Source organism: Ovis aries, chromosome 1 (assembly GCF_016772045.2).
Source record: "Ovis aries strain OAR_USU_Benz2616 breed Rambouillet chromosome 1, ARS-UI_Ramb_v3.0, whole genome shotgun sequence".
NCBI lineage: Eukaryota > Metazoa > Chordata > Mammalia > Artiodactyla > Bovidae > Ovis > Ovis aries.
This window is the reverse complement of record NC_056054.1, coordinates 14,722,793-14,831,693: the sequence shown is the minus strand read 5'-3', so window position 1 is coordinate 14,831,693 and position 108,901 is coordinate 14,722,793. Positions and strand designations below refer to the sequence as shown.

The following is a 108,901-nucleotide window of genomic DNA, read 5'->3' as shown; positions in this document are numbered from 1 at the left end:
GAAGCAGGCAACCTGGGACGGAAGGGATAGGTTGGGGCTGAAATCCCTAGGAAGGCTCATCAAAATCTTTCTTCTCCATCATTGCCCCACTCGCTCTTTCACATATGTGCTCACAAACATGGAGAAACACAGAAGCAGGAGAATTCTGGGTAAAGTGCAAGAATCAAAGTGTCTGGCATTCTCGATTTCTACCTATTAATTTTAGGGGGCACAAACTCAGTGCTTCCAGGTCTGGAGGACTTGGAGGACAATCCCCAAAGAGATATCAAGTAAAAATGATAGTACTAAAAGCTTCAAAAATAACCCTCTGACCTTCTGTATTATCATATAACCACACATGCTGGTTTTAACAGAACATCATCTTTAATAAAGACCAAACGCTTCCCTGGCGATCCAGTGGTCAAGATTTTGCCTTCTAGTGCAGGGAGTGCAGGTTCAGTTCCTAGTCCAGGAGCTAAGATCCCACCTGCTTCTGAGCCAAAAAACCAAAACATAAAAAGAAGCAATACTGTAACAAATTCAATAAAGACTTTTAAAATGGTCCACACTGAAACATCTTTTAAAAAAAAAAAAAAGATCAAAAGGAGCAACCCACTCCAACTAGAACAGAAAATGCTTCTAGGATCATATTCAAGACAACTTTCAACTGGGTTCTAAAAATTAGGGTTTGGTACTACTGTCAGTGGACTCCCTTGGTCCTTCCAGGGTGTAGGAGTTAGGAGCGGTTGAATGAATACAGTCTTTTTCTTTCTTTTGGCCAAACCACACTGCATGTGGGATCTCGGTTCCCCAACCAGGGATCAAATCTGTGCCCCCTGCAGCAGGAGTGCAGAGCCCTAATTAAACCACTGGACCACTGGGGACTTCCCCTTTTTGGATGGATACAGTTGAGTCTTAAGATTAGCAGCTTTCTCTTGGTCTGGTCTAAAAATCTCTAGAATGAGGAATTCTTAAGATGGGGCCACTGGTTATTTCTCATGCTCAGACCACAGGTAAAGGACCTTTTGAAATGGTCACTTACACCTCAACACTTCGTAAGGCAGGAAACTGAAGCCCCGTGGGGAAATGAGCTCAAGATCCCAAAGAACTCAGTCAGTAGTGACCTCAGCCTCTAAGAAGTTCCACTGTTTCTGCCACTTTTGCTTTCAACAGCATCTTGTTTGAAAATCTTGTATCCTATTAAGATCTGAGCCAAGAAATTACTTCAGCTTGGTGGTGGTGGTGGTAGTGGTGGGGTGCTTTAAACGCTTAGGGTGAGGAGATGGTAGAATAAAATTCTTTAAGAGCTGACAAGATTTAACGGCCAGAGAAAAGATCTTAAAATTTTAACCAGAGGCATAAGGGGATTTTAGGAGTATCTGTATCATTTCATTTTTAAATAATGATGAAGTGACTTCAAAAGAACAGAGAAGATGCTATATAAGAAAACACTGCTTTTCTTATTATACATGGATGTCCCACAGTCCACTGAAACTTTAACAGAGACCAAACTCATCTTCTGTTTCTATTCTCTTCCCCCAAACTCCTTTTTAGTCTTGCCTCACTTGCTTGCATCCATCACTACAGAACCTTAAGTTTTCCTCAAAACATTTTCTCTACCCTCCAGTGCCTAATAATCCTCTTAAATTTCTCGATTTCATCTACTCGTCCCTCTGCTGCCACTGTTTGCCTCTCACCAAGTTTGCCTCAATTACTTTCACAGTCTTAGATCTGTTTCCATTCTCAGCCCCTTAAATCACACTCATTTCAAGCAATCTACAGATTAATATGAAAGTTGTTTAAAATTCTGTAAAGGCTCTCGGCTGCCTATGGACTCAGGTCCACAGTCCTCAGTGTTCGTGGTCTGGTTCCTATCTCTACAAGCAGCTCAGCTGCTCCAGCGCTCCCCTTTTACTGCCAGCCTATCACATTATTTGTAGCTGCCTGGAAACATGGCTTTATTATCTCCGAATGCGTTGAGCCCTTCACATTATGCCTGGCATATCCTCTCCTTTCTACCTGAAAAACTCCTGAACATCCTCTTCTAGGAGCTACCTTGACTCCCAGAGTTAATTACTCTATTACTCTCTCTCAGAATTTTCTTTCCACAAAATTTTTAAGACAACAGTCATTCAAAAGGAAGCTTGATCTGAATGGTTTGGTTAATAACCAGGGTAAAATATAAGTGCACACTTCAGAAAATACATGTGCAATTCCAAGTCATGTGTGGCATGAAAACTCATTATGAGTAAACCAAAAAAATGGGTGAAAAATTGTAATTTATTGAAACTCAACTCAAAAAATATAAGATGCTGTAGTGTACAATATATTACACAAAGCACCCTCAGGCGCACATTCAAGTCAAGTAAGAACTCCATACCCCTTTCCCCAGCCCTCCCACCCTGGGGTCTTAGTATCTGTTCCATACACAATCATGCACACTTAATTTGGAAAAGGAAGCCCCGATATATTTTGATGTATTAATTAGCACCAAACAAGAATACAGTTCCATTTTTTAATAAACAAAACAAAAAACCCAATCAATAAACCAACTGGAGAGCTAATGGACTCAGCCAATACTGCTGACATAGATATTATACATTCATGTAAATACACAGCCTATTCTACCCTAAACGACGGTGTGGCTGGTTCTCAGCCTTTGTTCAAGTTGGCAATTGTCCCCATGTTGCAGTGCTGGAGCCAGTCTGTTTCTAAAACAAAATTGCTATTTAGGAACTTCCTACACAAAGCTCATCTGTCTTTTTTGTTGGAAATAAGTCTAAAATTGGTGTGGAAAACTTAGATCTTTCAAGGACAACCACTGGCCGAAGATAATGAAGCTGTTTTAAGGCAAGTTCTCCACAGTCTGTTAATGCTTTGTCCAATACGACCCTCAGGTTTTCCAAGGAGGGAACTGTTGTCGTCTCAGCTACTATTAAAGGTGGGATTGCAGTCAGGTTCTCATGAATTGAAGAGTCACTGGAAGAATGAGGTATGTCAACTTCAGGGTCATTGTCATTCACCATATTATTTGCCATAACACTCCCTGTTAAGTCATTACAGGGTTGTGAAGAATTACTTAATGTTAAGTGCTCTGAAGGCTCCCAATCATCAAAATCATCTTCTTTCTCTTCACTTTCCTGAATAAATTTCAGAAATGAAGATTCAAATCCCATAGGTTTATAAGTCTTCAAATCAAATGACCTGGGCTGTGGATGCTTCCTGAAATTCTCTTTTGGAACATGGGCTGAATTTTTTACAGTGTTTTCTTGCCCTGAACTTTGCTGCCCAGTTTCTGAGTCCTTGATCCTTGGTAAAGGCAGCTGGAAACTTGTGAAATAAGTCCCACTCTCAGTCCCATCAGGATTAGGTATAGAATTTTCTATTTTACAAGGAGGAGGCTGAACTATATTACATTGTTCCAAAGAAGTGGTTTCTGAACTGTGGTTGCATTTCAGAGTTCCCCTGTAGAGCAGAGAATCCGCATCAAAAACTGGGCTGCTCTCTGTACATCCTTTCTGGCCTCCATCCCTTTCGCCTGGATGAAGGGGGTCAGCGGGCTGGACAGGCACGCTAGTGTCACCTGGGCAATGGCTGTGCTGTGTGAGCTCTGACTCACAGCTTCTATCTTCTTCCTTCTTTATATAGGGCTCTGCTTCAGAAGGGGGCTCCTCCTTAATTTTGGTACCGTACTTAACACACATGACAAGGTTTTCCATCTGTTGCTCTAGGTAGGCACTACTCATCTGATGGGTGCGTTTGTAATGCCTTACTATGCTGCTCTCCAACTTCACCACGGACAAGCATCCTTGAACCATGCAGGGGTACTGTGTGTGCTCAGAATGCTCCACACACATATGGAGGGCTTCAGCTCTCGTTTTAAAACTAATTGGAGCTTTCTTGTCTTTGATTAAGCCACACTTTTTAGCCTTGGCATTAAACGATCTCCTGGTCGTCTGATGTTCATGCCCCTGAGGATGAGCTGTTTGACACACCTTTTCACTCCGTAGTAGCCTTTCATTTGCCACTTTCTGGCTTCTAAACAGATCATCGTAATAGTCCTTATGTCGATAATATACATGTTGAGAATAATTACTGCGATGGGTGAAAATCTGGCCACAGCCATTAAGATCACAATGAATTTCATAGTCTGAATGTATTTCTCCTTCAATGTTATGCTGTTCCATCAAGTGGTGCTTCAACTTGCTGAATGTATAAAAAACAGCAGGGCACTGAGGCTGGTTACAGGAAAATCTGGCCGCTGACTCAGCTTCAGAAAGCACTTTCGGCTCTTCAATGTGGTCTAGGTTATGAGAGTCACTACAGTGCTTCGCAAGAGCTTTGGAACACAGGAAGCGTTTGTTACATTCCTTATATTTGCAGGCAAATATCTTTTTACATTTGACAAGTTCCCTTTTGGTTCTCGCTTTGTCTTTCTCTAAACATAACTGCTCTTTGTTGTACTGATGTACAGTCCTGTAATGGCGAATCAAGCCTTTGAGATTGGTGAAGGAGGAGTTGCAAGTTTTATGAATACAATGGAATGGTTTGTGGTATTTATTCAAAATGTAGCAGAGATTTCCTTTAGCAACAGTTCTCCTGCTACCTCTGCCTTCTCTTCCTTCTCCTTCTTCTCTATGGCTGCCTATTGGTGATGAGAGATCAGATATTTTACTTTCTGTTTCTTCACAGGATGACTCCAAATCTGTTTCTGAACTGCACTCATCCTTTTTAGGATGACAGTGTGGCTTCTCAGAGTTACCACTGGGATCACCTCCAAGTTCTGCAGGACAATCAACTTTCAATCTCTCTACTGAGCATGGGCCTTCATGATTACATTTTTCATTATCTAATAGTTTTTGAGTTACTCTGTCGCTGCCAATTTGATGTTTATTTTTATAATGAATCCTAAGGTGTGTTTTTCTCGTAAATGACCTTTGGCAAATATGACACTGGAACGGGGAATATCGATGTTGAAACATGGTTAACTGAAGGACTTTTTCTTTTGAATAATTATGCTTTTTAAGATAATGCATTAACAAAGCCTCTCTAGTCACAAATTCATATTTGCATCCTTGAAGCTCGCAGAAAAAAGGCTTGGCTGCCAACTGCGCCAGGTACTGACTTGGCATATTTTCATCTTGATTCTGAAAATTAAGATCTGAGATTGTAGCTGAAACTGCTTGAAGAGACTTAGCACCACCGGATGGGTACCCCTGCAATGACCCTGAGAAAGATCCATGGGTTATTGAGTTTTTCAAGCTTAAATGTTTCAAGCGTAACAGAAGTTCCAACATGGTATCCTCTGTACAGGGCCTTTTAGATGCACAGATGGAGGCTTCTGAGGAATAGCCTTGATGTTCTCGTTTACATTTAGTATGGATACTGTGATCCAGACCTTCATCCGGGGAGTCACTGTTTGTGTCTGAGCTGGGTTTAGGTTCTGTATCAAACTTTTCAGTCGCTGGATTGTGTTCATTACCCAAACAGGGAAAGAGATCCTTTGTCTTTACCTTTTTGGGTTTGAAATGGTATGGATGAACCTTCCTTAGGTGCTTCTGCATGCCTCTTGCGTTTTTGTATGTGGAACCACAGCCATCAAAACCACAGGTAAACTTAGTCCCATCAAAACAAACTGCTACACTGGAACATTTCTCCTTTAAGCTGGAGGGCACAAAAACTTTTTCATGAGATAATAATATATCCTGCATGGTTTCAGAGTGATCCAGTGTGTCAATTAACTCTTCATTCATGGAAGCTGAAGAGCTATGACTTAACTGATCACTAGAATTACTGTCACTGTTTTCCTTCAGATTTTCTGTAGTTTCTATCTGAGAACTAGCTGATCCTGCACAGAAGAGAAGATCCTCTGGTAAACGTGACTTATCAGTTTGGTCAAGCAGATGGGGCTGATCAATACAATCCTGCTTTTCACCTGCTGCTGGCTCAAGTTTCACTGTTTTCTTCACATCTCCATTTGAACTTTCCACATTATGCATTGAGAGGTGATTCTGGTATTCAATTTTGGAGTAATAGAACTTTTTACAGCCAACGAAGCTGCATGTGTAAGACGCATCCCTAAAGTGTTGTGCCTCATGGTGGTAAAGCTGTCCCAAGTCACTGAAAACAATATTACAGCCATTTAATTCACATTTATAACGCAGATCATCATGTTTCTGTTTATGGTTAAGCAGTTCGTTCACTGATCCAAACCTAGCATAGCAATCTATAGATACACACATATAAGGCTGAGGACCACAATGCACTTGTTCATGCTCTCGCAGGTGAAAAGCAGACATGAAATGTCGTCGGCAGTAAGTACACTTCTCTCTTCTATTTTTCATATCTAAGTAGTGCTTGGCATTTTCGTCATTATTTTGGTGTTCAGCTTTAAGATGCACACTTAAGTATTTGAACTGCTTAAACACACGGGAACAGTCTGTGCCAGGACATGGGTACAAATCTCTGTCTTGCAGGTGGCAATCTTCTAATTTGCTGAATGTGACATATTCATGTGACTCTCCTTTGGCTTGTTCATTCAGTGACTGACCTTGCTCCAGGGCTGCAGAGGGGCTCTTGGGACAAATTCCCTTTTGAGAGCCTTTCAACAGTAATTTCTTTCTAGAGCGGTCCCTTCTGCTTGGTGGCATTTTAACATGTTCCATCACATGAGGAACAAATATTTCTTTTCTCTTGAATTTTTTAATACAAACCGGACAGGTGTAAATTCCATCTTCCATATGCATCTTAGAATGATGAAGAATCCTGGCCTCTATGCATTCTCGCTTACATAACAAACAGAAGAATTTATACTGAAGCCATCTCTGGTATCTTTCAGAAGAGCCGATGGGCTTCTTGTCTCTTTTCTCCTTTTGTTGATCTGTCATCTCTCTCCTTCTATACTGCTTGTCTTCTTTACCTTCCTCATAGTCACTGAGAAATGACTCTAAAACATCCGTGTCGTTAATAGACATTTCATAGCCACTTAGATCATCATCAGAATCTGAGGCTTCTTGTCCTAGAAGTTGGTGGCAGTGTCGTTTTAAAGTTTTCCAGTCCCAAAATTCAGGATCAAAAGGCCAGTGGGCTTTTAAAGCTAGTAAAAGCTCACATCGGAGAGAATTTGGAACTGGTGCATTTTCTTCATCAAATTTTTGATCTGGTTGGGAATACAGTTCTTCCAACATGTTAAATCCATCCAAACTGGGTTCAATTAAAAATTCTGTAAGTTGACAGGCTCGTCTAACTTCTAAATCTTCTGGCAAAAGACAAGCAATTGTTTTACAAACTGATGCCTTCATTTCTTCATCCTCACTTGTTCTGAGTTGAAGAGCTCTGACACACAGTAAAATCGACACCCCAAGACCAGCATCTTGTGCCTGTTAAGAAAAACAGGGAAGAAAAGGTTTTTTTTCCATTTGGAAAACTACATAAATTTGGAAACACTACATAAATTTCACTGATAAGATATGCATGTACACTCTTCTTAAAACTTATAAACAACAACAATGTACGTTTGTAGAGTATCCAACTTTATAAAGCACTGCATATTCTTATTATCTGGCCGCACTGTGCAGCATGCAGGATCTTAGTTCCCCAACCAGCTACAGAACCCATGTTCCCTGCAGCTGAACTGTGGAGTCTTAACCAGTGGACCGCCAGGAGTCCCAAAGCACGCATATTAGAGCAGTCCTTAACCCTCAAGGAATCTACCTATGTGCCAAATGTGTAAATTAGAAAGGCACATAAATTCAGAGGCGCTCAGAATAAATAAGGTCACTGAAAGATTAGAAAAAGAATTGTCTCAAGCTGGGTAGGAAGGATAGGGCTTAAATAAATGGGTTTAAGAGGAAATACATGTGTAAAAAGGAGTTTAAGACTGAATTCAATTTAAAAAATTCATGTATCATGAACAACTGGGTATTTTCAAAACCTCAAGGGTAAAATAAATGATTTTTCCATTTCCTCCCCCCAAAATCAGTACTTTATAGTTACAGGTGTACTGAATCTGTTTCCCACAGAAAAACAAAAGAAAATTTCTCTATAGCAGCAGGTTCTCAGAAATTAGTCAAAAAATCATGAAAAAGACCTGGTTGCATATGATAAAAGGCAAGTGTATTTCAGATGATTCTTTCATGTGAGAGGCTGAAAGGATATGTGAAAATAATATGAACGAAGAAAAGCAGGATCTTATGGCAGAGTAGCTTAAAACACGGTATTGAAAAGCACTGAATTTTGAGCCAGACTCTGACTGCCTTTGAACCCCAGCTTTACAACAGTGACAAGTTCTTAACTCCTCTAAGCCTCAGTCCCCTTATCTGTAAAATGACAACTGTAGTGGCAGTATTAGATTTTCTCCTAATGTTGTTATAAAAATGATGTAAGGTAACATAAAATGATTAATACAATGTTGGCACATAGTACATATTCAACAGAATCCCATACAAAATACTTGAGGATAAATCCCACTGTTCAAACATCAATTTGCTAAGCAATTATTCTGTGTTGGGTACCATTCTAAATGTTGAGAACACAATGAAATAACTGCCATCAATATACAGAACCGTTATTAATCTTGGACATTATTCTGAATAAACTTTTTGTATAGATTATCCTCATTTGACTTCGCTATATCCCACGTGCCCTTGATACAATATGCCAAGTCACTTCTTCAGTTTCCTGTCTAAAACCTATCAAATTATTCATATCCATCAGTTTCTTCAAAATTCAGTTCCACATTCCACACCCTAATTCTAATTTATCCACCACTCCTTTAACAAGTAACTATCTGTTCAGAATGTATAATGGTAGTTTTGTGGGGTTTCTTTTAGAAAAGTATTCTTAGTGATTTCACAAATTTTACCATTTCAACTAGATGGGGCTGTTTAAGAAAGAACAGATCTGGATTCTTTGCTGTTTACCTCAGAGTCTTGCGAAGGGGGTTGAGTAACCTGTTAAGAACCTATGAAAGATTTTAAAACTTAATGGACTTTCTCCAAGTCCTCTATGCTCTGACTTACAAATGATAACCATTGTATCTGACTTACAAATGATAACCATTACGCCATTTGTCAAGATACCCAGGGTCTAGATCCTTACAAGTCACACATTTCTAATCTTCAGCTTCTTCATTACTAAAGAGAAGGGAATAAAACTAGGCAAAATTTTGCAAAATTATTCTAACTTGTATGTTCCACCAAAAAGAGCTCAATGGTCAAATAAACTGGCTTCAAGATTATCCCTCTTCTTATACCTTCCACTTCAAATATAACCAACATCTATATCCATTCTTCTGTCATACTACTTTTAAAGCCTTGAGAGAAACTCTAGATTCTCTAAAGTCATCCCTTTCAATATGAGTTTCTCAAGTCACAGAATCAAAGTTTAACAACTCTTGAGTGCCTTTAATTGATTATCTGCTTTAAGCTCTTTATTTAGAGAAAACTAAAACCCAGAAAATAAGGAGGTACTATACAAGGCCTGTCTTCTGCAAGAGACCCAATGCCCACAAAAGCTTTTCAGCATCATTAATCTTTTCCTTCCCAAGGGCTATATAACTGGTTTCTATGCACTAAGATCATTTCACATCTTTCACAAAAACCAAATGCCTGATTTTATCTGGTTAAAAAGTCACCCAGAATCATCAGTGTATCTCCAAGCTCCCCTTGCAGCTAGGTGACCGCGTTTGTGAATGTGTTAGAAGGAACAGGGGAAAAGCTGTGTCACAGTGTGGTCTGCTCCCCGCTCTACTCGCTATCTGGAATGAAGACATTATAGCTGGGACTGGAATAGTTGGATCTTGGAACATGAGATGGAAGCTATGTGTTAACAGCAGATAAAAGGAACCTAGGTTTCTGATATGTGGAGCTATAAGAGGATCCTTGGCCTGTCTAGCTGGGTTATCGATCTGTGTAAGAGAGGGAAAAACTTTTTTCTTTTTTACATCACTATCATCTGGGATATCTCCATTCACAGTAGAACCAGATCCCAAATGACAGAGGTCAGATCACCTCTCACTTTTAAAAACCTAAAGGTGTCTCCCTCAATTTGAAAGGAATTCCATCTCACTCCCATTTCATCTACCAGGCCATAGCTTTTCTACCCTTTAGGACAAATATCGTAAGTAAAGACTACAGGGGGAAAATATCCTAGAGCAGGATGAAAACAAACGGGTTCTGGTTACACAAATGCACAGCAAGTTCCTTGGCACGTGTCAGAAACCCACCTTTTCCAATCCTCTAACATTTTCCCATTTTTGTGGTTCCCTGAGGTAAAAAGAAATCTAAAATGACCCCCTGACCTTCACTTTTGTATAATCTCCTCACTTTGAGTATAAGCAGAACCTATGAATATGGAATTATTCTTATGATTACGCTATGTTATATGGCAAAAGAGACCCTGCAGATGTAATTAAAGCCCCAAACCCACTGATCTTAAGACAAGTGGATTATCTGACCCAATCACTCAAGCTCTTTAAATCTAAGTCTGGAAGTCAGAGGTGAAGGAGGTCACATTTGAAGAGTTCCTTGTGTCTTTGCTAGCTTCAAAATGAAAGCATGAAAATGACAGTGGCTTCCAGGAGCTGAAAGCAGGCTGTGGCTGACAGCCAGCAAGAGAATGAAGATTTGAGCCCCACAACTGCAAGGAACTGAATTCTATTAACAACACGAATGAGCTTAGAAGTGGATTGTCTACAGAGCCTCCAGATAAAAACTCAGCTTGGCCAACACCTCAATTTTGGCCTTGTGATACTGAGCCGTGAGCCATGCCACACTGCGCTGGACTTCTGCCCTACAAAACTGTGAGCTATTAAATGGGTGTTGACTTTAGGGCTAAGCTGTGATAATCTCTTATGCAGCAAGTAAAAAATCAGCCCTTCCTTAAAGATTAAACAAGCAAACCCTAAAGCCAAAACTTATAAAAGGCCAGTTGTACCACTGATTATTTTAAACAGGCAAGTTCTGTAATTACTTGAACATGCTCTGATGATAGGGACACAACTTCATTTGTAGTGATGAGAAATAATAATCGCCTAGCTTGTCTAAGTATGAATTTGCTTCTGAAAACTGTCTTACATTTTCCTGTCTTCACCAGAGAAGACCAGATACACAGTATTAAAACAGGATACGGATAGTACTAAAATAGGATACAGATAGTACTAAAACAGGGTACATTAAAGGAGATAGAACATATCAGTGATACAACTGTGCCTTGACTTTAGTATAAACAATCCTTGGATGTTGTCAAAGAAGCAACCCATAAAACATACCCATAAACCATCATAGATAGGGGTATACAGGGCTCTCTGTCTTTGAGTAGACACTAAAAACAGAAACCAAGCATAGCATAAGGCTCATCTAAATCTCCAGTCTTAGCATTAATTTATGGGGCCGAATTAAAAAAACAAGGTTTTATACACAGCACTTCAGTTTAGGAAATATTTCTTAAAAAACAAGACAAAACTTGCTTCCTAATTTGCACAGAAGCTTGCAATCTGTGTACAGTCCATTCCTCTAAAACGTAGAGAATCTATCACTCCATCATCAAGGAGTTAGTCATTCCATTATCAAGGAGCTGGAAAATACAATTATACTTTCTTCACTAATAATTATTATCCTAATTTGCCAACAAACATGTCTGTATATAATACAGAACACTATTCTAGGAAAACCAGACCTAGGTTAGGGTGACTGAGGGGACAATCAAGAAACAATCTTTCCTTCCTCCAGTGGTCTGTAATGTCAATCACTATTTTCCACGAAGAAAAACTGTAGATTCCTAGAAAATAAATCTGCAGAAACAGCTAGCTATGTCCAGTTCCATAATCTTATTAAACCCCATTATTTCTCATTTTCCCTTATTTAAAAAGAGTTGCCTGAGAAGTTGTCTCCCCACTTATTTCTTCCCTCCATAAACAATCAGCACAAAAAGCATAAATTACTCACTTCAGTTTGTATAACTCTAATCAGGCAAAATAAATGCTGCTGTGTTTTAGCTATGACACCAAACTGACGGCAGCGCTCCAAAAAAGTATCTACAGAAGGGTCGATTCTTCTTTGCAGTTTACTCCAAAAGAGAGTCAATTCCCTATTTTAAAAAAAAGAGAGAGATTACGATAAAACATTTAAAGGAACTATATTGCTACCCCAGTTTTTCAGTTTGTGAAAGTAAGCTGGTAGTAGTGTAACAAAATCTGGAAGAACAAACTATCTATATTCCCTATTTTTGCTGTTTAGTGGCCAAGTTATGTCCGACTCCCTTGTGACCCCAAGAACTGTAGATTGCCAAGCGGCCCCGTCCATGGGATCTTCCAGGCAAGAACACTAGAATGGGTTGCCACCTCCCTTTCCGTATTCCCTATTGCTTCCTCTCAAACTGGTTAAATTGTTAAAAAGAATCCTCCTTGAAAATTTCCCCACTTTCTTCTTTGTGCCTGGGGAAAAATAAAAACAACAGAAGACTACTTCCTTTATGCTGACATTTTCAAAGACTTCTTTAGATCCCACCTTATCCTAAAAGGTTTTACTCCTTACACTGGTAATTATACTATACTGACTGAATCAAGCCCTGTTCTAGTGGGCAGGGATCATCAGACAACACTATGCTGCTAACAAAGTGCATACAGCTATGACATAGTCTAATGGTATACTTCTCCACATTAATCTCATGAGAAATCCTTTTCCATCTCTAAAATGTCATAATGCTACTTAGGCCTGTATCTTGGAATGCTTAAATATTACTAATAAAATTAGTAAAATAACACTTTTAGAAATGGCTACAATAGAAGAATCCCACAAATATACAACGAAAAGCTTGAAAAGAATAAGTTACATAAAAGCACTGAATGGGTTCAGAGAAAACTCTTAAGAAAAAGCACTAGAAACTCAAAATCATCCAGGACAGAAATGAGTTATAACGTGAATATGAAATGTGAATGCAAGGAAAGTTACTTAGCAAAACAGAAGAGAAATGTTATCATTTTCTCATATTTTTAAGGAGGTAACTGGCATTTGGATATGGTAAAATTCTTACATAGATACAAGCTAGGCCAGCTATGAAAATAGCTACCAGGCAAGTAATTGGGATGACTGTTCATTTTTAAACTTACAAGACTTACACATATGTTTATCTTACTAACAAAACTTTAGAAAATGGAGAATTACATATGCTCAGAGATAAAAAGGAGTACCTACTGAAATATATGTACATGAAATCTATGCTATTTGAAAAGAAAAAATCATCAAAGCTAGTGAAATCTGATTATAAAGATAAAAGGGTAAAGAATATCTACTATCTAAAATTCATCAACTAGCTAGAAGTTTAAAGTTAGGCAAATTTGATAAAGTGATAAAAGGCACATTGAAAATTAAAAAGTCTCAAAATATTTTTTTAATAAGTAAGAATGTGTGGGGTCTGATTTATTCCAAATTAAGTATTTCAAACTCTGGTTATCTTAACTCCAAATAACCATGATCAAAAAAGAGAATTTCTATCATGTATTTTATATCTGTATATATATTTCCACAGTTTCAATTCAACAATTTAAAACTACTATTGCCCTCCCAAACATAAAACCATGCCTGAAACCATGACAACTAGTGGATTACTTACTAGTGAGAAAGTCACAATGTCACTTTAACCATCCATTCAAACCTACATACCAGAATAATTAACTACTACCAGCAAATTGTAGTCTCCCGGATCATACATGTACTAGGATAATGCTTCTTTAACCACTATAATGATGTGATCTTTTACAAGAGACAATCATTAAAGAATATACTGAAAATGATTCTACTGTATGGATACTTCCAATGTTCAGATGATTTATTTCACCTTCAAATTAGGTCACTGCCTACCTCAAGATAATAAATTACATACAAATTTATAAAAAGGAAAGGAAATTTAAAGGAAAAACTGGCAGACATCTATCTACCAAGTAAGAACTTTAAACTATGTTTCTGCAAAGCAGGAGGCCCACGATGTCACATTGTGATCCAGAATTTAGACATTTTAGAAGCAAGGCAAAGATAACTGTGGAATTAAGGAATGACCATCCCCTAAAAAGGGCTCCTGGAAAGGCTGATTCTCATGACCTTTTTTCATTAAAAATTTCAGTTAAATATTAACAAAACATATGGATATCCTGGATCTCATCTTTGCCAGGTGCTAGGGACTGACTTGTAAATTGGACAACATACATAAAGACCCTGGTATATCCATCACAGTCTAGTTGAGAGAGAATAGACATGAAATTACATCTGAAGAAACATAAATACATAACAGACAAGATTTAAGCTCAGAGATGCTACAAAAAAAAGAGGTCAATGTATCAAACACTGACTGAAAGTTTAGAGTAGAGATTAAAGTTCAACTGTATGATTTTACTTTCAAAGTAGCAGTGGTAATTACCCATCTGTATGCACACTGTCTCATTCAAAACGGTTCCCTTTCTCACTCGCATGGCTACTCTAATTACATTACCACTGCCAAACGTCTACAGGGAACTCAGCCCTTCCTTGACTTTTGTAGACAGCCAAAAATCTTTTGTGGCCAAGCTTAATGAATAAGCTAAGTGATATACCTTTTGAGATCAATAATATGGTAACTGCTATAAAGTAGTAAGACTTACTGCAATTTGTTAAGCCTCTCTGAAGGAAATTTCTAAAAGAATAAAAAGTTTGGGCGACAGTTACATAGTTTACCTTTCAACTATCTTCAATGGTAACCAAGCTCAAGAATGACACTTTATAAATTCTAGTATATGTATTTAAAAATAAATGACTTTTCATTATCATATTCCAACTTTATTGTTGCCAATAAAATGCCAATTAATTTTTTTTTTCTTTTCTAGACAAATACTCCCATATAGCCTACTATCTTCAACACAGGAACATCTCGATCACAACAAAAGAATCTAATCTGTTTGAACAGAATTCCTGGGATTTATTTTCCTTAGTAAAATTCAGTTTTTATGTCATGGCTATTCTAACTCTACTATCTACTACCTTACCACCCACTCCCCTCTCTCCAAATAGAAGGGTAAAAGACTACTTCAAAATTCTAAAATTTTATATTCTATTTCCCTCTGAAATGCTTGGAAGAAGCTTACTTTTAACAAAGTGTGAAGTGATTTAAGATTTTCTTTCCTTTCCTTTACTCATTACAGCTCCTCAGGAGGCCAACAAGTGGGAAATCCCTGTTAATCCCTTCCTGCTGCAGGAGAAGAGCATTAATCCTAGACCCATTAGGGAAACAAGGGAAGCTGTATCAAGAATATTACAAGAACCATGTGACTACAGTTTTAAAAACTCTTTATAATCTGTAACACATCCCCTATGTGATTTAATGTGATTTCTTTGCACTAAAAACCTAGCTGCAGCTAGCTGATATTACTCCTTACAGGCAAAGAAAGTAACTATAAAAGAAAAAAATGCCTATATTCATTATAGGCAAAGAAAATAACTATAACAAGAAAAAATGGGGGTTGCTCCACCAGCAGTAAATAAATACATCTGCTTTACTGAGGTTAAATCTCCAATTTCTTATGCATGAAAAGCAAACAAATTCTTCCACTTGATAGTGATCAAAAATCTCACTGCTCTGCTAAAATTTCTTTTTACATACATCATTTCTTTTGGTTGGCTAATAAAATGCCCGCAATGATTATTACAAAATATAGTTAAGTCCTGCCCCACTATCTCCTCCCTCATGGGAGATATAACTCTAGCATAGAGGAAGTGGCAGCAGAAGATTGCCATTGGAATTCTGGCCCTGTGTCAAGAAAACAACTCTATGAGGAGCCAAAACCCTGTGCTCCACTCTATGACTTTAGCCCTGAGACCGTGTGCAGATGAAGACTTCTAGAATTCCTTTGATCCTCCACTCTCTTATCTGTACAATGATTATTATGAGGACTGGGTGAGATAATCTATGGAACACAAATAATATTTCTATATAAATTAGTAAATAAAAAGAAATACAGTAACAGTAAAAAATGCTAACAGCTATAAAACTTTACAAATATATACAGATGCTCCAGAGGGAGATCAATAAGGGCTGCTGCTGCTGCTGTTGCTGCTGCTGAGTCGCTTCAGTTGTGTCCAACTCTGTGCGACCCCATAGACGGCAGCCCACCAGCCTCCTCTGTCCCTGGGATTCTCCAGGCAAGAATACTGGAGTGGGTTGCCATTGCCTTCTCCAATGCATGACAGTGAAAAGTGAAAGTGAAGTTGCTCAGTCGTGCCCGACTCTTAGCGACCACATGGACTGGAGCCTACCAGGCTCCTCCGTCTATGGGATTTTCCAGGCAAGAGTACTGGAGTGGGGTGCCATTGCCTTCTCCATAAGGGCTGAAGTATATATAAAAGGCTTTACTAGGTTTTCCTATAAACAAAATGCTTATTTCCAACTTCAAGCCATCCTTAAAAGCTCTTCTAATCAAGATGATGCAAAGCTAACCAATCCATTCTTTGAATACTACTTCCTCTCTTAACACCCTTGCTTAAATTCTGGTATACAGTGAGCATCTTTCTCTAATACCTTACAGTGTTATCCATACCACTAATCTGATACTTACTGACAGAGTGTTACATTTTAGAGGTTTGTCCTGCTGTCCTAAATAGCTTCAGTACAGTTAGGATGAAAGAACCATGGGCTACATTTATTGTTTCCTTTTTAGCAACTAAGTACTCTGTATGCAAACAAGACATAAACTGAATTAAAACCAAATAATGCAGTTTTGCTGAACAGTACTAAAGTTGCAAAAAAGATTACTATTCAAAATGATTTCCCTCTCTAGCGCAAGTTTGACCTAGAAACCTAGATAATTAATGCGTTTCCAAATATGAGGGTGAAAGTGACTACCAGAAGATGTGAAATAAATGTAAAGGATAACAAACTCACACCTATTTGGTTCATACTGCCATAATTTTATCTTCAAAGAAGAAGATTTATATAGAAGTTAACAGACAACCCTCCATGAAATAATCAAGAGGAGCTCAGACTTTTCACTCTTTCTTTATTTTTGGACTCAATATTTTTAATTAAATGGTTTAGTTTGTAAGTGAGATTTAATTGTCATGTCATCATTTAACCCACTTAAGACTTTAAGTTTAAAACAAACCAATGTTTCACATAAACCCTAAATGCTATACTATGTACTAACAAATAAAGGGAATAAAAACTAAATATACTTACCAAGAACAATATACACTTGCAGTTTGGAGCTGCTGGGTAAGGTAAGTCGTACAAAGAACAAATGCTGTGTTATCCTGACCCTCAGATTCCAGATTACATATGATGTCTAGTATTTCCTTGCAGTCGACCTTTGCAATCTATCAAAAATGAGATGACTAAGTCAAAAAGAAAATGGTGACTTTTCTATAAACTTTGTTATATAACATGAAGCTTCTTTATGTAACGTTTTCTATCTTTGATAATTCATGAGGCAAGAATTAGAGGCGTATCATTTTCTTCTACTAATGGCTGAGTCTGCTGGAATATTTCATACAAGAAATTATTAAACAGAAGAAAACAGACACCTATGAGGAAGTTCCACTGCAGTCCCAACACAGATAAAAACATTTTTGTAGAGTTAAAAAAAAAAAATTACTCATGAACACTGTTACTATATAAAAGAATCAAATTATGCAAAACTTCAGGTTATTTTCACCTGAAGTACCATCATCTTTTTTTTCCTCTTGTTTTTTGTTTCTTTCTTGTTCAATTTTATTCAAGTCACTCAAGTTACAGAAAGAAAAATACCATGCTTACCCTTACTCCCAGTAGGGCTAAAGGAGGCCTGCTGAGAAACTATTTTAAATATAAATGCTATAGTTTTCTCATATAAATGCATACAGTTTTCTCATATAATTAAGGAAAAAATATTTTGTATAAATAAGTTTTTCGCACAACTAAAACACTTTCAGAAACTTGTCTTTTATATTTATACTATTTATAGGAATCTTACGACAGAAAACCAATCTCAGAGCAAATAAGCAGAATTTTCTGGGGATCTTTTTGTATAGTGGTAAAACAGGAGATTAAGACTTCTAAAGAACCTTTCTCAGTCTATTTTATCCTCTTCCTGTCTTAACAAACAGGATATGAAGAACATAATCTATTTCATGACTGTGTCAGCACTATAAATGTCAATTATACTAGGCACCAACCACACAAAACAATGATACTTTCAGGACAAATGAGGTGTATTATCAAGGCAAATGAAGCATATAGTTTAGCTCATGTCTGGTGTTTCTAAGTCTCTTATTTCATGAGTTCAGGATTATGTACATCTTGTTCAAAATTCAGCATTTATCAGTGTCCAAAACATAAAGACACCTAGTAAATATGTGCTAAATGGAATAAATGAAATCCAGTCTAACCAGGGTAAACAGTTTATGTTTACAAAGTGAATCTTATTTCTGTGTTTTTTTAATGTTTTCAAGGACAATCCAATGACATAATCAGCAACGTAGTACAGTGGTTAAAAGCAATTATTGTAGAGCCAGACTGTATACATTCTCTTCCCAGCTCATAGCTACTAGCTGTGTGATCCTAGATAAGTTATATAACCTCTCAGTAACTTACTGCCTCTTTCCTCATCTATCAAATGGGAATAATAGAACCTCTCTCACAGTTATTGCAAGAAGTGTATGTTTCAGTACAGCGCAGTGACTACAATTAATAATACCATACTGCTTATACGAAATCTGCTAAGAGTGTATGTCAATTATATCTCAGTTTTTAAAGATGTGGCTCATGTGCCTGTTAAAGTCAGAGTTAAAGCTTTTCATTAAAAGTAAATAATAAAAAATTGTTTTCATAAAACACATAAATTTTAAAAAGAAAAAAGAAAGTGAACCTTGGGATACTAGAAAGTAATTAAAAAGATCATTCTCAGATGCAAAAATCACTTGATGCAAATTTATATCTAATAAGTGTTGGAAGGAAAAGTTGTTAAAGCCTAAACATAATTAAATTCAGGTTTCAAGGAAAAAAATAAAATCATACATTATGAAAATGGAATTCCATGTCCTCTACCATAGCTGAATCAATCAGAAGGGTCATCCAAAGACGAAATGCCCAGAACAGAGCCCCTTAAAATTGCGCTGGCTGAAGGATCAAAATAAGGATTCCACAGCAAGTAACAAGAGTTGCTCCAGAGCCACCACCACCACCTACCCTCCACACCATGTTAAAGCTCATGTTGAAAACCAAGAACTCTAACATTCAATTTCTGCAGCAGTATAACATCTCCAAGCTGAAAAATAGCTCAAGAAGCTCTCTATTGCCAGGCATATACATTAGAATGGAAATAAATACAAGCTGCATTTCTAGAATGTTTTTATTCGTTTCAAATAATTTTACTGTAATATCTCATTTTATCCACATGGTAAGATCTGTAAGATTGGCAAGGCAGGTGGTATTCTTACTCCACACAAAAAATGAGCCTAAGACAGACTGTCTCTTGTCTGAAGCCAACTGTGGTAAACAAAGTGAAAAACTAATCTCATGTCATTTTACTCCTAAAGGGAAATCCTTAAATTTTGAAAAGGTACATTTCAGAGATGTACAGGCTTTCATCCTTTGGAACCAAAGTGTTTAGAACAGTAACAGTGTCTAACAGGCCAGAACAGTCCCTCCTCCTCTCGCCTAACCAATCCTTCTCCTCCTCCAACATCCAACTGAAACTCTTTTTCCATTATCAAGTCTCCATTCACAGGTTACTCAAGCATCCAGTGATCTGTTGCCTTGCCCTGAATTCATAGCATGTTGTCAACACTTTTAATCGGGCTATTTTTAATTCAACTTTGAGTCAACCATTAAACTAGTGATTCATGTTGGCCTTCATCACTTGTTATTTTACCTTTTCACATGATTTTACTTTGGCCCTCCAACTAGATGATGAACACTTTGAGGAGAAGAGCAGTCTTATAAATGATATCTAAAATCCTCTGTGCACTAAATCTGGTCAGAAGGAAAACGTATGTATCCTTCAGTCAAAGTACTGCTATTTACTAAATACTTATGTACTGTACTGGACATTGGGGATACAAGTCATTTTTGCCCTCATGTAACTCACAGTCAGGGATAATAAATAAGCAAGATTATAATTTATGTTAAAGACTACACTGGAGGGGTACATCGTATTTTTCCAATACCTTTTGTCAGAAAAATCTAACTGAAATTTGGGGGGAGGGATTTGAAAACAACTTCTTGGATGAAGTCACAACTGATATGTGAATTAAAAGAATGAATAGGAATAAGCCATGAGAAAGAGTAGAGAGAAATAAGAAAACTGTTCCAGACAGGAAGAAAAAGACATGCAAGGGCCTGAAAGTGAGCATGGTACTGAAGGAACAGAAATATTTCAACATGGCAGAGTAACAGAGCAGCACTGCTGGAACATCCAAGGAGCGATTCCCAGGAAGAGAAGCACTTCTGTTCTTCCAGCGCTGCCGTGCCTTCTGAGTCTGCCACAGGCCACTCAGCTGTGTCCAACATTTCTAGTAAATTTTAAATACTAACATTCTTTTAGTTTGTGTTCACTATTGCCATTTACCTTACATTTTAGAATATGCCTGATAATGACGTTTCTAACACAAGGTCCATAACACCCAAGCACACCCAAGCCTGTTAAGCCGCTTCAGTTGTGTCCGACTCTTTGTGACCCTATGGACTGTAGCCTGCCAGGCTTCTCTGTCCATGGGATTCTCCAGGCAAGAATACTGGAGTGGGTTGCCATTTCCTCCTCTGGGGACCTTCCCAACCAGGGATCAAACTTGCATCTCTTATGTTTCCTGCATTGGCAGGTTAAGTTCTTTACCACTAGCGCCACCTGGGAAGCCAAGCACATAATTTTAACACGTCGTTTTTTTTTTGTTTTTTTTTTTTTTAATTAACTTGATAGTTTTACTTCCATTAAGGTTTTTATTGAGAAAGTAGCACTATTTTATGGTGGGCCTATTTAATAGTAGAATTATTTTAACCTTCTGATTAAGAACTCATTTGCCTCACACACACCTATCTAGGTTATTAACACTGGAACATTCCTCTAGTCTTACTTTCCACTTTCATTTTACTAAGTAATAAACAAATCTGATTGTGTCTGTTACCTGTCCCTCCTTACAGGCTCTAAATCCCCAAAAAGCAATACCATACCCTCATTTTGTACTTTTACCCTCCCCACCCCCACCACCCCCACCGCCAAATGCCTGCTTCAGCATCACTGTTTAACAAATAAACACCAGTTAACTTTTTTTCTTGGGGTGGAGGTAAAGAGAATCTTATTAGTATTTTGCCCCAAATACCTGCATTTTTTTGAATGGAGAGGAAATGTGGAAATATGACACAAAAATTAAGACGACATACTTTTCAACACCTCATTAGTAATTATATTACTTGTCCCAGCTACTGCAATAAAAAGCTTAAAAGCACACTAAAAACAAAATACATGCCACAAAATACTTATCAGCTAAAGTAAATTAAAACAAAGGTCACTGACAAGATTTTGAGAATTTCAATCAGTATCTAGAAATACTTTGTACCTGGACAGGTACTGAAATAACTTTTTTATTCTTAAATATGAATCTTATTTCTGGATTTACATTTAATAGCTATTAAGACAAGTATAATACATGCATCAAATAATAATTAAATCTTTGTTTACTGTTTATCTTATCCACCAGAATACATGCTTCAGGAGGGCAAAAGTTTATTTCATTCACTACTGTATCTTCAGTGTACAACAGTGCCAGGCACATGAAGGAATATCAATAAATATTTGTTGGAATGAAAGATAACTACAAGATAAACAAGTAAGTGACCACAAAATGGCAGGATAAGTGAGAAAGACTGAAAACAAGAAGTATAATGTACACTGGAGTAAGCAAAGAAGGGTTTAAGAAAAATAGCTCTTCAGGGGATACCAGTGTCTAGATGAACAAAGGTGTAAATGACCCCTCAAACATTGCCAGAATGAGCAGACAAACAAATGTGAGAGTAGTCAATGGCATACGAGGGGAGGAGGATTATCTGATAAAACTGTAAAGAGTGATATTTACACTTAGCTGGCACTCAGTGAAACAAAGGCTGAATTAATAAGTAAGATTAGAGACTTAGGGTGGGCTTCCCTGGTAGCGCAGCTGGTAAAGAATCTGCCTGCAAAGAGGAGACCCTGGTTTGATTCCTGGGTTGGGAATCGAACCCAGTACTACCCACTCCAGTATTCTTGCCCTGGAAAATCCCCACGGACAATCCCCTGGCAGGCTACAGTCCATAGGGTTGCAGAGAGTCGGACACAGTTGAGCACACAGCACACAGAGACTTAGGACAGAGCTCGACTGCACACCAGAAGGTGTCATGAATGAGGCGATGCCATAGAGTTGTGCAGTTTCACATTACACGAAGGTAACTAGCTGAGGTTAACAGGGGCTAAAATTTAGTCAGCTTGCCAAGCCCTAAGTTCCAACATGTGGCACTTCCTCTTAGAAGCAAGACCTCTGAAAGGCAATCACGTGAGACGGGAGGGGGGGTGGGGAACAGTGGAGCATGGTATATCTTGCTGATTTCCATAAAAGTACCTGTAGGCTAATGCTAGTGGAGACTCTAGGACATGGAATTTATCCTTTGTGTTTTATGGGGAATCAGAGGTTTTGCTGTTACTGTTTCTTCTGGATATATACCTGAAAGGGATGACTGGAATTCAGCATAATTTTTAGTTTGATTAACTTATATTTATTATATTTCTCCTGATTATAAAAATATTTATATTAGAAAACCTGAAAAACATGAAAATTAGCCTTAAACCTTACAACTAAATAATAACTAATATAAAAATACAGTGAATTTTAATCGAGTATTCTGTCTATATCACTAACTACATAGCATGGGTTCAATAGATGACTACTGCAAATATGTACCTATCCTAGAGAAAGGTTGGATTATGCTGATTGTACATTTGTTCTTTTATCCTAATGTTCTGTTGTGACTTAAGAGGTTTTTAAAATCAGTCCACGAGAAAGGAGAATGTAGAGACTGTCAAGGCAGAGACAGAGAAGTAAGATGTGAAGGAAAAAAAAGCATTGTAAATGTAATAATAATGATGATGATATTTCTAAACCTTATACAGCAAGACGTATGTCACGTTCCGTTCTACAATTTATATAAACTAAATTATTACATCTACACAACAGTCCTACAATGTAGAAAAACTACTGTTATCCCTATTTATAGATTACAAAACTTGAAGCACAGAGAGATTAAGTAACTTGACAAAAGTTTTATAGGTAGTACACATCCCTAGATCTACCCCAGATGATCTGGCTCTAGAGTCCATACTCTTGGCCACTTATGCTCTATTGAGATGCTTTAAGGGTAGAACTGACAATACACTATCACTAAATAGAAAGGAAACTATATTCCCAACTGTTTGCTCTTTGAAGGCAAGGAATATGGTGATTGTTTTATGTCTAGACATTTACTGAATTGTAATGAACTGACAGTGAGCAAAACCAGCTAAGAACTTAGAAGCATCTGAAAGACTACTCAGGCTCATTCATTATACACCATGTTTTCACCTTAAGCTTCTTCCAAACCCTGAATAGTCTCCTCAGATTTTTCCTTATCAAGATTTACGTCATAAAGTCTGATAAACTTAATATACAAAAATATAAATCGTGCAGAAACATTATTAATGACATTTAAATATACCAGAATCAAAATTTTGTGGATAAAGGCTAATGCTGGAAACTCAGGTGAAAAAGACAAAAAAAAAAAACAAAAAAACACATAAGACTTTACCGTATGAATTTTATATATAATGGTTATATGCTTCCCTGCCAGCCCTGGTGCTGAATAAGGAATAAAAACAAAGAGCTGGACTTGACAACAATACTGTCTGAAAATTCTCCTATGGCAAAGCACTTAGAAATCCTGGATAAAACACAACTAATATGTTTCTTAAATACACAGTTGAAAACTCAAGAAAGAAGTGTGAATGGACAATTGCCTTAACTTGCTGGGTTGTTGATAATTTCACTAAGAGGCTTGGGTTTTACAAGTTGTGTTTAGATGATAAAGCTTGAACCTGACAGGAAGTTGGCATTGAGCCCTTCAACATATGGTTGGAACCCCTGAAGAGCTCAGAGAAAGTACAGACTAAAAAAAGGGGAGAAACAGGGATATAACAGGAAAATATGTTTGTCCATCTCACCCTGGTTCTTGTAGGACCAAAACATTTTTGGGAATTTTAATCTGTCCTCATTCAAACTAGAAGTCTGATACAATACTATTCTGTTTGTCTAAAAAAACCCAAACTGAGAAAAACAAAATAAAAAGAAGATTCTGGCTGGTAATATCTTTGAATCACCTGGTAGAAGCAAATGTAAAAATGATTTAAGAGATACATGTTAACCAGGGCCTATGAAAATTTTCAGACATAAAGCATTCCCTACCCCCCATCCATCCCAACAAAACTGATGCTCTCACAACCCAAACTATAAAAAGCACAAATAAACAAACCACTCCAGAAATGTCACCACACACAATAAATGGCAGATTTAGACTCCTGAGAATTTCAGATAACAGAATACACAGCACAAAGACTGAAACCTAACATGGACTTTGGTTGGCTTTTATACACAATGGAATATTACTCAGCCATAAAAAGGCACACATCTGTGTCAGTTCTAATGAGGTAGATGAACCTAGAACCTATTACACAGAGAGAAGTGAATCAGAAAGAGAAAGATAAATACTGTATTCTAACACATATATACAGAATCTAGAAAAATGGTACTGAAGAATTTATTTACAGGACAGGGGGACAGGGGAGGAGGAGGGTGAGATGTATGGAAAGAGTAACATGGAAGCTTACATTACCATATGTAAAATAGATAGTCAAGGGGAATTTGCTATATATCTCAGGAAACTCAAACAGGGGCTCTGTATCAATCTAGAGGGGTGGGATGGAGATGAGGGAGTTTCAAAAGGAAGGGGATACATGTATACCTATGGCTGACTCATGCTGAGGTTTGACAGAAAACAGCAAAATTCTATAAAGCAATTATCCTTCAATAAAAAATAATTTTAAAAATTAAATAAGGGCAATATGAGTTTGATAATAATTTGGGGAAAAGAGACAGAGACAAAAACACGTAGGAACCTTAAATGCACAGTTAAGTGAAGGAAGTCAATCTGAAAAGGCTACATAATGTATGATTCCAACTACATGATATTCCAGAAAAGGTGGAACCATGGAGGCAGTAAAATGACCAGTGAGTGTCAGGGGCATGAGAGGAAAGTGAGGGATGAACAGGCAGAGTACTTTAGGGCAGTGACGCTATGCTGTATGACACTGCAATGGTAGGTACAAGTCATTATAGGTTTGTCAAAACCCATAGAAGGTACAACACCAAGAGTGGGACCTAATATAAACTCTGGATTTTAGTAAATAATGATGTATTGGCTCACCTATTGTTAACAAATTTAAGACATCAATGGCAAGATGTCAACAGGTGACTCTAGGGTTGAGAGAGTACATATGGGAACTCTGTACTTTCCACACAATTCTTCTGTAAATCTAAAACTGCTCAAAAAAAAAAATCTAATGATCAAAAACAATTTGATCATTTTAATAATTATTTGTCTTTTTAGTACTGATCTTTAAGAGTTCTATATATATTCAGGATTCAAGAATTCAGTTCAATTCTACATATATTCAATCCAATATATATTCTTGGGGTTGGTAAAAAAAAAAAAAAATATATATGGTTAGCAAATATTTTCTCCCATTCTGCAGATCAACTTTTCATGTTGTTGACTTGGACATACAAAGTTGGATAAAGTCCTACTTGTTTTTCCTTTTGTTACCTGTGTTATTGGTGTTGGATATAACAGCATGATCAAGGGTCTTAAACATTAATTCTTGTATTTTCTTTGAAGATGATACAGTTTTAGCTAGTACCTTTCAGTCTGTGATTCATTCTGAGTTAAATTCTGCACATGGTATTAAGGGTCAAACTTCATTCTGCTGCCAAGTAGATATCCATTTGTTAAAAAACCAACTATTGAAGACTATTTTTTCCCCCAGTGAATCATCTTGGCAGCCATGTAGAAAATCAACTGGCCGTTAAGTGTGAAGGCTTATTTCTGGACTTTCAATTTTAGTCTATTGATTTTTTTCCCCCTACACTTTTGCCAGGAAAACACTGTCTTGATTACTGACATTTTTAGTGACCTTTGAAATAAAGAAGAATGAGCCCTCCAACTCTGTTCTTTTACAAGACTGTTTGGGCTATCCAAGGCCCCTGAATTTCCACATGAATTTTACGATCATCTTGTCAATTTCTGCAAGAGAAAAAAACAGAATTTTGATAGAGGCAGCAGTGAATCTAAGGATCAATTTGGGGAGTACTGCCATCTTCAAACTATTCTTTTCTGGTCCATGAACATGGGATGTTGCTCCATTTACTTCTTTCAACAAATTTTTGAAGTCTTTAGTATACAAATGAGTCTTGTACTTTCTAAAAGATTTATTCCTAGATTTTTTATTCTTTTTGATGCTATTGTACATGGAATTGTTTTCCTAATTATAGTTTCGTGTTTTTCATTGTTAGATATAAATAAAAATCATTTTTGTATATTGATCTCAGAATCATTTATATATAGGATCATGATACATGCAATCAGAAATACTTATACACCCTCCTTTTCAATCGAGATGCCTTTTAGCTATTCCCCTGCCTAACTGCTCCAGCTAAAACTTCCCATACAATATTGAATAGAAGTAGCGAAAGCAGACATTCTTATTTCGTGCTTGATCTTATGGAAAACCACTCAATCTTTCATCATTAAGTATAAAGTTGGCCATGGGTTTCCACAAATGCTCTTTATTGGGGCGAGGAAGTTTTCACTGTATTCCTAGATTGCTGAATGTTTTTAACACAAAAGTGTGCAGGATCTTGTTAAATGCTTTTTCTGTCTCTGATGACAGAGACAAACATACCTCTTGTCCTTTATTCTATGGCACAGTATTTACATATAACCTACGGACATATAACCTTCCATATACTTTAAATCACCCCTAGATTGTTCATAATACCATCATGTCTGTCTCTCTGTGACCCTATGGACCGTAGCCCGGCAGGCTCCTCTGTCCAGGGGATTCTCCAGGCAAGAATACTGGAATGGTTTGCCATTTCCTCCTCCAGGGGATCTTCCCCACCCAGGGATCAAACCAGTATCTCCTGAACTGCAGGTGAATTCTTTACCCGTGAGCCATCGCGGAAGCCCAACACAATGTAAAGGTTATGTGAACAGTTGTTGGAGCGCCTAGATTCAAGTTTTGCTTTTTGGAATTTTCTGGAAAATATCCCCCTAAATATTTTTAATCCATAGTTGGAGGCAGAACCTAAAGATACAGAGGGCAGCCAGCAGTCCTTTATATTATATTGCTGGGTTTTGTTGAGGATTTTTGCATCCATACTCATTACAGATATTGATCTATATCTTTCTTTTGATGTCTTCATCTGGTTTTAGTTGTCAGGATAATAATGGCCTCAGTGTATGAGTTTGGAAGCACCCCCTCCTCTTTTATTTTCTAGAAGACTTTGTGAAGGACTGGTGTAAATTCTTCTGTATGTGTTTTGTACAACTCACCAGTGAAGGCGTGGGTTTTTCTTTATGGGAAGTTTTAAAATTACATTTTCAATCTCTTTACTAGTCATAGATATATATATTCAGTATTTTTTTTGTTGTTGTTAGTTTTAGTAGCTCATTTCATTCTAAGATCTGTCCATTTCATCTTAGCAGATCCAACGTCTTGGCGTACAGTCATTCAAGGACTACTCTTATAATCTTTATTCCTGCAATGTCAGTCGTCATGTCCTCTCGTTTGTTCCTGACTTTCGTAGTTTGAGTATTCTTTTTTCGTGTTCAGTCTAACTAAAACTTTATCAATTTTGTTGATCTTTAAAAACAAAAGCAACTTTTATTGCTTTTTTGATTGATTTTATTTCATTTATTTACATTCTAATCATTGTCCAGTACTCTTGCCTGGAAAATCTCATGGGTGGAGTAGCCTGGTAGGCTGTAGTCCACGGGGTCACGACGAGTCGGACACAACTGAGCGACTCACTTTCACTTTTCACTTTCATGTGCTGGAGAAGGAAACGGCAACCCACTCCAGTGTTCTTGCCTGGAGAATCCCAGGGACGGGGGAGCCTGGTGGGCTGCCGTCTACGGGGTCGCACAGAGTCGAACATGACTGAAGTACTTAGCAGCAACAGCAGCAATCACTACCATCCTCCTTCCTTCTGCTTGCTCTGGGTTTAGTCTGCTCTTCTTTCCTGTCTTTTAGGGCAGATGGTTAAGTTATTAATTTGAGGTCTCTCTCCTTTTTCTTTTGGCCACACTATGTGGCTTGCAGGATCTCAGTTCCCCAACCAGGGAGTGAACCCGGGCCACAGCAGTGGAAGCCCAGAATCTCAACCACTAAGCCATCAGGGAACTCCCAGGATCTTTCTTCCTTTTTAAGACTGACATTTTACAACCATAAATTTCCCCTAAGTGCTGTTCAAGCTGCATCCCATAAATTTCAGTGTATTGTGTTTTTATCATTCATCCCAAACTATTTTCTGATTTACCACTTTTTCCCTTCGATCAACCGCCTATTTTGAGGTGGTGTTTAATTTTCACATTATTTGTGAATTTCCCAAATTTCCTTCTGTTATTGATTTCTAATTTCATTCTATTGTGGCCAGAGAACACACTGTATGACTTCAATCCTTTTAAATTTACCAAGGTTTGTTTTATGGCCTAACGTATTTCTATCCTAGAGAATGTTTCATGAGCAATTGAGAAAAATGTATATTCTGCTACTCTTGGATATAGTATTCCACAGATGTCTGCTTGGTCTAGTTGGTTTACAGTAGTGCTCAAGCCTTCCATATCTGTGTTTAGTTGGTTTATCCGCTACTCAAAGTGGGGTATTAAAGTCTCCAACCTTCGTGTTTACATTGTCTGTTTCACCCTCGACTCTGCTAGTTCATGTATTTTGGGCTCTTTTGTTCCTCATGGGCTTCCCCGGTGTCTCAGACAGTAAAGAATCCGCCTGCAATGTGGGAGACCTGGGTTCAATCCCTGGGTTGGGAAAAGGACATCTTTTTTGGATGTTAGTTCTACAAGGTCTTATAGGTCTTCATAGAACTGTTCAACTTGACCTTCTTCAGTATTATTTGGTTGGGGCATAGCCTTGGATTACTGTGATACTGAATGGTTTGCCTTGGAAACGAAGAGAGATCATTCTGTTGTTTTTGAGACTGCACCCAAGAATTGCATTTCAGACTCTTTTGTTGACTATGAGGGCCACTCCATTTCTTCTGAAGGATTCCTGCCCACCGTAGTAGATATAATGGTTATCTGAGTTAAATTCACCCATTCCAGCCCATTTTAGTTCACTGATTCCTAAAATGTTTATGTTCACTTTTGCCATCTCCTATTTGACCACTTCTAATTTACCTTCATTCATGGGGCTAACATTCCAGGCTCCTATGCAATACTGTTCTTTACAGCATCAGACTTTATTTCCATCACCAGTCACATCAACAATTGGGAGTTGTTTTTGCTTTGGCTGTCTCTTCATTCTTTCTGGAGTTATTTCTCCACTCTTCTCCAGCAGCATACTGGGTACCCTCACAGGGCTTCCCTCATAGCTCAGTCGAATCTGCCTGCAATGCAGGAGACCCGAGTTCGATTCCTGGATCAGGAAGATCCGCTGGAGAAGGAAATGGCAACTCACTCCAGTATTCTTGCCTGGAGAATCCCATGGACAAAGGAGCCTGGCAGGCTACAGTCCATGGGATCACAAGAGTCAGACACGACTTTACCACCGACCTGGGGAGTTCATCTTTCAGTTTCATATCTTTTTGCCTTTTCATACTGTTTCCCTGTGTATGGGCTACTTTTTTTTTTTTTTTAATAAGTGAATATTTAAAAAAATATATTGTGGCAACTCGAGAAATCAGAATCTTCCACCTCTTTAGGGTTTACTATTTGCTTAGTGATTTTCTTGGAATTCTGTAAGGCCTATATTCTGTCATATGTGGTCTCTGCTTCATTAGCTTAATTCAACAAGCTAAATATGTTGCCTAAATGCCGTGAAAAGGTAAGTCTACCTCTTTTAAAAACACTGTTTTCTGTTCACTGTCGCACTGCGTGCAGGCTTTCTCTAACTGTGGCAAGCTATTTTCCCTAGTTGCAGTGCACGGGCTTCTTACTGCAGCGGCTTCTCTTGTTGCGGAACATGGTCTCTAGAGCATGAAGGCTTCAGTTGTTGTGGTGTCTGGGCTTAGCTGCCCCAAGGTATGCGGAATCTTCCCAGACCAAGGAATGAACCAGTGTCCCCCTACACTGGCAGGTGGATTCTTTACTACTGGACTACCAGTAGTCTTTCTGTTTTTGCCAAACAGCTGTGTGTGTGTGTTGGGGCATCCTTTCAATATTACAGTAGGAAGTTAATAGCTCTGCCTTGCCCTTCATCTACTTGTATGCAACCTCTCAGTAAACAAGAGTGAGGGATTATAGCCTTCTCAAGTCATTCCTTGGCAGACACATAGCACTATACATTCGTGTTACCTTCCAGAGTACTAGGAATACATCAGAGGTTTTCAAAGTCCTCTATGGATATCCTTTATCTCAGCTTTTCTTTTTAAATTTGTCAGCCTTTTGTTACCTGAACTGGTAATTCCTCCTCAGACAAATGTCATGTTAAACAATTCCCAATGAATATTTCTGATAAGTGCCCTGGAACAGACCTTTTAGCAGAGTGGGTTCTGAATCAAATAAAAACAAATGCTGAGAGCAGAGGTTTTCAGAATGTTGCCAAATAGGTCAAAGAGTGACAATTCTGTGGAAACTGGCTTTTGCCGAGTTCCACGTCATCTCATGCAAAGAGTTGACTCATTAGAAAAGACTCTGATGCTGGGAGGGATTGGGGGCAGGAGGAGAAGGGGACGACTGAGGATGAGATGGCTGGATGGCATCACGGACTCGATGGACGCGAGTCTGAGTGAGCTCCGGGAGTTGGTGATGGACAGGGAGGCCTGGTGTGCTGCAATTCATGGGGTCGCAAAGAATCGAACACGACTGAGCAACTGAACTGAACTGAACAACCATTCTGCTTCCTCAGGTGGCTGCTAGGAAGCTTACTGGTTCAAGGTTCAAATGCCACCAAGCTCACTGTTCTGACATTCATGTGTTTTTCTTGAATAAAACTTTCTAGGATTACGGTAAGCCTTTAATTTCCGGAGGTCTAAAAAAGTGAATGCCCTCCACTCTCTGGTTTCAAATGCTAATAACTTGAAACTCAATTTCCAGCACCAGCCTTTCCCCAAATCTCACACTGTGTGAACACTGTCTGCTGTTGGTTCTCCCTTGTGTCTTGTTCATCTCTGTATTCCCAGTGCCTAGCACAGTCCCCAATGAATATATATTAAATGACTGGAAGGCATGCCTGTATTATTTCTTATAGTAACAAAGAGAATGTACTATTATCTCAAAATAAAATGTTTTAATAAAAAAGAAAAGATCACCTCAGTTGTTGCAGAAAATAAATTCTGGGGCAAGAACAGATGTTAAAAGAAGGCTTTCATGATAATCAGTGAATTAAACACCAATGGTACAAGAGGTAGTCACTGGCATAAAGAATGTGCATTTAGATGACTTATTTGTCTTGTTTAGTTATCATCATGTTTAGGCTACCAAGGTAAACAGTATTCTGGCCAGTGACATTACTGTAATATTTTAACATTTACCTTCCTCGAGAATAATGGTTTTCAATCTAGTATTCTCCTGATCAGTTCTGGGGTATAAGGCAAGCAATTTGTTCCTAATGAAGTGAAGCGAAGTGAAGTCACTCAGTCGTGTCCAACTTTTCGAGACCCCATGGACTGTAGCCTACCAGGCTCCTCAGTCCATGGAATTTTTCAGGCAAGAGTATTGGAGTGGGTTGCCATTTTCTTCTCCATTGTTCCTAATAGGAGATCTTAAAAAACAAGCTGGTAAATATTTCTTTCAAAACAGAGACAAAGTGGATTTAAGGTTATCCATATAATGAGATTTCTCTCACTGGCATCCCTGAGTAGGAAAAAGGGAGGAGTTACTCTCAGCAAGTCTTCATGTCTAATAACCCTGAGTCTACTTTGGGAAAATTATTCATCAGGTTCATAGACATCACCTGAAAAAAAGGCTGTGCTTCTAAAAACCAGGTTTCTTTTAAATTGCAGCAATACCACAGACCAACACTATGCTATTGAGTTGGCCACTTGTATGTTTCTTGAAGAAATAAATGGTCACTGATGCTTCTGATTAAATCCTATGGCTTAATCCTATGAGTATCTGACAGACACCTGAACTGTCCTACTGAATTCTTGAAAATGACTGTGTCTGACTAACCCTCCATAATGATCCCTACACTATAATCAAGTATCAACCAAAATACCCACATGTACCCCATAAAAGTGGCTTCCCAAGTGGCTGAGTTGGTAAAGAACCTGCCTGCAATGCAGGAGATGTGGGTTCAATTCCTGGGTCCGGAAGATTCCTTGGAGAAAGAAATGGTACCCCACGCCAATATTTTCGCCTGGAGAACCCCATGGACAGAGGAGCCTGGCAGGCTACAGTCCACAGAGTCATAAGGAGTCAGACACGACTGAAGCAACTGAGCACAAAAAACAACCATGAAAGTGACAGTAAAAGTGAGATCCAAATGCGCACTGAGTTCCAGGAAGAAGTTTCCTCAAAGTTATTCAAAAGAACTCTGGGGGACTTCCCTGGCGATCAGTGCTAAGAATCCATCCTGAAACGTAGGGAACATGGGTTCGATCTCTGATGGGGAAGCTAAGATTCCACACGCTGCAGAACAAAGAAAGATCCTCATGTCACAACTAAGACCCACTGCAGCCAAGTAAATAAAATATTTAAAAAATAAATTAATAAAAGAACTCTGCTTTAGGGGATAAATATTTAAATTGGCAAACCTTCCACTTCTTCATACAATCTACCTTTAGTGTATTTTCTGAGTGTACATCTTATTCACCATATGATCATAAGGTTACATGAAGTAAATTATCCAGATTTTAATTACACACGTTATTATTCCTCATTCAGGATCCATCTTAATTTTATTTAAGCTACACCTGGAATTTCTATGCTCTTGTTTACTGTTTCTTCTATTCTCAAACTGAATTCCCAGTGGGTCCTGTTTAAATGTATTTGCTCTGTTTATCATTTATATACCTAGTGACTATGTTAATTCCCAACAGTGTTAGACCAGTGAGTAGATCAGGTCCTGTTTGTCTTTGTCTTTTCCTTTTCTCATCAAGAGAAGAAACAAGCCTCGTAACCACATCAGACACTGAAGATGTAGTTCATTCAAGGATCAAGACTGAACCCCTACCTTATCTGTGCCAACAACTCTGCAGACAGATTTCTTGCTCTTTGTTGTAACAGAAGTGCTTCATGTTTAAAACAGCTTTATCCTTTATACTATATGTGGAAAACTTGATCTTTGCAAAGATTCTCTTTCTCAGTAATAAAAATATACAAATTCTGGCTTTGAAGCTGACTCCATCAATTAATCTTAATTGTGCCTGGCTAAATCTTCCCCAGCAGAGGTTTCCCATTACACACACCCATTACTGTGATACCCACAGGTGCCAATAGGTAAGTACTTTTATTCCCAGCTGTTGCTGAAGTTAATTTGACTCTCCTCCTGAATCAGAAGAAGATGGCAAACGTGTATATAACTTTGTTGCCTTAGAACATATGCTGATTTTAAACTCCAATTAATGAACATCAAGTGATTCACTGGTCTTTTTCCAAAGCAAATTTTAAAGATTTCTTTAATTGTGCTCTCACTTGCAAAAAATAGCATCACTGGATAAAAGACTAATTATGATGGTACCAGTGTTCCTTTAAAAATAATTTTATGAAGCATGCCAAATGTTTTCACATCAATATACTTACCAAATTAACCCCAATCATTATAAAAATATTTTAAGTTGCACCTATACATAAATGTATAAACATGAATGAAATGAAATACCACCAAAACGTTTCCTATGAGAACATGACTCATCAGTGTTTACCAACTAGGAAGTTGTACAGTGTAAAAACAGCTGGCCAGTCAGGAGATCTGAGTTCTAGCCTGGGCTTGGACTTAATAATTAGCTTAATGAAGGTAGGGCCTTGGAAACACTACCTCTTGGCCTCAGTCTCACCATTGATAAAACATGGAAGGTTAAACTAAATGATATTTAATGGTTGTAATACACTAGGAAATCTGAATCTTGCATAACAAAGGTCAGCAAACATTTTTTGTAAAGGGTGAGAGAAAATATTTTCAATGCTGCTGGTCAAATGGTCTTGGTAACAGCTATTCAGCTCTGCTTCTGTGGAGCAAAGCTAGTCACAGATAATAAACCAATGGCTGTGACTGTGTTCCAGTAAAACTTTATTTACAAAAACAAATAGCAAGGTGGATCTGGTCCACAGGCCATAGTTTGCCAGTCCCTGTTGCAGAAAAACCAATTCATACTTCCAATAACCCAGTTCCTCATATTCTCAACAAATTTGTTGATATTTGTATAACCTCAGGAAGAAATCCTATTTTCTTTCCTTGTTATTAATAAACCAGGAAAGATTCGGCACAAAGTGTCCCATATTCTCCCTTCTTTGCCATTTTTGTCAGCAGCAGAACACTCCCTTTCTTCCAAACTCTCAAGGTCTCATGAATCTCTTGAAGGGATCTCTGTACGTTATCCTCTATTTTGGACCTGTCAGCAAGTCCCATTCTTTTTTCTCTTGCTAACTCCAATCTCTTCTCCTAAATCTATTTCTGTCTATGCTTCCTATAACACTGTTTCAGTCATTTTACTTCCTATGTTCAAAACCATCCTAATTTCTACTGCATCAAAAGTTCGAATGCACTGCCGTTTCCGAGGCCTCACTTTTCCCTATCCAACAGGTACCATTACTTCTCATAAGACCTCAACATCCACGCTTTTCCCCAGGCGAGGTGTTCTCTAGTGATTCCCTACAAAGTGCACATTTTCTGTACCTTCACTATCACAGTTATCCCTAAACCATTCTTTTTACCTACATAAACCCCACCATTATTTCAAGGTCCAACTCAAGGAACAATTTTTATAAAGCCTTATAAAAGGCTCTACACCTCTCTACAAAAATATGCTCTCCATTTCTACATAATCTCAAGGAACTATCATACAGCTAAGTATCTTACTACTGTTTCTGGAAACCAAACAAGGCCATACACACACTTTTGTATTTGCCAACACCTAATACAATGCTAAAAACAAAACAGGTTTCAAATAAACGAAGTCTGAGAGATTAAAGGAAAAGTTGTTATTATAGAAGAAGAATAAAATCCAAGGTCTAGCTATTTTGCTTCTTCTGAGTTCTTCTGGCATATATCAGGTGCTGAGACTAACCATTACTCCACCTTACTCTGATTAAGCTTCCCAACACATAATATTGCAGCTGTTATTAGAGGCAAGCAATCTTCCATCTCCTTACCCTTCCCAACATTTCAGTGGCTCTGTAGTACAGTCTGAAGTCAGGGAACATGATACCTCCAGCTTTGTTGTTTTTTCTCAAGACTTTTTGCTACTTGAGATTTTTCATGTTTCCATACAATTTTAGAATTCTTTGTTCTAATTTATGAAAAGTGCCACTGGCACTTGATAGGGTTTGCACTGAAATCTGCAGACTGCCATGAATATGGTCTTTTTAACAGTAGTAATTCTTCCAATCCAGGAACACAGTGTATCTTTCCATCTGTATCACCTTCCATTTCTTTCATGAGTGTCTTATAGTTTTCCTTTTTTTTCCTTTTTTTTTTTTTTTTTTAGAATAAAACACTTTATTTCTTTAGGTCCATTTTAGATTCATAGCAAACTTGAGAGAAAGGTACAGAGATTTCCCACGTAGCCCCTATCACTGTCTCCCCAATTATCAGCGTTCCCCCACTGGAGCATGACATTTGTTACAACTGATGAGACTACTTGACCAATCACAAGCACCCAGAGTCCATAGTTTACATTACAGTTCACTCTTGGTGTTGCACATTCTACGGGTTTGCACAAAGACACAGTGACATGTTTTATACATTATGTTATAGTACTGTGGCATTACACATATATTACAGTATAATTATGATATATTATATTATCACACAGAGTAGTTTAATGCCCTAAAATTCCCACTTGCTCCACCTAATCTTCCCTCCCTTCCTTTTCAGACTGGGTTCTTCAATTGGTAATATGCATTTAAACTTCCTCCAAGTGTTTTTATGGCTCAAGAGCTCATGTATTTTTAACACTGAATAATATTCTATTGTCTGGATGTACCACAGTTTAATTATCCATTCACCTGTGTGCTCAGTCACTCAGTCGTGTCCGACTCTTTGCAACCCCATGAATTGTAGCCCACCAGGCTCCTCTGTTCCTGGGATTCTCCAGGCAAGAATACTAGAGTGGGTTGCCATTGCCTACTCCAGGGGGGTCTTATATTTTTCTGAATACAGGTATTTTCCTCCATACTTAAACTCATTCCAAGGTACTTTATTCTTTTTCATGTGACTATAAATGAGATTCAATTTCTCTGACAGTTTTACTATATAGAAAGTGCAAGAGATTTCTGTATATTTATTTTGTATCCTAAACTCATGATGAACTTTACTGAACTCACTGATGAGCTCTAGTAGTTTTTTGGTGGTGTCTTTGGAACTTTCTATGTAAAACATCATGTCATCTGCAGACAGTGACAATTTTACTTCTTCCTTTTCAATTTGGATTCTTTTTTTTGTCTGACTACTCTCCATTGTGGGAGACTTGGGTTCGATCCCTGGGTTGGGAAGATCCCCTGGAGAAGGGAAAGGCTACCCACTCCAGTATTCTGGCCTGGAGAATTCCATGGACTCTACAGTCCATGGGGCCGCAAAGAGTCAGACATGTCTGAGTGACTTTCACTTCCACTCTGGCTAGAACTTCCAATACTATATTGAATCAAAGTGGTAAAAGTGAACATCCTCATTCTATTCCTGATCTTAGAAGAAATGTTTTCAGTTTTTCACCATTGAGTATGACGTTAGCTGTGGGCTTGTCAGATATGGCCTTTGTTGAGGCATGTACCCTCTATTCACACGTTTTGAGTTTTTTATTTTTTTTTTAATCACAAACAGATTTTGAATTTTGTCAAAGCCTTTTTTGCATCTACTGAGATTAACATAATTCTTATTCAATTTAATGTGCTGAGTTACACTGATCAATTTGCAGATGTGTGCATGCTTAGTCGCTCAGTTATTCCTGACTCTCTGCGACCCCATGGACTGTAGCCCACCAGGCTCCTCTGTCCATGGAATTCTCCAGGCAAGAATACTGGAGTAGGTTGCCATGCCCTCCTCCAGGAGATCTTCTCAACCCAGGGATCAACCCTGGGGTCTCCTGCATTGCAGGTGGATTCTTTACCAGCTGAGCTAACAGGGAAGCCCAGATATCAAACCATAATCACATCCCTGGGATAAATCCCACTTGATCATAGTACATGATCTTTTATTATTGAATTCACTTTGCTAATATTTCACTGGGAAGTTTTACATCTATGTTCATCAGTAATATTAACCCATAATTTTCTTTTTTCATGGTGTCTTTGTCTGGTTTTAGTATCAGGGTGATGCTGGCCTTGTGTAATGAATTTGAAGTATTTTTTCTTCTTAATTGTATTTATGTATTATTCTTGGCTGTGCCTAGGTTTTGTTGCTACACATGGGCTTCTCATTGTGGTGGCTTCTCTGTTGCAGAGCACAGGCTAAAGGGGACTGGGCTTCAGCAGTTGATGTATGCAGGCTTAGCTGCCCCAAGGTGTGTGCAATCTTCCCAGACCAGGGATCAAACCAGTGTCTTCTGCATTGCCAGGTGGATTCTTAACCACTGGACAACCAGGGAAGTCCTGAAGTATCCCTTCCTCTACAAGATTTTAGAATAGTTTGAGGACAGTTATTAAGTCTTCTCTAACGTTTGGAACATTCACCTGTGAAGCCATCTTGACCTGGAGTTTTGTTTTTTAGGAGTTTTAAAAACTACTGACAATTTCATTACTGGTAATTGGTCTGTTCCTATTTTCTATTTCTTCCTGGTTCAGTGTAGGGAGAGGTACATTTCTAGGAATTTGTCCATTTTTTCCAGGTTATCCATTTATTGGCATATAGCTGTCTGCAGTAATTTCTTATGATCTTTTGTATTTCCCTGGTGCCAGCTGTGAGCTCTCTTCATTTCTGAAATGATTTGGGCCCCCATTTTTTCTTGATGAGTCTGGCTAAAAGGCCTCAAATTTTGTTTATCTTTTCAAAGAACCAGCTTGTTGAAAGTTTCAATGATCTTTTCTATTTTTTTTTTCTTTCATTTATTCCTGCTCTTATTCCTTATGATTTCTTACCTTCTACACTTTGGGTTTTGTTTGCTAAGTTCCTTTAGGTGTAAAGTTAGGTTGTTTATTTGATATTTTTCTTGTTTCCTGAGGTAGGCTTGTATTGCTATAAAACTCCCTCTCAGAAGTGCTTTTGTAGTTGGCTTTAGTGATGTGGTAGGCAGGCACAAGGCACCAACCATAGCAGAATATGTTCAAGGAGAAAAACATTAAACAGCAAATTCAGAAAATTCATTTGAGAAATTATACTCAAAGGTGGGAGGAGAGAAACGAGGTGATAGCTGAAAGAAGCATTTCTTCCTAAAAAATGGAAGAAATAACAGCATAAGTGCTGCGAAGATGGTTACAAGCAGAGGGGAATTGATAACGCAGTAGAGAAAGGAGAGCTGCTGCAGCATCAGCCTTAGGGGACAAGAGCAGACGGGGTCTGACACAGAAGTCTAGGAGACTGCTGGCCTTTGTGGGGGGAAAGCAGACATAGTTTATCCTCAGAACAGAAGAGAAGGTGTAAATACATAAATGCAGGTAGGTCAATAGATGCCATGGAAATTCTCTTCCAACATTCCCAATTTCCTCAGGGAAAGAGGAAGAAAGCTCATCAGTGGGGACAGAGATGGGACAGAAGGTACTGTAGTATAGGTTAAAAGAAAAAGTTCAGAGTATGAAATAGTAACCTCAGAGAGGGGGAGAGTGAATAGACTAAAGAAACATAGTGTGACTCAATTAAAGTAAATCAGTTGGCAGGTTTTTCCCCATCCAAACCACTAATGCAGGTAAAGATATAAAGGAGGTGGAGATGTAGGGATAATGAGGATACAGGTTAGTCAAATAAGTATAATTAAGGAAGAGACCAGCAGAGGAGTTGAGGATATATGCAAAGGAGTGATAATAGTGATTGACTATGGAAAAGCAGGGTAAGGAGGGAAGTGAGGACATGAGAAGAGTGAAGGAGAGTGAAAAGCAGATAGGACCAATAGATTTGTTGGTCCTGGTGGAGTCTGTATATTAAAGTCTAAAGATAGGGGCTTTCTTTGTAGCTCAATGGTAAAGAATTCGCCTGCCAGTGCAAGAGACATGGGTTCCACCCCTGACCTGGGAGGGTCTCACGTGCCAAGGAACAGCTAAGCCTCACTCTTGAGCCCGTGTTCTAGAGGCTGGGAGCCGCAACTGCTGGAACCTGCGCGTCCTTCAGCCCCAGCTCTGCAACAAGAGAGGCCACCGCAACGAGAAACCCGAGGACCACAACTAGAGTAGCCCCCACTCTCAGCAACTAGAGAAAAGCCCACGTAGCCAGGAAGACCCAGCAGAGCCAGAAAGAAACAAACAAACAAAACTATTAAACTGGAAAGACAGTTTCACTTGGAAAATAAGATATTTATAGCTGAAACTGTCATAAAAGTTTAAGAATCACTACAGCATAGAACCAGATCCTCGTGATTCCTTCATTTAACAAGAAAGTTCGGTGTAGCGGTAAAATGAGAATCCATATTAAGACCTGAATGGCAGGTAAGAGAATTAAAGGCAGATGATGAAATATCTATTATTTTTCTCTGTATAATTTATCAAAAGACTAATTCCATCTTTTCTAAGGAAAACAATTTAGGCCAAAAACAACAACAACAAAAAACCCTGTTTGTCTGCTTAATTATTGTTCAACGTGTACCCATAAGTTCTGAAGTCCTATACTTCTCTGCTTACAGAGTTAAATGTATAAAGTAACTTAAGCTAACTGCCATTATCTTTAGTTTATCTCTTGACACCACTATTAATAATGTCTACATTTCCCAGAGAAATTTAGTTTAAGAAGAAAAAGTGACTTTCACATTTAAACATTTCAAAACAAACCATCAGCCAAATTCATAAGCATTTATCTGCATATTTTTAATTATCTACTTTTCAAATACACCTAAAAGACACAATTTTATATTCAATGTGCTGAACAGTTAAATATACAATTAAAATGGTACCAAAAAAAATTCTTGGTTTTCATCTTGTCATGCAACAATTATTAAAATCTAATAAATTCATTGTATGAATGACAACAGCAGTTACTTGCTTTACCTACCTCCTTAATAGCATCTTCATTAGGAAGAATGGAACATAAGCATGTGATATAGGCTTGCTGAAAAGATGACACATTTGAAATTTCTTTAGATTCTGCACACAGTTTTGATAAAGCAGTAGCCTGGGGGATGCAGTTAGATTTCAACAAATGTTTTATTCGAATTTGCAGAAAGAAAGGTCCTTCTTGTGCAATCAATTTATTGACTAGAAAAAAGGAAAAATAAAACAGTTTGATAACACACCACATAACATATCAAGGTTGTGAAGATGAAAGTTTGATATCTTTTGTTGTTGTTTGTTTTCAGCAGATAAAAGGTCAGTTGACATTACTGGAAGTTTATTCTGATCTCTGTACTCATTTAACAGAGCAAAGAGCAAAATAACGTTGCTAATTATTCCCATATTACTTAGCAGTTTTATTTTGAACATCAAACCATTAAAAAAAAATTTTTAACTCTATTTTTTAGCCATACCAAACAGCATGTGGGATCCCAGTTCCCTGACCAAGGACTGAACCCACGTCCCCCTGCATTGGAAGCATAGAGCCCCAAACACTGGACCACCAGGGAAATCCCACAAACACCAAACCTTTTAATAAAGCTACTACTAACATTTCACCAAAATTCATTCTTTCACTTTCTCCTCCCTCACATCCTGATAAGGATAGTAAGGAACAGTGAAATGAACTATAAACATAAGAACACGGAAAAATGAAGTATCCTGTGTAATATTAACAACTACCACTTAAACACTCATGAGGTACCAAGCTTTGAGTGTTTTCACACACCTCTCATTTATTCTTCACACCACCACCAAGGCAAGTATTGTTATCCCCGGTTTAAGGTTAGGAAAATCAATACTCAGAGAAATTAGGTAACTTGCCAAGGATTCCAAAGCCAGTGGTGGTCTTTCCTCTAAACCAGGCATTTCTCAAAGTGTGTTCCACCGAGCAAAAGACCTGAGAGATAGTCCTAGAAAAAAAAGGGATTCCTTGGTCAAATCTCTGAACAGTCCTGCAATGAAGAAAACTGTTCACTCTTATTTAAACCCAGTGTTACCCAAACTGATTTGACCAGAGAACCCTTTTACACATATCATTAACACGACATAAAGTCCATATTCCTGGTTCAGTACACACTTTGGAAAATGCTGCTCGGAGCAGGACTCACACTGATTTGTACAGTGTTGTGAACAAGCCCTTGATTTATAAATAGTAAACAAGTGTGTGGCACTGTTACACAGTATTATTTAAAGAACAGAGGTGGGAATGTGCATGTTAAGGTGAGTGGCAAGCGAGATGGTTCACCTAACACAGTGTTTCTGCAACTTGAAAGTGCTTCTGAATCGCCAGGGAAGTCCTATTAAAATGCAGATTCTAATTCAGCAGGTCTGGAATGGGATCTGAGATTGTGCTTTTCTAATAAGCCTCACAGTATCCCTGCTACTAGGCCTACAGGCCACATGTCGAACAGAAATCGTTAAAATTAATGATAAACCACCAGGGTTGGGGGAACCATTGGCCCAATCTTAACTACGTATGAGAATCAACTGTAGAGATTTTAAAATTTTCTCTTTTAAAAAAAATAGGTAACATTATACATGCAAATGACACAAAAGTCAAAAGGCACACAAAAAGATGTATAGTTAAAAGTTGTCTCCCTTCTACTCTGACTCCAGTCTCTTAGTCTCTTTCCTCAAGAAACAATAATCACTTTTGTTTATCCTTCCAGTACAGTTCGGAGAAGGCAATGGCACCCCACTCCAGTACTCCTGCCTGGAAAATCCCATGAATGGAGGAGCCTGGTAGGCTGCAGTCCATGGGGTCGCTTAGAGTGGGACACGACTGAGCGTCTTCACTTTGACTTTTCACTTTCATGCATTGGAGAAGGAAATGGCAACCCACTCCAGTGTTCTTGCCTGGAGAATCCCAGGGACAGGGGAGCCTGTGGGCTGCCGTCGTATGGGGTCGCACAGAGTCAAACACGACTGAAGCGACTTAGCAGCAGCAGCCAGTACAGTTTGTTCATCCTTCTGAGTACAGAAGACCGATTTCTTTTCCTATTTAATATATCATACAGGTCATTCTATCACATCACTGTACACTGAGAGCTCAATACTTTTAACAAGTGTGTTTATTCCACTGTACAGATCAAATACAACTAATTTAACCAATCCCCTCCTGATAAACTTGCAAGTTGTTTCCAATCTTTGGCAACTGTCAATAATGCTACAATTTACATCCCTGTACAGGGACCATTTCACAGTGCAAGGCTGCATCTATAGAAAAAATTCCTAGAAGTGAAACTGTTGCCAGGTGGATGTGCAGAGATTGTACCAATTTATACTCCCAGCACACATTGGTGGAAGGGGCTTGTTTCCTGTGGCACTTCAGAAAGGTCAGTATTCAGAGCTTCAACTCTGGAGATTCTGATTTAGTAGATGGAGCCTGGACCTGGGATATGTGTCTGTGTGTTCTGGCTTTAAATTCCACAGATACTTTAATACACAGTCAAGGTCAAAAGGCATGGACAGAAAATAGATCACTTGCATTTGGACTTCTTTATTTTAGTCCCACAAGCACTAAATTCCACAAAATGAACTCACAATCATATCTCAAAGAGCTCCTCATTCCTTACTTCTGTTTTCAGTAATGGTATTCTCTCAATTTTTTAAAAAAGTGAAATTCTGGCATTACCCTTCCTTACCAACTCCTTTCCTAAGAAAATCAACTTAGTTACCGTGTCCTAGCAATTCTTTTAAAAATTCTCTCCAACCTAATTACTTCATGTTATTTCTTGCCACATCTGTCCCCTCCATCCTAAACTCCCTAACATCAGATTATGCTCCATTTATCTACTTTATCAAGTATATGCATTTTCACAAATCTCATACCTGAAAACAGGTATGTTAGCTATACCACTCAACCACTCTAAATTCCTGTAACATTTTACTTATTTTACCACACTTATTTTTCTCTTTACATATAGTAATAAATGATCAGAGTATATAAAGGTCAAGATCTTAGATTTTGGAATCAATTAACTGAGGCCAAATCATGACTCTCATACATACTAGTTGTGAGGCCCTTGGACAAATTAGACCTTCCTGAGTCTCAAGTTTCTATAACTATGAAAAGACTGCCTCACAGAGAAACGAAACACCAGAATGCAAGTAAGACACGGAACACAGTGGCCAGGCAGAACGAATGCTCAATACTACTTGCTTTTCTTTGACTCTGATATCTACATTATACTACCAGCAATTTGAGCACAAATACTGTGTCTTGTTAACTTTTGGATAAAACCATGTATTTAGAAACCAAATGGTTATCACTTTTAATCAATCAAAAACCTTTAAATATTTCCTCACCTGGGCTCAAATTCTGTCTCCACAATTTTAACTATATGGCCTTGCCCATGTGTAATCTCTTGCCTGTTGAATGGATTAAATGAGACGGAAAACACAGTGCCCATCACATAACAGGCACGCTATAAATCACAGCTATTACTTCTATGAGGTAAAACTACTTTACTCAATATATTACAGTCACAGTTAAACCACTATATCAATTTTTAACAGAGATCAAAGCTGCATTTTAAAAACACTTTGTTATGTTAAAATCAATCCTTACTTAACTGTACTTTTAAAAAGGAATCCATCCATACACTTCAATATTTAAAACGACACAATAAAGTGTACACTAAGAAGTCTCACTCCCAATTGTGTTCCCTTCTGTGTTCATTTTTCAAACATTTTAATACAAAAAATGTTTAACCATATAGCCTCCCCTCCAGCTAGATTCAACAACTGAACCATTTTGCCATATTTCTTTGTCTAGTTTTTCTTTTTCTGAGCCACTTAAAAGTAAGTTGTAAACATCATGACGGTTTACCTCCTATATACTTCAACATGTAATAAATTGTAACATTTAAGGTCCAGTGAAAAATTATCTTTGCCTTTTTTAACAAAAGAGTGCTGTTTGTTTGCTTATTTTACAGAAGGCTCAGGTGACACATGACAAGTCATACAATGGCTTTAGAGGTATGTGGTAGAAGGGAAACAACAGACTGGGGTGGGAAGAAAAACAACGAGGAAGAAGTAAGAGCTGGCAGGTTCCTTCTCTACTAGATTGAGGGGAGGAAGTTACTGCCTCTGAACAATTAAGATGGCTCTCTTCCCTCAACCCTTAGTAGGGAGAGAAATAAAAGAGCAAAAGCCTATTGATTTCGCCCTCCTGAGTCTCAAGAAAAATAAGGAAAAGCCAGTGTTTTGATGTCATGAATTAAGAGAGGAGGAGGATGCTGGGGAAGGCACAAGTCAGTTGGAAAAAATGACAGATGCCAGATGGCAGCTCTGGGTTTCCTCTAGCACAGTGAAAGGGGGTCTCCAAGGTTGATGGGCCTGAGGACTTTTGAGCTGTGGGTTGCTGCCATCACCACTGGAAGTATGGGTAGTTTGTGGGCACTGAAGCTCAGGCCAGGAACCACTAGGGGGACCTTGGCTGGGCTTGGTCTTGCCATCTCTACATTTTGTGGTAGGCTGCTAGGGTGGCCTGGGGTAAAAGCCCAGGCCATACCTGGGTGGGAGGACTTGTTCATTTCTCTGCTCATCAGGCCAGGCAAAAGTGTTAACAACTGGTACATATTACATGCTTCAGTAAAAAACGTCTTTTTTTTGGCACGCGGGGGGGGGGGGGGGCCCGCGGGTGCAGGGGTGTGAAAGTGAAAGCCACTCAGTCGTGTCAGACTCTTAGTGACCCCATGGACTATACAGTCCATGGAATTCTCTAGGACAGAATACTGGAGTGGGTAGCCCTTTCCCTTTTCCAGGGCATCTTCCCAATCCAGGGATCAAACCCAGGTCTCGCACATTGCAGGCAGATTCTTTACCAGCTGAGCCACAAAGGAAACCCTTTTTTTTGAGGGTCGGGAGAGGGGGCAGTACTAAATTTGAGACTTCATGGCAGGAAAAATAAAAATCTAATGCACCTTTTTTTTAATTCAAAAAACTAAACAAAAAGGCATATACTCAGTTACTTGGAAGTTAAAAAATTTATTTTTAATGTTTCTGATTAGTACACTACTGAAAAACAGCAATTAATGAAATGATAGTCACTGCTCTCAAGCATCAAATGTGTTAATATCTGGGCTGCAAGGGCAATGAAGCTACACAGGAGGCTTTCTAAATCTGTTGATCTGAAATGAGTAAGGGCCAGTTGCAAAAGCAAGCAGGTCACAGGCTGCTCACCACTTACATTGTGGTTCTCAGAAAAATTCCTTACATATGTAGCTATCCTTTACCCATTCAGAATTTTACAGAATATACAGGATAACATAGGATATTAGGCAAACAGTGCTTCTCCCCATTTCGTTTTTTTCTATGTAAAAAAAAACCAAAACTGAGTACTATTAATTCCAGAGGTAGGAGGGTGAAATATTTGATTAGTTACATCAGGAAAAATAAATGAGGGACATTTAATGCAATTCCATCTCTTCCCTCTGGGGCTTGAACCTGTCTACAAAGGTCATGCACTCTTCACTCCTGGATCCTTATCTGGGAATCTGCTAATTCTAGGATCCTTTTGCAACTATTTGGTGTTGTCCTCTAGTTTTTTTTTTTCAACTTCCCAGGTGGCAGTAGTGGTAAACATCCCTCCTGCCAATGCAATTTTTAATAATGATAAAGGCAATCACTGAGCATCTACCTGCCTATATTTACAAAAGGATGCCATTTATCAAGAATCTCAACATAAAACATATATACAAATCTATTTTCTATTTAACAGGTCTTTTTTTCCTTATCAGTATAACTGATAAGCAGTAGAATTATCAGAGATAAGGAACCAAGAGAAAATCTAAGCGCTCTTATTATCAATCATCTCACTATAAAGAAAAACCCAAATAACATGCATACAATAGGTTATCAAACTTGGGGAATGAATAAGTTAACTGAAATATTTTAAGACATGTCTCCATGCTAAGTAGCTTCAGTTCAGTTCAGTTCAGTTCAGTTCAGTTCAGTCGCTCAGTCGTGTCTGACTCTTTGCGACCCCATGAATCGCAGCACGCCAGGCCTCCCTGTCCATCACCATCTCCCGGAGTTCACTCAGACTCATGTCCATCGAGTCCGTGATGCCATCCAGCCAGCTCATCCTCTGTCCTCCCCTTCTCCTCCTGCCCCCAATCCCTCCCAGCATCAGAGTCTTTTCCAATGAGTCAACTCTTCGCATGAGGTGGCCAAAGTACTGGAGTTTCAGCTTTAGCATCATTCCTTCCAAAGAAATCCCAGGGCTGATCTCCTTCAGAATGGACTGGCTGGATCTTCTTGCAGTCCAAGGGACCCTCAAGAGTCTCCTCCAACACCACAGTTCAAAAGCATCAATTCTTCGGCACTCAGCTTTCTTCACAGTCTAACTCTCACATCCATACATGACCACAGGAAAAAACAAAGCCTTGACTAGAAGCCCATAGTCGGCAAAGTAATGTCTCTGCTTTTGAATATACTGTCTAGGTTGGTCATAACTTTTCTTCCAAGGAGTAAGCGTCTTTTAATTTCATGGCTGCAGTCACCATCTGCAGTGATTTTGGAACCCAAAAAAATAAAGTCTGACACTGTTTCCACTGTTTCCCCATCTATTTCCCATGAAGTGATGGGACCGGATGCCATGATCTTCGTTTTCTGAATGTTGAGCTTTAAGCCAACTTTTTCACTCTCCTCTTTCACTTTCATCAAGAGGCTTTTAGCTCCTCTTCACTTTCTGCCATAAGGGTGGTGTCATCTGCATATCTGAGGTGATTGATATTTCTCCCGGCAATCTTGATTCCAGCTTGTGCTTCTTCCAGTCCAGCGTTTCTCATGATGTACTCCTCATATAAGTTAAATAAGCAGGGTGACAATATACAGCCTTGATATACTCCTTTTCCTATTTGGAACCAGTCTGTTGTTCCATGTCCAGTTCTAACTGTTGCTTCCTGACCTGCATACAGATTTCTCAAGAGGCAGGTTAGGTGGTCTGGTATTCCCATCTCTTTCAGAATTTTCCACAGCTGTGCCCATTTCTTTGTGACCTTATGGAGTGTAGCCCACCAGGCTCCTGTGACCATGGGATTCTCTAACAAGGAATATTGGAGTTGGTTGCCATGGGGGATCTTCCTGACCCAGGATCAAACCCTTGTCTCTTACGTCTCCTGCGTTGGCAGGTTCTTTATCATTAGTGCCACCAGGGAGGCCCATATTTTAAGACATCAACATACAAAAGGCCTGAGACTTGAACTAAAGATATATCAAAAGTGTAAATAAAAACTGTTTTGAAACTCATTCTTATTCCAGAAACATACTTAACAAAGATGTGATCCTTGTTAATTTTCTAACTTAAAGCAAACAAAATCATAAATGCTGGACATGTAAAATGAGATATTTTGTGCATCTAAATGGAAACATCAACCCAAATCCATAAATCTGTTAGTCTTCAACTGATAATTTTTAAATAAAAATTTTCTTCTTTGTGTATCTCTATAAAATGCTAAATTCCAATGTTTCTTAAATCTAAAATAAAGAGTAATTTTCTGCAATAGTCCTCAGCTCTAGTAACCAGTAAACAAAATATAAGCAAAGCTCTACTATATACCAAGGACTAGAAGCAGATTATTAATTTCTATCACAGGAGCTCTGTATAAACATTGTTATTCAAAGCAATATTTAAAAACAAGTACAAAGGGATACTTTTAAAACTCTAGGTTAAAATTCAAGAATCTTTAAACAAAACATTAAGTGCTAATGGTTAGTTTTTACTATTCAAAGGAGACCAGAATGACTGGTTATTTCACACAGGTGACATCCATAAAATTTTAACCCATAAAATTTTTCATTCTCTTAGAACTAAATCCTCCTTCAGTAGTCAGTATAGTTTTAAGCTTACCTTCTTCTGTTTCTACTGGCTGTTGAGACAAAATTTTAAGAAGAACAGGATTTTTCCACACCCCTTCCTTGGTAACATGAACCAGTATTTGTAGGTTATTATTCCCAAATTCCAATAATGCATCATGTGACTCCTAAAAAAAAAAAAAAAAAAAAGCATATCCAGAAAACAGGCAATATAAAGTCTTTTTGCCTTTTCAATATATCTGAAAGTCTATGAAAAGTCCTGTATCTTGGATTTCCTAAAAATAAATAAGCAAGAGGAAAAAAAATAGCTATCCTCAAAGTTTTATGGAATTCTGTTGCTGCGTTTAAATAATGAAACTAGGGCATTTTCACTAAGTTAAAGAGTACCTTTAAAATGTTTTCTTGAATTCTCCTATGTAAAATTATCACAATTCAATTTACATCCTTGAATTACTAAATCATTTTAAGGTCACTGGCACAGCTTTCTTTTAAAAGATTCTGCAGTATTCACATAGGCAACCTATTCCTTCTAAGATAAGCATGACAATGATATCTATTGTTATATATCTTTTTAATTGTTTAAATTCTTCTATCAAAAGACTTTTTAAACGACAGATGGCTCCAGGGACTTTCAATGCAGGGACCACAGGTTCAATCTCTGGTTGGGAAACTAAGATTCCACAAGCTGAGCAGCATGACCAAATAAACAAATAAAGACAAAAAAATTTTAAATAACCTCAAATAGAGTCTTCAAAAACTATGGTGGAATTTTAAAAATAATTTCTTGTTTAAGGTAAAACTATCCAAAGTCCACATCTTGAGATCTACAATATAGAAATACAAGTGCAAGATGTTCACTCTAGCGTTATTTACAATAAACAGCAAAGAGATCTGGCCAAATAATTTATGGTGCAGCCACATAACAGAATCCCAGGCAGTCATCAAGGAAGATGCAGTCCTAGACATACGCAATCCTAGACATATGTCCATGATAAGATCGTTAAGTTAAAAAGGTTGCAAAACATAGGATCTCATTTTTGTTTATTTAAAACTCCATTTCAGAATGTATTTTTATATCCATAAAGAAAAGGTCTGGAAGGGTTACACAAGCTGTAAATAGTGGTTGAGAATGCTCTCTGTGGCCTGCCTGGTAAAACGATTCTCTTCCCAAAGGTATCCTCAAAACATATCCTGATGCCTTACCCATTTTTACCTAAAGTAAGAAAACTTCCATTGTTCATGCTTTATGTTTCTACAGGGATTGTGTCAGATTTATCTGTACCTCTACTGTATTTATTTTATTGAGCACATATTCAGAAATGTGAATATATATATCCTAAATTGTCTGATAAATATTTTAACAAAGTTGTACAGGCAGGCAGGAAGGCCATTATAGGGATTAGAACATGCCAAGAACATGACAAAGAATTCTTCTTAAACAGAAAATCTAAACAGTAACAATTATGCAGGAGTTGGCGATGGACAGGGAGGCCTGGCATGCTGCAGTCCACGGGGTCGCAAACAGTCAGACACGACTGAACTGAACTGAACATTGTATCATTTCGCTTCGGATTATACAGTCAAGAAGAAAGAAATTTTCAAATAATGAGGTGTGTCTGTTAACACACAAACCTTGGCTTATGCCTGCATGAAACAGGTCCAGGCTACTATGGCGTTTGTGTCCTTGAGAAAACAGTTAAACAAAGCAAGTTCTAGGTATAAATCTAGGTGTTAACTTTAGGCAAGTTAATTCACCTCTCTATGCCTGCCTCCCTATTTATAAATTGTGGTTCAAATGATCTCTATGTTATATAAGGTTTGCAATTTGATTAAAACATACAAAATGTAAAAACAATGTAGAGCACTGACTGCCACATAACTAATGATAATAACTGAATAATAGCTTTTTTACTATTTTCTTTAAACAGTTTTTCTATCTCTACTGCTAACAGGCAAATTTGCTTTCTATTGCTGGAGTACACTTGCTTTTTTTCTCCTACCTTACTCTCCTCTCCCCAACTTGCTATTTTCTGATCTGCTCATCTGAGAATGCTTATTATCAAGCCAACAGATGAACTAACATAGCTCTCCTGTAAGTAAGATGCATGAACAGAATCCCTGATGACTACTTTTAATTGTTAGCATTATAAATCCATGAAATTTTAGGGGAAATTATTAGATAAATGTACCATGAATGAACCAAATAATATTATATAATAAACATATATAATTTTATATTTTAATAGATTTATTCTAAAATTTTGTTTCTGAAGAATGAAAAATTTTTTGTTGCCTTTTAAGCTATGTAAAGACTAACAAAACCAAATGAAAGGAAAAAAACCAATAATTTTTAGGATACTCTCTTCATCTGGAAGGCCTCTTTCTCATTCCATGAACTAAATACAATAGATAATGAACTTGTTTTTGTTGTAAGTTTCCAATTTCAGTTTGCTGGGAGAAATTAACTAGGTGTCTTGGATATCCAAACAGAGACCTTTTTTGAGGCCAAATCAACCCACCTGTAAAGACTGAAGGAAGAGTACCCAGGCTTCACATGGCAGTTCACTTTCAGACACTGAAAGCAGTAATTCAAAACAACTCCTAGAATATGAAAAACTAAGTCAGTATATAACACTGGTTATAGTCATAATCAAGTACAATATGACAGTGACTCAATATACATTTTAGATTTATTTAGACTATTTCAAATTTGTTTTTTACTCTTCAAAACTTTATTCAACATTGTTATATTATTAACTTTACAACTTTAAAAAAGAGAAAAAAGAAAAACTGTGAAGCTTTAGAGAAGGAATAACAGGATTGTAAAACAAGGAATGTTTCTGTTCCAAAAAAAAGTATGATGTTAGAGGTCTGGGATTTTGGAAAATAGGAAAGAAAAGTTAAGACCACAGAAAAGTAAAATCGATCACCCAGACTAAAATTTATCCTACCAACAATCTGTAAACTGAATCAAGATGATTCCAGAACTAAAAACTAACAGCTGTTATATTTTTCACTCTGCAGATAAAATACATTAAAGGTGTAATTCTGTCTGCTTTAGGCAGTCAGGTATTAAAATATCAACTCAATCATTACGAGTTCCCAGGGTGGTAATTTTATACTGTGCCCTGAGACTTTCTGCTAGTAAAATGCAAATAATACAACTGCGGTGCAGAATTTCACAGTAATTCCCTAAAAGACCACTACACCTTCCAGATACTCTGTCGCTTCAGTTGATCTATACCTAAGGACAGAAAGAAAAGGACAGTTATCAATCTAAGCCTGAGCAGAAAAAGAGACTCTAGGGGCAGTTAAATATTACGCTGCTTGGCTGCAGTTTCACGTATACTTGTCTCCTGAAAATGGGAATATAAAGGGGTCAGAGCAAAGGAAATTTCATTCAAAGGTATGACTCTTTAAACAATGGGATGCCATAGTAAAAAGAAGTCAGGCAAACATTACAACCAAAAATACTCAATTTTAAAAGTGATTTAAGTTCTCAAACTTACAGAACTAATCTGCCAAGCACTAAGAGGACATCTTCACACTCAGTAGTTAAATATGGGCGAGCACTGGCAAAGCTTTGGATGGCAAGTCGATATACCTCCAGGAGATACACAATATGTTCTGATGCATTCTTGTTGCTTGCATACTGCAACAAGGTCTAAAAAATAAAGATTTAATTATTTAAAAAATAAAGACAATGAAACAAACAAGACTATCTTTGTTCTCAAATGCACTACCCCTTCCCTTTTTTCTAACAGATGCATACACCTTTTATTTGGCACTAGTCTGTGGAGAGAATTCTATTTTCATCACTTAATGAATTATTTCTGTTGAATTAAAGAATAGGCAGAACTGCTCTTTTGACATGAGAATAAATCTACGAACAGAGCCATAAAATGCCAATAGTTGTTCTCAATAGAGGTCTGGAGTTATCATCTCTGAAATTTAGTAATTAGTTTCATTAATACAACACTAAATTGAGCACCAACCATGTACCAAGACACTGGTTATACAAGATTATGATTCCTGCCTTATACAAAAGACATTGCTGTGTGTGGTCCTTAGCTCTTTACTCTTTTTTCCCACATAGAACTGATTAGGCTTAATTTACACTTACTAATTTATAAAAGATTATGGTTATATTTCAGAAAAGGCAATGGCACCCCACTCCAGTACTCTTGCCTGGAGAATCCCATGGACGCAGGAGCTTGGTGGGCTGCAGTCCATGGGGTCGCTGAGTCGGACACAACTGAGCAACTTCACTTTCACTTTTCACTTTCATGCATTGGAGAAGGAAATGGCAACCGACTCCAGTGCTCTTGCCTGAAGAGTCCCAGGGACGGGACAGCCTGGTGGGCTGCCATCTCTGGGGTTGCACAGAGTCAGACATGACTGGAGCGACTTAGTGTGGTTATATTTAATGAAGTTATTTCAAAAACTAACATACATGCCAGATGCTCCAAAATCACTGCAGACAGTGACAGTAGCCACAAAATTAAAAGACGCATCCTCCTCAAAAGAAGAGCTATGACCAACCTAGACAGCATATTAAAGAGCAGAGACATCACTGCCTACAAAGGTCCTATAGTCAGAGCTATGGTTATTCCGAGAGTCATGTAGGGATATGAGAGCTGGACCACAAAGAAGCCTGAGCACCAAAGAAATAATGCTTTCAAACTCTCGTGCTGGAGAAGACCCTCGAGAGTCCTCTGGACAGTAAGGAAGTTAAACCATTCAATCCTAAAGGAAACCAACCCTGAATATTCACTGGAAGGACTGATGCTGAAGCTGAAGCTCCAGTACTTTGGCCCCCTGATGCAAAGAGCCAACTCATTGGAGAAGACCCTGATGCTGGGAAAGACTCAGGGCAGGAGGAGCAGGGGGTGACAGAGGATGAGATGGTTGGTTGGCATCACTGATTCAATGGAGAGGAGTTTGAGCAAACTCTGGGAGACAGTGAAAGATGAAAGACAGGGAAGCCTGGCGTGCTGCAGGTCTTGCAGCAGCAAAAAGCCAGACATGACTTAGCGACCGAACAACAATGCCAGATGCCAGTTTATTTGTTTACAAAGGGGACAGTCATATTAACACCTAGAGTACCTCATTCCCCATATTTTGATATAATAGGTTTTCTGGTGAATTAAAAATCTAAAACAAAGGAAAACCAGAACCACAATAAGGCCTGAAAAATTACACGTTCAAATCACAATGGAAAGCTGGCTTCTATTCTCTTTGGACAGTGTGGAAAATAGACTAAGTTCTTGTTTGGAGTCTCTCTAGGTTCCACAAAGTTGCTCTCCCTTCTAGTAATATACTTCTTTCCTCTAACAACTGAATAGGTTTTGCTTATGCTTAACTGATACATGCTTAATTAACAGGTTAAGACTTGAATTATGCAAGTTTCTCACCCCCTAGAACACACATTCTGACTGGGTAGCTAGGCAGTTAAGGCTACTTCAGTAATAATCTCTTCAAGGATTCCTAACTTCCTATATTCTGATCCTTCCGCCTAGCAAACTACAAATAGCTTGGTGGTATTGCAGGATTCCACTGATTTTCTGTAGTTTTTTTCTGTAGTTTTCACAGTAACAGTCCTTGTATCAGTTCTGATAATTAAGAACTGTCTTGATTATTGAAAAAAAAAAGGGGGAATGAATGATAAACTGTTAAATCATATACTTTAATAAAAGCCTGCGGCCGAGAGGAGCTACCCTACATCTGAGGTCAAGGGCAGAAGCTGGGAGGACCCCATGCCCGAAGGGCGGCGGCCAAGAGTTGTTACCCCACATCCAAGGTCAGGGGTAGCGGCCGAGAGTGCCAGGCTGCGACGGCGCAGGAATGGCCAGGAGGAGCTACCCTGCATTGGAGGTCAGGGGCAGCGGCCGGGAGGAGCAACCCCACGTCCAAGGAGTGGTGGCTGCGCGGGCGCAGGAGGGCCTAGAGGAGCCATCCCACGTTGAAGGTCAGGAAGGGCGGTGGTGAGGAGACACCCTTCATCCAAGGTAAGGAGCAGCGGCTATGCTGTGCTGGAGCAGCCGTGAAGAGATACCCCACGCCCAAGGTAAGAGAAACCCAAGTAAGATGGTAGGTGTTGCAAGAGGGCATCAGAGGGCAGACACACTGAAACCATACTCACAGGAAACTAGTCAATCTAATCACACTAGGACCACAGCCTTGTCTAACTCAAAGAAACTAAGCCATGCCAGCGGGGCAACCCAAGACGGGCAGGTCATGGTGGAGAGGTCTGACAGAATGTGGTCCACTGGAGAAGGGGATGGCAAACCACTTCAGTATTCTTGCCTTGAGAACCCCATGAACAGTATGAAAAGGCAAAATGATAGGATACTGAAAGAGGAACTCCCCAGGTCAGTAGGTGCTCAATATGCTACTGGAGATCAGTGGAGAAATAACTCCAGAAAGAATGAAGGGATGGAGCCAAAGCAAATATAATACCCAGGTGTGGATGTGACTGGTGATAGAAGCAAGGTCCGATGATGTATAGGAACCTGGAATGTCAGGTCCATGAATCAAGGCAAATTGGAAGTGGTCAAACAAGAGATGGCAAGGGTGAACGTCGACATTCTAGGAATCAGCGAACTAAAATGGACTGGAATGGGTGAATTTAACTCAGATGACCATTATATCTACTACTGTGGGCAGGAATCCCTCAGAAGAAGTGGAGTAGCCATCATGGTCAACAAAAGAGTCTGAAATGCAGTACTTGGATGCAATCTCAAAAATGACAGAATGATCTCTGTTCGTCTCCAAGGCAAACCATTCAATATCACAGTAATCCAAGTCTATGCCCCAACCAGTAACGTGGAAGAAACTGAAATTGAACAGTTTTATGAAGACCTACAAGACCTTTTAGAACTAACACCCAAAAAAGATGTCCTTTTCATTATAGGGGACTGGAATGCAAAAGTAGGAAGTCAAGAAACACCTGGAGCAACAGGCAAATTTGGCCCTGGAATGCGGAATGAAGCAGGGCAAAGACTAATAGAGTTTTGCCAAGAAAATGCACTGGTCATAGCAAACACCCTCTTCCAACAACACAAGAGAAGACTCTACACATGGACATCACCAGATGGTCAACACCGAAATCAGATTGATTATATTCTTTGCAGCCAAACATGGAGAAGCTCTATACAGTCAGCAAAAACAAGACCAGGAGCTGACTGTGGCTCAGATCATGAACTCCTTATTACCAAATTCAGACGCAAATTGAAGAAAGTAGGGAAAACCACTAGACCATTCAGGTATGACCTAAATCAAAGACCTTATGATTATACAGTGGAAGTGAGAAATAGATTTAAGGGCCTAGATCTGATAGATAGAGTGCCTGATGAACTATGGAATGAGGTTCAAGACATTGTACAGGAGATAGGGAACGAGACCATCCCCAAGAAAAAGAAATGCAAAAAAGCAAAATGGCTGTCTGGGGAGGCCTTACAAATAGCTGTGAAAAGAAGAGAAGCAAAAACAAAGGAGAAAAGGAAAGATATAAGCATCTGAATGCAGAGTTCCAAAGAACAGCAAGAAGAGAGAAGAAAGCCTTCTTCAGCGATCAATGCAAAGAAATAGAGGAAAAGAACAAAATGGGAAAGACTAGATTGAGATCCCTTCAAGAAAATTAGAGATACCAAGGGAATATTTCATGAAAAGATGGGCTCGATAAAGGACAGAAATGGTATGGACCTAACAGAAGCAGAAGACATTAAGAAGAGGTGGCAAGAATACACAGGAGAACTGTACAAAAAAGATCTTCACGACCCAGATAATCGTGATGGTGTGATCCCCCATCTAGAGCCAGACATCCTGGAATGTGAAGTCAAGTGGGCCTTAGAAAGCATCACTATGAACAAAGCTAGTGGAGGTGATGGAACTCCAGTTGAGCTATTTCAAATCGTGAAAGATGATGCTGTGAAAGTGCTGCACTCAATATGCCAGCAAATTTGGAAGACTCAGGAGTGGCCACAGGACTGGAAAAAGGTCAGTTTCCATTTCAACCCCAAAGAAAGGCAATGCAAAAGAATGCCCAAACGACCCCACAATTGCACTCATCTCACACGCTAGTAAAGTAATGCTCAAAATTCTCCAAGCCAGGCTTCAGCAATACGTGAACCATGAACTTCCCGATGTTCAAGCTGGTTTTAGAAAAGGCAGAGGAACCAGAGATCAAATTGCCAACATCCGCTGGATCATGGAAAAAGCAAGAGAGTTCCAGAAAACATCTATTTCTGCTTTATTGACTATGCCAAAGCCTTTGACTGTGTGGATCACAATCAACTGCGGAAAATTCTGAAAGAGATGGGAATACCAGACCACCTGACCTACCTCTTGAGAAATCTGTATGCAGGTCAGGAAGCAACAGTTAGAACTGGACATGGAACAACAGACTGGTTCCAAATAGAAAAGGAGTACGTCAAGGCTGTATATTGTCACCCTGCTTATTTAACTTATATGAGGAGTACATCATGAGAAACGCTGGACTGGAAGAAACAACAAGCTGGAATCAAGAGTGCCGGGAGAAATATCAATCACCTCAGATATGCAGATGACACCATCCTTATGGCAGAAAGTGAAGAGGAACTAAAAGCCCCTTGATGAAAGTGAAAGTGGAGAGTGAAAAAGTTGGCTTAAAGCTCAACATTCGGAAAACGAAGATCATGGCATTCAGTCCCATCACTTCATGGGAAATAGATGGGGAAACAGTGGAAACAGTGTCAGACTTTATTTTTTTGAGCTCCAAAATCACTGCAGATGGTGGTTGCAGCCATGAAATTAAAAGACGCTTACTCCTTGGAAGAAAAGTTATGACCAACCTAGATAGTACATTCAAAAGCAGAGACATTACTTTGCTGACTAAGGTCCGCCTAGTCAAGGCTATGGTTTTTCCAGTGGTCATGTATGGATATGAGAGCCGGACTGTGAAGAAGGCTGAACGCCGAAGAACTAATGCTTTTGAACTGTGGTGTTGGAGAAGACTCTTGAGGGTCCCTTGGACTGCAACGAGATCCAACCAGTCCATTCTGAAGGAGATCAACCCTGGGATTTCTTTGGAAGGAATGATGCTAAAGCTGAAACTCCAGTACTTTGGCCACCTCATGCAAAGAGTTGACTCATTGGAAAAGACTCTGATGCTGGGAGGGATTGGGGGCAGGAGGAGAAGGGGACGACAGAGGATGAGATGGCTGGATGGCATCATGGACTCGATGGACGTGAGTCTGAGTGAACTCCGGGAGTTGGTGATGGACAGGGAGGCCTGGCGTGCTGCGATTCATGGGGTTGCGAAGAGTCAGACATGACTGAGCGACTGAACTGAACTAACTTACACACTGAATGTTCTGATTATTGCATACTTGAATGATCAAGATACTTAAGCTATTAAGTTGGTAAGAAAAGTAATTGTGGTTTCGCACTGTGAATTTTAAATCATTATAGCTAGGCTCAAACACATCTTCATTAATCAAAATAGGAACCATTACAATCAATGCATTTTTGCCAACAAGAAGTCTGTTTATTCCTGTAGCATAAAAATCCGTGCCTGGGGATTTGACAGACTCTTGGAAAACATTTTCTGCCTCCTGCTGATTGTGGAAGCATTTTCCCTGCAAAAAGTTGTTAAAATGCTTGTACAAGTGGTAGTCGGTTGGCGAGAGGTCAGGTGGAAAAAGCAAAACTTCATAGACCAATTCATTCAACTTTTGAAGCATTTGTTGTGCTACGTGTGGTCGAGCACTGTCCTGGAGAAGAATTGGGCCCATTCTATTGACCAATGCCACCTGCAGGCATTGCAGTTTTGGGTGAATCTCCTAGATTTGCTGAGCACACTTCCCACAGATAATGGTTTTGCTGGGATTCAGAAAGGGGTAGTGGATCGGGCCATCAGAGACCATGACCTTTTTTGGTGCAAGTCTGGCTTTGGGAAGAGTTTTGGAGCTTCTTCTCAGTCCAACCACTGAGCTGGTCATCACCAGCTGTAATATAAAATTCACCTTTTGTTGCACATCACAGTCCAATCAAGAAATGGTTCACTGGGGACTTCCCTGGCGGCTAAGACTCCGTGCTCTCAAAGCAGGAGGTCTTGGTTCAAGCGCTGGTCAGGGAGCTAGAAGCCACAGGCCACATCGAAGATCCCATGTTCTGCAACTAAGACCAGGCACAGCCAAATAAACAAATGAAATAAAAATTTTTTTAAAAAAGAAACGTTCATTGTTGTTGTGCAGAATAATAGAAGACAACACTTCAAAAAGACGATCTTTTTTTTTTCGCAGTCAAACACCCACTAACTGAGCTTTTTCCAATTTGCTTCAAATGCCAAACAACCGTAGAATGGGAGAGTTGAGTTCTTCGGCAACTTCACATGTAGTTGTAAGAGGATCGGCTTCGATGATCCTCTCCATTGGGCACTGTCAACTTCAAGAGAAAGTGAAGGACAGGGAATCCAGGCATGGTGCAGTCCATGGGGTTGCAAAAGAGTCAGACACGACTGAGCGACTGAACAGTTTCTGACGGTCAGCCACTATGCCCCTCATCTTCAAGGCTCTTGTCTCCTCTGCAAGACTTCTTGAACCACCACTGCACTGTATGTACATGAGGGGTTCCTGGGCCAAATGTGTTGTTGATGTTGAGTTGTCTCTGCTGCTTTACGACCCATTTTGAACTTGAACAAGAAAACTGCTCTAATTTGCTTTTTGTCTAACATCATTTCCACAGCCTAAAACAAATATAAAATATATATCAAGCAAGAAGTCATTAGCAAAACCCATAAAGTGAGAAAAGTGCATGAAAATGATGTATAACATAACCACATTAAGAATATGTTACAATTTCAAACAGCAAAGTTCAACAATGCAAAACCACAATTACTTTTGCACCAACTTAATATTTCAGTACATGCATTCAATTAAGTATCTTGCTGCTTTACCGCAGTTACGTTAGAGAAGTGGACTCCTTCTACATTTTCAGAAGAGCATTATGTCCCCATCTAATCAAATCCCAAACTTTCATAAAATAAGAAAAAAACTGAATGATAACAGAGGATCATAAAAACTGATCCCATAATAATCCTTCCTAGCTAAATGAGTGAAGAGAAGGAATGCAGAATTGTGTGCTTATTAGTTACATAAATAAGATTTCACACTTGCTGTTCAGTCGCTAAGTCATGTCTGACTCTTTGCAAACCCATGAACTGCAGGCTTCCCTGTCCTTCACTATCTCTTGGAGTTTGCTCAAGCTCATGTCCATTGAATTGGTGATGATATCCAACTATCTCATCCTCTATCGCCTCCTTCTCTTCCTGCCCTCAATCTTTCCCAGCACTGGGGTCTTTTCAAATGAATCAGCTCTTTACATCAGGGGGCCAAAGTACTGAAGCTTCAGCTTCAGCATCAGTCCTTCCAGTGAATATTCAGCGTTGATTTCCTTTAGGACTGACAGGTTTGATCTCCTTGCTGTCCAAGAGACTCTCAAGAGTCTTCTCCAGCACCACAGTTCGAAAGCATCAATTCTCTGGCACTCGGCCTTCTTTATGGTTCAACTCTCACATCCATACATGACTACTAGAAAAAAATCAAAGCTTTGACGGAGAAGGCAATGGCACCCCACTCCAGTACTCTTGCCTGGAAAATTCCATGGACGGAGGAGCCTGGAAGGCTGCAGTCCATGGGGTCGCTAAGAGTCAGGCACAACTGAGCGACTTCACTTTCGCTTTCCACTTTCATGCATTGGAGAAGGAAATGGAAACCCACTCTAGTGTTCTTGCCTGGAGAACCCCAGGGATGGGGGAGCCTGGTGGGCTGCCATCTATGGGGTCGCACAGAGTCAGACACGACTAAAGTGACTTAGCAGCGGCAGCAGCAGCATACAGACCTTTGTAAGCAAAGTGATGTCTCTGCTTTTTAAAGTGATGTCTCTGCTTTTTAAAGTGATGTCTCTGTTTTTTAATACTCTGTCTAGGTTTGTCATTGCTTTTCTTCCAAGGAACAAGTATCTTTTAGTTTCATGACTGCAGTCACCATCCACAGTGATTTTGGATTATTTCACATAACATCTCTTAACAAATCTCTTAAAATCTATGTCAGAAAGAAACTGTTTTAAGTCAGCAAATTACTTATTTTCTGCATTGGTTAATCTGAAAATCAGAAGGCTTTACAAATTTATATTCAGTATCAGAATTTATGTTCCTTAAGGTCAGATAATATCTTATCAACCTTAGTAGGCCAAACACTCCTCCACTCACTTCCATCTCCACAGGACATTCAAGTCTCATTAAATGTTTACTGAATAAATTTACCATTTACTGAATAAATTCATCATTCTATTCATTTGCCATATATTTTTTCATAACCTACCCCAGTAAGGAGCTAGGCACTAGGGGGAAAGACACAGGGGCCTATTCTGGAGCTTTCAGAATGAGTCAACACAATCTGACAGTTGAAACCACATGTGCAAATTAACCCACGGCTGGCTCATGTATGCAAAGAGCAGCATGGAGGGAACAGAGATGAGGCTGTTCTTTCCACAGTCCCCCTTCCCACTCAGAAGCTCCCGCCACCAATCTAATATCTTCTGACACAGACGTCCAATTAAGCCTCCCAAGTCACACAAGATTCAATACCCTGGGAGTACTTACGTTTACAGTTTCCCCTATACTTATTTATATACTTTTTATATTTCTAAATCTATTCCCCCTTATATGTTAATCACATTAAAGAAGTGTCCTTCAGTGCTATATTTAAAATGGATAACCAGTGAGGTCCTACTGTATATAGCACAGGGAACTCTGATCATTGTTATGTGGCAGGCTGGGTGAAAGGAGAGTTTGCGGGAGAATGGCTGTCCCTTTGCTGTTCACTTGAAACTGTTACAACATTGTTAACTGGCTATATGTCAATATAAAACAAAAAGTTAAAATGGTTAAAAAAATTTTTTTACAACGGAGGCGTTCTTAACATATCCACTATGTGCGTACTCTGGACACTGAAGAACCACTGGAACAATCTTCACCATCATCGTTTTTAAGAACGCCAAGATTAAACAATGAATTATAGCCATCCAAATAACATTACTTTGCCAACAAAGGTCCGTCTAATCAAGGCTATGGTTTTTCCTGTGGTCAAGTATGGATGTGAGAGTTGGACTGTGAAGAAAGCTGAGCGTCGAAGAATTGATGCTTTTGAACTGTGGTGTTGGAGAAGACTCTTAAGAGTGCCTTGGACTGCAAGGAGATCCAACCAGTCCATTCTAAAGGAGATCAGCCCTGGGTGTTCACTGGAAGGACTGATGCTAAAACTGAAACTCCAATACTTTGGCCACCTGATGTGAAGAGCTGACTCATTGGAAAAGTCCCTGATGCTGGGAGGAATTGGGGGCAGGAGGAGAAGGGGACGACAGAGGATGAGATGGCTGGATGGCATCACCGATCCGATGCACATGAGTTTGGGTGGACTCCGGGAGTTGGTGATGGACAGGGAGGCCTGGCGTGCTGCGATTCGTGGGGTCACAAAGAGTTGGACACGACTGAGCGACTGAACTGAACTGAACTAACATTTTTAAGTAACTCATGTAAACAAAATTCCATCAAAAGCAGAAAAGAAAAATGGGAGTCTTTTATTTCTCTTTAGAAATTTAAGTTTTAGACACCAACAAAACTAAGAAAGGGGCAGTAAATGATAATTATGACTCCCTCAAGTTCATTGGCATTCTTCAGAAACCAAATTAATGACCAAATTAATGGCCTCTTCTCTTTGTTTCAGTAAACTTATTTATTCCACTAAAGTTTACTATGTAGCAATAATATGGAGGGTAACAGAGATGAAGACTCCATTCCTGCCCTTAAAGAACTAAGTACACTTAGCCCGATCAGGTACCATCTTTATTTTAAATATTCTCACAGGAGGTTCTCATTCATATCTCAGGCAGATTATCTCTCAAGGCCTTGCTATATACCTCAAATGCCTGTTAGACATTTCCATCTGGATGTCCTATTCAAATCTAAAATTCAACATGGTGAAAACAAACAATTTCCCCAGCAAATATGCTCTTCCTCCTATGTTCCATCTGTCTCTTTTCAGGAGCCAGAGCTAAAAAAAACTATCTCTGAAATCACCACTCCAAAGTTTATTGACTCAATGGCAAAATCGTTAATACCTCTGTCAATGATCTTATGCTTTATTTCCATAGCCAGTGACCTAGACCAGGCTCTGAACATCCTTCATCTGGAACGCCACAACAGTTTACTTCTCTAGGTTAAATACTCTTCAGTTCTGTGTATGTGTTATAATCATAACTTACTTGTACATAAAAAACTGATGCACAGGGGGAAAAATTAGAAGGAATTCAGCCATATTAATGTTAGGAAGAACTACTGGAAGGACTGATGCTGAAGCTTCAGTATTTTGGTCATTTGATGCGAACAGATGACTCAGTGGAAAAGTCCCTGGTGCTGGGAAACGTTGAAGGCAGAAGGAGAAGCAGGTGTCAGAGGTGGCTGGATGGCATCACCGATGCAATGAATATGAACTTGGGCAAACTCCGGGAGATTGTGAGGGACAGGGAGGCCTGGCGTGCTGCAGTTCATGGGGTCGCAAAGAGTCAGACACAACTGGACAACTGAACAACAGTAGTAGGATTATAAACAATTTTGTATCATTTTTATGTTTTTCTGAAATTCTTTCCAAATTTTCTTTATTAAGCATTATCATGTTTACAGGAAGAAGGAAAGATTATCTCCCCTTATCCCAATCCTATCTACATTCCTCACTATATGGTTTCAAACAGGTTGATTAGCATCTGGACTATTCTCTGAAAACTACCTTGGAAGGAGAAATTTTTTTCATAATGGTCATTTTTTATGCAGGGATGCATTCCAATTTAAGACTCAAGTGGTTTGAGACTAACTTTTCCAGTAGAATAATCATAGTTAATATTTTTGAGCACATACTATACACTAGGTATTTTCCTAAGAGCTTCACATGGTACTAACATTTAATACAATAACCCAAAGAGGTAAGTGATTTATCATCAGCCGATTTTTAAAATGAGGAAACAAAAGCACAGAGAGATTATTTTCTGAAAGTCACCACTGTAGTAAATGCCAGATTTAGGATTTGAACTGTGGTCATCTGATTCCAGAGCCCACACTTAACCACTCTGCTACAAGACTTTCAAGAATGCACAATTCTACAACTATTTTACTTGTATTTTAAATTCTGCCCCTCCTGCCCCCAAGCATTAGGTTTAATCTTTACAACTAGTAGTATCATGGGCATCACTTGATCTTCTTCCCAAGAGTTGACAACATTTAATTCCCATTTAAAATGACTGCTTCTGGCGAAAGTTTTTCAGCAATAGTGAGATTGATGCTCCACACTTTAGAATGTTGGTGGTTCACACAGAAATGACCAATGGTATCTGGTACTTGGTCCTTACTGTTAAATCTGTCTGTATGTGACTTTTAATAGAAGAGGATTTGCATTATTTCAAATTTTGGCCATTAAGTGAGAAATCTTATTGATTTTAATTTCTCAACATGTGAAATTCTCAGAATTAAATAAGTTTGAGTAAAATGTGACTGTACTATGACAGACAGACTTCCAGCAGGGGTAGCACTTCAGTTGGATGTCTGAGGTATGGGTCAAGTTTGAAAATGCGAAAGTGAGGGGAAAAGAAATTCAGGTAGACAGCAACTTGAACAAAATCAGAAAAAAATCAATAGAACAGATGGGGCAAAACAGTGACAAGACTTAACATCACTTGGTGAGGAAGCATGGGAGATTTCTCTCGAAGAGACTAAGCTGGGTGTGAGATGAAATGGAATGGGAAATGAACAGCTGGCTGCTTACATTCAGAAAGCGGCTAGAGTAAATTATAACTTTTAAGTCTTACAACACACATGGCTATTAGACTGCACCTCACACTTTTTATATTGGTTATAGTTGGCTTTTTAAACCCAGAAATATGACTCGTTACTTTATCTACCTCCTATTTATCTATTCTGATTAACTTTCACTGGATGCAATCCATCATCCTAGCTGACCAAGATTATTTTTAGATACTGATTCTGTCATGGGATTTAACTATGCTTTCTAACTTCATTTTCAATTTTTAAAAAATATCTTTTGCTGAGCTTTCCTGGTGGCTCAGTAGTAAAGAATTTGCCTGCCAATGCAAGAGACACAGGTTCAACCTCTGATCCGAGAAGATGCCACATACTACGCAGCAACTAAGCCTGTGCGCTGCAACTACTGAGCCTGTACTCCAGAGGCCAGGAGCCACAACCACTAAAGCCTGCGATAAGAGAAACCACCACCGTGAAAGCAGCGTCAGCTCTCTGCAACTGGAGAAAAGCCCTGCGGCAACGAAGACCCAGTAAGGCCAAAACTAAATACGTAAATATTTTATAAATACATCTTTTGCTTTAATAAAATAATAAATTTTTGTAATAAAATATCCTTTATTGTTTAAAAATATATAGATAAGTGGAGAAGTAAAAATAAAAATGTCATTAATAAACACTACCACTACTCCCAAACAGACCACTGTTAGCAGATAAAATTAAGTTTGAGGGGTTTTTATGCCTAAATAGTAGCATATTAATGGACCCAAGCTATATTATTTTGTAAAACTTTCAACACCAATATTTTTATACCTCATGTGTATACTACAATTTATTACTCAAGTCCCTGTTTCTGGACATGATGGTTTCTAACTTTATTACTATGCAGAGTTAGAAATTTCTATATGCAATATTTATATAATTATTATAATATTTAGCACAATGTTCTATAAATAGAATTGCTGGGTCAAAGGATGCATAATTTTTTTTTTTTAGGATGTATAATTTTTAAGAATTTACATAGTGCTAAATTCTGGACCAGAAAATTTGTTCCAATTTATATTCCTATTATTTATGTAAGATATTGACAGATGGAGAAATTATCACAAATTATTGTATATTACAATCTAAATACAATCTTTTCAGGGTCACATGGATAGGGCAAATACAGTTTTGTTTATTCAACTTACAATCCTTCCATCACTACTGTAATTGAATAAAAGTTTTCATGTTTATGATATTAATCACTATAGCATCTATATGGTATCTTCATCTCAATTATCAATAATAGTAAGGAAGAGAGCTTGAATGAGAACAGCATCAACAGGTAAACTTCCCCCCAAAATTGAAGAGGAACAAATTCTAACTCATTCTATGAGGCCAGCATGACTTTGATATCAAAGCCAAAGACTACAAGTAAAGAAAACTACAGCCCAATGTCCCTTATGATACAAAAATCATCAACAAAATATTAGCAAGCTGAATTCAATGGCATATTAAAATAAACTATACACTATGACCGAGTGGGATTTATCCCTGGAATGCAAGGATGGTTCAGCATATGAAAATCACATTAAGAGGATGAAGTGAAAAAAACCTCACATGTCACCTCAACTGATGTAGAAAGAATATTTGAAAAGTTCAATAACCTTTCATGATAAACACTCAATAAACTAGGAGAAAAAAAGTACCTCAAAATAATATAGACCATGAATGAAAAATCCTAACATTATACTCAATGGTGAAAGACTTAAAGCTTTTCCTCAAAGGTCAGGAAGAAACATGTCCACATTCCCCACTTCTATTCAATACAGTACTTGAAGTCCTAGTGAGAGCGATTATGCAAGAAAAAGAAATAAACGGCATCCAAATTGGAAATAAAAGTAGTATCACTGTTTACAGATGACATGATTTTATATGTAGAAAATATTGAAAATTCCACATCAAAAAACTAAACAAATAAACAAGTTCAGAAAAGTTGCACAATATGAAATCAACACACAAAAATCAGCTGTGTTGTTTTTTTGTTTTTGGCTGCAACACACAGCTTTGCAGGATCTTAGTTCCCCAGCCAGGTATGAGAGCACAGAGTCCTAACTACTGGACCACCAGGGAATTCCCTAAGTTGTGTTTTTATACAACAATGACCAATCTGAAAAAGAAGTCAACCATTCCATTTATAATTGCATCAAAGATACAGGAGTAGTGACTTCCCCGTTGGTCCAGTGGTTAGGAATGTGCCTGCCAATGCGAGTGACATGGGTTTCATCTCAGGTCTGCTCACACGCCATTGGACAACTAAGCCCATCTGCTGCAATTATTGAAGCCCACCCACCCTACAGTCCGTGCTCAACAAGAGAAGCCACCAAATTGAGAACCCATGTACTGCAACGAAGAGTAGCTCTTGTGCCCCAACTAGAGAAAGCCCACATGCAACAATGAAAAGCCCATGAGTTACAACAAAGACCCAGTGCAGCCAAAAATTAACAAATTTTAAAAACAGAGGCATAAACTTAACCAAGGAAGTGAAAGACTTACACACTGAAAACTATAATATTAAAACTTAATCAAAGATGCTAAAGAAGACACAAATAAATGGCAAGACATGACACAAAAACGTTCATGGAATGGAAGACAACAGTGTAAGATGTCAATTCTACACAAAGCAATGCACAGATTCATGAAATCCCTACCAAAATCTCAATTTTTTTTTCGGGGGGGGGCATCTCAAGGGACCCTAAATTGCCAAAACAAACTTGAAAAGAAGGATAAAGCTGTAGATCTCACACTTTCTTTTTTTCTTTCCCTATGTCACACTTTCTTATTTCAAAGTTTACTACAAAGCTACAGTAATCAAAGCAGTATGTACTGGCATAAACACACACAGACCAACAGAACAGACTAGAGAGTCCAGAAATAAATCGTTGTGTGTGTGCTAAATTGGTTCAGTCACGTCTGACTGTTACCCCATGGACTGTAGCCCACTAGGCTCCTCTGCCCATGGGATTCTCCAGGCAAGTGGGTTGCCAGGCCCGCCTTCACAAGACCTTCCAGATCCAGGGATCAAACTGGCGTCTCTTATGTCTCCTGTACTGGCAGGTGAGTTCTTTACCACTAGGGCCATAAACCCTCATATATATGGTCAAATGATTTTCCAAGGTGCCAAGACTATTCAGCAGAGGAACAGACAGTCTTTTCAACAAGTGCTACTGGAAAAACTGAATATTCATATGGAAAAGAATTTGTCTCTTACCTTATACCATATACATAAATTAACTCAAAATAGATCTAAGATCAGACTCCCAAGGAAAAGAAATAAAAGCAAAAATAAACCCTAAACAAGACCTAAACAAACTTAAAAACTGTTACACAGCAAAGGAAACTATCAACAAAATGAAATGTCTTTTTTTGAAACAGGGAATGGGGGAAAACATTTGCAAATGGTATGATTGACAAGGGATTAATATCCAAAATATACCAGTAACTTCTACAACTCAATATCAGAAAACCAAACAACACAACCAAAAAATGGGCAGAAGACCTAAACAGGTATCTCTCCAAACACAAAACATACAGATGACCAACAGGCACATGAAAAGATACTCAACATCACTAATTATTAGAGAAACACAAATTAAAACCACAATGAGGTATCACTTTACATCAGTCAGAATGGCTATCATCAGAAAGTATGAAAATAACAAATGCTGGAGAGGGTGTGGAGAAAAGGGAACCCTCCTACACTCTTGTTGGGAATGTAAACTGGTGCAGACACTATGGGCAACAGTATGGTTACTTCAAAAACTAAAACTAGAGTTACATGTGATCTAGTCATTCTACTCCTGGGTATAAATACTGAAAAGACAAAAACTCTAATTTAAAAAGATACATGTATCCCGATGTTCACAGCAGCACTATTTACAAAACCCAAGATGGACTGAGAGACTTCACTTTCACTTTTCACTTTCATGCATTGGAGAAGGAAATGGCAGCCCACTCCAGTGTTCTTGCCTGGAGAATCCCAGGGACGGGCAGCCTGCTAGGCTGCTGTCTATGGGGTTGCACAAAGTTGGACACAACTGACGCGACTTAGCAGCAGCAACAGCAGCAAGATGGAAAAAATGCAAGTGCCCATCAACAGACAACTGACTTAAGAACATGTGGTACAAGTATGTGTGGACATGTACACACACAAACACACAAAATGAAATATTACTCAGTCATAAAAAAGAATGAAATATTGCCATTTGCAGCAACACAGATGGGACCTAGAGAATATCATACTAAATGAAGTCAATCAGATAGAAAAACACAAAGACCTTATGATATCACCTATACTTGGAATCTAAAAAATACTACAAATGAATCCATATACAAAAAACAGACTCACAGACACAGAAAGTAAATTTATGGTTACTAAAGGGGGAGGTGGGCGATAAATTAGGAGTACTATGGGATTAATAGATACAAACTGCTTCACATAAAACAGATAAGAAGGAGTTACTGTATTACACAGAGACCTATATGCGATATCTTGCAATAACCTATAATGGAAAACAATCTGAAAAAAAAAGTAACTGAATAATTTTGCCGTACACCTGAAACTAACACATACTGTAAATCAACTATACTTCAAATTTAAAAAAAGAAAAAAAGGAAAAAAATAGATCTAAGAGCTAAAATCATAAAACTCTTAGAAGAAAACAATGGGAAAAAGCTTCACGATATTGGATTTGGAAATTATTTCTTAGATATGATACCACAGCATTATGTAACAAAAGTAAAAATATATAAACTGAACTATATCAAAATAAAAACTTGTCTATCCTGAAAGCTGGACACTATCCTTGTGGTAAAAAGAAAACCTGCAGAACAGGTGAAAAGATCTGCCAAATCATATACCTGTTAAAGGATTAATATCCAGTATATATAAAGAAGTTTTAAAACACAACATCAAAAAAAACCAACAATAATAGGCAAAGGACTTAGACTTCTCCAAAGAAGATACAGAAGTGGCCAATAAGCACCTGAAAAGATCGAACAGAATAACAATTGTTTGTAAAGATGTGGAAAATTTGGGACTCCTGTGCATTGTTGATGGGAATGTAAAATGGTGCAGCCACTGTGCAAAATGTATGGTTGTTTCTCCAAAAATTAAACTGAATTACCATATGATCCAGTAATTTCGCTTCTGAATATATACCCAAAAGAACTGAAAGTACAGATTTGGAGAGTTACTTGTACCCATGTTCACAGCAGCATTATTTACAATAGATGGAGGCAATCCAAGAACACATCAAGGGACAGATGAACAAACTGTAGCATATAAACACAATGGAATATTATTCAGCCTTAAAAGGGAGACTTGACACATGCTACAAGTCAATAAATCTTAAAGTCATTATGCTAAGCGAAATAAGCAAGCCACAAAGTGACATGTTTCCACTTATGTCAAATTCATAGACAAAAAGTATAGAATGGTGGTTACCAGAGGCAAAAAACAGGGAGGAATGGAAAATTAGCGTCTGATGAGTTCAGGAGTTCAGTTTGAGAAGATGAAAATGTTCTGGAGATGAATAGTGGTGATGGATGCATAACAACATAATCTATTTAATGCCACAGAAGTGTATGCGTAACAATAGCTAAAATGGCAAATTTTATATTATGCATACTTTACCACAATGTAAAAAAATACCCAAAAAAGTTAACTTTATGTCTTGAGATTTAAGGAGTGCAATTTTCAAGAAACAGAAGTGGGTGAGCATGAACAGGAAGGTGGGGAAAGAAAGGAGGATAAGTTCAAATATTTCCCATTTCTGTTTTAGTAAGTCACTACTACTAAAGAGATCTAGGATACTTCTTGAATACGAAAATTTTAAAATCTGAGCTTTATCACTCGGGAGGATTAAAATTCTGAGGCAGCTATGTAAAATAGTTAAATAAAAATGCCTTTCAGTTGGGGAGTCAATTTGCCAGCTAACAGCGGGTCTTGATTTTTTTTAAAACATTCAACTGAAATGACTGAGTACTCATTTTGCACCAGACATTGTGCAATATAGCTTAAAAACCAACCAAACAAACAAAAAACCTGTGGCAAAACACACTAACAAAATTTACCATCTTAATCATTTTTAAGCGAACAGTTCTATGATATTAAGTATATTTACACTGCTGTGCTACCACCACCAACATCCATCCACACAACTTGTTTCATCTTACAAAACTGAAACTGAACCCATTAAACAGTAACTCCTCAGCCCTCCTTCCCTCCACCCCCTGGCAACCACCATTCTACTTCTTGTACGTATGCAATATACTTTCATAATATTATATTTTGTTTGAAAAAAGCAACACAGAGTGTGGTAATGGCATCAAGGTATACAAATAGAACAATGGAACAGAATAAAGTCCTGAAATAGACCTACATACATATGGCTAATTGATTTTCAGCAAAGTGCAAAGGAGATTTCTCAATTCAGTGGGAAAGCAGTCTTTTCAACAAATGCTGCTGGGACATTTAGATGCTCATATTTTTTTAAAAAGAACTTCCATCCATCACTCACACAACATACAAAAAGTAACTCCAAATGGATCATAGATCTAAATGTAAAACCTAAAACAGTAACATTTACAGAAGAGAACATAGAACATCTTTGTGCTCTTCAGTTAGGCAGATTTCTCAGATATAACATGAAAACTATCATCAATAAAAGAACAAGTTGATAAACTGAACTTTGTCAAAATTAAGAACATGTGTTCTTCAAAAGACACTGTTGCTGCTGCTGCTGCTAAGTCGCTTCAGTCATGTCTGACTCTGCGACCCCATAGACAGCAGCCCACCAGGCTCCGCGGTCCCTGGGATTCTCCAGACAAGAACACTGAAGTGGTTTGCCATTTCAGTCGCTCAGTCGTGTCCGACTCTTCACGACCCCATGGACTGCAGCCTACCAGGCTCCTCCGCCCACGGGATTTTCCAGGCAAGAGTACTGGAGTGGGTTGCCATGGCCGTCTCCAAAAGACACTGTTAAGAGAGTAAAAAGACAAGCCACAGCCTAGGAAAATACATGCCAACAAGCCATGGCTTGGCTGCTCCTGGGCCATCTAGTAATGCAGGCCTTCTCTTTCCTGTTAATGTCTCACCTAGTTTTTCCTTGGAGTTCTTGATAGTGTCTTGTGTGAGTTTACCAACAGTTCTGTCCACAATGTGTGGCTGACACTATGTTGTTCTGCCTCAGTTCATCCTTGTCATGATCTGCTCTCCCTAAGCAGATCTCTTCATGCCCACCCTCAGCACAATAGAATCTGCATCACAGTCAAGGGTGTTCCCTCCAGAGATACCAAGTGAACCAGTGACAGAATGTATGTAACTTAAAGGTGATACAAATCACCACCTTCAATCTGTCTACCGTTTGCCATCTAAGCCACAACATTTAAAAAGGCAAAAAAAAAAGAATATAATAAATAAAGGGCTTGGGTCCAGAACCACACACACACTCCTCTCGAAACTCAACAATATGAAAACAATCCAATTTTTTCAAGTCAGTAAAGGTGTTGAAAAGATACATTTCCAAAGAAGATATATGGTTGGTAAACAAGCAGGTGAAAAGATACGCAACAAAAGTCACTAGGGAAATACAAATAAAGAACCACAATGAGCTGCCATTAATTTTAGGATGTCTAAAACTATAATAAAAAGACTGGCTACGCCATGTGTTGATCAGGAAGTGGAAAACTAGAACTCTCATACATTATTGTTAGGAATGTAAAACGATACTACTTTGAAAAACCTGACATGTGACCCAGCCATTCATTTACCCAAGAGAAAGAGAAAGCATTTGTTCACACAAAGACTTATACATGAATGTTCACAACAGCTTTGTTTGTATTCGCCAAAAACTGGAAACAAGCTGAATGGCCAACAGGTGAATGGACAAACAAATCATGATAAAGCCATACAAAGAATACTCAGCAATAAAAGGAATTAACTATTAATATATACAACATAAAAGAATTTCAAAATAATTATACTGGCTGGAAAAAAAAAAACAAAAAGAGACTGTATAGGTTTTTGATGTAAAATTCTAAAAATGTAATGTAATCTATAATCTATATAGAAAGCAGCATAACTGAGTGAGGATAAAAAGTTATTATTGAAGGAAAGTAAGAAAGAGGAAATACAATGGGAGTAGAAAGAAAGTTCTAGGAGTGATGGGTATATTCATTACTTTGACTGTGGTTTCATGGGTATAAAAATATGCCAAAGCTTATCAAGTTTTAAATATGAGAGGTTTATTGTATGTCAATTATACCTTAATAAAGCTATTTTTAAGAAAAGACAATGGTCCACAAAATGTATAAAACCATAAAAAAATTTCAATAAATTTCACATTTTAATTGTCAGATGTACTATTTTCAGTGCAATAAAATGTAAAAATTCTGCACATAAAGGTAATACAAAAAGTGAAAAGATAAACTGAAAAAATATAATTCTGAAGTAATGACCAACAAAGAATTCATGTCTAGCATATACTTTCATAAAACCTGTTAAGAAAAAGACAACCCAAATGAAAAATGAGCAGAAAATGGGAAAAGATAACTCACAAAAGAGAAAATCTGAATAGCAATAAATGTAACCAAAAAGATAAGCAACTCTCCACATCAGAAAAACAAAAACAAAAACCCACAATAAGATGGCACAGTCCACCCACCAGAATGGCTAAAATTAAACTGACGACACCAAGTATTGGCAAGAATACAAGGCAATAGTAACTTTCAAACACTGATAACTGCATAAACTGCTACAAATACTGTGGAGAATAACTTGGCAGTATTTATTATAGTTGAAGATAGGCCTATATATGAACCCAGGAATTCCACTCAAAGCATATACCCTGAAAGAAATTCTTGCATCCACATATAAATATACAAAGAAAAGATGTCTACCCCAGCAGTTAATGTAAATGCCTCCAAATCCATTAATAAAAGAATGAACTGTGATGTGTTTACATAATGAAATACTACATATCATCAATGTATCAAAAAATGGATGTTATCAAAACTATATATACCAAAAAGTATACATGAAACTAGATAACTCTTAGAAACAGTATTCAAAAAGCTTCAGAAGAGTGCATGTGCATGCCTTCGTGCTAAGTCACTTCAGTATGACTCTTTGTGACCCTATGGACTGTAGCCTGCTAGGTTCCTCTGTCCATGGGATTCTCCAGGCCAAGAATACTAGTTGGTTGCCATGTCCTCCTCTAGGGGATCTTCCCAATCCAGGGACCAAACCCACATCTCTTACATCTCCTGCATTGGCAGGTGAGTTCTTTACCACTAGTGTTATATAGTACATCATTTAAGCAAAGTTGGAAAACGTAAGAAATAATACTACACATTGTATTAAAATTCACAAATACAAAGTTAAGAGATGCCAGAGAAAGATTAAATAGCAAAACCAGGATGATGGTGGGAAGTAGAAAATACACAAGTAGCTTCAATTATTTCTGAGGTTGTGTTCATTTTAGCATTATGTATGCACTTTACTACTTGCATGTTGGAAATATTTGTTTTGGAAAGTAGCATATCCTTCAAAGTTTTGAGCAAACTAATTTTCAACCTAGATTCCTATACCCAGCCTAACTAACCCAAAAGAGAGGGGAAACCTCCTCAGGAACTACTGAAGAGTAACTCACACCCCAAACAGGGGAGTAAAGCAAGTCAAAGGCATGAGGGCCAGAAAACAGGATCTAACAAGGGAAAAAAGCAAAGACAAGTACTGAAACAACAGATGATAAAATGAAAATTAACTTAAAACGGTAATGTAAGTACAAACCATACAAAAACACAAGAAATACAAAGGGAATGTTCCACTTACTCTTCACTGAAATGCAATAAATGATAACACTTTAGTAACTGTGTTTCAAACTTTTTTCATTTATCACTGCTTTATAAAACAGTATATTAGTTTTCTAACAGCTTTTTATAAAAAACAACAGATCCTGGATAACCTTTCATATCAATACATACAGCACTATCTTTTTGCCTGTTTTTTTTTTTAAGTTTTATTAAAGTATAAAGGAGATAGAGAAAGCTTCTGACATAGACATCAGAAGGGGGTAGAAAGAGTACCCCTTTTTGCCTGTTTAAATTTGAAAAAAAAAAATACTGAAATACACCAAAAAGGAAAATTCACACATAATCCTGCTACTTTAAAGTTCTGTATGCAATAAAGAAAAGATCATGCCTGTGTTCCATCTAACTTTATTCCTACTTTCTACGGCCAAATAACTCTGATAAATACAATTTGGTATGTCTTGGTATGTACACCTTATATACGTAAAGAAAAGCTTTCTGATTCTTTGTAATAATCTCCTGAGCTCAAACATTTTATGGCTCTGGGATGTTCAACGGGTACTTGTTTCTTTGGCATTTTCAAACCCAAAATAAAATAGCCCTCATCCATTTCAAGATGGATTTCTGGCATTCCTGCTTTCCCTTAAATTAGTGGGGTTTTTTTTCTCTTCTTAATCATACACTTGCTTCAAATTTTTAGTTTGGCAATGAAGCTGATTATAGAAAAGTGGCATGGAAATTCATCTCTTTATGGTCTACACCAACTGGAAGGAGAGATAATGTTGTTTACTCAAAAACATTTATGTTTTAAATTACTACATAATAGTTAGGCAAGGGAATTGTTTTACTTACATTCCTGTTACCTAAGGACAACTAGTTGGAAAGTGAAAGTTAAGTCGCTCAGTTGCGTCCGACTCTTTGCGACCCCGTGGACTGTAGCCCACCGGGCTTCTCTGTCTATGGGATTCTCCAGGCAAGAATACTGGAGTGGGTTGCCATTTCCTTCTCCAGGGGATCTTCCCAACCCAGGGATCGAACCCAGGTCTCCCACATTAGAGGCAGACGCTTTAACCTCTGAGTCACCTTATGTAACCCTAACTAGTTGGAAGGTGGATAAATACATATGACTACCAAACACTGACTACTGCTCTACTCTAACAATAAGCAAATGCAATAGGAAAAAATGTTTAATATTTATCTTCACCACTAGACAATAAGCTCACTGTAGACCAGAACCCTGAGTAGTACGTAGCACGTATTTTACAATTAATGCTTTTTGATTCCTTGCTAAGTTATTAAAGATCTTATTTTTTTTACAATTTTTTAAAAAATATTTTATATTGAAGTATCATAGATTAGCAATATTGTGATAGTTTCAGGTAGACACCAAAGAGACTCAGCCATGCATATAGATGTCCCCATTCTCCCTCAAACTCCCCTCCTATCCAGGCTGCCACATAACACTGAGCAGAATTCCCTATGCTGTACAGCAAGTCCTTGTTGGCTACTCATTTTAAATATAATTGACAACTTATTTTTGAAGTTTGATTAAGACAGCTTTTCAGATACATATCTTTGATTAATATGCCTATATACCAAAACAAATTCAAACTAAGGAGATTTAATTTCAAATTCTCACTGCATCACTTCATGGCAAATAGATGAGGAAAAAGTGGAAACTGTGTCAGATTTTATTTTCTTGGCTCCAAAATCACTGTGGATGGTGACTTCAGCCATGAAATTAAAAGACGCCTGCTCCTTGGAAGAAAAGCTATGACAAACCTAGACAGGGTATTTAAAAGCAGAGGCATCACTTTGCAGACAAAGGTTTGTATAGTCAAAGCTATGGTTTTTCCAGTAATTATGTAGCGATATGACTGTCCTCAATCTTTCCCAGCATCTGGAACTTTTTAATTACTCCCGATTTTATAGACAGGAATACAGAGGCACAGCAAAGATAAGGTCACGAGAGGATCAGAATAAGGACTTAAAATGAAGCCTCTTTACTTCAAATGTGCACTCCTGCGTATGTTCTCCATTTCATTAGACGATAAAACACGACTGACCAAACATGATGTTTACCCATACTTACTGTTAGAACTTCATGGGATAATCTGTCTTAGGTTTAACATTCTCATTTACCAAGTCCTTTAAACATCAAAGTCAAGATTTCACTATGAAGGAAGAGCCAAATAAGGATAGTGAGCATAACAACGAATGTAAACAATTTCAGCTCAAATTAGTAGAGTAGCTTCCACTGGGATGGCCATTTACCCTAGAGGGATAAATGATAACTCATCAAGGGGCAGAAATATAATACTGAAACTTTTTTTCAGTTGCACTATGTCTTTGTTGCTGCATGTGAGGTTTCTCTAGTTGCAGCGAGCAAAGGGCTGTTCTCTGTTGTGGTACGTGGACTTTTCACTGGGGTGGCTTCTCCTGCTTCAGAGTATGGGCTCTAGGTGTGCAGGCTTTGGCAGCTGTGGCACACAGCCTCAGCAGTTGTGGCTTGAAAGCTCTAGAGTCTAGGTTCAATAGTTGTGGTACACGCGCTTACTTGCTCCTCGGCATGTGAAATCTTCCCAGATCAGGGATCAAACCTGTGTCCCCTGCACTGGCAGGTGCATTCTTACACAAGCACCACCAGGGAAGTCCAATATTGAAACTTTTATTTAAATTAGTTTTTAAAACCTCACCCTTTTTATACTTCTGTGTTTGCTAGTTCTTTATATATTGGTATTGCATTAAAAACTTTAATATTCATTTATTTCAGTAAGGATGCACAAGGCAAATGTTTGGAGACGACTTAGAAAATAATCCTTAGCAAATGTTTCCCACTAGAATTATTTACTTTTGAAGGAGAATCACATCTAAAAGGTCATCTCATTTAAGTAGCAATTTGAAGCCCTATAACAAACTGATTTGGCTCAAGGTAACACGTCCATTTAGTGAAACTTTATTTAAAAATGTATAAAGATAACAACACAGAGAAAATAACTAATGAAAAGCATGAGGGTCTTTCCATTTATTCAGCTATGAATTAGTCTCTCTAAAGATTCCCAAATCTCCCCAAAATAGGAACGATCAATAAATGTTTGTTGGAAATGAGTACACTGACAAATCTCTCATAAAAATCACTAAATTGTATCATACATTCCAACGGCCTCAAGTGAGGCCACAACTAACTCTACAGTGTGTTCTGCTTCTTGAGAACCTCAAACAGCATGGAATCCTAAGGTTACAAGGTCACACTGAATGACCAGACACAATCAAATTTTAATGACTTTTAACTGATAACATTTTCAAACAGAGGTATGTTTAAAAAGTAAAGACAAATCTCACAGGGGGAAAAAGTAAATACCTAATATACTTGAAAAAATACACAAATGTTGTTAATTTAATAGTATAATAGCAATTATCTGCCATAACCAGATGGGAAAATATTAATAAGTTCAGTAATATCAGAAATGGCAAGGCCAGTATTTATCAAAATTTTAAAAAACATTCTCTTTAGTCCAGTATTGTGATTTCAATTCCAGAAATTCATGATATGGATTTAAATAACTGGTGCTTAGTGCTTAAGGTTCTTCACTTCAATATTTGCGATAACAACAAAAAAGAACACAAATGACTTAACTGTGGTATACTGATACAGAAAATTGTCCTCAATATAATAAATTAAAATGCAAATTTAGAAGAGTGCATATTTTCATTTTTGAAAACACACGAGACACTGTTAACTTCTCTGCCAAGTGACTGGAGGAACTGAAGGCAGAAGAGGGCTTTTACTTTTCCCTTAAACTTTTCTGTAACTTTATATACTCTGCCATGAGCACTGCTTTCATAGTCAAAAAAAAGTTTTCAATTAAGACTGTTGGGACTTCCCTGGTGGTCCAGTGACTAAGACTCCACATTCCAACGCAGGGGGCCTGGGTTCGATCCCTGGTCAGGGAAAGAGATCCCACATGCTACAACTAAAGATATCAAGTGTCACAACTAAGACTCAGCACAGTCAAATAAATAAATAAAATTTTTCAAAGTGTTGATGGTTTTGCTACCTGCACAATTTGAAAGATATCTACATTAAATGAAATAAGCAAGTTTTAGTATATAAACTTGACACTATTTTTTAAAGACAGAACATATCATACAGAAAAATTCTGTAAGTATATGAATGATGAAAATGAAAAATACTTTAATGTATTGTAACTTTTAATTCCCAAACTGTTATCTAAAGAAAATGTAGCACTGAAATATAGAGAGTATATGATAGCTTTCATCTTTACTTTCTCTTCTTTTACATTCTAATTTTTTACAATTAGAATGTGTTTATGAGTTAAACAGTGAGACTGCATGGTACTTTCACTTTTTGTTTTATGCATTTATATGTCTTGTCTTAAACTTCTAGAAAGAGCATGCATCAGTCACAAAAAAACAAAAAATAAGTATTCAGTTCTATTACCTTAAGATATCTTATATACCTTAAATATATATATACAAATATATACACATAAAAAAAGAAAATGAAATCTAATTAAAATACACCTATTTTATACAATCATTTATCATAAAAATACAATTCCCAAGCTAAGTCACTTATTCTATCATACTTGGTAATAATTCTTATAAGTGTCCATATTAAAAGGCATTACTGTTCTGGCTAATGTGGCACACTCGGGTTATCTCTTTGGGAGTAAAAATACTTTAAAACCAAATAAATGTCAGCACAATCAGCTACTAGATCCCCCCTCAAAAGGATAAGAAAAGGCCTCAAAAAACACATTGAGAAATCAGTATAGCACAAAAGTGAGGAGAAACAGATAAATACATCAGTATTAATAGTTTCCAAGCTAGCTGTGTTGCAGAAATACAGGAAAATTCTAGACGAATAAACCTGAACTCAAAATATGTCTGAAATGCAATTCATTCTCAATTTCCAAAAAGTTATAATACATTAAAATATTGTTCATTTGGAACAATAAGTATAATCTAAAAACTGCAAAAACTTTGGAGGGAAATTTTTTTATAAAAAGCTCACAGTCATTTAGGCTGAAACCAAGAAATCAAAACTCAGCGGTGTGCAGAAACATAAAGCAATCAACTATTCACCATAGTGATTTGCTTTACTATAATGAAAGCAAAACATGTGATTTGGGGGCTGATACAAGGTTTAGAACATGGCAAAATGTTTTATAGACACCCTTATCATAGCAAAACTTAAATGTCTTTCTAGGAGTCACAACGTGTCTTATATTTTTTTAAAAAAGCATTTCTCCAAACATCACCCCAACTTACATGAATACAGAATCCTTATTTCAAGAAGTGTTTATGAATACATGTATTTCATGGAGCAAACATAATTTAGGAAATGCTGATTAAAAAAAAACCAGCATAGGCTCTGGAGCCAGACTTCACCACAGCTGTGTGATCTTGGGAAAGTTACATAATTTCCTTGAGTCTCAGTTTTCTATCTGTAAAAGGAAAATACCACCACTTACCCAAGTGCCTGACACACAAAAAGATGCTCAATAAATTAAATATCTATTTTTTCACATGGTTTCCATGTTGGCTTATGTCAGCAATGAAAGTTTCAGGAATCTATTTTTTTTTTATATGAACTTGCAATCTATGTTCGGGTTTTCTAATATGGTGTCAATCATATCCAAAATAAACACTTCAATCTAAATAAACCTTGCTGAAAACTGCATTACTTTAAATGTTTGTGGAATATAAGAAACCAGGGGAAGTTCTTAGAAAATGTAAATAAAACGAGATTCTACTTTTAGTTAATCAAAATACAAGAACAGTAAGACCTGATCCCTACTGGAAGCAGCATGACCTTCTTGACAAATAAAGTTCTTATTTCTTGATTAAGATAGGTTAAAACTCACTTGTTATTCTCAAGACGTCTAGTCAAGGATTTATGGAAGGAAGGAGACAAAGGATCAACAAATACTGACTGAGTAGCTATTAAAAGCCAGGGACTAATATAGGTAGGGGTAAACAAAACAATCAACACCCTCATGCTGCTTACATTCCAGGCGGGCATACAGACAAAGAGACATATCAAACAGTAGTCAGTGATTAAAAGAACTATAAAGGAGTGTTAAGGAGTCAAAAGAAGATGGAGATGAGCTGCTTCAGATAACACAGTCAAGGGAGACCTCTGGGACACGTGTCAGGTGTCTAGAACAGAATGAAAACAAATATTTTTTGGTCTGCAAATGCCTCTGCAGTCTTGAAATAAGTGACGTTTTCTATTTAGATTTTTTACTAACGAGGTTCAGAAGAGCATGATCCACTGGTAGGCACAGAAGTCACTAGAGGCTACAGTAGATGACAGCACCCAAAGCTCCCACTGCTTCACAGATCACATTTACAATAATGTTTTGGTTATATGCACTGAAAAACTAGCTTTTGTGATTATAACTGTTCTCTAGTTCCTATATAGATTTCTCCCAAGAGAAGGCAGCACAAGAAGGAAAGCTAATGCATTTAATAAAAACCCTTTAAACTAAATAACTGAAAGAAGCAAAAATAAAAAGATATTGCTCACGAGTCTTCATGGCCACCAACTTCAAGGAGTTTGGAAGACTGATCCTTGCTATTTCAGCATCTCCAAGTCATGTGCACTCAGTCCTGTCTGACTCTCTGCGACCCCATGGACTGCAGCCCGCCAAGCTCCTCTGTCCATGGGATTTTCCAGGCAAGAATACCAGAATGGGTTGCCGTTTCATAATTCAAGGGATCTTCCTAACCCAGGGATCGAACCCGAGTCTCCTGAGTCTCCTGCATTGGCGGGTAGGTACTTTACCACTAAGCCATCTGGGAAGCCCTAGCATCTTTCTCAGTACTACATAATGTCGCCTATTTGCCCCTCTCCATCAACTCTAGCCCTCATTTCACACATGTAGATGTGTACCTTAATATGAATGTAAGCCAAATTGACAAGTAATGTCTCTAAGAAATGACCAAAATCGCCTATCCTGTTTCTTCACAGTAATTTCCTGTGGTAAAGCTGCCTTTTAACATACCAAATTTTACATTAGGTGTTCCTACAAAATTTATTCAACATATTAGTTCTGTGGGCCAGGCATTGTATTAATTTCTAGGTACTAAGAATAAAACAAGGACTTGTTGGCTTACTAGTCAATACAAGAAATAAACATGGAAAAAAAATTCAGGTACCATGCTGATGTACAAGATGCTACTGGAGTACATATTCTAAGTGGAAGAGGCACCTCATTCTATCTAATGAAATCAGAAAATGTTTGAAAAAGCTTCTTACTTGAGCCAGGTATTCAAGGATAGATAAGCAGATGAGTTAAGGGAGGACCCTGGGATTAATCAAGCAGACTGAGAGATGAACACTGGGGTGAAGATAGACAAAAAAAAAGAGAGAGTTGGGTGTAAGGGGTGAAACAGTCCAGATCCTAAAAAGCTTTCCTTGCCAGGTTAATAAGTGTGAATTTTATCTTCCCTTTGGGGCAAAAAAAAAAAAAAAAAAAAGGAAGAATTTTAGTGAATAAAGTGACCAACAAGATCATGTTTATAATTTAGAAGGAACACCGAAACGGACTGTAGATAAGGTCACTTGGAAGGCAAGGAAGATTAGTGAAGAGCTGCAAAAGGACATTATGAAGCCTGAACTAAGACCATGACAGCAAGAAAAAGAGTTAAAACCAAATAGGTATATGCAAGCCAGAATCAAGACTGCTGGGAGAAATGTCAATAACCTCAGGTATGCTGAAGACACCACCCTTATGGCAGAAAGTGAAGAGGAATTAAAGAGATTATTGATGAAGGTAAAAAGAAGAGAGTGGAAAAGCCGGCTTAAAACTCAACATTCAAAAAACTAAGAATATGGCATCTGGTCCCATCACTTCATGGCAAATAGATGGGGAAACAAAGGAAACAGTGACAGACTTTATTTTTTTGGGCTCCAAAATCACTGCAGATGGTAACTGCAGCCACGAAATAAAGACACTTGCTCCTTGGAAGAAAAGCTAAGACGAACCTAGATAGCACATTAAAAAGCAGAGACATTACTTTGCTGACAAAAATCTGTCTAGTCAAAGCTATGGTTTTTCAGTAGTCATATACGGATGTGAGAGCTAGACCATAAAGAAGGCTCAGCGTGGAACTGATGCTTTCAAACATCAGTTTGTGGTGTTGGGGAAGACTCCTGATAGATAGCCCCTTGGACTGCAAGGAGGTCAAACCAGTCAATTCTAAAGGAAATCAACCGTGAATATTCATTGGAAGTACTGATGCTGAAGCTGCAGCTCCAATACTTTGGCCACCTGATACAAAAAGCCAACTCATTAGAAAAGACCTGGATGCTGGGAAAGATAGAAGGGAGGAGGAGAAGGGAACGACAGAGGACGAGATGGTTGGATGGCATCACTGACTTAATGGACCTGAGTTTGAGCAAACTCCAGGAGATGGTGAAGGACAGGGAAGCTTGGTGTGCTGCAGTCTGCGGGGTTGTAAAAAGTTGGACACAACTGAGCAACTGAACAACAGGTATATGCAAAGTGTCAAAAGAAAGCAAATAACTAAAAGGAAATCTATTAAAATCAAAGAAAGCGTCACAGATAAGGTGACACTTGCACAGGGCCCTAAAGAAGGAAAGTCAGCCATGCAGAAAATGTGAGAAAGGATGGAAAGGCATGATGAAGGGGCTTCCCTGATAGCTCAGTTGGTAAAGAACCGCCTGCAACGCAGGAGACACTGGTTTGATTCTCGGGAAGATCCAATGGGAAGGGATAGGCTACCCATTCTAATACTTTTAGGCTTCCCCTGTGATTTAGCTGGTAAAGGGAAAGGCTAACCACTCCAGTATTCTGGCCTGGAGAATTCCATGGACTGTATAGTCCATAGGGTCCCAAAGAGTTGGAAAGAACCAAGGGATTTTCACTTTTCACAGCACAATGAAAGGGAAAGACCTAAAAATGCTTGATGAACTGTGTTCTTGTTAAAGTAGTAATGCCATCCTTTGTAGATCAGTCACCTGGGAAATATTTACTGAAAGCCTAATATGTGTTTTGCATCTTGATGAATCCAATGACAATTAAGATCATCTTTCCAAAATAATGCACCTAAAAACTTGTAGGCACAATTTTAGCCACAGAGTAACTGAGATCCCATACTTGGTCCATGGTATCCAAGTACAGTAATTCTGAATAAGACTAGAACTGGGGTGGTGGGACTGGCTACTTAAGAGCTAAAAATTAAGCTGGGGGCAAGGCTGTTATGACTTTTCATCCCAAGAAATCAGGATAACTCAGTTTCAAAGCCACTGGCTTTTTACAGAGATTGTTTTATCTAGTCCACACAACAATGTATTTACATAGAGAACAATAAGTACTATTATCACATTTACAAATGAGAAACTTCGGTTTAAAGAAAATTAACATGACCCAAGGTCACACAGCTAGTTTAACTGGTAAAGATGGTATAGAATGACAATCTGACTTAGGCCTTTGGACCCAATCACTAATCTAGGGAAAACTGAAATATATTCAATACTCACCGAGTTAACATTTAAAAATCTACAAAGTCACTGTTAGTTCAAAACTGGAAGTGTCTCATAAACAAGGATTACTCATAAAGCTACTGTGCTGATACACTCAAAGTATAATCATTCACTCAATAATGTCAATTTTGTAGTGAAGTCTACTGTCAAGTCTTCAAAATCTGTGTTACAAATACATCAACCAGTTGGAAAACTTCAGGAGTCTGGGTTCCCAAAACATAGTAAGAACCTGAGAGGATATCATCAATTTTTCAGCAGAACAAAGAAAGACTGTTTTCTAGAGTTAATTTTATCCACAATGTCTGGCAGACAATGTTTTTAGAAAAGGAATGGAGGGAGAGGGGGAAAGAAAAATCCACATCCAATAGTCACTGAATACAAATTTTCACTGACTACGACTTCATCTAAAGATCATTTTCTTAGTAACTATTACTTATGAAGTTTCATTTTGATCATCTTTACAAACTTCTGAAAATTGAAACCATGCCCAGAATGAAACAAGCTTCTTTATCCTTTCATATGCTAGTTTATTTCTTGATTTGGTGCAATTCCAAAGACAGAGCCATTCTTTTAAGTGCTGCAAAAGCTAGAGGGAATATGGTCCCAGCCTATTAAACCCATGATAAAAATACCTTTTGTGGCAGTTAAGCATCCCCGAGAGCATAGATGAGGCCTTTATGATAATATAACATCACTACTTCTCTTTACACATTCCTTAGGTACTCCCTGCAGGACAGGTCCCTATTTCCTGCACTGAGTGCAATGTCAGGCACACACACAGTCAGTAGGTGAAAAAATCTGACTCTGCCTTTCCAATGTGAAACCAAACGCTATTCAACCAAATTTGGATGGTGAAATTATTCCTACTTCATCATAAAATTAAAAAAAAAAATCTGTATCTGATAAGAAAGGACACCCTAAGTTGACTGGGCTATGGGGAAAAATGTGCCAAAATAATGTGACAAATATTGTGAAGAGTTGAAGATAAACTTTCTGCTCTATTTGTATAAAGCATTACAAGCAGATAAAGGTCAGAAAACAGAACATAATCTCACAGTCACATTCTGCCCAAGGTTATTAGCTAGTAAGTGGTAGAGTCACAATTAAGACCCAAATAACTCCCAATCCAATGTGCTTTCTATTACTGCATATTGTCACTGATACTTTTATTAGTGTAAAAAACTGTTTTGGGAAAATTTCAGATTAAAAAAAGAATTCACTAAAAAAAAAATTACAAAAATATTTTCTCTTAAAAATTCTTCTGTGCCCTCACATCTAAGTGTTGCAAAGACAATACATTAAAAATCAGTCAAAATCGAAGCCGCCAGTACTAGGCTTAAAGCTCTGTATGTGTGTGTGTGTGTTTGTGTGTGTTATTCTCTGACAAGCTTCAATTTGATTGGTTATATCCATTCCTGCTAGCCTTCCAAGAAGACTACGAAAGCTTAGAAGGCTTATCCCAAACCAACAATTCTTCTGCTCTCCTCCTCACTAATCCTGGTCCAATTAGTTCCCTCTTCTCCCAAAGCACTGTTTTCCTTCTCATCTCCACCATTAACACTACAATGCCACCTCCTTTCCCAATACTTAACAAGACTCATTTTCAACCCTTCAGGCACAGGGCCTTCTCAGGCCACTCCATCTAAATTGGCCTCTCCCAGTTACTTCTAAGTATTGATATGCATTACAGTCTGCAGTTAACTTTCACATTTATTTTTACTAGTTGACTGTCTTCCCGTAAGATGTCCCATGAGCCCCGCCCCCCTTTGTACAAGGTATCCTCTTCCATCATCACCAAAACTGCATCGGCAATACTGTTATTTCTACTACCTCCTCCAAATGGTAAACTCATCAAGGGTAAATGCTGTCTGATTCATGTTTCCTCAGCACTTGGCAAAATGTCTGGCACCATCCTATGGAGTCAGTAAAAGTTTGTAAATTTGTATAGTAAGAATGTTCATTGAGAGTGAAAATGCAGAGGACGCCTTAGTACTTCACAGTTCAGGGTAAAGGCTGCAGGTTGTAGGCAAACTGGAGTGATACAATGTATGGAAAAGATTCATTAGCAAGGACAAAATCCATTCAAGAGGAAGTGGTTCGGGCTCAGCAGAGAGGAGGGAGAAAAGCAATCAATCAAGTCAATTTTTGATCCTCCTCCGGACCAACAGAGCAAATTGTCCCTCAAAATAATAACTCTGGAACACCGCAATTTATTCTGCACGCTCAACTACTCATTAAAAGCCCAAGTGCCAAAACACTACGACTATTTTGCATTCTTTAAGGTGCACCAGGTGAGAAGCAGAGGGGCGGTTCCAAAAGCTGATTAGAACAAGCAGACGAAGAAATAATCATGGTACATCTTCAAATTTACAAAGAAAAATCGCGACGTGATCATGGAAAGAAAACTCAGCATACCAAGAAATATATAATCATAGGTTAGGACCCACTATGGCACAGAAATGGTCATAGAACTGCCAAAACAGACCACACTCCACATCTTTCCCAATCCTCTTCTACTCAAAGACCCGAATAACCATTGCAAGAATTAAGAGCCTCATTTCTGGCAGCACAATTCTCCAAAGAACACAGAAAAAGAGAAAGAACCGCTTTAATACCCCCTCCCCCCCTCCCCAAAAGGCAGCCAAAACCAAACAACCAACCAGCTCCACCATCCCTAAACAGAAAGCCCTAGACGCCTTTCAAAGCCAACTGTCATACCTTTCAGGGGCCCAAAAGACGCTGACTCCAAAGATAAGTCTCTGGCCCCAACATATATCTCCGAATTATTTAGGAAAATCCAGGCATTCCAATTTGGAGATCTGCACTCAAAAAAGGATCTCCTGGCAGAAACGAGCAATCAATCTTTCAAGAGGCAATGGCGCTCCAACCACCCGGCTGGGGGACAGGCAACGACGACAGGGCACGGCCCTTCCAGGGAGCCGCCGGCGCCCTCCCAGCTCTCAGTCTGACCCAGCGCAACCCTCCCTGGCGGTGGCCAAAGTCGGGCACTTGGCGGAGGGGGGCCAGCGGTTGGGCTTTCGAACTGGGCCTTCCCGGCCCCGGGGGCGCGGCAAGACACGGAGGTGGCGCCTTTCAGTCCAGCCCCGGCAGCAGCAACAGATCCGGGGCCTCTTCCCCTGGCCTCCCCGCCCCGCCGCCCTCAGCCAGCCAGTCCGCCCCTCACCTGGCAGAAGCTCCGACAGTAGTTCAAAGATGAGACCTCCGACACCTCCTGCTCCCTCAGTTCTGTCTCCAGCTGCCACAGACAGGGTCGCAATCCGGAGGCTACCGGCGCCGGAGATGCGGGACTATGGCCCCGAGCCATGGACTCAGTCTCGGTTCCGTCTCCGGCTCCGGCTCCCACCGGAGCCTCAGCCCCAGCCCCGGCGGTGGCGGCGGCGTCTCCCTTTCCGTCCGCCATCTTCCCACGGCCCAGCAGCGCGTAGGCAACCAAGCCACGTGACTCAAACCTGGCCCCGCCCCCGGCCGACCGCGCGTGGTGACGCACTCCGGGGCGACTCGGGCGCCCGCTGGATTCCGTCATTGGAACTCTGGACGCTCCTCCCCTGCGCGGCCTCCTCAACAGCCGCCCTGGCAACAGCCTGGCAACAACTGACCAGAAGTTCCTGTCCACTGCCGTCCTTCCATTACTTTTGGAGTTACGGGGTCACTGAGATGGGACATACATGTAGACATAATCTAGATATGAAAGAATGACTTTGAGCTGCGATCTGAAGAACGAGACAGATGTAGCCAGGAGAAGAGCCTTTTTTAAAGGAAAGCATCCCCAGTAGAAAATAATAACAAGCAAGGTTGTGAAGGTTGTGAGGTTGAAATGAAGACTACCCCATGATAAAAGGTGGTGCATGATGACAACCCAAAACTAGACAATATTGATTACATATATAACCATCAAAGGATTAATCTCCCAAGAAGTCACCAAAATCAAAAGGAAAAAAGCAAACAATCTAATAGAAAAGTAGAGAAAAGATATTAAGAGGTAGGTCACCCCGCCCCAAAAAAAAGAACTGATGGCGATTAAACCCATGACAAGATACCTGACTTTACTGTAACTATCAAAGTACAAATTAAAACAGCAGTGAGATATAATTCCATACCCATCAGATTGGCAGAAGTTTTAAATTAGTACCATGTGTTAGGAATTAGGAAAATGTAACTTACATGCTGCTGATAGAAGTATAAATTGATACATCATTAGAAGAAGAATGTGTAATAATTAAAGATGCACATGTCCTGTAAGGCAGCAGATCCTAATAATAATAGTAATCATCATCATTGATATTCAGTGAGATTTGATATGTGCTAGGTAATTTTCTAAATTTAATATGTGCTAGGTAATTTTCTGTTCATTTCCAAGGCAAACTACTCAATATTATGGTAATCCAAGTCTATGCCCCAACGAGTAATTGTGAAGAAGCTGAAGTTGAATGCTTCTTTGAAGACTTACAAGACCTTCTTGAACTAACACTCAGAAAAGATGTCCTTTTCACTGGAATGCAAAAGTAAGAAGTTAAGAAACACCTGGAGTAACAGGCAAATTTGGTCTTGGAGTACAGAATGAAGAAGGACAAAGGCTAATAGAGTTTTGCCAAGAGAAAATACTGGTCATAGCAAACACCCTTTTCCAACAACACAAGAGAAGACTCTACACATGGACATCACCAAATGGTCAGCACCAAAATCAGATTGATTATATTCTTTGCAGCCAAAGATGGAGAAGCTCTATACAGTCAGCAAAAACAAGACCTGGAGCTGACTGTGGCTCAGATCATGAACTCGTTGTTACCAAATTCAGACTTAAATTGAAGAAAGTAGGGAAGACCACTAGACCATTCAGGTATAACCTAAATCTAATCCCTAGCAATTATACAGTAGAAGTGAGAAATAGATTTAAGGGACTAGATCTGATAGACAAGGTGCCTGATGAAAGCAAAATGTCTATCCAAGGAGGCCTTACAAATAGCTGTGAAAAGAGAAGCAAAAAGCAAAGGAGAAAAGGAAACTTATACCCATCTGAATGCAGAGTTGCAAAGTATAGCAAGGAGAGATAGGAAACCATTCCTCAGTGATCAGTGCAAAGAAATGGAGGAAAACAATAAAATGGGAAAGACTAGAGATCTCTTCAAGAAAATTAGGGATACCAAGGGAATATTTCATGCAAAGATGGGCTCAATAAAGGACAGAAATGGTATGGACCTAACAGAAGCAGAAGATATTAAGAAGAGGTGGCAAGAATGCACTAGAAGAACTGTACAAAAAAGATCTTCATGACCCAGATAATCATGATGGTGTGATGACTCACCTAGAGCCAGACATCCTGGAATGTGAAGTCAAGTGGGCCTCAGGAAGCATCACTATGAACAAAGCCAGTAGAGGTGATGAAATTCCCATTGAGCTATTTCAAATCCTAAAAGATGATGCTGTGAAAGTGCTACACTCAAGATGTCAGCAAATTTGGAAAACTCAGCAGCCGCCACAAGACTGGAAAAGGTCAGTTTTCATTCCAATCCCAAAGAAAGGCAATGCCAAAGAATGCTCAAACTACTGCACAATTGCACTCATCTCACACACTAGTAAAGTAGTGCTCAAAATTCTCCAAGCCAGGCTTCAGCAATACGTGAACCGTGAACTTCCAGATGTTCAAGCTGGTTTTAGAAAGGGCAGAGGAACCAGAGATCAAATTGCCAACATCTGTTGGGTCAACAAAAAAGCAAGAGAGTTCCAGAGAAACATCTATTTCTGCTTTATTGACTATGCCAAAGTGTTTGTGTGGATCACAACAATACCAGACCACCTGACCTGCCACCTGAGCTCTGTGTTTGGGTCAGGAAGCAACAGTTAGAACTGGACACGAAACAACAGACTGGTTCCAAATAGGAAAAGGAGTACATCAAGGCTGTATATTGTCACCCTGCTTATTTAACTTATATACAGAGCACATCATGAGAAACACTGAGATGGATGAATCACAAACTGGAATCAAGATTGCTGGGAGAAATATCAATAACCTCAGATATGCTGATGACATCACCCTTATGGCAGAAAGTGAAGAGGAACTAAAGAGCCTGTTGATGAAAGTGAATGAAGAGATTGGAAAAGCTGGCTTAAAACTCAACATTCGAAAAACTAAGATCATGGCATCTGGTCCCATCACTTCATGGCAAATAGATGGGGAAACAATGTAAACAGTGACAGACTTTATTTTCTTGGGCTCCAAAATCACTGCAGATGGTGACTGCAGCCATGAAATTAAAAGACACTCGCTCCTTGGAAGAAAAGCTATGACAAACCTAGACAGCATATTAAAAAGCAGAGACATTACTTTGCCAACAAAAGGCCATCTAATCAAAGCTATGATTTTTCCATTAGTCATGTATGGACCATAAAGAAGGCTGACTGTTGAAGAATTGATGTTTTTGAACTGTGGTGTTGGGGAAGACTCTTGAGAGTCCCTTGGACTGCAAGAAAATCAAACCAGTCAATTCTAAAGAAAATCAATCCTGAATATTCATTGTAAGGACTAATGCGGAAGCTGAAACTCTAATACTTTGGCCACCTGATGCAAAGACCCTGATGCTGGGAAAGACTGAAGGCAGGAGGAAAAGAGGACAATAGAGGATGAGATAGTTGGATGGCATCACCGGCTCAGTGGACATGAGTTTGAGCAAGCTCCGGGAGATGATGAAGGTCAGAGAAGGCTAGTGTGCTGCAGTCCATGGGGTCACAAAGAGTCAGACAGGATGGAGCGGCTGAACAACAACAGCAACAATTTATTTGCAACTTTTAAAATTTATATTCCAGTTTCATGGGTACTCGAAGTTCCCGTTGATTGAAGCTGGGTATTTTTCAATACACCATCAGCCACACATTTACAAGTGATGAAGTAGGGTTGTTTCTTTTTGCAGATTCATCTATTCCAATTCAAAAAGCATTGTGGATGCCTACTATCATAGTGATAATTTCATATAAATATATGTAAAAATGCAAATTGCTGGCTTTGAACCCCAGTTCCATTGCTTGTTAGTAGTGTACCTTTAGATCATTTAATTTCTTTGAACCTCAGGTTCTTAAGATGGGCATAACTGTAGCCTGTATTTCATAGGAATGCCATAAGATCTAATAAAATGTAGCCAGAGTTTATCTTTAGGACAGACACAGAGAAATCTCTAAGTAAATATTACCATTACTTCTATGAGGTTCAGTCTCAGAGAATAGCTTTAGCTTCTCTTATTGTAGACCTTCCAGACCCACACACATATACTGACTGTAGAAAAGGTTTATTTTCATGATTACCCTGTGGGTAATAAAATGATCAGAGAACAGACCTATACTGTGGATTATTAAAGGAATTGATCAGGTTAGAATTTCTGACTTGCAAATTCAAAAACTTGTTTCTATGATATCACTCAGGTGGTAATTAAATCACAAGAGCCCAATTTACTAATTTTTTGTAAGAAATATAATGGAATCCCTATAGAAAAGATGGCTTGGGAAACAAACAAAATTAGCACCAGAAGTTTGCTTAGGAAGGGTAAGAATCAGTGGAAAGGCAGCTAGAAGGTCTTAAGTCACCCTGGTGCCAACACCCAGGCTTCTGAGAATTATTTTCCATTCTCTCTCTTTCCTTTCCTCAAAATCTAATCAGGTGAGAAGCCAAATCCTATCAATTTGTCCTTAGGAAATTTTCTTCCACACACCTCTTCTCTAATCTAGTTCCACTTAGCCTTGCCCAGGGGCATGACAACATCTCCTCTAAACATCCAAGAAGAGCTTGGTGGGTGGGAGCAGTGTTGTTTTGTTTTTTTTTTTTCAAGATTTTTCAGTTTTAATATGTGATTTGCATTGGACTTACAAAAGTGGGAACGTAGTTTTCTTTAAACAGTAATTTTCCCCTTCATACTTATAGTGATTAAGTTATAAAGAGTGAGTGAAGTTGCTCAGTCGTGTCCAACTGTTTGCAATCCCATGGGCTGTAGCCTACCATGCTCCTCCATCCATGGGATTTTCCAGGCAGGAGTACTGGAGTGGGTTGCCATTTCCTTCTCCAGGGAGCAGTGTTTATACCCTAGAATCTCCTTTTGAGTGATTATCCACCATGACTGTCACCACTCCCTCCTAAACCCTCACCTTTGGACTTGGGATGGTCAGCTCTCTGAAACCCTGGGAACTCAGGTGTTCCTTGCTAGGAGGCTTTTTTGTTGTGTCTTGTTGAAGAGTCAGGGGCCTCACAGGTAGAGAACCCCCAAAGGAGGCGGAAACTCTGAAAACCTCACAGACTGCTTCAGCCTTTTCCCTTTTGCAGGAGATTCCCCCCAGACAACTCTTCTTTGCTCTTCCTTTTGGGGAATTTTATCTGTTGGGGTTAAGGAAGGATCAGTTCCTTCATTGCACAACCACTCATAGACAAGTCTTACTTTTCTTTTGCTTAGGCTATTGCAGGACCCCTTCAAGGGATATTGCTATTTTGAGATCCTACCACTTACTCCCTGATTCATCTTCTAAATCTACCTCCATTGCTTAAACATGATAGCCCTTTCTTGCTTCAAATAGAATAAAAATACTCAACCTGCCTTTTAAGGTCAACTGCTTGCTACTTCTAAAAGCACAGAGTTGTTTGGTAGTTCCCCAATCATGTCCCCACTCCATCACACATTAGTTTTCCTGCCTATGCCTTTGCTCAATCTGTCACCTCTTCCTGAAACTCCATCCCACTTTGACTAAATAGAATTGAGATATCGTATCATCTAGATTTTACTTCCTTGGGTTCCCAAATCACTGCAGACAGTGACTGCAGCCATGAAATTAAAAGATGCTTGGTCCTTGGAAGGAAAGCTATGACAGACCTAGACAGTGTATTAAAAAGCAGAGACATTACTTTGCCAACAAAGGTTCATATAGTCAAAGCTATGGTTTTTCCAGTAGTCACATATGAATGTGAGAATTGGACTATAAAGAAGGCTGAGCGCCAAATAATTGACACTTTTGATTTGTGGTGCTAGAAAAGACTCTTGAGAGTCCCTTGGACTGCAAGGAGATCAAACCAGTCAATCATAAAGGAAGGGCTGAATATTCATTAGAAGGACTGATGCTGAAGCCGCAGCTCCAATAATTTGGCCACCTGATGCAAAGAGCCACACCACTCATTGGAAAAGACCTGGATGCTGGGGAAAGATTGAAAGCAAAAGGAGTAGGAGGCAGCAGGGATGAAATGGTTAGATAGCATCACCGACTCAATGGACATGAATTTGAGCAAACTCCGGGAGCTAGTAAAGGACAGGGAAGCCTGGAGTGCTTTGACTACACAGACCTTTCTCAGCAAAGTGATACCCCTCTTTTTAATGTTTAGGTTTGTCATAGCTTTCCTTCCAATGAGCAAGCATCCTTCAATTTCATGGCTGCAGTCACTGTCTGCAGTGATTTTGGAGTCCAAGAAAAGAAAATCTGTCACTGCTTCCACATTTTCCCCTTCTCTTTGCCATGAAGTGATGGGACCAGATGCCATGATCTTAGTTTTTTTAATGTTGCATTTCAAGTTAGCTTTTCCACGCTCCTCTTTCACTCCCATCAAGAGGCTCTTTAGTTCTTCACATTTTGCCATTGGCGTAGTATCATCTGCATATCTGATCTTGATTCCAGTTTGTCATTCATCAGACCTGGTGTTTTGCATGGTGTACTCTGCATAGCAGTTAAGCAGGGTGACAATATACTGCCTTGTATATTTGGCACTCCTTTCCCAATTTGGAACAAGTCAGATTTTTCATGTCAGATTCTAGCTGTTGCTTCGTGACCTGCATACAGGTTTCTCAGGAGACGGGTAAGGTGGTCTAGTGTGTGTGTGCTAAGTTGCTTCAGTCATGTCTGGCTCTTTGTGACCCAATGGACTGTAGCCTGCAGGCTTCTCTGTCCATGGAACTCTCCAGGCAAGAATACTGGAGTGGATAGCCATGTCCTCCTCTAAGGATTTTCCTGACTCACGGATCAAACCCTGGTCTCCTACATCTCCTGCATCGTCAGGCAGTTCTCTACCACTAGCACCAATTGGGAAGTCCCAGGTGGTCTGCCACTCCCGTCTCTAAGAATTCTCCATAGCTTGTGATCCACACAAAGGTTTTCGAATAGTCAATGAAGCAGAAGTAACTGTTTTCCTGAAATTTCCTTGCTTTCTCCATGATCCAACGAATGTTGGCAATTCGATCTCTGGTTTCTCTGCCTTTTCTAAAACCAGCTTGAACATCTGGAAGTTCACAGTTCACATATTGCTGAAGCCTGGCTTGGAGAATTTTGAGCATTACTTTGCTAGCGTGTGAGATGAGTACAGCTGTAGTTTGAGCATTCTTTGGCATTGCCTTTCTTTGGGATTGGAATGAAAACTGACCTTTTCCAGTCTTGTGGTGGCTGCTGAGTTTTCCAAATTTGCTGGCATATTGAGTGCAGCACTTTCACAGCATCCTCTTTTAGGATTTGAAAGAACTCAACTGGAACTCCATCACCTCCACTAGCTTTGTTCATAGTGATGCTTCCTGAGGCTCACTTGACTTCACATTCTAAGATGTCTGGCTCTAGATTAGTGATCACACCATCATGATTATCTGGGTCATGAAGATCTTTTTTATATAGTTCTTCTGTGTATTCTTGCCACCTCTTCTTAATATCTTCTGCTTCTGTTAGGTCCATACCATTTCTGTCCTTTATTGAGCCCATCTTTGCATGAAATATTCCCTTGGTATCTCTAATTTTCTTGAAGAGATCACTAGTCTTTCCCATTCTATTGTTTTCCTGGATTTCTTTGCATTGATCAGTGAGGAGCTTTCTTATCTCTCCTTGCTATTCTTTTGGAACTCTGCATTCAAATGGATATATCTTTCCTTTTCTCCTTTGCCTTTTGCTTCTATCCAAGCACAGACTTGGATAAGATCAGCAATCCTGAACCACAGAGTTTTTGAGAACTACAGAGGGGACCTGGTTGAATGACTGGATTTACTATCCAACCAGTCCATCCTATAGGAAATCAGTCCTGAATATTCATTGGAAGGACTGATGCTGAAGCTGAAACTCCAGTACTTTGGCCACCTGATGCAAAGAACTGACTCACTAGAAAAGACCCTGACGATGGGAAAGATTGAAGACAGGAGGAAAAGGGGATGACAGAGGATGAGATGGCTGGATGGCATCACCGACTCAATAGAAGGGGCTTCACTGGTGGCTCAGAGGTTAAAGCGTCTGCCTACGATTCGGGAGACCTGGGTTCGATCCCTGGGTCGGGAAGATCCCCTGGAGAAGGAAATGGCAACCCACTCCAGTACTCTTGCCTGGAGAATCTCAGGGATGGAGGAGCCTGGTAGGCTACAGTCCACGGGGTCACAAAGAGTCGGACACAACTAAGAGACTTCACTTCACTTCATTTGAGTAAACTCCAGGAGTTGGTGATGGACAGGGAGGCCTGGCGTGCTGCAGTCCATGGGGTTGCAAAGAGTCAGACATGACTGAACAACTGAACTGAAACTGAAGGTAGCCATGGGTTGTTTAGAGCTTGGAATTTGGGGTATTTTAAAATGTGTGATCCATTTGTGTTAACCATAGTTGAGGTCAGGGATACTTCAAAGCCATATGCAAAAGGAAGATAATAATGAATATTTCAGCTGTCAGGGTAGATGTGAGAATCTAATGAGAAAAGAGATTCATGTAAAGTGCAAATATGGTGCCGGATAGATATTAGATGTTCAATAAATGGCAACTGCTATTACTGCTCTTGAAAAGAAGGCAGGCTTTCTACTTTTCCTTCTTATGCTACTTGGCAAATTTACTCTAATAAAGAATTTTTTTAATGACTTGAAATAAGAACATGATAAAACTATGCATTTTGGGGTGTGGGGGCAGTCTTTGCATGAAATGTTCCCTTGGTATCTTTAATTTTCTTGAAGAGATCTCTAGTCTTTCCCATTCTGTTCTTTTCTTCTATTTCTTTGCATTGATCACTGAAGAAGGCTTTCTTATCTCTTCTTGCTTTTCTTTGGAACTCTGCATTCAGATGTTTATATCTTTCCTTTTCTCCTTTGCTTTTCACCTCTCTTCTTTTCACAGCTATTTGTAAGGCCTCCCCAGACAGTGATTTTGCTTTTTGCATTTCTTTTTCTTGGGGATGGTCTTGATCCCTGTCTCCTGTACAATGTCACGAACCTCATTCCATAGTTCATCAGGCACTCTATCTATCAGATCTAGGCCCTTAAATCTATTTCTCACTTCCACTGTATAATCATAAGGTCTTTGATTTAGGTCATACCTGAATGGTCTAGTGGTTTTCCCTACTTTCTTCAATTTGAGTCTGAATTTGGTAATAAGGAGTTCATGATCTGAGCCACAGTCAGCTCCTGGTCTTGTTTTTGCTGACTGTATAGAGCTTCTCCATGTTTGGCTGCAAAGAATATAATCAATCTGATTTCGGTGTTGCCCATCTGGTGATGTCCATGTGTAGAGTCTTCTCTTGTGTTGTTGGAAGAGGGTGTTTGCTATGACCAGTGCATTTTCTTTTTTTTTTTTTCATATTTTAAATATTTTTTTAATGTTAAGTATAAATGGGAACCCTTGGTACTTGTTATTCACTTATTGATTTAACATATTTATCGAGCACCTATCATTTTCATGAAAGCACCCATCTTTTCCATTAAAAGAGTAAAATGCATGAATTCAAAGACATAAAATAGTCCTTCTCAATAAAATCACAATCCAGTTTCTTTGTCAGGAACATAAAAACATTAAAATCAGAGTAAAGATAATTCTCCCCTCTATTCTATGTTCTTAAAATTAATTATATCATCTTCATAGTTTGATACAGAAGATAAAGTAAAAGAGTCTAGTTAATTCATCTAAGAAGTTATTTTTAAACTATATATTTACAAATAAGATAAAGATACTAAATGTGTCCAGAATATAATTCTATCCTGATATTCATAAGCACAAGGCACTCACTGGTGAAAAAGACTGCTATCATTATTCTTATTCACATATAATCACAGATAATAATTTACCAAAATCCCTTGGCAACTTTGGAGGAATTCTTGAAAGGTGACTTTCTATATCATTTTAACATTAATGAAATATTGTAAATGGTTTTTAAATCTTGATTTCTTAGCTCTTTCCCACCTCTAAAGTCTAATATTAAAGTAATCTTTAAAAAAAATAGAGCCCAAGGAATAGACTCCACATAGTCAGCAAATCTAGTTTTTAATTCTTGCTGTTTGTTGCCTCTGAAATATATTTAAACGTCAATTTAAAATACCTTTAATGTTAGTTAAAGGAATAACACCAATTGAAACACCTCATATACATATAAAATTACTAAATGATTCAAAATGGCACATTAAAAATGTGTAGCCTTTCATTGTGAAAAATGCCTAATTTTATAACAGCACCAGAGTCTGTATTCCTTTTATGAGAATTTTGTTACCATTTTTCATACACCATGATCATTAAGGATCCTTGGTAGTAGACAGACTTAAGGTAAGAAGATAATTAAATGACACACTTTCCCAGGTTCCTACTAGCTTTAAATTCTGTGATAGGAAAGAAATACTAGATATAAGTTGCCCCATTGTTGTTGATTATTCTTATTCCATCCTAATTCTGTATGATTTCATTATCATGAGCTGCCTAAAATTTTTTACTTAACTCCTTTCTCCAGTCACCTATACTTAGAGGTGTATGCTTTCTTTTAGGGTCTCACTCTTCTACACTGAATGGACCCATTGCCACAATGAAGAAAATGCCCTCACACTCTTAAATGAACATATACTCTAGTCAGTACCGGCTCTGGCTACTGTAGTTCTGAATTCTAAGTAGCTAAGAAAACCATTTATAGCTTAGCAGTTCTATGGAACAATGTAATGAAGAACATGATAACCACATTTTCCTGGTATAAAACATGTCGATGTTGAAAGATAGCATCTGTAACCAAACTTCACTGCAGTTTTCTATCTTCTCTGTTATAACATGCTGTGTCCCTTGACCCTTCCATCCAGACCTATCTGTGTGGCTGCTGAAAGATCCATGGCTTCTCCTGTTTCTTCTTCTTTTGTTTCAGCTGCTTCACCGACTTTCTCACTCTCCATCTCTGTTTCAACCGTTTCTCCTGTCTCACCTTCAATGTGTTGGTCCTCTTCGTTAGTGTGAATTTTCCTGGCCATTTCCACCAGATTTTCCATGCTTTCAACTGTTCTTTCAGGTTGGAGCTTCTGCATGTTCCCAGGACCTTCCGCAGTTTTATGGAGTGAATCGGCCTTTACAGCTGTCTCCACACACCGACTTGAGTCCAACACTTCCGGTCCGCCATGCTCTCTGGGAATCGTCTCTCGAAGCTGGGGCTGCTCATCTTTCCCCAGCGTTTCCTGAGGTTGCTTCTCTTCCTCGGCTCCCTCAGACTGACTTCCGTCTGACACTTCTGGTCCGCCATGCTCTCTGGGAATCGTCTCTCGAAGCTCGGGCTGCTCATCTTTCCCCAGCGTCTCCTGAAGTTGCTTTTTTCTCTCGGGTCCCACAGACTGACTTCCATCCGACACTTCCAGAGATGCATTCTCTTTGGGAACTGTTTCTACAAGTTGGGACTGCTCATCTTCTCCAACTGTTTCTTGAAGGTGCTGCGTCTCAGCTGTTTCCATAGGCTGACTGCCTTCCAACATCTCCGGAGATTCTGTCTCCTTGGGAACTGTCTCTGGGAGTTGGGACCGTTCACCCTTTCCTCCAGCTTCTTGAGATCCTGGCTCTCTGGCTGTTTCCAGAGGAACTCTCTCAGCTGTTCCTAGAGGCGTCATCTCTCCGGCAGCTTGTGGATCCTCAGTACCTTCCACTGCTCCAGGAGAGTCCCTCTCTCCCGCTGTTATCAAAGGCTGATTCTCGGCTTCCGCTCCTAAAGCTGACCAGTGCATTTTCTTGGCAAAACTCTATTAGTCTTTGCCCTGCTTCATTCCGCATTCTAGGGCCAAATTTGCCTGTTACTCCAGGTGTTTCTTGACTTCCTACTTTTGCATTCCAGTCCCCTATAATGAAAAGGACATCTTTTTGGGTGTTAGTTCTAAAAGGTCTTGTAGGTCTTCATAGAACTGTTCAACTTCAGTTTCTTCAGCATTACTGGTTGGGGCATACTCTTGGATAACTGTGACACTGAATGGTTTGCCTTGGAGACGAACAGAGATCATTCTGTCGTTTTTGAGATTGCATCCAAGTACTGCATTTCGGACTCTTTTTCTGCTTTATTGACTATGCCAAAGCCTTTGACTGTGTGGATCACAATCAACTGTGGAAAATTCTGAAAGAGATGAGAATACCAGACCGCCTAACCTGCCTCTTGAGAAATCTGTATGCAGGTCAGGAAGCAACAGTTAGAACTGGACATGGAACAACAGACTGGTTCCAAATAGGAAAAGGAGTACGTCAAGGCTGTATATTGTCACCCTGCTTATTTAACTTATATGCAGAGTACATCATGAGAAACGCTGGACTGGAAGAAACACAAGCTGGAATCAAGAGTGCCGGGAGAAATATCGATCACCTCAGATATGCAGATGACACCACCCTTATGGCAGAAAGTGAAGAGAAGCTAAAAGCCTCTTGATGAAAGTGAAAGAGGAGAGTGAAAAAGTTGGCTTAAAGGTCAACTTTCAGAAAACGAAGATCATGGCATCCGGTCCCATCACTTCATGGCAAATAGATGGGGAAACAGTGGAAACAGTGTCAAACTTTGCTTTTTGGGGCTCCAAAATCACTGCAGATGGTGATTGCAGCCATGAAATTAAAAGACACTTACTCCTTGGAAGAAAAGTTATGACCAACCTAGATAGCATATTCAAAAGCAGAGACATTACTTTGCCAACTAAGGTCCGTCTAGTCAAGGCTATGGTTTTTCCAGTAGTCATGTATGGATGTGAGAGTTGGACTGTGAAGAAGGCTGAATGCCGAAGAATTGATGCTTTTGAACTGTGGTGTTGGAGAAGACTCTTGAGAGTCCCTTGGACTGCAAGGAGACCCAACCAGTCCATTCTGAAAGAGATCAACCCTGGGATTTCTTTGGAAGGAATGATGCTAAAGCCAAAGCTCCAGTACTTTGACCACCTCATGTGAAGAGTTGACTCATCGGAAAAGGCTCTGATGCTGGGAGGGATTGGGGGCAGGAGGCGATGGGGACGACCGAGGATGAGATGGCTGGATGGCATCACGGACTCAATGGACATGAGTCTGAGTGAACTCCAGGAGATGGTGATGGACAGGGAGGCCTGGCATGCTGCGATTCATGGGGTCGCAAAGAGTCGGACAAGACTGAGCGACCGAACTGAACTGAACTGGGCAGTCTTTGCTCTTTGATTTTATAGCAAAATATAAACTTTCTGTTAATAAACGTGTGTAGTTAAATTTATTTAAATTCATTAATAGGTGGCAATGTGATTATTCTGTGGTTGCCAGTGGCCAGGGGTGAGAGGTAGAGGTAGAAATTGATTGAGAAGGGACATCCAGAACTTTTTAGGGTAACAGAAATTGATTGTCTTTTGATTGCGGTCATTGCATGTGTATATACATGTGTCAAAATTCATCAAACCAATCTAAATGGGTGTTTTATTGTTTGTATACTGTACCTCAGTAGAGCTATGTTTTTTAATTTCAGTGTTTTTATAGGCCTTATTATTTTAATAGTTATCCCCTTTAAATTAATTTAATAACTGAATTTGGCATTTATTATTTTTATTATTTGTTAATTTTTAAATTTGATATTAAATAATTTAATACAGTTTAGTTTAACTTAGACAATATCAGTAATAGCAATGGAAATGAAATGGTAGGGGACATGCTATTTTTATACACATATAAAGAACCAAAATTATGACTCTGACTTAGACACAGTGCTGGGCTCTTGGGGTATAAATCGAGATAGACATGGTCCCTGATCTCAAGCAGTAGCTTACTGTCTAAGGAGGGGCACATCCATAGAGAAAGATAATTTCGCCTTTAAAAAATTAAATATTTTTGAATAATTAAAATATGCATTTAGTTTTTAAACATTTGTACTGAATGTTTGTACTAAACATTTGTACTATCTATCAAATATCTATTGATAGATATTAAAAGTGTCCCTCCCTTCCCTGTCTCTCAGTCTCATAATTCTCCTCCTTGAAAGCAACTATCACGAAACAGAGATTACTTTATTCATATACACACATGTTTGTATATAGTATAGATATGATAGCTTTATATATATTAGCTTTACTTTCTCTTTTTTCTAGTTCTTCTCCTTGTTGTTTGTCTTTTAACTGAACAGTCTACTCTGGAGATAATTCCACAACAAACAAATCAAATAGGTAGTTTTCAATACAAGAAGTGATGACAAATTGAAATTATAATGGGGGTAATCACAGTTCAGGCATACCAAAATAGAGTGAGATGGCCATGGAGGATCTGGTCTCAGACACCTCTTTGTACCACTGAGAACTGGAACTTTCTTTGAACTGTAGCAGGCCCAAGGACACCACCAGCTGTATTCAGAACACCTGCCACCTGCCACCTTATGATCTCAAGTTCTGTCCTTGTAACTGTACAACCATTTCAACCCCAAGAAATCCTTACTTAGCATGCACCCTTACTTTTTGCCAGCTCCAATTACAACTCTTGATAAACAATTCATGTAACTAACTGTAACCTTGCAGCTTTTGCCTTTATAAGCCCCCCTCATTTTTCAGTCCGTTGGAACACACTTCAAGTGCTTCTTTTTTTTTTTTTTTTTTAAAGGAATATAAAACTATTTATTGACCACTGTTCACCAGTATTTACAATAAAGTAAACAATATACAGTTGAATAACATTCTGATTACTACAAAGTTATTGTTTTTCTTGGCTTCTGCTGAACTAGTAACCCAATATACTGAGAAAATTGAGCCTTCGTGTAAGGAATGGATCGGAGTCAAGTCTGAAAAAACATGTAGGTCAAGCATAGATTAGAAAAGTTTGTTCACTCATTTATTCCTGTAGATCATAAACTGCCAATATTTTAAAACTATCTGATTAGGTTTCAATGAACAAATCTGAGACATCCCATGTATCACAACATTTCCTAAATATAGCACAGAGACTTCAATTTCTTGTAAAACAATGGTTCACCAAAAGGAACCATCAAGTGTCCATTTAACTAAGTTTTGCTTTGCTATATTAAAACATACTAGAATTTTTCTACTTTTTCATTTGGTTGGGAAGGTTGTTGACAGTGATAAAATTCTCTTCCAGGGTTTCTGCATATAAAACTGCACTTATATGCAGATTCTGATAGGGATGCTTTAAAAAATTACCCAATTTAAACTCCTTAATTTATCTAATTAATTGCAAAATTATTTAATTTGAAAGGTTAAGACTTAAATTTTTAATCTAAGTTGAAGTTCTTATATTGCTCAAAATGATGTAATTCCAGAACATGGGCTTATCCATGGTTATGAAAGGCTGTTGTTTAAATATATTTACCAAAACAAAAACCACAACAAAAATTAACTCCCAAACAATTTACATGTCTTAAAAAACTCAGAATGGTCCTCAGGCATATATGAGTTAAATGCAAATTCTAAATTCTGATTGAGTAATGACTATGGAGATTTCCTCCAACATTTAGAAAAACTGTTCTCTAATGCTGAGGAAATAATATATCATGGTATCAAATTCTTTCCTACTGAAGGAGGCAACTACAGAAAGCTTTTATTTGTTCAAAGTAACCAGTGCTACAGATGGAAAAACAAAAACCCAATATAACTTCCCCAATATTACTTCAAAACAAACGTATCAAACCTGATTTTCATTAGAATGTAGTTATTTCTTCACACTAATAAATCAAAAAACCAAGACCCACATTTTATATATATATATAAATATATATAAAAGGCAATGCAAACAATTATTGAGCCTCATCTTCCGGACAAGAATGCCAAGTTAGTCTCTCTTCATAAAAAGCAATTACAATTTGAGGACACTTCATATTTGCCTCTTTTGCCAGTACCAAGTCTGCCTCATCAGAATCTTTCCATTTCATGAGGAACATTAATTCTCCACTGCTGTCTGTGGCACCAATTATTCGTTCTGGATCAAGACCTCTGGCAAAACCTCTTGGTTTATCAGCAGCATCTCTTTTCTTCTTTGATTTGCTATCATCAGATTCACTGTCAGACAAAGATTTTCTTTTTGTTCCATCTTTTTCTTTACCAGCTTTTTGAGAATTAAGAAATGCTTCAATTAACTCTGGACAATCTAAATTTTCTTCAGGTTCCCAAGTATTGTCTGCATCTGTAAATCCTTTCCACTTCAGGAAATACTCCACCTTCCCATTCACTACACGGCGGTCCAGCACTTTTTCTACTACAAATTCTTCAGGTTCTGCCTCTTCAACTTTTTTACTCTTTCCGTTTTGCTTCTTTCCCATTTTTTGCAATGTAGTTTTATTGGAGGCCATTTTTTATTGCAGACTTGAAGAGCTATTATTCACCGCCTCTGAGCTGCTCCGGGTCCCGGGTCTGCGACCTCAAGTGCTTCTTGAATTTGTGTTTCCTGGGCTGCAATCCTAACAAACCACAAATAAACACCCTTTCATTTCAATCAGTTCTCTGTTTCTCAAATTATGGTTAACAGAAGATGAAAATAATGGTAGAGGAATGAGAAGAATTCCATGGGTGTACAAATTACTGGCTAACTAGGTAAAGGTTTCTGGAGGATTGATGAGGCTGCTTCATCTTCTTTATGCGTATTCCAAGATAAAAACACTTGAACTAATTAGTAAAATTAACTCTCTAGTGGTAGACTGTGTGCAACTGTGTGACACTCTCCCAAATTCTGATAGCTGTTTGGAGGGAACAAAAACAGTATGTGAAGGTCAAAGATAGAGAAACGGTGTGGTATAGAAAGTAAGCCTAGAGAGAGGCACACCTAAGAGCTAGAAGCCCAGAGGTGCAGGGAAGTCTAGAGTTATAGATGGTGTTTAGGATTAAAAGAAGCTTGTCTGTAGTTCTAACTAGGATTGCCAGATTTAGCGAAGAAAAATGCAGAGCATCCAGTTAGATTTCCAGTTGAGATAAACAATGTTTCAGTATAATTATGTCCCAGATCCAAACTTAACAGTATTTTATATGACAAACTACATAAATGAGTCAAGCTGACCACTTGTCACCATGCACTTAAAAAAGAAAATGGGGAAATAAACATTTTTAATGGGAAGAGTATACAAAGAAGGAAATATGGGGAGCTAAGGCAAGATCCTTAGGGAGCTTATGATCCTTAAGGAGCTTTTGTCAGAAAGTAAATAAGAACTAAAGAGCCTCTTGATGAAAATGAAAGAGGAGAGTGAAAAAGTTGGCTTAAATCTCAACATTCAGAAAACGAAGATCATGGCATCTGGTCCCATCTCTCCATGGCAAATAGATGGGGAAACAGTGGAAACAGTGGCTGACTTTATTATTTTGGGCTCCAAAATCACTGCAGATGGTGACTGCAGCCATGAAATTAAAAGACACTTACACCTTGGAAGGAAAGTTATGACCAACCTAGATAGCATATTTAAAAGCAGAGACATTACTTTGTCAACAAAGGTCTGTCTAGTCAAGGCTATGGTTTTTCCAGAAGTCATGTATGGATGTGAGAGTTGGACTATAAAGAGGGCTGAGCGCCAAAGAATTGATGCTTTTGAACTGTGGTGCTAGAGAAGACTCTTGAAGAGTCCCTTGGACTGCAAAGAGATCCAACCAGTCCATCCTAAAGGAGATCAGTCCTGGGTGTTCATTGATAGAACTGATTTTGAAGCTGAAACTCCAGTACTTTGGCCACCTGATGTGAAGAGCTGACTCATTTGAAAAGACCCTGATGCTGGGAAAGATTGAGGGCAGAGGAGAAGGGGACGACAGAGGATGAGATGATTGGATGGCATCACCGATTCAATGGACATGGGTTTGGGTGGACTCTGGGAGTTGGTGATGGACAGGGAGGGCTGGCTGGAGTTCATGGAGTCACAAAGAGTCGGACACAACTGAGTGACTGAACTGAACTTAACTGAAGGCAAGATTTGGTTGTTGAATTTAGGGCTGGGGGTCCCAGGCCAAGGAGACAACTCTGATGGTCTGGGCTGGCAGGGCTGTGGCTTAGGTCTAACTCAAAAGGTCAGGACAGAAAAAAGCCTTCATGTTCAGGGCTAAGGAGGCAGTTCTTTTAGTTGGGGTCACTAAGGACAGGGCCAATGAGATGGTTCCTATAGCCAGGAAAATGAGTAAATAAGTCAATATGTTGAGAATAATGTGAGCCAGGTTTCTGACTATTGAAGAAGATAGAAATATAGGAAGCAGGAAAGACTAGAACAAACTATGTGATGCTGGGCTAGAATTAGAAGTAGAGATGTGAGCCTACTTGGTGTATGTGTGTGTGTATAATATTAACCATTATAAGTAGAGAGAGAGAGAAGGTATGTGTGTGTTATATGTAATTATATACTAGTAAAAGGGCTTTCTTATTTAAAACAAAAACTGCTTTAAAATGTTTGCTGATTTCAATGGTGTAAGTATTCCCACCATAGCTGATTTCAAACTGCCATTAGTTTAACAGTATTCCAGAATATTTAATTGTAGGCTTTTGCAAACCCTTGGAAGTTGATTCCAGATCAACCTTTCAGAGTGCACATAATATGTATCTTTGTGTGTGTGTGTGTTTGCATGTGTATGTGCGTGTGTGTGTGTAATCATACATTATTTTCCAGTGGGTGTCCTATTTCCTAGTCCTAGAGAAAGGATGTACAAGAATGACACTCTAACAGCCATAAGCCCACCTAGCATCTACATTTTGACTTCCAAATACCATTCTTCATTCAAAAAAGAAGAAACATATATGGAGAAATAGCTGATCCCATGACTGGGGTAGTAAAATATGTTATTTGTTCCTTACTAAAAGAATTGGTCAAAGAATGAGGAGGTAGTAAGCTAAATATTGACCCTCATCCATATCAGGTTCTAATCCTGGGACCCATAAATGTTACTCTACATGGAAAAGGGTCTTTGCAGATGTGATGAAGTTAATTAAGGATCTTGAGGCAGGGAAATTCTCTTGGGTTATCCAGGTCAACTCTAAATACAGTCACAATTGTCCTTTTAAGGAAGCTCTGAAGAAGAGCATGGAGGGAAGATGACAAAGCAGGAGGGACAGATTGGAGTGGTATAACGACAAGGCAAGAATATCAGCAGCCACCAGACGCTGGAAGAGATAAATAAAAGATTCTCCCCTGGAGCCTCCAGCCTGATCTCTCCCTGTCCAGTGGACTTGCCATTCTTGTCAAAATCATTTGACCACATAGATAGATAGATAGATAGATAGGTAGATAGATAGATAGATGCAAGGTTATTTTTTCTGGGCTTTCTATTCTTTCCCATTGAATTATATGTCTGTCTTTACATCAATACCACACTGTTTTGATTATTGTATCTTTGGATTAAGCTTTGAAACCAGGAGGAGCTTCCCAGATGGAGCTAGCTGCAAATGACCTGCCTGCCAATGCAGGAGACTTAAGAGACTCAGGTTCACACCCTGAGTCAGGAAGATCCCTGGGAGGAGAGCAACCTAATCCAGTATTCTTGCCTGAAGAATCCCATGGACAGAGGAGCCTGGCAAGCTACAGTCCATAGGGTTGCAAAGAGTCGAACACAGCTGATCTATGGAGCACAGACACAAGGGCAATTAATGGAATAGTTCACAATTTGTACTCTGTTGTAGCTAATCCATTATTGTTATTTAGTTGCTAAGCTGACTTGAAATTAGGAACTGTGAGAATTACAGCTTTGTCCTTTTTCAATATTATTTTTGCTGTTAGAGATCCCTTGAGATACTATATGAATTTTAGGCTGATTTTTTTTCTATAAAAATACAAACTTTTAGAAATATTTTTCTATGGAAAGAAATGGTATACTTTTTTTTTTTTTTTCTCCTCCAAACCACACAGTTTGCGGGATCTTAGTTCCCTAGCCAGAAATAGAATCCAGGCCACAGCAGTAAACACACTGAGTCCTAACCACCAAACTTCCAGAGAAATCCTTGGTACACATTTTTAAAATTCAAGATTCTCCTTAGAAAGCTTGTGACTAGCCACGGAGATGAAATTAGGGAACCTTTGGAGACATGCCTTAATGTCTGTACAGAGGAATCAAAACTCCTAAGACAGTATTTCATGATATCTCCAGTCCTTGTTTCTACCCATAAGAGATCAGACTCTGTAACCCTCCTGGTCCTCTTTTCCCAAAGTTATTGCATCAGAAAAGAGAGCTTATCTGACCTTGGTTTATTTGTTCCAAAGACATTTTAAGAGTTATGTGGAGTTTAACATTTTTGATAGGATTGCTTTACCTTATTCATGGAGAAAAATATTCAACAAATACCATACAAACTGAGGAAAATTCTTAAAGTGATGGGAATACCAGACCACCTTACCTGTCTCTGAGAAACTCATATGAATGACAAGCAACAGTTAAAACCAGACGAGGGACAACGGACTGGTTCAAAACTGGAAAAGGAGTACTTTAAAACTATATTGTCACCATGCTTACTTAACTTATATGCAGAGTGGTTGTTGTTCAGTCGCTCAGTCTTGTCTGAGTCTTTGTCACCCCGTAGACTGCAGCACGCCAGGCTTCCCTGTCCTTTACAATCTCCTGGAGCCTGCTCAAACTCATGTCCATTGAGTTGGTGATGCTATCCAACCATCCTCCTGCCCTCAATCTTTCCCAGCATCAGAGTCTTTTCAAATGAGTCAGCTCTTCACATCAGGTGGCCAAAGTGTTGGAATTCAGCTTCAACATCAGTCCTTCCAATGAACACGCAGGACTAACCTCATTTAGGATGGACTAGTTGGATCTCCTTGCAGTCCAAGGGACTCTCAAGAGTCTTCTCCAACACCACAGTTCAAAAGCATCAATTCTTCAGCACTCAGCTTTCTTCACAGTCCAATTCTCACATCCATACATGACCACTGGAAAAACCATAGCCTTGACTAGATGGACCTTTGTTGGCAAAGTAATGTCTCTGCTTTTGAATATGCTATACTACCACACAATTGCACTCATCTCACATGCTAGTAAAGTAATGCTCAAAATTCTCCAAGCCAGGCTTCAGCAATACGTGAACCGTGAAATTCCTGATGTTTGAGCTGGGTTTAGAAGAGGCAGAGGAACCAGAGATCAAATTGCCAACATCCGCTGGATCATGGAAAAAGCAAGAGAGTTCCAGAAAAACATCTATTTCTGCTTTATTGACTATGCCAAAGCCTTTGACTGTGTGGATCACAATCAACTGTGGAAAATTCTGAAAGAGATGGGAACACCAGACCACCTGACCTACCTCTTGAGAAATCTGTATGCAGGTCAGGAAGCAACAGTTAGAACTGGACATGGAACAACAGACTGGTTCCAAATAGGAAAAGGAGTACGTCAAGGCTGTATATTGTCACTCTGCTTATTTAACTTATATGCAGAATACATCATGACAAACGCTGGACTGGAAGAAACACAAGCTGGAATCAAGAGTGCCGGGAGAAATATCAATCATCTCAGATATGCAGATGGCACCACCCTTACGGCAGAAAGTGAAGAGGAGCTAAAAAGCTTCTTGTTGAAAGTGAAAGAGGAGAGTGAAAAAGTTGGCTTAAATCTCAACATTCAGAAAACGAAGATCATGGCATCTGGTTCCATCACTTCATGGGAAATAGATGAGGAAACAGTGGCTGACTTTATTTTTCTGGGCTCCAGAATCACTGCAGATGGTGATTGCAGCCATGAAATTAAAAGACGCTTACTCCTTGGAAGGAAAGTTATGACCAATCTAGATAGCATATTCAAAAGCAGAGATGTTACTTTGCCAACTAAGGTCCGTCTAGTCAAGGCCATGGTTTTTCCAGTAGTCATGTATGGATGTGAGAGTTGGACTAGAAAGAGGGCTGAGCACCGAAGAATTGATGCTTTTGAACTGTGGTGTTGGAGAAGACTCTTGAGAGTCCCTTGGACTGCAAGGAGATCCAACCAGTCCATTCTAAAGGAGATCAACCCTGGTATCTCTTTGGAGGGAATGATGCTGAAGCTGAAACTCAGTACTTTGGCCACCTCATGCGAAGAGTTGACTCATTGGAAAAGACCCTGATTCAGGGAGGGATTGGGAGCAGTAGGAGAAGGGGATGA

The 108,901-nt window shown here is 38.7% G+C and overlaps 3 protein-coding genes across 6 annotated transcripts; all 3 read right to left on the bottom strand.

Annotated features, from left to right (window-relative positions):
- Positions 1 to 2,241: 2,241 nt before the first annotated feature.
- On the bottom strand, positions 2,242 to 87,109 carry RLF (RLF zinc finger). Of its 3 annotated transcripts, XM_027968336.2 has the most exons (8): positions 86,860 to 87,109; positions 51,945 to 52,099; positions 50,955 to 51,036; positions 48,470 to 48,602; positions 40,553 to 40,755; positions 17,179 to 17,315; positions 11,925 to 12,066; positions 2,242 to 7,358 (listed from the first exon to the last, which is right to left on the bottom strand). In XM_027968336.2, the coding sequence occupies exons 1-8, from the start codon at positions 87,094 to 87,096 to the stop codon at positions 2,709 to 2,711; spliced, it is 5,739 nt and encodes a 1,912-aa protein (XP_027824137.1). In that variant the 5' UTR covers positions 87,097 to 87,109; the 3' UTR covers positions 2,242 to 2,708. The 3 variants fall into 3 exon arrangements, with proteins under 3 accessions (XP_027824137.1, XP_060251689.1, XP_060251719.1); XM_060395706.1 differs by lacking the exons at positions 11,925 to 12,066; positions 17,179 to 17,315; XM_060395736.1 differs by lacking the exons at positions 17,179 to 17,315; positions 48,470 to 48,602; positions 50,955 to 51,036; positions 51,945 to 52,099; positions 86,860 to 87,109 and having other exon boundaries at positions 40,553 to 40,757.
- A 9,787-nt stretch (positions 87,110 to 96,896) lies between these two features.
- Positions 96,897 to 98,801, bottom strand: LOC105604595 (glutamate-rich protein 5-like). Its single transcript, XM_042235075.2, has one exon. The coding sequence runs from the start codon at positions 98,612 to 98,614 to the stop codon at positions 97,676 to 97,678; it is 939 nt and encodes a 312-aa protein (XP_042091009.1). The 5' UTR covers positions 98,615 to 98,801; the 3' UTR covers positions 96,897 to 97,675.
- A 2,661-nt stretch (positions 98,802 to 101,462) lies between these two features.
- On the bottom strand, positions 101,463 to 103,230 carry LOC105603393 (chromobox protein homolog 3). Of its 2 annotated transcripts, XM_060399665.1 has the most exons (2): positions 102,996 to 103,226; positions 102,783 to 102,922 (listed from the first exon to the last, which is right to left on the bottom strand). In XM_060399665.1, exons 1-2 carry the CDS (start codon positions 103,159 to 103,161, stop codon positions 102,783 to 102,785), a joined length of 306 nt encoding a protein of 101 aa, XP_060255648.1. In that variant the 5' UTR covers positions 103,162 to 103,226. The 2 variants fall into 2 exon arrangements, with proteins under 2 accessions (XP_027824136.1, XP_060255648.1); XM_027968335.3 differs by having other exon boundaries at positions 101,463 to 103,230.
- Positions 103,231 to 108,901: the final 5,671 nt, after the last annotated feature.

Coding starts and splice junctions, on each gene's coding strand:
- RLF (XM_027968336.2), bottom strand. CDS start 87,096: ATGGCGGACGGAAAGGGAGACGCCGCCGCCACCGCCGGGGCTGGGGCT. Junction 52,100..86,859: donor ACTGTCGGAGCTTCTGCCAG/GTGAGGGGCGGA, acceptor TTTATTTTTTAG/ACCTTGTTGCAGTATGCAAG. Junction 51,037..51,944: donor GTGCTTGGCAGATTAGTTCT/GTAAGTTTGAGA, acceptor TTCATATTCTAG/GAGTTGTTTTGAATTACTGC.
- LOC105604595 (XM_042235075.2), bottom strand. CDS start 98,614: ATGCACTGGTCAGCTTTAGGAGCGGAAGCCGAGAATCAGCCTTTGATA.
- LOC105603393 (XM_027968335.3), bottom strand. CDS start 103,161: ATGGCCTCCAATAAAACTACATTGCAAAAAATGGGAAAGAAGCAAAAC.